Source organism: Enhydra lutris, unplaced genomic scaffold, assembly GCF_002288905.1.
Source record: "Enhydra lutris kenyoni isolate GAN:26980312 unplaced genomic scaffold, ASM228890v2 scaffoldscaffold94, whole genome shotgun sequence".
Taxonomy (NCBI): Eukaryota; Metazoa; Chordata; class Mammalia; order Carnivora; family Mustelidae; genus Enhydra; species Enhydra lutris.
The window spans coordinates 2,500,281-2,624,362 of record NW_019154178.1 but is presented as its reverse complement, the minus strand read 5'-3'; the positions used below and the strand labels follow the sequence as shown (position 1 = coordinate 2,624,362).

At 61.0% G+C, this 124,082-nt stretch overlaps 3 protein-coding genes across 8 annotated transcripts; 1 reads left to right on the top strand and 2 right to left on the bottom strand.

Annotated features, from left to right (window-relative positions):
- The first annotated feature begins 15,780 nt into the window (after window positions 1–15,780).
- On the top strand, window positions 15,781–94,179 carry LOC111139050 (Rho guanine nucleotide exchange factor 11). Of its 6 annotated transcripts, none has more exons than XM_022491168.1 (41): window positions 16,726–17,421; window positions 54,531–54,619; window positions 55,438–55,536; window positions 61,257–61,306; window positions 61,891–61,948; window positions 62,678–62,856; window positions 63,564–63,635; window positions 67,728–67,850; window positions 69,539–69,584; window positions 70,101–70,177; window positions 70,660–70,797; window positions 72,841–72,915; window positions 73,118–73,219; window positions 74,103–74,201; window positions 75,210–75,252; window positions 76,217–76,313; window positions 76,445–76,567; window positions 78,068–78,091; window positions 78,256–78,400; window positions 78,678–78,777; window positions 79,448–79,477; window positions 81,567–81,693; window positions 83,947–84,126; window positions 84,218–84,265; window positions 84,375–84,562; window positions 84,775–84,921; window positions 85,138–85,217; window positions 85,321–85,446; window positions 85,842–85,959; window positions 86,598–86,776; window positions 87,101–87,176; window positions 87,263–87,430; window positions 87,810–87,900; window positions 88,413–88,538; window positions 88,911–88,972; window positions 89,793–90,008; window positions 90,192–90,518; window positions 91,425–91,514; window positions 92,254–92,462; window positions 92,678–92,873; window positions 93,251–94,179. In XM_022491168.1, exons 1-41 carry the CDS (start codon window positions 17,390–17,392, stop codon window positions 93,307–93,309), a joined length of 4,614 nt encoding a protein of 1,537 aa, XP_022346876.1. In that variant the 5' UTR covers window positions 16,726–17,389; the 3' UTR covers window positions 93,310–94,179. The 6 variants fall into 6 exon arrangements, with proteins under 6 accessions (XP_022346872.1, XP_022346876.1, XP_022346875.1 ...); XM_022491167.1 differs by having other exon boundaries at window positions 89,790–90,008; window positions 91,404–91,514; window positions 92,678–92,864; XM_022491164.1 differs by lacking the exons at window positions 16,726–17,421; window positions 92,678–92,873; window positions 93,251–94,179 and adding an exon at window positions 15,781–15,811 and having other exon boundaries at window positions 89,790–90,008; window positions 91,404–92,319.
- Window positions 94,180–95,753: 1,574 nt separating this feature from the next.
- LOC111139047 (leucine rich repeat containing 71) lies at window positions 95,754–105,786 on the bottom strand. Its single transcript, XM_022491161.1, has 15 exons — window positions 105,627–105,786; window positions 102,331–102,480; window positions 101,884–102,009; window positions 101,719–101,794; window positions 101,462–101,539; window positions 99,752–99,820; window positions 99,403–99,562; window positions 99,205–99,288; window positions 99,033–99,122; window positions 98,416–98,559; window positions 98,196–98,286; window positions 97,758–97,846; window positions 96,360–96,543; window positions 95,984–96,105; window positions 95,754–95,873 (listed from the first exon to the last, which is right to left on the bottom strand). Exons 1-15 carry the CDS (start codon window positions 105,784–105,786, stop codon window positions 95,754–95,756), a joined length of 1,743 nt encoding a protein of 580 aa, XP_022346869.1.
- Window positions 105,787–106,668: 882 nt separating this feature from the next.
- Window positions 106,669–120,750, bottom strand: LOC111139053 (platelet endothelial aggregation receptor 1). The gene is made up of 23 exons (XM_022491171.1): window positions 120,675–120,750; window positions 118,508–118,613; window positions 116,968–117,111; window positions 116,198–116,302; window positions 115,759–115,859; window positions 115,003–115,095; window positions 114,519–114,762; window positions 113,642–113,759; window positions 113,346–113,482; window positions 113,062–113,274; window positions 112,638–112,812; window positions 112,435–112,555; window positions 111,595–111,758; window positions 111,403–111,505; window positions 111,122–111,268; window positions 110,813–110,938; window positions 109,890–110,018; window positions 109,663–109,791; window positions 109,308–109,520; window positions 109,000–109,088; window positions 108,779–108,887; window positions 108,250–108,498; window positions 106,669–107,852 (listed from the first exon to the last, which is right to left on the bottom strand). Exons 3-23 carry the CDS (start codon window positions 117,066–117,068, stop codon window positions 107,701–107,703), a joined length of 3,018 nt encoding a protein of 1,005 aa, XP_022346879.1. The 5' UTR covers window positions 117,069–117,111; window positions 118,508–118,613; window positions 120,675–120,750; the 3' UTR covers window positions 106,669–107,700.
- Window positions 120,751–124,082: the final 3,332 nt, after the last annotated feature.

Sequence of the window (124,082 nt, the reverse complement as noted above, 5' to 3'; positions counted from 1 at the left end):
TCTGGCTGCCTGAGGCCATCAACCCCCGCCCCTGGGGAGAGCACAGAGTGGACATTCAGCCTTCTTCCAGGAGCAGCGGGAACCAGGACCAGACGTGCAGTCAGCGCCCCAAACACCCCTGTTGTCACACCAAGCACAGGGACACTCGTGGGTTCAAGCAGCGTTTGAGGAAGTCGCCCACCCTGGCCTCATGAGCTCTAGACTGTTGGGAGCCAGAGGGCCCGTGGTGATCGTGGCCCGGAGCCGGGAAGAGGCTTGTCCGAGGTCACAGGTAAAACGGGAGCTTCCCCCACTCGCACCTCACCACAGTCACGAGCACTGGGGGCTTAAGAGGCCCTCAGACCCCTTAGAAGTACAAGCATATCACATATCGAGAGGGAGATTTTCCGCAATTCCTGTGTGATTTTCGCTGCAACCGCAGGAGCAAACATTTCGCTGTGTCTGTGCATTTGCACACGTGGTCACGTCGGCTCATGCTCACCGCGGCTGCGTGATGTGAATAACAGCGTGTCCCCCACGAAGCCGGGGTTCTCAGGGTGACACAGCACACGCTCCTTTCAGGCGAGGCGTCTGTCCCTAGAACCTTGACGTGCCTGGGCAAGAGGCCCAGGAATCTAAACCCAAAAGCAAGTCGTTTGCTGCCCCGAATTGCTGGTGGCAGCGAGGGTAATCCCTGCCCTCTCCCTCCTCGGTTCCCAAATGAGGACCCTGCCCAAGAGGGGAGAAGAAAATTCCAGTACACACACACACGTACACACACGTACACACATGCGCGCACATACACATATACACACGTACACACACGTATACATATACACACATACACGCGTATACACACATATGCGTGCACACACGCACACACACGTACACACGTACACACATGTATACATATACAAACATATACACATGTACACACGTATACACACATGTATGCACACGTATGTAATAACCCAGTGAGTGTTTCTTGAGAGCCTACTACGTGCTGAGAGGCGCTGAGGTACAAGTGACGGCCCTTCGGAAGCCTCTGGGAGGTGTCGGGGCTGTGGACGCCAGCGCCCGGCAGAGAAGCTGAGCACGGCCACAGGGCTCTGGGAAGGACGCGGGGCTCCGAACCCGTACACAGAGCTTGAGCGCATGCCCTCGCCATTACGTCCAACACCGAATTCAAAGACACAATGTGTTTAGTGACCAACCTACTTTAAAGTACCTAAAACTGAATCTTAAGGAGGCGTTTCTAACCCCAAACACAACAGCTGGGCCACACGTACCCAACACCATCCAAGTCATCAAAACTCACATGGGTCCGGGACCTCTTTTCTCCCCGAGAGCTACTTCGTGGGTGCTTCGCTGAGCACTGACAGTCCACGTCCGGCCGGGCCTCTCACCGCGCAGAACGTTCGGTCATGCCGATGGGGCGGGCACTCGGCCAGCGGCCTCTCGCTGGCCTTCTGTGTTGTTTCCCGTTATTCGCTGTGTAAATACGATGGTGTCGAAACCTTGGTCCAAAGTTATCATCTGTTTTTTTTTTTTTAAAGATTTTATTTATTTATTTGACAGAAGGAGATCACAAGTAAGCAGAGAGGCAGGCAGAGAGAGAGAGAAGAAGAAGAAGGCTCCCTGGGAGCAGAGAGCCCGATATGGGGCTCGATCCCAGGACCCTGGAATCATGACCTGAGCCGAAGGCAGAGGCTTTAACCCACTGAGCCACCCAGGCGCCCCTCATCTGTTTTTCTATCTTTTTTTTTTTTTTAAGATTTTATTTATTTATTTGACAGAGAGAGATCACAAGCAGGCAGAGAGGCAGGTAGAGAGAGAGAGAGGAGGAAGCAGGCTCCCCGCTGAGCAGAGAGCCTGATGCGGGGCTCGATCCCAGGACCCCGAGATCATGACCTGACCCGAAGGCAGCGGCTTAACCCACTGAGCCACCCAGGCGCCCCTGTTTTTCTTTTTTTAAATAATTCCTTGAGCTACATCCTCAAGAATAAAATAACTGGCTCAAAAATCACATTTTTAGTTATTTTTAAGATTTTTTATTTATTTGACAGAGCATACAAGCAGGGGGAGGGGCAGAGGGAGAAGCACAGCCCCTCCCCTCGCTGAGCAGGGAGCCCCATGCGGGACTTGATCCCAGGACCCTGGGATCACGACCTGGGCCAAAGGCAGAGGCTTTAACCCATTGAGCCCCCCAGAGGTCCCCAGAATCACAACACTTTAATGGCTTAGATACATACTGCCCCGCTGTCCTCAGAAAGGATCGTAATACCCTAAAAAGCCACATTCACGCAGCACCCCCCGTGAACCAGCCACGTCGTCAAGCGCTCATCCGACACCCACCAGAGAGGCAAACACCTGCTCAGGGCTAAGTCCCCAGCAGGTGGCCAAGCCGGGGCGCAGACGGCCAGCAGACTCCGAGGCCTGTGCTGACGGTGGCAGCTACGAGGGACCAGTTCTCCCCGAGCCCCGGCGGCCCAGCCCTGCCCCACCTGCCCCTGCTTCTCTTAATGAGGCAAAACTGCTCCATCCCTCCACTCTCTGTCCTCCGTGAACAGCGAGGGCCACGGAACACCCTGCGCTAGCTCGCTGGTTCTACTCCGCACTCTCCTGCCTTAACACCGGGAACTAGGACCACCTCCCTCCTTCAATATTTAAAAAATGCCTCGGGGCGTCCTGCGGGCTCCGTAGGTGGCATATGCGACTCCTGATCTTAGGACTTGAGTTTTAGCCCCATCCTGGGCATAGAGATCATTTAAATAAATCTTTTTTTTTTTTTTTAATCTTAAATAAAAAGAAATAAAAGATATTTTAAATTTCATATGTGGCCAGGTAAGGACAGAGAGAGGAAATAGAAACATGTAAAGGGAAAGCAGGGGCGCCTGGGGGGCTCAGTCGGTCGAGCGTCCCACTCCCGATCTCAGCTCGGGTCCTGATCTCATGGTCGTGAGTTCAAGCTGCGCACAGGGATCCACGCTGGGCGTGGAGCCTCCTGAGAAAAGAGAGAGAGGCAGAAAGCAAAACGGAGAGCTCTTCAGAAGGCCTGGAGGAAAAGGGGAACGAACGCTTTCCAGGCCATCACTTACCTCGTGTGCTGTTAGAAAGGTAAATAATTTCTATAAGCTACGCCCCCCACTTGAGCTGGGAGCTGGTATTTCCATTCAAAACATTGATCTAATTGATTCCCTGCTCTGACCTTTGGCTCTGGGTCAGACCAACCAGGCCGCCCCTGCCTGCTGGTCCCGGAGGGCTCAGCCCAGGAAGCTGCAGCTCCCGTCTCAGTGGCTGAGACCCGGCCTTGGGCTGGACGTTCTGCTCCAATGAACAGATGAGACCCAAGAGCATGGTCACCGCAGACCCCCAGCAGGCACTCAGAGATGAAGCCTGGGATGCCATCGGCTGGGCCCATGGGTTTCCTGTTGAGGTTTCCAGGTCCCCAGGCAGCCGGTGTCCTGAATCATGAGGAGCAGCGAAGTCCTGGGCCGTCATCCCGTCACAGTCATGTGTCCTGGTCACCAGCCCTGGGGCTGATGGAGACCCGGCCCTCCCACAGCACCGGCTCCCAGGCCTGCCAGTGGCTCCGCCTAAATCCTCCCTCTCACTCCCATCCCACCCCTTCCTCCTGGTGGTCTCCCCCACTCCCCAGCAAGGCTCCCCACCCCGCTAGGTCTCCCCTCCAGTCCTATGGGGGTGTCTCCCCAGCGACGCAGCCCTCCCTGCTCCCACCAGACGAGGAAGGTCAGGCAGGTGCCCCTCTCCTGCCCACTGCACCTAAGTGACGGCCCCCGCACCTGAGAGGCAGGTGGTTGAGGACGAGTCCAAGGCCGGTGTCGGGGGACTCAGAAAGGAACAGTGCCGAGTTTCTCCCTGACTTCCGTGTTATGCGACCCAGTGACCACACTCTGGTCCTTATCTCGTCCAGCCTCTCCCTGCAAGCACCATTGTCAACAACCTTTCTTCCGCCCCTCCAGGTCTCCATCCCTGAGATGTTCTGCCTCGAAGTCCGTTCCGGGGTCCCCTCTGCATCCCCACCCCCAGGGCTCTCCAGGGCACCGGCCACAGCTCTGCTCACCCTGCACCCCTTCCCCGGCCTCTGTTCTGTCCTCTCTCGTCACCCTGACCACCGACTACACGCCGACCCTGCCCACATCCACACAGCCGTCCGCCCAGTCCGCCCCGTCCGCCCCGAGCCCCGTCCGCCCCGAGCCCCAGGCTCCTCCATCCACCGCCTGCTGAGCATCTGCCCCGCGCCCCGTGCACTTGCACACCTCGCACGCGTCCTGCACCAGGGGGACTCGGGGTCTCCACGCCCTCCCCCCACCCCCCAGGTGCCCCTTGCTGCCCTTTCCTTTCTGTTTCTGGCTTTAGTTGACGCCACGAAATCCCCACTTCCACCCAAGGAGAAACTCGGGGGTCAGGCCCTCACCTCCTGCCCCTGATCAGCCACCAATTCTCCCAGTTTGACCTCCGAAGCGTTTCCCGAATCTGCCCTCTTCTGGAGAGCCCCACGCTGACCCTCACCAGCCCTCGCCAGCCTGCAGAGACCGCCCTTCACGTTCCATACGTTTCTGTCTAAAATGCTGATCTGCTCGTGTGATTTTAAATCCTGGGGCGGCTCCCCGAAAGGAAAAAAAGGTCTTCCATGCCCCCCACAATGTCATCATAATTTATTTGTACAATAGTGTCATTTAAAGACACAGAGACATAAAAGTAGGTATAAATATATACTTACGGCACATCAAACTAGAAAAGCAGCGGCATCTTACCAAATAGAAACTAAGTTACAAAGCCGACACATTTTGTAATAACCACACTGATTTACCGCAGTCCGAGGTATTTGCTGAAACCGATGGCTGCGAGAGGCGTCACCACACTGGGGGTCCCTCCAGGGCAGGGTCGCAGGGATTGGCAGGCGGGTGAGGGCTCCCTCCTCCCACCACGGCTCTCCTGCTGAAGGCCCGTGTACGCTTGCCAGGACCTGCGTCCTCTGTTCCCCACTGGGGACTGAGCCCTCCAGAGCAGCTTTCCTGGGGCCACTCGTCACACACAGAGGCAAATGCGGGCACGGAAATCTTGGGCAGCACAGAGGTTATACTCCCGTATAGTCCAAACCGTGATTAGTTGGTGAGTCTTCTCGTATCCTTTCCGCAGAAGACTCATGGACGTTAGGCTGAGACCCCCAGAACCAAGTCCATGTTCAGAAAACGTGGGAGCCAGGAGCTCCCCGCTGCACTCCACACAGATGCTCAGAGACACTGGGCAGAGGCGTCCCACTGCCCACTTGACATCCCAGTGGCGCTAAATTGTTTGTGTCCTCAGCAACCCTCAGGGAAAGGCCCTCTCTTGCCCCCTTCCTAAGTTAATTCCTTGTCATCCTCTGAAATTTCACTCGGAAGCTCATCCTGATCCCCGAGGCAGGGTCAGACAGGGTCTCTCCGCGCTTGCCCCATACCGGGCCTCGCCTCCGCAGCATGGACGAAACTTTAGGCTCCGTGCAGCCGGGGAGGGGAGCCCTCCCTATCGCTGAGCTGCCTGACGTGCTACAAGGATTGTGGTGACCTTAGACATGTCACTTCGTGACCTTGAGCCTCAGCTGCTCCATCTACGACACTAGAACCACACAGATAAACTGACACAGTTTCGGGGCACCTATGTGGCTGCTCCGTCGTCAAGCCTCTGCCTTTGGCTCAGGTCGTGATCCCCGGGTCCTGGGATGGAACCCCAGATCAGGCTCCTTGCTCAGCAGGGAGCCGGCTGCTCCCTCTCCCTCCTACCTGCCACTCTCCGGCTTCTGCTCTCTCTCTCTCAAATAAATAAACACAATCTTGAAAAAAAAAAAAAAAAAGTGGCCCCCAAGCAAAATTCAAGGTAACATGATACAGCACGGGTTCAAAGCAGAATATTACGGCGTATCTGGATGATGGACCACACAACAGACGGAAGGAGGAAGCTCGCTGGGTACCGACCAACGTGGAAATGCTCCTGAGATCTGTCCTGAGAGAAGGAAGCAGGGACATAGCGGTGTGTGTGAGATGGTGCCCTTTGTCTAGAAAAGGGGAATGCCTAGAAAGAGGGGAAAGAAAAGAGGGGAAAAAAGTAAACTCACGTTTACTTGCTTGCGCATGAAAATGTCTGGGAAGACACACAAGAACTGATCGCGGGTTACATTAGGGAAAAGGAACCGGGTGGACAGAGCACAGCTGTGAGAGGGGATTTTTCACAGCACAGATGTTGTATCCGTGATTTTAAACTACAAGATTGTACCACTTATGTAAAAAGTAAATGAATTTAAGAATAAATGATAATATTAAGGCCCTAAGTACACCCGTGGATCGGGCAGGAAAACCAAGTAAACACCATAAAACCACGGGCCATTGTGGTCAGGTTTCGAGCAACAACGGTGACTTTGTGGTGAGGCTGTCTCCTACAGAGCTGCTAACAGTGGAGAGGACAGATGTCCCACGTCTGCCCGGCCCCTCCCCGCACTGCCCCACCACGCGCGCCACGCTCGCCGCGCTCGCCGCGCTCATCACATTCGTCACACTCACAGGGGAGGACCAAGCCCACACCGGGCTCTCAGAAGGGGAGGCTGGAAGAAGGAGGCGGGTAGCTAGACCCCTGATCTCGACCCGCCCACCTAGGGACATGTTTGTTCCAGTCAACAAATATTTATCGAGTGTCTACTAAGTACCAGATAATGGGATGTTAGTAAACCAGCCCTCCAAAAACAAAAATTTAAAAACCCTGACTTTTTTTTAAGTAGGCTCCACACCCAATGTGGGGCTTGAACTCACAACCCTGAGATCAAGAGCTGCACCCTCCACCAACCGAGCCAGCCAGATGCCCCAGAAAGCCCTGACTTAGAGCCTGTGCCGATGACCGGGGCGTAAACCCTCGCGGCACAGTCCTATCAGCTACGTGACGTCACTGAACATGGAACTGGGAAGAGACAGGTACGACTAGTTCTCGCAAGCCAGACAAGCCCGTCCAGCACCAGCTGGCTCGGGGACACCATCAGACAGTGAGCAGAACACGCAGACTCCACGTTCGGGAGGACACAGTAGAATAATGAACATTGGCTGAGGGTTTACTATACGCCAGATCAAATTCTAACAACTCCACTATTATAAACCATTATCAGCAAAACCCCTAGAAGGTAAGTTTTGTCATAATATCACATCGTAAAGATGGCATAATCTCGCAGTGGGGCTAGAACAGTGAAGCCAACACACGTACTGTAATCAGTCATCGGCGGTGGGGCAGGTGCGGGTCTGCCGAGCTCAGCGGCGGCTCTGCCCGCCTGGACGAGGTAGTCAATAAACACGGAGGCTGCGTGCCCTCCGCTCACCCGGCCCGCAGGGGAAGCCCCTGGAATCTTGGGATTTCTGGTGAAAGCTACAACTACCCCAGTATAGGTGTTTTCGGTTGTTGGCAAGGGTTTATGAACCGGAGGCCATCGTTCCACCAGTCTCTGGCTTCCACGGTCGATACTGAGAAGTCAGCCATCAGTCTAAATGTTGCAACTTTTTTTTTTTTTTTAAGATTTTATTTCTTTATTTATTTTGACAGGGAGAACGCGCATGTGCCCTGGTGGGGAGGGACAGAGGAAGAGGGAGAGAGAGAATCTCAAGCAGACTCCTGCTGAGCGCTGAGCCCAACATCGGGCTCCATCTCATGACCCTGAGATCATGACCTGAGCCAAAACCAAGAGCTGGATGCTTAACCGACTGAGCCACCCAGGTGCCCCCAAATGTTGCCACTTTTAAAGACATCAGTTTTATTCTCTAACCCCTTAAAAACATCTTCCTCTGTAAATATCTCGATATGTATCTCTAAGGAATAACTATTTCTAACATAACCACAGTACTGATATCATAGCCATAGTATTAAGAGTGTATCACTCTTTTTTTTTTAAAAATATTTTATTTATTTATTTGACAGAGATCACAAGTAGGCAGAGAGGCAGGCGGTGAGGAGGAAGCAGGCTCCCTGCCGAGCAGAGCCCAATGCGGGGCTCAATCCCAGGACCCTGAGATCATGACCTGAGCCGAAGGCAGAGGCTTTAACCCACTGAGCCACCCAGAGGCCCCAACAGTGTATCACTCTTATCAACAATTCCCAATATCCAGAGTTCAAATTTCTAATTGACTCACAAATGCCATATGCTTTTTAAAGTTTTAGCAATTTGTTTGAATCAGTATCCACAAAGGCCACATATTATGATGGCATGATATGTTTTTTTTTTAATTTCTTAATCTGGGGGGCCTGGATGGCTCCGTCGGTTAAGCGTCCCACTCTTGGTTTCGGCTCAGGGCAGGATCTCAGAATCCCAGGAATCAAGCAGCACGGCAGGGTCCTCGCTCTCCTCAGAGTCTGCTTGGAATTCTCGCCCTCTGCCCCTCCCCCTGCTCATCGTCTTTCTCTCTCACTCTCTCAAATAAATAAATAAAAATCTTTTAAAAATAAAATCTCTTAATCTATAGGTTCCTGATACACACACGCACGCGCATATTCCTCAATAGCTTTCACCAGTTCTGTAGTTTTCCTCAAATAGATTTTGTGTACGTTTTGTAGATCGACACCTAAGATCGACACTTTGGAGAATGCTCATGTAAATGGTAATGTGTTTTCAATTTCAGATTTCACTCATTCATTGCCAGTCTATGGAAAAGCAGCAGCTTTTGTATATTAACCTCATATTCTGCAATTTTTCTATAATCCTGTTAGTCATAGAATTTTTTTTTTAAACTATCTCCATGCCCAGTAGGAAGCGCAAGCAGGACTCAACCTTGCGACCCTGAGATCATGATCTGAGCCAAAATCAAGAGTCAGATATGTAACCGGCTAAGCCCTCCAGGCATCCCCACGGGAACTGATTTTTAAATGTTGAGGCAAACTAACATACCTCATATAATTCCCACCTGGCTGTGGTGTATAGTTCTTTTTACACATTGTTGAATCCGATTTGCTAATATTTTGTTGAGGATGTTTGTAATTATGTTTACGGAAGACATCAGTCGGCAGTATTCTTCTCGTTAGTGTCTGTCTGACTGTGAGCGTCAGATTGGCCTCCCAGAATGACTTACAAAGTATTTCCTCTGCTTCTCCCTTCTGGAAGAGATTATTTTTTCATTTGGAATATTTTTTTTTCCATAAATGTGTGGTAGAATTCACCAGGGAACAAATCTGTGCATGTGCTTTCTGTTTTGAAGGGTTATTAATTATTAGTTCAATGAAAAAAAAAAAAAAGACATGGCCCTATTCAGATTGTGTATTTCTTCCTGCGTGAGTTTTGGTAGATTACACCTTTCAAGGAGTTTCTCCACTTGACTAGGTTATCAAATACATGGGCATAGAACTATTCATAATAGTCCCTTATTACCCTTTTTTTTAAAGATTTTTTTTAAGATTTTATTTATTTATTTGACAGAGAGAGATCACAAGTAGGCAGAGAGGCAGGCAGAGAGAGGAGGAAGCAGGCTCCCCGCTGAGCAGAGAGTCCAATGCGGGGCTCGATCCCAGGACCCTGAGATCATGACCTGAGCCAAAGCCAGAGTCTTAACTCACTGAGCCCCCCAGGCGCCCCTTTTAAAAGATTTTATTTATTTGAGAGAGAGAAGAGCACAAGCAGGTGGAGGGACAGAAAGAAAGAAGCCAGCAGACCCCCTGCTGAGCAGGGAGCCCCACGCATGATGCAAACGGGGCTGGATCCCAGGACCCTGAAATCGTGACTTGAGCTGAAACCAGAGCTTAACTGACTGAGCCACCCAGGTGCCCCTATTACCCTTTGAATGTCCACAAGCTCTGTAGTGATGACCCTCTTTCTTTCCCAGTATTAGTAACTTGTGTCATCTTGCTCTTTTTCTTAGCCTGGTTAAGGGCTTATCAATTTTATCAATCATTTCAAAGAACCAGACTTCGGGTTTATTTTCTCTATTGATTTATTTTCAACTTCATTATTCTGTTGTGATTTTTATTATTTCTTTTCTTTTGCTCTCTTTGGATTTAATTTGCTCGTCTTTTTCAGTTTTCCTAAGGTGGAAACTTCGATTATTGATTTTAGATCTTCTTTTCTTAAAAAATCTATTAAATGCTACAAATTTCTCTTGAAGCACTGTTTTTGCTGCATTCTGCAAATCTTGAGGAATTGTATTTTTATTTAATTCAGAATATTTTATTTTTTTTAATATTTTATTTATTTATTTGACAGACAGAGATCACAAGTAGGCCGAGAGGCAGGCAGAGAGAGAGGAAAGGAAGCAGGCTCCCTGCTGGGCAGAAAGTCTGATGTGGGGCTCAATCCCAGAACCCTGGGATCATGACCTGAGCCGAAGGCAGAGGCTTTAATCCACTGAGCCACCCAGGTGCCCCTAATTCAGAATATTTTAAAGTTTATCTTCAGATTTCTACTTCGATCTGTTACTTAGAAGCATAGTTAAATTTCCAAGTTTTGGGAGACTTTCTGGCTACCTTTCAATTATTTGTTTCTAATTTAATTTCACTGAGGTCTAAGAGCAAACATTGTATGATTTCTGCCCTTTAAAAACTTGTTGAGGGGAGCCTGGGTGGCTCAGTGGGTTAAGCCTCTGCCTTCAGCTCGGGTCATGATCCCAGGGTCCTGGGATCGAGCCCCGCATCAGGCTCTCTGCTCAGCGGGGAGCCTGCTTCCCCCTCTCTCTCTCTCTGCCTGCCTCTCTGCCTACTTGTGATCTCTCTTTCTGTATCAAATAAATAAAATCTTTAAAAAAAAAAAACTTGTTGAAGTGTGTCTCACGGCTGAGAACGTGGTCTACCTTGGTGAATGTCTCATGTGAGCTTGAGAAGAATGTGGAATGTGTTGTTCCTGGGTGAAGTAGTCTATGCACGTCCATTACACCCAGCGGGCTGGTGGTGTTCTTAAGTTCAACTCTGTCCTGACTGATTTTCTGCCGCTCGATCTGTCTACCTGTGACAAAGGAATGTAAAGTCTTCAACTATAATAGTGAATGAATTTTATTTCTCTTTGCGGTTCCATCAGCTTTTGCCTTATGTGTTTTGACACTATGTTGTTGGATGCATACATGTAAGGAATATTATGTCTTCGTGGAATACCAAGTCCTTTATCATTACGTAATACCCCTCTTGAGCTCCGATAACTTTCCTGGCTCTGACGTCTACTTTGTCTGAAATGAATACAGCTACTCCTTCTTTCTTTTGGTTAGGGTTAGCATGGCATATCTCTCCCCATCTTTTTTTTTAATAAAAAGATTGACCTTGTCGTTAAAAACTGTCCCACAGTGAAAATTCGAGGCCCAAATAACTTCACTGGGGTAGTGTATAAAACATTTAAAGAAGACGTAATGCCAATTTCACACAAAGTCTTTCAGAAAATTGAAGAGGAAGAAATTCTTCCCAACTCATTCTATGAAGCCAACAATACTCAAAACCAGATGGGATATTACAAGAAAGGAAAGCGATAGACTAATATCTTTTATGAACATAAGATATAACAGTTCTTAATAAAATTGTAGCCAACCAAACCAAGTGTAAATAAAGGGTTAACATCACAACCAGGTGGGGCTTATCCCAGAAATTCAAGGCTGGTTCAATATTGAAAATCCACAATATGAAGCAACTACAAAAGAAAAACCATAGGATCATCCTTATCAATCCAGAAAAAGAATTTGATAAGATGCAAACATCTACTCTTGATTTTAAAACTAAAAAACAAAACAACAACAAAACAAAACAACCATCAGCACACTAGGAGTAGACAGAGACTTCCGCAATCTGACAGAAGAGCACTTATGAAAAACCTACAAACACATTCATATTTAGCGGTATAAAAACAAACGCTTTCCTCCAAAGATCAGAAGCAAGACAGGGAGGTGCGCTCTTCCTAGTCCAATCAACACTGCACTGGAGGTTCTGGCTGTTGCAATTAGACAAGAAAAAAGAAATACGAGGAATGCGTACTGGAAAAGAGAGAGTGAAATCATCTTTATTCTCAGACTAGATGCTCATTGAGACAGGAAACCTGATGGAATCGACGAATACCTACTAGAGCCACTAGAGTGGTTTGGGGAAGATCGCAGGATGTAGGATCAATAGACCAAAAATGCTGTATTTCTATGTATTCGCAGGAAGCAAGGAGACACTGAAATTTCAGAGGCACCCAGCTGGCTCAGTCATGTGACTCTTGAGCTTGGGGTCAAGAGTTTGAGCCGCATGTCAGGTACGGAGATTACTTAAACAAATAAAACTTAGATTAAAAAAAAGAAATTGAAGGGCACCTGGGTGAGTCAGTGGGTTAAGCCTCTGCCTTCGGCTCAGGTCATGATCTCAGGGTCCTGGGATCGAGCCCCGAGTTGGGCTCTCTGCTCGGCGGGGAGCCTGCTTCCCCCTCTGCCCCTGCCTGCCTCTCTGCCTGCTTGTGATCTCTGTCAAATAAAGAAGTAAAATCTTTTTAAAAAAAAAGAAATTGAAATTTCAAAAATACGATTCAGCATTAAATTGATACAATCAACAACATAGATGAACCTAAAGATATGCTGAGTAAAAGAAGTCACACAGAAAAGAATACCTACTGTATGATTTCATTTATTTAAAATTCTAAAAAATGCAAAGGAAGCTACGAGAACAAAAAAGCAGATCTGTGATTGCCCAGGAGCTAGAAGGGGTAAGGGGGTCCAGTGGGAAGGAGTAGAAGGAAAGAACCAGAAATGAGCAAAAGGAAACTTCAAGGTCATAAATATATTCATTATCTTTATTGTGGTGATCGTTTCATGTGTCTGTAAGAGTCAAAACTTACCAAGTTGCACATTTTAAACAAGGAAAAAATTATTATATGTCAATAACTTTTTTTTTTAATTTAAGAACATAGTTCCGTTTTTAAAGCAAGCTTTGGGCAGTTTTTAAAAATTATCTTCCCCTTGGCATCTCACCTTTTTTGGAGCTCACTTTTGATCCTAGGAACTTTTTCTGATTCAGAGGGAAAAAAATAACACACATACACACCCAACTTCCCAAAATATTAACCTTCAATCTAAAACCGGTTTTCTTTCACACGTTTTCCTTTACAAGGTGTCTTGGCACCTTCCCTGTTATTTGGTTCGTCTCAGCTCCCAGGGGTGTCCGCGGGAGAGAGTTGGTTTCCAAGGTCACCAGAGACAGTGAGGCACCAAGCTTGGGAGGCTGGACCCCCGCAGGCAATGCTGACCTGCCTTCAGGGGGAAGGTAAGGTGAGAAGCCCCTTCTCCACCAAATGCCTCGAGAGCTCCACAAGCGATGAGGGAGCAAGCTTCTGGGCTCACGTCTCAAGGGCCTGAGAGCTGAGAGCACGCCGGTAAGATCTGTCGGTCTAGCCACCCCCCTGCACCACGGACTTCAGAGTGGAAGGGACAAAGAGATGCTTGGGTGTGCGCGAGGAAGGTGTTCAAGAACGCGTGCACGGTGCTATTTAACGAGAGCAAAAATAACCGTCTAAGCTTTACTAATAATACCCTCTTTGACATACGGGCCACCTAGCACCCCCTCTAGGAGTCCCTGCCTCAGAAGGCATCTGTCCCGGGCCATGAGGGAAATGTTTCCAAGAACCAGCCGTCATGCCACATGCGGTTCAGACATTCACTTTCTTTACAATGTGATGCCATCCGCCAGACAAAAACGAGCCTGTTAATTGCTACAAACTTAACAATTCTTAGTAAAGACAGAATGACCCTGAAAATCCTTGCTCTGCAGAGCGTCACTGCTTATCTCCAGGGAAAGGCCCAACAAGAGATATCAGACATAGAGGAGATACACACTCTTACTGTTCAAAGTCCTGTGCTGAGGATTAGCTGGGAAGAGGGTTCCGGCCCCTATTTTCAAAAACAACCACCACCCACTTAATCTGTTCCTTCCAAATGAACATGACAGTCTATTAATAAGTGAGAAAGCCAAGGCTTTTCTAAGGGAGTCATGCCCATGGAAAAAACATTTGAAAATGTATGACTACAGATGCTCCCAATATTGTGATTTTGAAAATGTATGTATCAAAAGCAATGCGTGTCACTTGTAAGACTTTTTAAAAAATTTTTATTGAGTAAACTCTATGCCCAGGGTGGGGCTCGAACTTACATCCCCAAGATCATGAGCCACCTGCTCTACCGAGAGAGGCTGGCAGGTGTCCCATCAGCTGTTAAAAGTTTTGTCTGCATGCTTGAGAAACTAAGAAACAGAATTTTAAAATCTGTTTTAAAAGCCTAAATAGAGGGGCGCCTGGGTGGCTCAGTGGGTTAAGCCTCTGCCCTTGGCTCAGGTCATGATCTTGGGGTCCTGGGATCGAGTCCCGCATCGGGCTCTCTGCTCAGCGGGGAGCCTGCTTCCCCCTCTCTCTCTGCCTGCCTCTCTGCCTACTTGTGATCTCTCTGTCAAATGAATAAAATACTTTTTAGAAAAATAAATAAATAACAACATTTTTTAAAAAACTAAATGGAATTTGAGCTCATCTGTTAAAATTATAAAATGTGGGGCACCTGGTTAAGGCAGTAGGTTAAGCGTCTGCTTTCAGCTCAGGTCATGATCCCAGAGCCCTGTGCTGTCTCTCTGTCAAATAAATAAAATCTTTTTAAAAAAATTATAAAATGCAATACCTTCCAACCATTCAAGGACTAATTGACTTAAAATGTTAATTTACTAGATGAATTTCAATTAAAACATTTGCATCGTGGTGAACGGATTGGAAAATGAATGTCGTGATTTAATAAAGGCCATCAAGGACACACTTCTTCCGTCTTTATCTGCCTTGGACAAGGATCTCTTGCACTTATGGCAGCCAGTAACATTCACTGAAGAGTAGGAATTTAAAAATGTACTTCATCTTTATCTTGATTTTTTTCCTGTTCCTATTTCTATTCCTATTCTAGGACAAGTTTTATAAAACATGTAATAAAACAGGTGTACGTAATTATTTTAAAATACTGCATCTCCTAAGAAAGCCGGGCATGTTTGGTGACCACAGGTTGGTCTATCCGGAGGGAGCGCCCACAACCGGGAGCACCCTGTTGGCAGGTGTGTGAGAAGGAACTAGACAATGGGACAGTAGCAATCCGGGCTGTGGTGCCTCGGACACGAGCAGACCCCGCGTCTTTGGAAGTTCTGACCTAGGAGGTGGTGGAGATGGGCGCAGGCAGTGGGTCTTTCCTTCATTTGCCAACTTGTAGCTGGTATAATTTAGGGAAGCTCCTGGATTATTCCAATGGTCAACCCATGTTTATTAGTTTTCTCCCCTCTTGCAATTTGCAAACCCGCCCCCCCAACATTGCTGGGGTCCCCGGCCCCCTCCACACCAGCTCCAGGATGTGTGCGGGTCTGGCCCCAGGCGACGGTGCCTGCATTTCCCCCAGAACAATCCAGCCGGAGAGGAGGGGGAGGACACCGCCAACGGCCCTGCCTGCGAGGGTTTTACAATAGCATTTACCTGGGCGAGAAGACCAAGTCCATTCCCCAGTCCTAATGAAAAACTTTCCTTTTCATCTTAATTATTTTTAACTACAACGCCAGGGACCTTCAGACGCGCGCGTTACCTGCAAACATTCGGGAACCGTGATTCTCTGAAACTAGAATCGGCCCTGAGAGGCTCTTCCCCCGGGTTCAAAAGCACCACGCCGGGGGCACCGCGGTGCCCGGGAGCGCAGCCGGCCGCGGCCACGGCCCTCCGCCCGCACGGCGGGTGCGCGGCGGGTGCGCGGCGGCCGCGCAGGGCCGCAGACGCCGGGGCCAGTTTCCGGAGCTCCCGGCACCCAGGAGGGAGGCCGCACGCACTTCTGGAGACGAAGATGAGGACAGAGGTGGCCAGCGGGTGAGCCGCGGCGGGGCGCGGGGGCGGGAGAGAGGCGCGCCCGCGGGGAGGGGGCCGGGCGGCGGGGGACCGGGGACCTGGGAAGGGGCACTGAGTGGGGAGGCGGCCCGGGGCCGAGGAAGGGGGAGCGGTGGGGGCGGCGCGGGCTGCCTCGGCGAGCCGGGGCCGGGGCCGGAGCCGGGGCGGCCGGCGGGCCGGGCCGGGCAAAGCCGGGGATCCCGCCGCAGCCGGGGCCGGCTAGGCCGCACCGAGGGAGGGCGCCGCGCGGGGGGCTGCGGGCCGCGGGAGGAGGGGGAGGGGCGCGGGGGGAGGCCGGAGGAGGGAAGGGGGAGGCCTGGGAGGGGGGAAGGGCCGGGGGAGGGCCCGGCGAGGGGGAGGGGCGTGTCGGGAGAGGGGGAGGGCCGGGAGGACAGGCGGAGGGGGGCGGGCCCGGCGGGGAGGGGAGGGGGAAGGGTAGCTGGAGGGGGAGGAGGGGGAGGATCCGAGGTGGGGGAGGGCCGGGCCCGGCCGGGGCGGGCCGGGGCGGGCCGGGGCGGGCCGGGGGAGGGGCCTGCGGGCCGCGCCGCCGGAGCGGGGCCGGGGGGGCGGCGCGGGCACGGGCGGCCGGCCGGGCCTGCGCCCCGAGGAGCGGCGCGCCGAGGGGGAAGGGCCCGGAAGGAGCCGCCGAGCCGCCTTCCGCGCGCGGGGCCGGAGCCGAGGCAGCGGCGGGCGAGCGGGCCGCGAGGGGCGGAGGGGAGCCGGGGCCGGGCCCCCGCGGGCCGGCGCAGAGGAGGCCGCGGGGCGGGCGGCGCGGGCACGCGAGCGGCGTCCGCGGGTTGATGGCGGCCGGGGCGGCGGGCGGCGGGCGCGGGGCGCGGGACGCGGAGAGGCCGGGGCCCCGGCGGGCGTGAGGCGGGGGGCGCCGCGCTCGTGCTCGGGGCCGCGGGCGCCGGGAAGGGTCCCCCGAGCCGTGGCGCAAAGGCTGTTTCTGTTGTTGTCTTGAAGGCGCTGCACCCGCGCGGCCGCGGGGCCGGCCCGGACCTGAGCGGTGTGGCCGCGGCGGCCCGGCGTCTGCGCTCGCTTCTCCGCCCGCCCGGCCCTCCGCCGCCCCTGCCCCGGCGCGGCCGTCGTGCTGAGCGCGGGGCGACCCCGCAGGCCCCCGGCGCCCGGCTGCGGCAGGACAGCGGCGGGAGCGGCGGCCCGAGCATGGGCTCCGCCTGGGTCTTGCAGCGAGGACGGCCGCTTTGAGGGCGGATTCTTCTGTGACCCGTGTTAGCCCCGGCGCCGGCCTTGAACAGATTTGTGGTTGGGTTTTTGGTTTCTGAGAAGGTCGCAGTTTTTCCTCTTTTTCTTTCGGTTTTTTTCTGCGACGGGGGAGGGGCGGGGGGCCGAGGACGGACACCATGCCGGCTGGTCCGACGAGAGGGGAGCCTCGGTTCCCGGGCTCCTAAGGGCCCGCGGAGCGCGTCCGAGCGTCCGACTGTCCGGCCGCGAGGTTGGGGGGCCCTCCCCGCGCCTCCCCTGGAAACTGCAGCGACTCAGCCGCGATCAGGACGTCAGAACTGCAGGATCCTGGCCGCGCGGAGACCCTGAGAAACCATGAGTGTGAGGCTGCCCCAGAGCATAGACAGGTAGGCGCGCTGGGAAGGGGCTTTTCCGCACTTTCTTAACCGGAGACTGGGGGAGAGGGTGTTGCATTGGGGAAAAGGTTGCGAAGGAGGGGTTGGGGTGGGAGCGCGGGTCTCTGGGGACAGTACGGCCATGTGTGTTTGTGTGTCCTCTCGGTGTGTCTGTGTCCCGATTCAGTGCATTTTAAAAACGAGCGATGAACAGTGAAGCCGGGAGAGGACACAGAGGGGAAGTGCTTCCCTCAGTCTCTGACTTTTGCCCTGCTACAGGCTGAATTTGAGCCCCTAACTTGCCTGTTTAGGGGGCGGGAGGCCGCCCGGGCCTGGTCACGTGAGTCCCCAGGGTGGATTGGGACTGGCTTTAGGTGTTGAGCTGCTGGGGGAAGGGCCCTGGCAGGGGCGTGGGCCTCCGCGGGCTGGTGGCTACGGAATGGTGGGGCTTGGGGGGCGGGGGTGATTCCATTTCCAGAGCCGGGGAGGATGTTCTAGGCCTGACTGATGGGACAGAAGCACCCTTTGCACCCATAGAGGTCTGGATTTTTGCCAGTGACTGATAATAATGGCCTCCAAATGCACAGGGCGCATTTGAATTTCTTCCTCTCCAAACTTAGGGTTTAACTTGAGACCTGCTGACCAGCAGATGCTCTAAGGTATAATCTTCCAGGCCGGACTTAATAAGCTTGACTCTGCAGGGTGGGCCTTCCCTCCGCCTAGAGCCGGAACGAGTTGTTTTGGATTCTGAGGCCTGATGGGCAGAGGTCCTTGGAGGTCCTTGGAGCCCGGGCCCAGGATCCAGCCCCCTACCAGCCTGGGCAGCGCCGGTAGCCCTGCTCTTTACAACTTTGCGAGGGTCTGTTTCCCCAGCCCCCTCCCAGCCCCTTTCTCCTTAAAAATCTTAGCTTCTGCACATAGCCTGACTGGGTGGGTGGAGGTTAGAGGACGGAGCAAGTAGATGGAAGCCCGGGCCTGGAGACCCTGTTGCTGGAGACGCAGGAACAGCGGGGAGCCGAGGTCTCTCCATGCCAGTTAACCTTCGATGATCCGTGCTAGTAGCAGTTTCTTTCTGGCTGTGGAATGGGCTATAAGCGTAATCCCTCCCGAACACTAGTATGTGGATCGCCTCCGAGTCCTGCTTCACCGGCTCCATACCCCCACCTGGGCCCTGCGTTGTCAGTGGGCTGTAGGCAGCCAGCCACAAAGGGCATAAAACGTGTGTCCCTTCCCCTTGTCATTGGCTTCCCTGTAGCTCGCGTCTTGTAAAGGGAGGCCCGAGGTGTGTCCGGGCAGGGACGTGACATGGTCACAGGGCTGCCTTCTCGTTTCAGGCATTAGTGCATCTGCCTTTTGTGAGATGTGGTTGGTGAGTGATTTCTCTGACATCAGGGATGTGAGCAGATGGAAATCCAGGTTTGAGGGTGCAGGAAGGAGGCCAGGAGGGTTCCTGGGCTGATGCGAGATGCTCCTAGGGGAGCTCGCATACCCTCACCATCTGGTGAGGTATGGTGTGGAACGTTTCTCCCCACATGCTTTCATGGAACGGTTCTAAAGGTGGACCGTGTTATTCCCGCTGTCCGGTGGGGGGGTCCTTGAGGCTCTAGGAGGACACCTGGCTTGCCCTGTGCCATCTTGCTGGACTAGGGGCAGAATCTGAGCCCAAATGCGGATCTCCTGACCCCTGTAGGCTCTTCTGCTTGCCCCCTGCTGCCTTAGTGGGTTTGTGTACTGGTCCTGCGGAATGTGCTTTCCACATCTCCTTTTGACGGTAGCGTATGACACTGTCCAGTGTTCCCTTTGCATTGGTCTTTTCAACAGTCTTGGGAACGGTGCCGTCATTTCTCTAGGAAAGCGCCCATTTCTCCTCTGAGGTACCATAGCTCTGCAGACAGAGCATTCATCACCTCTGCCTGGTCAGAGGCTTGGGTCACCATCTAGATATCTTATCCATGGTGTGCTGCGTAGAGTCTAGTGGAAGGTGCCCGACGGGTGTCACAATGGATGCACAGTCCCGTTGGGGAGCAAGGGAAGGATAGGGCTCCCAGTGAAGACCGAGGAACTGTTGACACTCAACAGTGAGCCCCAGAAAGGCGGCGACTGCATCCCCTTCACTCAGCAGTGGGCCTGCGGTGAGCATTCCATCCCTACGGGCCAGAATGCTGGGGTGAGCGAGCGTGTCAGCAAGTGTACATTCCTCCCCCTCAGAGTGTTCAGCACTCCTGGCTTGGTTGCCCACATAGAGCCAGGTCCGAGACGGCCCCCTCGCTGGTGTGTATTTCCTAGGGAGGAACCACGTGCCGGAAGACGTGTGGAGAAGATGTGTGGCCCAAAGAAACCTCTGGAATATTTCTTCAGAAGCATCTTTAACTCCCTATTGGGAGCTGACACCTGGAGCCAGAGGATGGAGAAGTGTCTCTGACGACTCTTGATCTTCCTGTACTGACACGCGGGCTCGTGCAGCTGCTCAGCCCCTGTCCTTCTGTCGGCAGACGGCTTGTTGCCTGTGGACGCATGTTCTCAGGATCTCTGAAAGCGTGTTTGATGCCGCAAGCAGAGGAGGACGCCGGGTTACTTCTGTGGGGTGACAGTGAGCTTTGCTGAGCCGTCTCTAGGCCTCATCTCCCATGGCAGGTGTTTCCCAGCTGGCGGGTTAGACATCTGCTTCTGTAAAACCGCTGTCCTCTGTGCCGAGTCCCATAGTCCTGTGGGCCAGCACAGACAGGGAAGCACTAGCGTCACACCAAGAGGGCCTGGTTTGAATCCTGGCGTTTCGCTCAACTCTGCGCACTTGGACACGCCACGTACCTCCCCTCATTTCCTCCTGGGCGTCGTGAGCGTTCACATGCATGAAAGGCCTTCCGGTTCACAAGCACTTTCACGCTGTGCATGGTTTGAGGATTATAACATTTACTGTGTCTCGTAGGACTGTTGGGAGGAGCAAAGCAAACACGATCATATATTTCGAATCGCTTTCTGAGCTGTAAAACTGTACATTTCAGGCCGTGGACTTCTGAGTTTGGTTTAACTTCACACACCACCTCCCAAATGAGCCCCAGACCGTTCGAGCAGCCGAGTGAGCGTCGTGTTGTTCTGAAGCACGTGGCCAGAGTGAGCAGGCTTGGTGTGTGGAGGTGCCTGGGACTGGAGGAGAGCTTTGGGTGATGGTCCTGGGTGCCTTCCCAAGAATTCTGCTGAATGGGAGAGGCTGCAGCTACCTTGGCTCCCTTCGACTGGAATAGAAAGGATGTGTTTAGCAGTCTCTGGCCATTCCCAGTTCAGAATGAATCCGACCCGGCAACCGTCCTTATCAGGGATCTGAGGTTGAAGGTACCTTTCCCCCTTCTAGGAGCAGCACAGTGTTCGGTGAGGTTGGAGGAGAGGCATAGGAGGGAGGCTGGTCGCAGGTGCTGGGAGAGGGCCTTGGGCTTCAGCGAAGGTCTTAGAGAGGAGATGCTGGTTGCCCAGACTGGGCTTATCTAGAAAGGAAAGGGGTGGCTCCCAGAACAAGGTGGCTTCCCACGTTGGCCTCAGGTTCTTATCAAGCCCTGGGCCTTAGAATCCACGTTCAGCGGAGTTGAGGCAGTTGGTGTCCCATTCAGAGCTGCAGATACGAAGCCCTGCAATGCCGAGTCTTCTCCAGAACCTACCCCCATGCCGTCTGGGGTGAGACGAGAGGTGGCCACGGATTTGCGTGGGTTTTGGTGGGTGATCACCGTGATGGGCAGGAGCAGGCTAAGCTTGACTTCACACACTCAGAAACACTTCTGAAAGAGCACCCTCTGATTAACAAATTTTTTAGCCTTTTTTTTTTTTTAAACTGTCAGATCATGGTCAGAGTCCCTGCCATCCGTTTGTGAGAGTATGTTAGAAAATAGGAAAAGTTACGTGACAGTATGATTACATCAAAAATAAAAAAGATTCCATGAAAGGTAATAGCCAGCTCCCAAGTTAGCATAAAGACAGGGGAGTCCTAGAAGCCCCTCACCTGCACGGGACGGTCTTTGGAAGCTTTGAGGGGTGCTCCGTGACCTGCTCTCTGAAGGTCTAGGATTCCGATGCAGGAAGGGCTTTGCTCGGTGTGCAGACCCGGAGGACGTGAGGGAGGAAGCGTCGTTTTCATCTGTGTTGGCCGAACCTGCTTCAAGTCTTCACAGTGGCACTTGCTGCCTTTAAGACTCCACTTTATTGGTTTGTTATTTTAACAGCTTGATTCCAGGGTTTATCTGTGGCCTGCCAGCCCCGTGCCCCAGGAACCACGCACACTTCCTTTTCACCAGGTCGTGTGCGGAAGGACCCACACCTCAATGGCTCTGGCCTCCCAGGTCCCTCCTGCGCCCTGTGGGGGGAGCAGCACTAAAGAAGGTGCGGGTTCTGTCTCGGAAGAAAAAAGGAATCGTTCCCCTATTCACAGTCATGCTGGATCCACCAGGAGAGGGGACCTTCCGAGCTCCAGGCGAGCGCGCTGGCCGCTTGAGAACGCCGGAGCTGGGGCCCTTCTCCAGGAATCTTGTCTGGCCTTCCTGGAATCGGTGAAAGTGAAAGCTTGGAGAGACCAGGGAGTCGCTGGGCGCCGACACGAGGGAGGAGCGTGGAAGGACCGTGAGGGAGGCAGGAAGGGCTGCAGACCCACGGCCCTCGTGGGACCCGGGGGGGCACTCTCCCACCTGGAGAAGCACCTGGAGGTGTGGCCCGAAAATCACATGCATCCCAAGTCAGAAGGGGTCACCTTGCCGCTTCCTCTTGGCTCCGAGAGGACTCCCTTGGAGCTAGTCGCAGCAGGTGGGGGTCTGTCCTGGGTCCCGTGTTCCATCGTGAGAGGAAGTACCACGCAGTACCTGCCTGAGCCTCCTTTACGGGCTCAGACTTGCCTCTGCTACAGCTTAAGCTCATTTCGTTGTCTTTTAATCCTGATTTCAGCCAGTCCCTAAAATCATAAGTGTTCCTCTGTCGTCTTTACTGACTTCTTCGGGATTTCCCTTCTTGTTCTAAAGAACAGTAAACCGAGACTCGCACGCACCAGGGAGGAGCTTTGAAAAGTCAGAGCAAGTGATTTCCGAGTTGTGATTTCCAGCACTTTCTCCGGCACTAAGTGCTGCTACTCTAAAGTGGTCTGATGGGGCCTCCAGTCACCAGTCGTGGCCTGGCTACGGTCAGGGGGACGCAATGGCTCCAACAACTACCCAGGGACGCAGCCCCGTGACCCGGCGCGACCTGCGGTCAGTTCGAGGCACCACAAGTATTTGTCCCAGAGTCGCGCCTCGCTGGGTTCCCGCTGTTGCGGCAGGTGACGCGCAAGCACGGGGAGCTCACGTTCCTGGTGCGAAAGGTTATCAGGGAAGCAGCCGGAAACAGCGAAGGCATCGTCCGTAACTGCCGGTCTCGTCGCGTACCGGGACGTACGGTTAGAGACGAGCAGGAGGTTGGTGCTGAGGAGAGCAGCTGGGACGGGTGGTTAGAGATTGGGAAGAGAAGAGCGGAGCCCGTCAGACAAGGGAGCAACCTGGGCAGCCGTCACAGGTGGGACCGAGCGAGGGGTGGGTTGGGACGGCGGGGTTGTTGGTCTTCGTGGAGCAGAGCGAGGGCAGGATGGGGGGATGAAGGCGTTGGGCGCCGGGGAGGGTCGTGTGTTACGAGGTCAGAAAAACTGTTCGCAGAGACAGTCCTGACTTTGAAACGGTCGCGGGAGAGGCCTGGGCCCAGGAGGGCCCCGGGGAAGTTTTGCAGCCGTCGTGGTGAGCGATAACGTTGAGCAAGGAGAGGGGCAGGATCTAAAAGACGTTTTGGAAAGAAAATCAGCAGGGCCTGTTAAGGCTGAATCAGATTTGATTCCTATGGTTTTGAGGCTGGTTGGCTGGAAGAAGGGTCCACTAGAGAGAAGACTGCGCAGAAGTCCTCCCGCCTCCCGTGGCCGCCCGGCAGTAGGCTGCCAAGGTACAGCTGGTGAGACGACCCCCTCCCCCGCCCCGCCGCCAGTGCCGCCCTCCGGTGGGGCCTCCCCCAGGCAGTCGTTCCCCAGGGAGCCCTCCTGAGGGGGAGCGGCGAGGGAAGCCGGGGCCAGACACGGCTTAGGAGACGTCCTGATCTGCGGAAGCGGGCAGGTGTCTGACGGAGCCCGTGAACTGATCGCACCCAGCCCCAGGGTCCTGGGACCAGCGTTCCAGAGTCCAGGACCTTGAGCGAGAGGGTCTCTGTGGGAACCCCCCACCCCCTGCCGGCCAATAACTAGCTGAGTGGTTTCTGTGGTGCATGCCAGGGTGGGCGTTGGGAAGGTGGTTGCTTGGGCAAGGACCCCCCCCCCCGGCCTGAGCTCTGCTCAGCTGCCACGGACTTCCTGGGGCGGGGGGCTCCGACCTGTGCTCGCCCTACACGAGGGACCCGCAGATGTGGCTCTGGGACCCTGCACGAACGCAGGGTGTGGGATCTCACCCTAACGGCATTCCTCGCTGGCCCCCGCGTGGCCTTTCCTTTCTGGCCCCGACTCCGCATCCCGGGATCGCGGGTCCTCCCTTCAGCTCAGCCCCCTCTGACTGCCGCAGGTCTTGTTCCTGGGCCCCCCACCGGCTTCCTGGGCCCACGCGCCTCCCCGCGCACCTGTCCACAGGCTTTGCCCCCCGCCCCCCGCTGCAGGGGACCTTGCAGGCTCACACGGCACACCGGGACGTTTCTGTCATTCCGTGTTCCTTCCGCACACGCAGAGCGCTTGGACTCTGGTGTGTCTTACTTGCGCGTGTGTAGAATAACGCACGGAGAGGTTCGCGCAGAATTCGCTGCCCGCGGTGCGCCGGCCGGCGATCTTTGGCTCTTTCCGTGTCCTGTGTTGGCGATCACGCCTTCTGCTGCTCGGGGTTGCAGTGTCTGCTGGTCCTTCTGGACGGCTTCCTGGTGCCCCGTCGGTTTGCGGAGCGCACGCCTGCCCGCTGTGAGCCGCCTGTGCCCGCCGCTGCTTCGGGACCTCCCGCGTCCCCCGCCTGCCGAGCCGGGGTTTTCAGGAAGGCAGCTCTGAGCACGGCTGCCGGGAACCGAGACCAAGAATTGCCCTTGTTCTTGGTGGTGCGAGGTCTGGGGCACTTGGTACTTCTTGTAGGGACAGAGCACCCTTGTTGGGGTTGCTGGCCTCGCGGAGCTTGGGGGATTTCCCCCTCGGCGGCCTGGTTTCCGGGCTGCCTTTCCCCACAGGGGTCTGACGGCACCGGGGCCCACCCTGCCATTGTCCCGCCTGCCCCGGGCTGGCCCCATTCGTTTCCCAGAGCAGCCTGCCCCGCAGAGAAAGGCCACTGTTGTTCTAGGGGAGGTGGTGGAGAGAGTGGAGTAGGTAGCTTTGTGAATGGGACCCTTTCTCCTCAGGCCCCAGCGTTGGGGACAGGAACCACTCGGCTTCCAGGGCGGGCAGCAGGCCGAGGTCTGGGAGTGTCCGCACCATCCCTCAGATGAGAACATCGGTCAGCTTCTCGGATCTTCAGGCCCTGGGGTTCAGCGTGAGTAAGCTGCGCGCTGTGCCGTCCAGGTGCCCGTGGCTGGGGGCCGGCAGACAGGACGCTGGGGGGTGCGTGACAGCACACTCTTCTGTGAGTCTGCCTGGAGCACATGGGAGGGACTCTGAGGAGGGTTTCCTGGAGGGAGGGACTTTAAATGGAGGCCTAAAACTGAGAGCCAGGCTCAAGAGGGCTTGAGAGGGCTCGAGGGTCCAGGCAGAGGGGCCACACATGCTGCAGTGGGCTGGAGGGTTGCCGAGCTCTGTCATGGAACTGCAGAATGACAGATCCGTGAACCTGGACAACGGGAAGGAGCTGGGTCTTGGGGACTGTGGAAGCCTGGGTTAGGGCATTTGGACTCTGTCCCGAGGGCCACAGAGCACTGTCGCCAGACTTACATGGGGAGCGACGTGGGCAGATGTGCTCTTGGGAAACCGCGTCCCTGCAGCTTCAGCGGAGAAGGGGCGATGGGGCAGGGAGCCGTCACCACAGGTGGGGAAGGACAGGTGGGAGACTGAGCAGGTGGCTGTGTGGGGGAGGACAGCGCACCTGTTCTTGACGTGGGCATGGGCTGGGAGTCCCCCTCGCACGGCAGAGTTCTGGAGGGAAGGAGCTGCAGGGTGAGCCACAGCCCTCGGGGACAGAACCAAGGGCAGCTGCTGAGTGCGAGCTGGCCCCTGGGCCTGGCAGGCCGGGGTGGAGAAGCACACGTGCGCTGCTCACGCGTGTGTGCTGCTCACGCATCCAGGTCAGGCGGACAGCGGGGTCCCACAGAAGAGGCTGGGGCGGGGAGCGGCAGAGAAACAGAAGGCCGGCAGTGTCTGATGCCCCCACCAGGGGAGGAGGGGGGCATAGAGAAGGGAGAGGGAACTGTCTGAATGTGGGGGTACTTCTGTGGCCTCTGGGTGTGGGGGGCAGGCAGGAGCCAGAGAAGAGGAGATGAAGAAACCGTGATAGAGATGTTAAGTGTCTGCCTTTGGCTCAGGTCATGATCTCAGGGTCCTGGGATCGAGCCCTGCATGGGGCTCTCTGCTCAGCGGGAAGCCTGCCTCCCCCTCTCCCAACCCCCCCTCCCCGCTTGTGTTCCCTCTCTCGCTGTGTCTATCTTTCAAATAAATAAGTAAAATCTTTTAAAAGAGAAAGAAATGGTGATAGGCTCATCCAGTCGTTTCTGAAGTTTGCTCAGGAGGAAGCGGAGGGAAGACATAGCCCCTGGTCCCTGTCGGTAGGACTTTGAGTTCACTTTTCCAAGGCAAGCCTGGCCGCCTGAGGCGCACTCACACCGGGAGGCACGCCGCAGTGTGGGCCAGAGACTCGTTCCCTTCCGCAGGGCAGGGCGCACCCTGCCGTTCTGACTCCGTGACTCTGAGTTGGGTTTGGGCCTGGGCGTTTGCGTCTTTGGTGGCCTCCTGGGTGACATCTGCGCAGGTGTCCGCGTGGCTCAGCGGGCCGCGGTTGGTGCACCATGAGGCCTGGTGGCCTCTGTGAGCTTCTTCACCCCGTTCCAGGCCTCTGGATCATCGTGGCAGAAACCCAGAGGAGATCCTGGTTCTCCGGCAGGATGTGGGCCGGGCCTGGTGGCTCTCCTGCTTCAGCTCTGGTCCCTCTCCAGCTCCGAACGCGGAGCCCGAGAGGGTGAGAAAGACGCCTGCACGGGGTATGGGGGCAGAGACCCCTCCCCTGTCAGATCCACCTGCACAGCCCTTGGTCTGGGATGCCGGGATTTTTTACGTATTCAACGCTTTCATCAGATGCGTGTGAACAGGAGGCCGTGTTCTCAGCGCTGGGGACGCACCGGGACTAGAGGCCGTTGGGGAAGACAGACAACAGGGAAGCTTGTTTATGATGCGGACTTAAGTGAATTTGGTAAAAGCTGGGTTCAGAACTGCGCAAAAGGGAAGATCAGAGTCGAGAAGGTGGTCAGCATTCCAAGCAGGGGAGGATGCGGGTGACAGAGAGAGGGATGGAAGGTTCAGGACCCAGGAGAAAGGCCCCGATGGCGCTCCTCTGGGTTTGGGCAGTGACGTATTGTTGGGGTGCGGTTTTGTCCCTTGTGTTACAGCAGCCGTCGGGCAGGGCTTGGTGCTCGTTCCAGACGGGGAGGCAAGCCCAGAGAGGCTCTGGCCACTCAGCAGTCTGGACACGGGGATCAGAGACCGGCGTGGCGTCCCTCACCCGGCAGGCCTCTTCCCAGCAGGTGTGCTGGGCCACTTGGGACTGTCCTGGAGGCAGAGGACTCCGCCCTCCTCCTGCCTCCTGCCTCCTACCTGGTCCGGAGTGGGGCGGGTTGGGTGACGGGAAGAGCGCGGAGCCGTCATAGGTCACCACGCGCACGACCACGCAGTGTGACACCTCCCAGCAGCTCCGGAGCTTCTCTGTGTCCGTGACGCCAGGGCCGTGTCGCGGGGGTCGCTTGTGAAGTTCTCGAGTGAACGGATGCAATTTTTTCTAAAGATTTTCCTTTTACGTTATCTCTGCACCCTGCGTGGGACTCGGACTGACATGCCCGAGCTCGACAGGCCCCACTGCAGCAGCGGGGCCAGGCGCCCCGACGGCGTCTTCGTTCGCGGCTTCATAGGGAGAAATCCTGCGCGTCGAATGGCCCACGTCAGAGTGTGCGGTGCGGCATCGCTCAGCAGTTCACTTGCTAATTGTGGAAAATTCTCATTAGCCCGAAGAGAACCCTGTGCCCAAAGCCGTCACTCCCACCGGCCCTCGCTCAGCCCCAGCAACCCATTAATCTACTTTGTGTCCGTGGGTTCGTTAATGGACTCTCCCTGTGAAGGGGTCCTGCAGCACGTGGCCCCTTGTGCCTGGCCTGATCTTCCCGGGGCTCATCCACGTCGTGGCGTGTGTCAGCCGTTGGTTCCGTTTGTGGCCAAAGGGTGCTCCGCCCCGTGCATCGTCCACCTATCCGTCCGTCCTCTGCTCGCAGGCACCTGGAGGCTCCCGCTTCCCGCTGGTGTGGGTGATGCCGTGGGGGACATTCGTGTGTGGGATTTTGTGGGGACGTGTGTCCTCAGCTCTCTCAGGTTCGTGCCCTGGGGGGGAGGGGTTGCCGGATCCCACGCAGCTCCGTGTTCTGCGCTTTAAGGAACTGCCGGACAGTTCCGCAGAAGTCCCGCGGGCACCCTGGGCCCGTCTCCGAGTGTTGGAGCCCCGCGTCCTCGCTGACACTCGCTGATGTGTCTCTGTTGGAGCCGCTCGCGGGCCTGAGGTGGGTTCTCCTTGTGACTTGCATCTGAGTCCCCTCGGGGACAGCTCACGTCGAGCATCATGTCGTGTGCTCGTTGGCTGTTTGTGGGTCTTCCTTAGAGAAACGTCTGTTCAAACCCCTGGCCCAGGTTTGTTTGGATTATTTCTCTCTGTATTGTTGAGGAACACGTACAGTTTTAAGCCAAATCGCTCAACCTCGCCAGGCCTTCATTTCACCATAAAGTGGAGGAGTGGGAGTTGATGTCTGTAATGCGTGTCACCATGTTGTCTGGAACCGTCATCATGCTGACCTGGGACTCTGAGCTTTGTTTTCGCCCCTGGGTCCTGCCGCTGCCCCTCCAGTTACCCCAGAGACTGACCTGCTTGGGAGCCCCCTGAGCTCAGTTACTTCAGAAAAGTGTGCTCCAGCACGAGATAGAGTGTGCGCTTGCGTGAGTGCGCGTGTGTGCACGTGTGCCTGTTCCGGAACGATCGGAGGAATGGTGGTTGACAGGGTGGGAAGCACCAAGGAGCGGGAGGGCGGGAAGGAGGCCGGAGGGTAGAGAAGAGGGAGGCGGTAATCGTGAAGTTCTTCCTTCAATGAGAAGAGTCCTGGCAGGTGCAGGACGGACAGTCTGTGTGCGTCCGACCCACCGGCGACCCGCGCAGCCTGCAGACCCGTGCTGGGTGGTCGGCCCTGCTGCATCGCGTTTCCTGCCTCGCTAGGCAAGCGAACAGACTGTCAGGTGCTGCGGCAGGAGCCGGCTTCAGGCAGAGACTGAGAACCCCCATAACGTGGCAACCCTCGGCTCCGAGCCCCAGTGCGTCGCTTCCCCTCGGCACAGCTGTCTGCACCTGTCCTGGAGTTTAACCCCACCGTGGGCTTGCGGAGAGCACGCGCGTGGAGCAGGAGGCTGACCTGGTTTCCCTTTCCTTCTCCCTCCTTGGGCCTGGTGGCCTCGGGGCACACTGCCTTGACAGCTCTTTTCCGTATTGGAATTGCCCCCCTTCTGATGCAGCACTGCTCCTCTCTCTTCCCGCGGATGGGGGACCGTCCCTCCCTGGGGGACCCGCTCGTCTGGCTGCCCCATCTGTCCCCGTCGTTGTGTGGAGAGCCTTTTCTACAAAAGCTATAGGATTGGAAAATCAATTGGCTAGGACGGAAAGATGGCTGGCTCCGGGGCCAGGGGCCCACGGTTTCAGGGAAGCGTGCGGGAGACGGGTGAGGGGGAAGGACGAGACAGCACCGGCAGCCCGGATGCCACAGGAATCCGAGGTTCTGTTCCCACCGCAGACTTCCAGCCCGTCTCACTTTGGCTGGCATCCCCTCCGTCAGCGTCCACTCCTAGCCTTTGCGTATCTTCCAGATGCCTTGGGGGGAGGCTCCCTGACCTTGCGTCTCTTTAATGACTGATGACATTGAGCAGCTTTTCGTGTGCCTGTTGCTCTTTTGCGTACCTTCTTGAGAGAAATGCCTGTGTTGAACCGACCTTGCATTCCTGGTACAGATCCCACCTGCTCATGACGCGTAGTCCTTTTCCCATGTTGGTGGATCGGATTCGCGCATACTCTGAAGAATTTTTGTGCGCGGAGTCTTGTTCAATGGTGACGTGAACCCTCTGAGGTCGGGGTCCTCGTGGAGAGGCCAACACGAGCTCGGCAGTGTGCCTGGGACCGCACCGCGGCAGTGCATATCGGGAATGCGGACTTCCGAACGCGCTTCGCTCTGGCCCTCTTCTTGGTGCAGACAACCAGCCGCTGATCTCCTTTACTGGGGTGCTGTCCTTGTCTGAAACTTCTCTGTTACTCCGTAGATTGAGCATTCCCAGGGGGTGTGGTCTCAGGAATGCTCTTGTCACGTGCCCCCCCCAACTGGTGCTCTGGTCATGTGCACCAGTTAGGACTCAACACTGGGGATGTTTTGGATGATAATGAAGTTTATATCCTTCAGGGTCATTGATTTGACTGTAAACGTGTCCTTGTCCCTTTGTGAAGTCAGGAGCATTATGGAACGAGGGCGTAGGTGTGGTGCTGCTTCCTTGAGTGCTCAGCGTTTCCCATGCCCTAAAAAATAACTTACGAAGCCTAAATAAAGGCTGTGGGAGAGGAGGGGTGCACGGAGCACCCTCCTGAAAGCTCCCCTGAGATGTCCCTAGCATCCCCAGCTGGTCGAGTTCTCGCCTGGCGGCGTCCTCTGCCTGGACCATGTGCCCTGTCGTACTTGTCTTCTTCCCGCAGAGCGACTGGTTCATCAGACTGTAATCACTGAGAATTTATGGACAGAATCTCAGCATTAAATCTTTGGCTTTTCTCTCTCTTCTGATGTGAGCATCAGCAGACGGAAATGCAGGCCACGTTGAGGTGCACACGCAGGGAGACCCAGAACGGCTGTGGGGCGCTCAGGCGGGTGAGCGGGCGGCGCGTGAACAGCCCCTGTAGGCGTGCGACACCGGCAGATGCGCACGGAGGCGTCTGCGCGCTCACTGTCGACGTGCAGCTCAGCAGCTTCCTACGTGCCGGCCGCCCTGCTCTGTGATCGCCTTAGCTCCCCCTCGCGTGAGATGGGAGGAGGGGTGACAGCTCGGGTTGGTGGTACTTGGGCCTGATGTCCCCAAGAACGTGTTTCCTGCAAAACCAGACTGTGTATTAAATTACAAAGGCAAATTTAATTGCTTTTTGGATTGTTTTCGCTGAGTATTTGTGCTGCCTGTCCGGTGGGGATGTTTGGGACCGGCCGGTGCGCTAACTGATGAAATAGAGTCATTTGTACGTACGAACAGATAGAACGCAAAGGAATGTGTATATGTGGCGATTTTCCCTGTTTTAAATACAAAGCCATTGCCTCATTTTATGATCTAGCAGCACTGCGACCTGGGTCGGGAACAGAATGTCTTGGGGCAGAGGCTTGAATTACCGGGAAGAAGCGTCTGCTTCCATCTCTACAACAGAGAAGGGCAGCGTTTCACTTCTGCTGTGGACCCGGAGGACCTGTTTCCCATAAAGCTGCTTTTTTGCCCTTTCTATAGCTTTATTGGGGTATATTTGATGTGCAGTCAAAATGCACACAGGGTACGTGCCCCAGCGCAGTTTGACAGATGTGTGCGTCTGATGCTGTCCCCCCGCCACGACCACAGGCGTTCTCGTCACCCCCAGATGCTCCTGTAGTCTCTCTCTCGTCCCCCACCCGGAACTTTCTGGCACAGATTGGCTTTCTTTCACGGTACATTGGCTCACGTTTTGTGTAATTCTGTGTCACACACGGTGACCCTTTCCCTGTCCACCCTCTTTCCCTCAGCACCATTTGAGGCCACCCCGTCTTGTACAGACAAGCGTGTGCGGGTTTCCCCGCACGGAGGTCCTTTGTTTCTCTCAGTGCTGTTTCGTGCTTTCTGATGTGCTGGTCTTGCTACATCTTTTGTCAGATTTGGCCCTATTTTATTTATTTGTTTATTGATTTTAGAGAGAAAGTGTGCGTGAGCAGGGGAGGGGCAGAGAGAGCGAGAACCCCAAGCACACCTCCCGCCACGTGTGGAGCCCAAGCGGGGGCTCAATCCCAGGGCCTGAGATGACCTGAGCAGAAACCAAGAGTCAGACACTTACCCGATGGCACCGCCCAGGCCTCCCGCCGCCGCCCCTCACTCCCATCCATGGTTCATATTTTAAAGGGTGGTTTTTACCAACCGCTTTTTAGTTATTTTAGTATGTGTAGACACAACTGATTGTTGTATGTTGACCTTGGATCTTGTAGCCTTGCGGGACTCACTTTTTAGGTCTTACACATTTTTTGTTAACTCCCCAGGATTTTAGAATCCATGTGTCTGGTTCTAAATCAGTTTACCTCATCGTTTCCAATCTGTGTATTTTTGAGTTTTGGAGAAAGTCGGAATTTTTCTACTTCCTGCTAGACCTGTGGAGTAGATGTTGGGTTCTCCCTCCCCAGGAAATCTTTAAAAACAAGGAAGCAAGAAGATCATTAAGTCCTTCTCTCCAGCAGGATCAGACGTGTGTGTGTCAGACTCCCTGATGACGGGGGAGGAGGCAGACATGGGAGCCGGTGAGCAGAGACTGAACCACCATGCTGGTGACCCGAGCGCGTCGGGCGCTTGGAGGCAGGACTGTTCAGAGCCGGGGACAGGGAGATGGTGTTGCAGACCTGCTGCCCCGGGTGGCTTGGTTGACACAGGATTAAACACTCACAGATGGTCGACAGGAAAATAGAGAACCCTCCCAGTCCGCACTGGTGGTTCAGTTCATTACCAAGATTCTGAAAAGAATTTACCTTTATCTGTAGTTCTTGTTCTTTGTCCTGTTTTCTTTCTCTTTTTAACAGTCTCGGTGGTGTGCTTCGGGCCCAAAACCCCCCTGACCCAAGGTCAAGGGCAACGTGAGCATCAGTCCTGGTCCCGAATAATGCCTCGTCCTCGGAGGACCCTGTGAGGTGGGTCCTGCTGCCCCACTTCTGCAAGGCTCTGTTTTGTTTAAACACACAGCAGCACGTGTCCTCGTAGCAATTCTTGAGATCTTTGGGGTTTTTTTAAGATTCATTTATTTATTTGAGAGAGAGCCCATGTGTGTGCACGTGCAGGGCAGAGGGAGAGGGAGAATCCCAAGCAGCCTCCCCACCGAGCACGGACCCTGACCTGGGCCGAGGGGGGCAGGTGACTGGGGCTGGATCCCAGGACCCTGATCTGGAGCTGAGCCAAAACCCAAGAGTCGGACGCATGACTGGCTGAGCCGCCTGGGCGCCTTACGGCGTCCCTGCGGGGCTCAGCCTACTTCTCGAACAAGCCCGAGGTTCCCCTGCCGTCCCAGAGTCAGCCACGCAGGCGGGTGCTGGGCTGTGCAGAGTTCGGGCCCAGTGCGGAGATCGCTGACCCAGCGGGAGCTGTTGGCTGCTGGTAACTCCCTCAGCCCGCCTGCCGATGGCCCTGTGAGTCAGGTGCCAGCAGCGTCCCTGCGTCACAGCCTCAGGGGAGTCGGGGTTGCACGGCTGGGAAGTAGGGGAGGAGGACCCAAGCCCAGGCAGTGAGGCTGGAGGTCTTCTCCACTGCCCTGTCTGCTGTGGGAGGAACAGACCTTAGTACGGAGTTGACAGCATCCATGGTTCACCTGGCCAGCGGGTAGAGAGAAGGACGAGCCCAGGCACCCCGGGAGTGTCTGCCCTGGGGGGAGAGGCTGCAGGAGGAGGCTGGAGGTCTCCAGGGCCTCGACTGAGTGTCTGCGGGGTGAGTGTCGCCCCTGAAAGTTACAGATGGGAGTCGGGAACCTGAGGGAGACTGGGGGCAAGCGGATGTGGGATCCTCCGTGTTCCAGAGCCGGCTGAAGGCGCCAGAGCAGGCAGCGTCCCTACGAAGGGGGCGAAGGGCAGGGCTAGTGGCCCACGCAGTCCGACGGAGAGGGGCCTGGTTAGATGTGCAGAAGGCCTGCGGCTGTGGGACACGCCAGGCTGGGGGTCAGTGATCTCACTGAGAATGGTCCGTTCTGGGGGCAGAGGCCAGACCACAGTGGGCTAAAGAGGCATAGGAGGGGAAGGACGAGCCAGCAGGACAGACGACCCTTCCCAGAAGCCCGGGTAGGCGAGGGGGCCGGGGTCAGCTGGTGGGACTGGAGGAGCTTCCTGCCTCCGGGAAGCCGTTCTCCACAGGCTGAGAGGGATTTGGGTCAGTTTGGTCTGGGGGGTCGAACTGTGGAACTGGAGGGACGGTGAGGGTTTAGGAGGGTTCCCGAAGAAGCAGAGGGGAGTGGGGCCAGGGCAGGGCCCGGATTGGGGAAGGGGTGAGGAGGCGACCGAGTGTGTTCTGAGAAGTACTCGGTGGGGAGCTGAAGAGGCTCTCGTTCCTCAGTGAGGCAGGAGGTGAGACCACCTCGGGCTGGAGGGTGACCGTGCACACATGCCCGGGGCAGTGGTTGGAGAGAAGTGAGCCGGCCGGCGAGGCCAGGGAAGTGGCAGGATTGCCACAGACGGGAGCCTGTGCGCCCCAGAATGGGGTGGGGGGTGGACTTCCTGCGCTCAGGCGCGGGTGACAGAGACGACGCCCGGGCCGGGGAGGGAGGGGCACACAGGGGGTCTGGCGGGTCACTGAGCCGAGCAGCCACAGCCCCACATGCCGCCTGGTGCTCAGAACCGGCCTGTGAAGTGGTGCTTTCTGGCTTCAGCAGAGGGGATTTGACCCAAACCCTGAACTAGCCCTGAGAGAAACTCCTTACTTGGGACGGATAGAGGGTTAGGTGTCCATCAGCGTCCTGGGGCCCTTCTCCTCCACTCGGTAAAACCAGAGAAGCCGTGTGTATTTTACAGCTTTATTGAGCTGTGGTCCCCAGAGCATAAAATTCACCCATGAGAGTGAACCGTTAGGCGGTCTGGGGACAGTCACAGAGTTGGGAGGCCATCACCCCTGTCTCATTTAGAATTTTCCAGTTTCCTGGGAAGCAGCCGTGTGCTCATTAGCAGTCATTGCCCTGTCCTGCCCCCCTCACCCCAGCCCCAGAGCGCCCCTGCTGCCCTTCCTGTGTCCAGGAACATGGTTCTTCTGAACACGGCACGTGTAACCAAACCCCCGTAAGGTGCGGTCCTTGTGCCCGGCTCCCCCGAGCCTCTCGTGTTCTCGGTGCTTCCTGCCCCGGGTGGGGCTGGGGGTGAGTCCGTCCCGCAGTCCGGACAGACCACTCTGGGCTGCTGCAGGTCGCGTGGCTTCCTCTCTGGGGCTACACTGTCACAAACGCTGTCGTGAACGTCTGCGGACAGGTGCGCGTCTGGCCGTGTTTCCAGTTCTCCGGGGTCAGACCCGGGAGTGGGGCTGACGGAGCGTCTCTGCGCGTCGCTGTGCTGACCGTTCTCGGGAGCCGCCGAACCGTGTCCGCGGCGGCCGTGTGACTCCGCGTCCTCCCTGGCAGCAAACAAGGTCCCCATTTCTCCATGTCGCCACACTCGCTGTTTCCCGTTATTTTGGCTTTAGCCATCCTGGTGGGGTGCGGTGGCGTCTCGTTGTGGTTTGATTCGCATTTCCTGGAGGACCGATGTTGCGCATTTGTTCATGTGCTTACGGCCATTTGTGTGTCTTCTTTAGAGAATGGTCTATTCAGATCTTTTTCCGTTTTTAAAAAACCTTTTTTATTGTTTTGTGAGAGTTTTGTATGTATTCTGGTTAACGTCCCTTCCCGGACACGCAGCGCGCACATCTGTCTTCCACTGTGCATGTAGCTGCTTCACCTGCTTGATGTCGTCCTTTAATTGGAGGATGAAAGTTTGATGCCGTGGGTTTTATTGGTTTTGGGGGAGGAGTGAGAGGAATCGGCGGGGTGCCCCAGGCAGCAAGGGTGCCTTGGGAGAAGCCAGGAGAGGTTCAGCGAGGGGATGCTGAGCCTGGCAGTGCGTGCGTGCTTTTATGGTGAACGACAACACGGCCTGGCGCAAACGTGACCGGTCCTGGGCCCCGTGTGTTTTCAGTCTCGCGGTCAGGCAGCCTGATGGCATCTCGGTGGAATCGTCCACCGGCTTCGACCAGCGGATGAATCCGCGCTGAGGAGTCTTCCAGCGTTTGGGTCGGTTCGTGGTTCAGACGGGGTGAGAAGCTCAGCAGATCAGACGAAGCATCTGACGCTCTCTGCCCCTTTAAGAGCTCAGCGCAGTCCCTGCCCCCAGCATCGCCAGAGAGCCCTGGTTTCTGCTCCCAGCACTGTGACTCGGTGCTGTCCGTAAATGGCTGGCTGTGGATTCACGCTCAGCTCTCGCACTTGTACCTTGCACACTGTGCCCCTGACGCCTCAAGCTGGCGAGTTTCCCAAGGACAAGAATCCTGTGCACGCCGCTGTGTGCCTGGGCCTCCTACTCACCTCCGTGGACCGAGGAGTGGTCCTTCGTGATTGATGAGCACCGTGATGGTAAACGCACCGTTGTCTGAGTCACTGGGGAAGCACATTAAGTATAAATCCATTTGTCCTCGGTCAGCAGACTTTTGGCAGAGAAGGAGGAGTTTACCTGAAAGTCCGGGTTTTTAAGTTTCGTACAGTCTTGGGTTTTACAGACGTGCGGGGTGTTACTCTAAACTGCCTCTAGAGTTTAAGTTCAGGCCGTTCGACGTCTCACTTCGGTGGACTTGATCTGCACCAAGTGCCACATGTTGTGCAGCCTCGTGACCCAGCGGGGGGTGGGGGGGCACGAAAGCAGAGCCAGGGCTGGCCCTCGTCCTCTCCACACCTTGTGAAGGAGTCCCCTGCGGGCCTCCCAGAGCTGAGGCCATGGGCTCGGGGCCCAGAGCAGGAAGCTCTGCAGGGTTGGACAGAGGAAGAGACGCTGAGCCCATCTTTGCGGCTTCTCCGAAGGTGGTTATTTCCAGAGCGGCCAGCACACTGACGCCGGTGTGCACGCACACCCTGGGCCTGAGCCCGGAGCCCTGGGTTCCGGTTCTGACACCAGGGACCCCAGAAATGTCACGCGAAGACTGCCTTGCTGTGCTCAGGCTGACGTAATAAATACCACACACCGGGTGGTGATTTTCTCCTAGTGCTGGGGCTGGAAGTCCGAGGGCAGGCGTGTGTCTGGGTCCTGGAGAGCCACGTTGTGGCTTGCAGACCGCCACACGCTACTCGTGCACACCCCCGCCTGTCCTTGGCGTGTACACGCTGGGGATCCCGCTGTCCTGTGTCAGGAGGGCCCTCCGTGACCTCATCCCACACTCCTCTCCCAGAGGCCCGGGTCCCACTCACTGGCGGTCAGGGCCGCAGCCCAGTGCTGTGTAGGGACACAGGTGCGGCCCGCAACAGAGGCTCTCATGATCCTCCGTCTCCTCGTCTGCGACAGGAGATTGGGGGTGTCGAGATGCTCCCTCCCTCCTACGGATGGCGGTGCAGGCCATGTGCAGGCGCAGAACAGAACCGCCTGCTGTCACGGGAGCTGGATGCGTTCCTTCGTTCCCCGGGGGTTTCTGAGCATCTGGTGCTGAGCGTGGAACAGAGCATGGAACAGAGCAGAACTCTTTGCCTTCCTGGAGCTCCCATTTGAGGCGAATTACATAAAAAATAAAATTGGGGCACCTGGGTGGCTCAGGTTGCTAAGCGTCCAACTCTTGATCTCCACTCAGGTCATGATCTCAGGGTGGTGAGTTCGAGCCCCACTTTGGGCTCTGCGCTCAGCGGGAGCTGCCTCTCCTCTTGCCCCTCCCCCCTGCTGTCTTTCTCTAATAAATAAAGTCTGTGTAAAAAATGAGAAATTAAAGTATAGTGCCCTAGGTAACTGTGCTTAAGGAGACAATGTCAGGAATGTGGGGTTGGCATTTTCGGGAAGGTGCTGTTTGAGTCGAGGGGTGGGAGCCTGTGTCTAATTCTGTGCGGCCAGGTGGGAAGCTGAGAGCCCACGGAGGCCAGTGCCTTCGCTCAGCACCCCGCAGCGTGCCTGCTGCCTGCTCGCGGACTGCCCTCGTCTCCTCCCGTAGCCCTGCTCCCCATCCCCCATCACCCACTTCTGTGCCAGACGCTCTGCGCTAACTAATGATTTCACAGCCTTTTTTAAAAAATCTCCACCCAAAGCCGGTAATGAGGAGTTCCACCTCGCCCCAGCCGCCAGTTGGGGGAGGCTATAGACCAGCTCCTGAGGTCGTCAGGTGTGTGGAAGTGCCCCTAAGCCCCTCCTCCCTGGCCACCTGCCCTCTGTGGCCCTGGCTCACCCCTTTCTCCACATCCTGGGAAGCCCTCTGTCCCAGATCTTTTTATTTAGGCATTCCCTTTCTTTTCTCTCGGGCCTTCTCTTTCTTCGTGTTCACTGCCCCCCCCTTTCCTTGTGGGATTGGGGCTCTCCGGTTCCCCACACCGGGTCACACCCCGCTGCGTGCACTGACCCCAGTTTAGGACCTGAACGGCTGCTGCTCTGGGCCCTCTGGCCCGGCAGGAGCCCTGTCCTCACTGGCCTTGCTGTGGGACTCAGACTACAGACCTGGGGCTGCCTCGTTGGGTCCTTCGTCCTCTGGCTCAGGCCCCTGGCACTTTTACAGCCCGTGATTATGGGGATGGTGTCCCCTGTCAGTCAAATCATTGAAGGTTCAGCCTGCTCCGGCGAAGGATCCAGCTGTTGGCAGAAACCTTCATTGGTCATCCCCGTCTCCGACCTGAGGCCTGCGCGAGGGCCCAGGAGGGCAGGCCACCTGACCGCCTGGTGTCACCAAGAACCAGAGCCTCGAGGACCGTTCCCCACCAGCTGTCTGCACCCGGGGGCAAACAGGATCCCAGAGGACTCCTTTTCTTCTTCCTTTTTTTTTTTTTTTAAGATTTTTTTCGTTTATTTACTGACAGAGAAAACAAGAGAGAGCACAGGCAGGGGAAGGAGTGGAGGGGGAGGGAGGAGCAGGCTCCCCGCTGAGCAGAGAGCCCGATGTGGGGCTCGATCCCAGGACCCTGAGATCATGACCTGAGCCGAAGGCAGAGGCTTAACCCCTGGAGCCACCCAGGCACCCCAGGAGTCCTCTAAGAACTGGAAAGAGTCCCAGAGAAACTAGATTCTGCCACTTGCGTCCGAGGATTCCAGCGCCTTTGATGGGATGTGTCCTTGCTCCCGGCACCCTGCCTCAGTCTCCCCTCTGTCTGCCGATCGGGAACAGCCTTGGGACCGCATGGAATCCGGCCGTGATTCTCAGCCAGCGTGGCCGTGGCTCCATCTTCAGTGGCTTGTTTCTCTTTGGCTTCTGGTCCCTTGGACGTGTGCCAGTGGCTGCATATCAACTGGTCTGCCTAAGAGGTGGATGGAGCAGTGCTCTGTGCACAGAGTCCCGAAGCTTGTAGTGGGTGCTGTGTGTGCGTGTGTGTGTGCACGTGCCTTTCCGTGGGTGCTGTGTGTGTGTGTGTGTGCTTGTGTGTGCACCTGTCCATGGGTGCTGTGTGTGTGTGTGTGTGCGCGTGCACCTGTCCATGGGTGCTGTGTGTGTGTGTGTGTGCGCATGCGCATGTCCATGGGTGGTGTGCGTGCATATGCGTGTGTGCATGCGTCTGTGGGTGCCGTATGTGTGTGTGTGCATGCACCTGTCCGTGGGTATGCATGCGTGCGCGTGTGTGTACCTGTCCATGGGTGCTGTGCATGTGTGGGTACGTGTGCGTGCACCTGTCCGTGGGTGCTGTGGGTGTGTGTACACGTCCATGCCTGTGCCGGGACACCCAGGTTGTCCAGCTGGCCTGTGGGGAGGAGATGCAGAGACGCCCCAGCAGTGTGAGACATGCACCTTCCTTTCAAGCTGGGGCGCTAGAGACATAGAAGCCGATTAAGAGTGGTAACACAGGTGTCATTTAATCCACAAATCAGGTCTTTGGAGAGAGATTTGGGGATGTATTCACCTTTCCTGTCACGCCAGGGTGGCAGGTGCAGCTCGGGATACGTGGGTGAAGTGCTTGTTTGTTCTCGCTGCGTTTGCTGCGTGGAGCCAGGGACACGGGTGAGTTTGTGCGGGCAGGGGTGCTGCACACCTGGGTCCAGGGGAGATTGGCCAGGAGAGACCACATCAAGCAAAGCTTCTAGGGACTTTACTGTCTGAAGCCGGATTCCGTGGGTGGACTTGCCTGTGCCAGTCTGCTCTGTCAGCCACGATTCTGGGGCCTCTGGGCTGGCCTCGTGTCACCATAACTGCTTCAGGGTCCTTTAGGATTTTGGGGTCCTTTAGGACACCCCAAATAGGGATGTCCCTGTCCCTGTCCTCTGCACTGTCCAGCACCCACTGCACCCTGTGGATGAGCCCAGGCTCTTAGCCCCACCGAAAGCCACAACATAAAGAGGGTGGGAGTGGGGACAGCAGAGACAGTATTTTGTTATTAATGGTGTGTCTGGAGCCGTCCTTGGAGCGACACGGGGCAAGCCTGTCAGACCTCCCTGCCCACCAGGATTAGGAAGGGCCCTGGGGTGGGTATTTACTCAGGACCCCATCCCTCCAGGATACTGGAGTAAGAGTTAGTGGCCCGGATTCCTCTTGCCCCCCGACGCCGTGCTCCTTCATCCTGTCTGCGGCCTGCGGTGCTCCCTGTCTGAGGACACTGACGGGACACTGTGTTCCTGTTCCCCAGCATCCCTTTCGTTGTCACATTGGGGGTCTCACGCAGGGAACTCCTTCGCAGTGTCATCTTTGTGGAAAGCGGCGGAGTGAGGGAGGGCCCTCGAGAAAGCTTGCTTCTGCGGAAGTTGCTTTCAGCTTCTGCTGCCGCCGTTCCGCTTAAGTTACACCCGTGAGGCGGCTTCTTTTCCTCCCTCACCCACCCTGCCTCAGTTTCTTGGAAGAGAGAAGGAGTGGACATCCCCCAACATGTCGGCCCACCGCACAGTGGCTGCCGTGGGCTTGGCCGAGGGGGTGGGAGAGGCCGAGACTGCTGAGCCCACAGTATGGGCCTAATTACTCCTCGGCCCCGAGCTTGCCTGTAATTGTGGTTTCTGGGAGCCGGCGCATGCTGGAAAACTGCTGGAGCAGCAGAGACTTGGGGTTTCCGCCTGTGATGGGCTTGGATTTTCCACTTGGAACAGTGTGCCCAGCCCCCATTTTCAGCTGGGGGGCAGGGTGAGCCCGTGAAGCTCTGACGGGGCAGTTAGGAGAGGCGTAGGGCAGCAAGGCCTTCCTCTGGGTGCGAGACTGTGTACTCTGAAACCCCGGACGGTTCGGAAGAGCTCAGGGAGGCAGCAGGGCCTGGGAGAGCAGGTCGGCCCTGCCCTCAGGGGAAGACCCCGTCTCTGTGCCTTGGTTTCCCCTGTCCTTGACTTGGGCATCCGTCGTCATGGGTCGGGAAGTGCTAACCTCAGACGGGGCAGCAGCTCCACTGCCTTCCCCGCGGCGGTAGTAAGAGCAGAAGCTGCTCTGAGTGCTTGTCGGATGCCTAGCGCGGAAGGAACGGCACCATTAAATCTCGAGACGGTCTCGTGAAGCAGCCGTGGCCTCTGCAACAGGTGAGGGTGCCTGAGGCCCCGGGGCCCGCGTCGGCAGCAGCAGGATGTCCCACCCGGGGACCGCGAAGCCAGAGCATTTGGCCTGCAGACGCGTAGACAGCAGTCCACGTGGTGTGTGTGCGGGGCCAGGGAACGCCCAGAGCCAGCCCGGCTTCGTGGGGCTGCTGTCAAGCTTGGGGCTCGGGGCTCTAAGTTCCAGCCCTGGTACAGACCACCACCAACCCCGGGACCTTGGGGAGGCCTATGTCGTCTCCGACTGCGGTTTCTCGTCTGTGAAGTGGATGTGTGCGGAGCTGTCCTGAGGGCCTGACGAGGCGCTCCCAGCTCTGCCCCTGCCACCCAGCAGGTGCTCGGCACACGCCAGTGGAAGGGGAGATGAGCGGCCGGTTCTGCCCTCTGGGCCTCGGGATGGAGGTGGAAGAGAGAACGGGTCTGAGCAGGGGGCACGGTGGTGAGGCCGCTCTTGGGCCGCAGGGGCCGGAGGGGCTCCTGGACCTGTGCTACCTCGCCCACCGCGTGCGGGAAGTTCAGCCTGGCGGCCGGCGTTTCCGCAGCCCGGCGTTCTCTGCTATGAAGTCGTGACACCAAGATCTCTGCTCTCCTAGGGGCGTCGTGAAGAGTGAGTCCCATAAACGAGGGCTTGGAGTTCTGAGTTCTGACTGTGCGTGCCCCAGCCCGAGCCTCGTCCTGTCTCGTGTTCAGACAGTCCGGTCCTCGGAGCAGCCCAGGAGGGGGCAAGCGGGCGGGACGGGGAGCGCTCAGGGGCCGTAGGCCCGGCCCTCTCCTCCGGGGAGCCCCGGGGCCCACACCACTCACCAGCCGCGTGTTGTCGCAAGAGGTGCTCGAGACGTGCGTGTCGCAACCTGGCTGGAGCCCGTCTGCGCACTGGCCACAAGCACGTCCGGGCAGTGTGTGCCCAGTGCTGGCTCGGGGGGTGCGATGTTGCCTGTGGAGGGAGACGTGATGGACCCGGGAGAGGTGACTCAGAGCAGGGAGGCACCAAGACACGCTGGCACCAGGCACAGCGGCTGGGAGCCACGCAACCACAGGTCCCCGGACCAGCTGACCAGGGAGGCCGGGGAGGACGTGAGCTCCGCCGTCAGAGACGGGGCGAGAGGCACAGGGCTGCTGTTTGCGCACGGGGTTTGGGAGGAGTTGGAATGTCAAGGTTGGTCTTCCATCATTCAGCACATTTTCACGGAGATGCGTGCATGTCTGGCCTGACGGGGAGAATCTGCGTAGCATCCCAGGTGCCGGGGACCCTCTCCCGGTCCGTCCGGGTTTGTTCCTTCAAGATGTTATCCCGCAGATGGGCAGGTTCCGACTTGAAATACCGTTCTCACCCTGCTGGGGGTAGGGGTCCCTCGTTGTGATGTGGTTTGTGCCTGGGGGAGTGAGTGTGTGTGTCTAGGTCCTGGAAAGGAGCTGCGGGACCCTCTGGCTCGCGCGGCCCCCTCACCGCCCCGCGCAGGTGTGCGCACGTGCCGCACTCGGCTGTGAAGAAGCCAAGACCCGCCGCTGAGGTTCTGACCCGAGCTGCAGATTGTCAGGAGACCGCGCTGAGACCACACGCACGGCCCGATGGTGACCTTTGAGGCGCACAGAGGGCCCTGAAATGTAGCCGCACAGAACAGATGCTTCCATCTGTTTCCCAACATGGGGCAGCCGTGTCCCGTCTCCTGCCTCTCAGCTCCGGTGACTCCATCTTCCTGACGCGCCTCCACTCGGAAGATGGGATTAGTAGGAAAGAGCACGAGGCCACCCTTGCTGGAAGTGGTGGGAGCCCTGCTTGTCTTCCCACAACACGGCCTCGGAGTATGTCAGACTTGGGGAGAGCCCACGGCCAGGGCCAGTCCCACTACACCCTCTGTCCCGTCCCGCAGGCCCCGTCCCACCAGCACCGGGGTCCCCTGGGGGTGCACAGCTCAGAGCAGTCCCAGCATTCTGGCTGGCCTTCCGTCGGCGTCCTAACCAGCTGTGTCGCGAAGCGTCCTGTGTGGAGCTCGGGCTCTTGGCTGGGGGCCCTGGTCAGGGGAGCCGAAGGAACACAAAATAGAGGACAGAAGTCCCACCTTCCAGGCAGGTGTTTTATTACTGGTTCCCTTCTAAAGTAACCTGGGGGCGAGGATGCGTCCTTACAGCACAAGTCAGAAGCCCAACAGCTGGGCGGTGCAGACAACAGGAGTGGCCATCACTAGGAGTCAGCTGAAGGAAGCTTCCGGAAGGCGGGGAGTTTCCAGGCAGTCTTGAGAAGGGTGAAAGGAGGAACTCAGAGGGCCCTCTCCCCCCCGCCCACCTTTGTTCCTCTGCTGACTTGGGGGCTCCCCAGTACCTCTGGAGGCTTCTGTGTTGTGACCCCATTTCTGCAGGTGCCTCAGCTGTCATTCTGTGGCTTAAGTTCATCTGTTTTAAAATCAGGGGCTAACTGTCCCCTCCCACCAGTATTTCCCCTCAATTTTGATACGAACTTGGAACGAAAACAAATCTTTTTTAAAGATTTTTTAATTTGCCAGAGAGAGAGAAAGAGAGAAGGCCACAAGCAGGGGGAGCGGCAGGCAGAGGGAGAGGGAGAAGCAGGCTCCCCACCGAGCAGGGAGCCCGACGCGGGACTCGGTCCCAGGACTCTGGGATCACGACCTGAGCCAAAGGCAGACGCTCAACAGACTGAACTGCCCGGCCGTATCCACCCGAACAAAGTAAGTTAGGAAAGTGGATTTTGAGCCAGATGACGGACTGTTTAGAGGGGGTGGAGGTTTCTTGATCGGCTGTTATTCAGGACTGTTTTACGGTTCGTCCTCTGTTTGTGGGGTCGAGAGAGCACAGCTCTGTGGACACAAGTCCCCAACGAGCCGCGCCTCACGTCCCATCCCCGCTTCCAGAGGATTTGCTTAGAAGGTGTAGTCAGCGCTTCAGGAAAGCCCCAGGAGAGACAGCGTGCTCCTGCAGACGGATGCGGCGTTTCCGAATAAGCACCATTGCAGGGCCCCATGCGAGGGGCAAGACTCCGTCTTCCCACGGTGCTGCCACGGAAGCTGGGACCTGGAGGCGCTTGGTGGCTCGTCCCCTGTCACGCCACAGGCACTGCACAGGCGAGGACACGTCAGGCCCCAGACCTAGGACCTCCACCCTCAGGCCCTGGGACACAGGCTCGGCCTGTGTCTTGTGGGTTCTGAGCTCTGCTCTTCCTTGGCCCTTGTGAAAACCGGGAAACGGAGTAAAACTCTTCCTGGCCACCTTGCCGATGTCCCCAGCACAGACACTGACGTGCTTCTGGGTCACTGCTGAGGACGGCGTCTGGCGGTTTCCTGTCCATTGAATAATTGCACTTCTCCGTGGGTTCCCCGGGGTGTGCAGACCGGTGTGCCCGGGACACCCCGGGACAGGCGGAGGGAGGGGCGCGATGAGAACGAGCGGGGGGTGGGGGGTCCTGGCCCAGCCCTGCAGCGTCAGGGTGAAGCCACGGCGCCAGGAGGAGAAGCGTGGCTCCCGCGTCCAGCTGCACCGCTCAGTAGCTTGTGTCCTCGGAGCAGCGTCCGGGCTCCTCGGACTCGGGTTTTCCTCACCCGTTAAGGGAAATAACAGCGTCTGCCTCGTCAGGTTGGCGTGAGGATCAGATGAAGGCCTGTGTCCCGCCACGTGCTTATTCCTTGTAATTTTCTTCTGCTTTTCCAAGGGCGTATGATGAGACGGGGGCAGAGTTGGTCTAGAACCACATGTCTAGACGGGCTGGGCCACCCCCTCCCTGCGGCCGTGGCGGCCTCCGTGGCTTGTGTCACGTGTGCCGTCCGCCCCGCCTCCGACCCGCACGCCCAGCCGCGTCTGGGGAAACACCACGACCCGCACTCCCACCGTGGGGGGTGGCTTCGGCCCCGACATCCGCAGACGCAGAGCCGGGAACGCAGGGGTGGGCCCCGGGGAGAAGAACCCGCAGTGGGGTGTCTGCCCCCGCAGAGGCCTAGGCACAGTCACACGGACCCACGAGCACCCCACGGTCGTCTCTCCTGTGCTCGGGCCGCTCGCTCCCACTGCGGGACCGAGGGCCTCGGGGCAGGAACGGCGACCGTTTTTTGAGCTCAGCCACGTGCCAGACGCTACACCAGAGACTTACCCCAGCTCAGCACGTACCGTGGGCCGGGTGGCTAGTGTTCCCGTTGTGGGAATGAGGACACCGAGGGTCATGGCCAGGGAGTTATTTTCCCTAAGCCCCACAGGTGGTCAGAGCCATGATGCCCATGAACCCTGTCCAGCTCCACACCTGCCCACCCTTCTCCTCAATACCCCCTTGACTCCCTGGGGGTGGCCCAGGCCCGGGGCTGCTTCTGAGGACCGGGTGACCAGCTCGGTGAGTCAGACGTGAGTCTGTGCCCGTGCTGGTGAGCGAGGAGGCGGCGGGTACTGGTCCTGCGTGGAAGGTCCCGTGCCTGCCAGCATCCCGTTCTGTGCCAAGCGCTGGAGTGGGCCAACCCTCAGAGCCCCTCCCTCGTTCCTCCCTGGGGCTGCCGAGAGGAGCCCTTCCAGAACTCAAGGCCAGCGGACAAGAGCAGGGGAGAGAGGTCAGCGCCATGTGCCCGGTGGGGCACAACGCAAGCCACATGTGGCGTTGGGAACGTTCTAGTAGCCACATTAAAGTAGTAAGGAGGGGGCGCCCGGCTGGCTCAGTCAGGGGAGGTGCATCTCCCTCTCGGGGCTGTGATTCGAGGCCCCCATGTTGGGTGTGGAGATTACTTAATAAAAATCGGAACCGTAGGGAGGGGAAGGAGAAATGAACTTCAGCATCACGTTTCATCCGTCTGCTCAAGGGTTGCCGTCTTGATGGGCAGAGTCGCAAGTGCTGATCCTGTCCGTTTCTCCACGGTTTGTACTAAGTCTCTGCAACCTCGGGGGTGCTGACATGGAGTCTTTCTCACTTCCAGTCAGCACGTTGGCGGTGCCCTGCAGCGGCCCCCGTGGCTCCTGAACCCCCCGTGGACAGCGAGGGGGCAGTCGTGCCGCCCGCCCCCCGGGTCTCTCTCCCACCGGCCCCTCCCGGGTTTCCCCACAGCAGTGCTCGTGCTCAGGTGCACGCCGGCTCTGTCCCGCAGGCTCTCTGGGCCTCCGGCCTCCGGCCTCCGGCCTCCGCCATCAGACCTGCACTTCTCAATGCTGGCTCGGATCCCGTGAGCCCCAGGAAGCCTCCAGCAGCTCCCTGGCCCCAGCCTCCCCTCGGTCGTTGCCCTGTGCCTCAGCGTTTCCCAAGCCTCCCGACTTCCCCTCGTGTAATTCCCACGGCCGCTCCTGGGACAGGTGGAGCAGGCAGGTGGGCTGTCCAGGGTGCAGGCGTGATGGTCCGATTCTGTCTCTAACCTCCCGTTTGTTGGCCGTCCGCGGCGCGCCACGTCCTGGAGCCGAGTGCTCTAGAGCGGGAGACAGCGAAGCCGGTCGGCAAACCGGGAAAGAAGATCTGAACCAACCCCAGAAAGCACCAAGTGACCGGTCAGCTCTGAGTGGGCGCTGCGGGGGAGACTTCAGGGGAGAAGCGTGGCGGGGGTTGCGGTGCAGGGAGGAAGGGCGTGGGTTGCCTGCTGGGGGACCTATAGACTGCGCTGGCATTTAGATGGTGGGAAAGCCCTCCTGGGTGACATTTTGGTTTATCTTTTTACAAGCTCATGGATCGTAGACAATGGGTGGATTCTGGGGAGGGGACACTGCACAGCCGGGAGGGGTGGGAGGGGCAGAGGCAGGTTGTCCAGACCTAGAGGAGGGAACTAGCCATAGGACTTGGAGGTGACTCGGTTTGCAGGGCTGTCAGAGATGACTGTCGGGCCCCAGCGTTCACCTTGGGAGGACACATTTGCTCAGGAGCTGGGCTGGGCTCGGGCTGGGCTGGGAGCTGGGTTTCCGTTCACACAGGTTGGCTCCGAGGTCTCGCTGCCCGTGCTTCTGTGCTCCCGGTTGCCCTTGGAGGAAAGTCGTATTTTCCACATTTGTCATTGAGAAGCTGGGGCTTCTCGGTGGGGTGACAGCCAGGAGAAGGCTGGGCTTGAGCCCGTATTTCATTGCGCCCGCAAGTGTGCTTTCCGAACGGTCCCGCGGGGGCCACGTGTAAAACACTGGTGTGGAAGCTCAGCCTCCCTGCACACGTGGCTGTGAGCCAGGGAGACAAGGCCCTCCGAGAGCTGCGTGGGAGCAGGGGGGACTGGGCACGCCGGGCTCATCCTCACGGCTCTGTCCCTCGTCCACTCACCAGTCTGTGGCCCTCGCCGCTAGCACGCTGTCGGCCATCCGGTGTGGACCTCAAGAGCATTTACGCCGTCAGGGAAGCTGACGGACAAGGCCCCTGTGACCCTCACACCGGCTCCCCAAGGAGGGGCATGCAAGGCCCTTCAGCGCACGTGCGGCATGGGCACCCTGTGTGACCTTGACCTAGAGGGCCACCCAGACACGGTATCCTGGGGCCGTGAGGGCCCTGAGAGGCTGCTTCGAGCTCCTCCACCCTAGAAGATAAGGAAAACCAGTCCAGTAAGACCAGGGCAGGGTTCAGCGAGTGTGGACTTATCTGGGACGAAGGTCCTGGTCAGGTAGCTCTTTCCTGGTTTACGGCTGCTCATGGCTTCGGGGAGGGGCCTGGGAATGTGACTTCCCCAGACGCGGGAGACCTCGGTCAGCTCACGTATGGTGTGCGATTTCTTCTCTGTATTTATCGTGTTACCTTTCCAGACACATAGGACGTGTGTGTGCTACGTCTGCATCCCGTGAGCTGGTGTGTGTGTATGTCCTGTGTGTATCACGTGTGAGGTGTGTGTTCCGTGTGCGTGTGTTCTGTGCCCACGTATGCATGTGTGTGGAAAAGAAGAGGAGGAAAGGTCCCGTAAACACAGTTAGATCTTCCTAGGGCCACAGGTCAGATAACTCTTGCTTTAGGGGCCCAGACCTCGAAGTCAGGTGTGTCCTAACTCCCCTTCACCCCTGTGTTCACTGCGTGTCAGCCCTTGCCTGGAAGGTGGGAAGCACCTAGTAACCAGCCACGGAACAGGGACCTGCTGGGCTGTTCGTCTGGCCCACGTGGCCGGTGGGGTGGAGTGAGGATGGGGAGGACAGCTGACAGTGGCTGAGCGAGACCAGGGCACAGTGGTGTCGGAACTCCCCCCATTTCCCAGACACCAGACACCTGTGTCTTGTGAATGTGAAATTGCCCAATCTTCAATTTTTAACTAATTTTTAAAAATACACACACACCCACCACCCATAGGCCAACAGAAGGGACCTGTGGGCAGTTTCGACTTTGCTCTCTGGAAGGTCGCCAGACGTCTCCGCACTTTCTCACGTGTCTTACAGGCTCCCACGAGGGGGGGAGGAGGGGCTTTTGGGTGTGTATTTGTGGCGTGGCTCTCCCCCGTGCCTGGTGCTGCTGGAGGGCTCCCGGAAAGTACACGCTGCGACCTTTGCCCTCTCGCAGGTGCCAGGGAGCAGGGGGGCGGTGGGGGTGGGGAATGCCAGCGTAGGTGTGGGCCCAGCCGAAGGACAAGGAAATGGCAGATTTCTGCGGACTTACACGGAGTCACTTCGAGGATCAGTTAAATGGGAAAGACGAAGTGTGAGCCTGTGAGGTACTGCTGGTTGTGTAAGCAGAGGGGGAGAACGAGAACATTCCTGCGTGTTTGCTTAGCTTCCCAGGAGCAAGCCCAGATGGGAAGCCGAAGACAAATGAAAACGTATCTTTAGGGGCACCTGGGTGGCTCAGTGGGTTAAACCTTTGCATTCGGCTCAGGTCACGGCCTCAGGGTCCTGGGATCAAACCCTGCATCAGGCTCTCTACTCGGGGGAGCCTGCTTCTCTCTCTCTCTGCCTGCCTCACTGCCTACTTGTGATCTCTGTCAAATAACAAAAATCTTAAAAAAAAAGTGTCTTTGGAGGAGGGGGAGGAACAGAGTAGGGACAGTTCTGAATGTACTTTATTTTTTTAAGATTTTATTTATTTATTTGACAGAGATCACAAGTAGACAGAGAGGCAGGCAGGGGATGGGGGGAGCAGGCTCCCCGCTGAGCAGAGAGCCCGATGCGGGGCTCGATCCCAGAACTCCAGGATCATGACCTGGGCCAAAGGCAGAGGCTCAACCTACTGAGCCACCCAGGTGCCCCCTGAATGTACTTTTTTTTTTTAAGTTTTGTTTTAAGTTTTCAACTGCATTTACACATTTACGCTTAGCAAGTTCAAAAAGTGAAATTAGATGAAACAGAAAAGCAGACCGCAAACTAAGCGCAAGTCTGAAAGGAAGCATGCCCGCATTGTGGGTGGATGGCACGAGGTCGGCAGGACGCTGTCTGAGGACAGACGGAACCACAGGGAGACTCCCACTCCATCTGGGAGTGTGGGCGGCGCTGCCCCCGCAGCGGGGGAACCAGTAAGCACGATGCTTCTGTGTGGGAACCGGGTTCTCACTGTGGGAACTAGTCCACACTGGGCTTGGGGAAGACGAGGGAGGACCCTGTCGTGCTGCAGTCACATCTGGGATTTCTGTGTGAACGCACCCATTCTGTACAAATATCTTGCCCCCCAAAGGGGAGCGACAGCCAGAGCTACCCCCAGCCATGTTCGACTGCAGGTCCGGCTCAGGGAAGGTACCAGGTGAGCCGGGAGCATCCGTGCAGCCTGCAGGGTGTGCTCGACACAGCTCGGGACACTGGAGCAAGAGCTCCGCCAGCCAAATGCGGCACTTCCGACAGTTTTTTTAAAAAGTGGTGAGGTGGGGTGCCCGGGTGGCTCCGTCAGTGGACTGTCTACCTTCGGCTCAGGTCGTGATCCCAGAGTCGTGGGATCAAGTCCCACGTTGGGCTCCCTGCTCAGCGGGGAGTCTGCTTCTCCCTCTGCTCAGTGTCTCTCTCTCTCTCTCTCTTGCGTGCGCGTGCGGTCTCTCTAATAAATAAAATCCTTTTTTAAACCAAGTGATGACGACACGCGCCTGGCCTCAGTCAGTGGAGTGAGCCGCTCATCTCGCAGTCCTGAGTTCCAGCCCCATATTGGTTGTAGAGTTTTTTTTTTTTTTTAATGAAAAAAACAAACACATTAAAAAGGAAAAGTCATGATGATAATGGACTATAACGCATCGCATCGGAGAAAAAATTCACGCGTTCACAGCACCATTCCAGGGGAGGGTGAAGACGGTGTTCTCTACACGGCACTGCAAGCCGGTCAACATGGGAGGAAAGACCGAGCCGGCAGACGGCCTGTCCGCAGCCCTCAGTGCATCGAGCGGGTCAGGCACAGACGTCCGTGGACGGGGCAGCAGCTGGGCGTGGGGCCCCCGGAGAACGGTGCGCCTCCGGCTCAAACATCAGCCCAGGTGGGCTGCTCACTCGGACGGGAGATCTGCTTGTACCGCTGCCGCCTCCCAGGAGTGACGGAGCCGAGAGGAACCAGAGACGAGCATCGCTTACGTGATGCTCTTTTAGAAGGCTTGATGTGAATCCATGGTCTGGAGACAAGTCCTTTGCTGGCTGTGCACGAGGACAACCAGCGTGGGCAGGGTTCTGGATCAAACGACCACCACGGAGAACGAGTAAACGCGATCCACGCTCCACGCCGGGGCTGTGGCCGAGGCCGTTGGAGCCCAGCGACATAGAGGAGCGATGGATGGTGGGGGTGGAGTGGGGACACGTCTGAGGTCACCTTACTGGGTCAGAGGTGAACTCCTGGCTGTCCTGACATCACTGTGGTTGTGTAGAAGCCCGGAGGGCCTGGGGCATCGATGCCGATGTACTTAGGGATGAAGTACCGTGCGGTCTTCTGGCTTTGAAAGGGAAAAAATAATAACCACAGAAAAACAAAGCAAGTGTGAAACGTTAACGGGTGAATCTAGCGTCAGGCTCTGTGTGCGTTCACCGTGCTACTCCCGCAGCATTAACGTGGGTTTGAAATTTCTCAGCATAAAATCTTGGGGTAGAGGAAGTGCAGGCTGCCGCGGCCCGGGGAGCATGGTGGGGCCGTCACCCGCAGCCGCAGAGTGAGCACGGGGTCCCGTGGTGGCAGGGACCATGGAGCCAGCACGGTGTTGGAGCCGCCTGGAGAGAGGCCTTGGCACTCGGTGCTGGGGGGACGGCGTGCACACCAGGGCACTGGGGAGTGACGCGGCAATGACCAGCTAGTCCCGATGAGGGACCCAGAGAAGGCCATGCTGGGAGGGCCGGTCCGCGGCAGGGGAGCCGACACGGGGCTTCTGCGGGCGTCCAGGCGAGCGGCTGGAAGCCACGGTCAGCCATGGTGGCACGAGGCAGGGGGCTTGGCCGCATCTGTCGGGGGCTCCAGGGCGCGGGGCTCACTGAGCAGCCAGGCCGGCCAGCAGCTGTCTTGCAGCGGCCGTTCAGCAAGCCCCAGATTCGTGGGGAGAGTCTGCACTCTCCCGGGCCTTCCCCACACCCGTCGGGTGTCAGTCCTTTGGAATCCCGTCTCTGCTGCCACATTTCCGCGGGCGTGTCAGGAAGGGGGGGCCCCGCGTGGAAGTCCTCTTCTTCTCTGATGGCCTCTTTCATGCCAAACTGCCCTCCTGCCTCTGCTGCGTCCTCCCTTGCCTCAGCCTTTAATCTCCCGCAGTTGGCCTCAGAGCCTCTGCTTAGGCTCCGCGCCCAGGGACCCAGCAGCCCAAGGGTCCTTTGCATCCAGCCGTGCTTGCTGCTGCTGGAGAGTCTCCCTCCTCTGGTTTTGGGGTGGGTTTTCCTCCGTGAAGCTCTCAAGGACAAAAAAACGTCCACCTCTGCTGCAGGAAGGATTCTCGATGCTCCAGACTCCCTCCACAGCCTGGGGGGCCTTCAATCATGCGCCACAGCGCTCGGCCCAGGTCAGGGGCAGAGCAACGCAGGCTGAGAGTCCCCGTCTCTTCCGGGCTTTGGGACAGGTGTGTTCCCAGGGCCGCAGAGTCCATCAGAGGCCACGAGGGGGCCTGACCTGCCCCAGGACGAAACGGGCCTTCTCCTGAGCTGGCAAGGAGGGGTTCACACCTGTGTGGGGTCACCCAGTGGTGGGGGGCATGGATCCAACCCAAGACAGCACAGGAGCGGCTGGGGTAAGAGACTTTCCACCGAGATCCGTTCTGAGAACCCTCTTGGCGGGGCCGGGACAGAGCGCTTACCCTGTGTCTGCGGAAGCTCTGCGGTGCCCTCCACTCGCCGCGGTGACCACATCCCAGGTTTGCGCCCCTGTGCCTCACACCGTGTCTGGAGCGGCGCCGTCTGGTAGAACATTCTGTGGTGCCGTGTGTGGTCCTGGAGTGTGGTCGCCACGAGCCACACGTAGCTGTGGCGACCTTGAAATATGGCTCGTGCAGCTTTGAAACTGAGTCTTAAATTTTATTTCAAGTGTAAATCTGCGTAGCTCCTTGTGGCTGGTGGCTGTTAGACAGCACGGGTCTGGGTGCTGGGATGCTGTTCACTTTCACGGTGCCGTGAGTGACACGTGGGCTGCAGTGCAATGACGGCAGGACGCATGTCACACAGAACGGTCACGGGGGTGAGTGCCGCTCCCTCCCGCACCTTCTAGAACACGGGATGCTGAACTCAGCGGAGGGCGCGCCGTGGGTGGAGGGGTCAGGTGGGCAGGGACCCATGGAGTCAGGTCCTTGGAACATAGCTGGAGTTGGAGCTGTCGGCCGTGCACCCTCGTGCCTGGCGTCCGGATGCCGTACCAGGCTGTGGAGCGGGAAGGACATTGGGGAGCAGGCCCAGCACGGGCAGAGGCAGGAGCCAGAAACCAGAGCAGGTGACCGGACCGTAGCCAACAGTGAGAAGGAGTGTCGCCCTGGGCCCGCAACTGCCCCAGGCCACCAGGCAGCCGAGGGAGGGGGCAGCCCCACTGTGCACCTGCTGGTGTGGCGCGGGCGTCCAGGGCCGTGTGGGGGCCGGCAGGACTCCCTGCTCCACGCCGCGGCCCAGCTTTCCTGTGGACCCTAGGAAGCTCTGCGAGGTCCTGAGCAGCGAGAGGACACAGGCGGGTTTGCATTTCTGCAAGGTGACTCTGCCGCTCTGTGGCCGGTTTCCATTCCCAGGCCCTTCTGGGCTCACTTGCGGCTTTTTCTGAACGAGCCGCTCCAGTGTCTGGTCTGGTTCTTTGTTTCTCTTCCTCCTTTCCTGCGTCGCTCTCTCCTGAGCCCTGCGCTCTCCTCTTCCCTGGTGTCCTTCTCTCTCTGATCCAAAGACCAGCCAGTAGAAAACATCTCACTTGTCCGGGTAAGAGGGGCACCAGAGTGAGGGGAACTTCTCTTTGAAGCGTCAGAGGGATCTTCACGCTGGGTTGTGTGTATTACCAGAGGCGACCTTCAGGGGACTGATTGTGGCGGGTGCATTCAAGCTCGCGGCTCCCGCCCTGTGCCCCGGACACGGAGCCTCCGGCCTCGGGCGGCCTGGGTGGGGGTTTCTCTCAGGTCCTCCCAGAGGTGCTTCCGACATTCTGTACACATGCGAACGAGTCTGTAAACACAGAAGCACATGGTTCCCTTCCCCGCTCCCTTCACCCCACCAGACATCCCGGAGGCCACTGGGTTCGCTTGGTCGCCCCCCACACACGGCTGAGCGACCCCCCAGTCACACCGCGGTGTTCTGGCCCGGCCACCTGCAGAAGCCATCCCACGAGTCCGTGCTTTGCCTCTGCCCATGGTGCCTGCCTGGTCACTTGCTGGGGATGCACCTGAGGATCCCCGTCGGAGGGGCGGCAGGTGCACTCTTCCAGGAGGGAGAGGCATGGCATTGACGGAGTTCACCGCACCGCACAGGGGACCTGTTCAACACAAGCTCGGGGGTAAATCTGGTTCGGTAACCTTGAGGTTTTAGGGTCTTAACAGTTGCTGAGCGAGGTACCCCAGGCTGGCTGCCGGCGGGGTGTGTGTGGGTTGGAATATGGCCACCGGACAGGCCAGGCTCCTGTAGCCCACAGGATAGGTGTGTGTTCAGAGGCTCGGGCCATCACTGGGCCCCTCCTTTCTAGAGAGGCGTGTGCTGGTTCCCCAACAGCTTCGTATCAGATTCCCAGTGAGCCTCCTGGAGGTGCCGGTTTGGGGGGGTGCAAGATGAAACGCGAGTCGGGGAGGCCGTCCGCCGTACCCACCGCCATCCTCTGCTGGGTGCACGTGGGTCTCCATGTGGCTCTGACCTCCACGGTCTCGCCCTCCAGTCTCCCTTTCCTTTGCAAATCGCCGCCTAAAACTAACGAGCGCTTGTCTTTTTCTTGCATCCGTTTCCGCGCTGCTTCCTTCTGTCCCGCCAGCCCCACTGCAGCCTGGTAAGACCCAACGAGCGCGCGTCTGCGCACATCCCGTCCTCGCGCGGCTCCGTCTCCCGACCCCGGGCAGGGCTCTCGCCCTTCACGCCTCGCTGGGTGTCAGACCGTGCCTGCCCTGCCGGCCCAGGCTTCCAAATAGGTGGTGTTGCCAGTGGCGTAGACCTGGTTCATCTCCCACCAGGTTTAGCGGGTTCTGGGGTGAGAGGGTTGGCCTCTCTTTACCCAAGACTCGGGGCCCCTTTTACCAGAACCGAACGCTGGTCCCTCCCGCGCAGCTCACCAGTGTGCTTTCCTTACCCGCCAGGTTAAGCAGCCTGTCTCTGGGAGACCCGGCCCCCGAACGCAGGTCCCCTTCCCACCTCCGCCAGCCGTCGGACGCCTCTGAGACAGCAGGTGAGCTCGGGCGCTAACACCGACACCGACAAGAGCGCCGCCACCAGCAGATCTGGGCTCACAACGTGTATGAGCTGTGACGTTACACGTTTTACATATAAACTGCCTCAGTCGTTGTCCTGTCGACTATGGAAAGTAGATGTTACCGTGCTTTACAGCTGAGGAAGCGGAGGCACAGAGGGCTCAGAAACTGGCCCCGCGCACGAGCTCAGAGGGGACGGAGGCAGGTATGAAGCCCGTTGGGTTTGCACTCTAGAGCTCACGCTCCGTCCATCACAGGAGATGGTCGCACATCGGCAGGCGTGTGTGAGTCCATTCACACCCACAGGGACGTGGCCGGCCGGCGGTTCCAGCTTCTTGTCCTGCACGTGCTGTGCACGGACATACATGTGAAAAGAAGGGGTTTTCCCTTTCCACGCACCCGTCCCTGGATTTGGCAGGGTCCCTCCCGGGTCACCCCCGTCAGCGAGCTGGTGTAGCACGCCGCGCCCATGGGGCTTCATTTGATGGAAAACCCCAGCCTCCCTTGGGCCTGTCACAGGGCGGCTTTTCTGTCGTGCCCGTCCTCAGGCAGACCCAGAGAGTCAGCCAGTGCGCAGAGGAGGGTCGCTCCTCGGGGTAACGTGGAGTCGGGGACAGGGTGCTGTCACTCACCAAGTGTAGTGTTTGCACAGGAGGAGTCTGGGGAGTCCGTTAGTCTGGGAAGGCTTTCTGGAGGAGGCAGCACTGCGGTCTTCCTGGGCTTGTCTTGATTGTGCGCACCAGCCTTCCAGCGGCTGTGCTTCCCTAACCCCTTGTCCTCTGTCATCTCTTGTCAGGTCTTGTCCAGCGCTGCGTCATCATCCAGAAGGACCAGCATGGCTTCGGCTTCACAGTCAGCGGAGACCGTATCGTCCTGGTGCAGTCCGTGCGGCCTGGTGAGTGCTGCCTCCCCGGCCTGCCTGCGTGCGACAGCGCGTGTGCCACAGCCACTGGAGCCAGGCAGCACGTGCTTTCTGCACGGCGTGGCGAGTTCTGGGCGTGAATGCCTGCCTCCAGACCTGGTCCCCAGGGGCGCCTGGGGGCGTCATCAGAGCCCCGCGCACCTGCACGGGATTTCTGGGGTCGCACTGCATGCTCGCGTCGTGCTCGAAGGGTGGGAACAGCCGGCGACCCTCGGGATGGCAGGGCCCGCACTGGGTCAGGGGATGCTGCAGCACCTCACAGTGCAGGATGGGATGTGCCGGTCCCTGTGGTCACCTGCGTTGGCAGGTGTAGCGACCTTAAACGTGACTGCAGGAGGAATGACGAGTGTGGGACAGCAGGGAAGGGCGGTGTTGGGAGATCTGTGTGCGGGCCGTTCATGCCTGAAACCTTCCTGGAAGAGGGGGTTTGGGGACTCGTCTGGAAGGCAGGAATGAGAGCTTGCTGCTGGGATAGGGATCGGGTGGGAAGGGAGCGGAGTGGGACGGCCCGCACACAGTTCAGTCCGGCCACCGCGCACCTGGGGAAGAGCCACCAGCGGCAGGACCGAGCTGGCCGGTGACCGCGGCTGACACCGACCCGCAGGAAGGAGCACGGAAGCCTGTGAGGCCCGTGTCCCGGACGGAGTGACCAGCACTGCGGCAGACGGGCCGGGCCGCTGATGTGGAGAGCGTATGGGCTCCAGAATATAGCCCCCGGCAGAGGCGAGGTGGGCTCGGTCCCCGTCGGACGGCCGCAGTGGAGCAGATGGCGCCGTCAAGCGTGTCACGCGTGACTCGGGTTCCCAGCAGGTGAAGCACGTGTACGCTACACTATGCTCTGCCGTGAGCGGTCGCGCTAGGTGTAGAAGCACGGTGTTCACGTCTTCACGAAAGCACCTTCTCGCTCGTCTGCCAGTCATAAGCTCCATGCTGGCGGCCGCTGAAGGCCGCGGGGCCGTGGCCGTTTCCTAGAGTCACACAGTGAAGTTTGCGGCTTCAGCAGACGCCCCCCCGCTTCCGTGAGCAGTGTCCCTGCAGCACAGTCCCCTGTGTGTGCAGCTCAATAGCACCGCAGACCCGGGAGTGCTTCCCTGAACTGGGGACGGTCCTGTCCCGCCCGCCGCAGCGCGTTCCACTGGGTTAACCGAGACCCTCAGTGGTCGCGGCGGCCTGCACAGCACCCCTCTGGGAGGAGCTTCCCTGGGGGAGAGCTCGTGCTCGGAGCCTCTGTGGGGAGAGCTCCTCACACGTTCCGATCTCACAGGGAGACCACAGCCCTTCCAGCTTCACACCCCTCCCCCGGGTCCAGTTCTGGTTCTGCTGCTGTTGCACATCTGCGGACACTTCTCCAGCAGAGTTCGGAGTCCCTCACGGCCCTCCATGAGGACTGTGATCGGTCCCCAAACCCCGCAGAACGTTGGTATTGGACGTCTTCCCACGAACCATTGTTGTTCTCAGTGACATCAAGAATGACGAATCCTTTCCACGAGGTTTCCTGGTGACTTTGTCCAGATCCTTCAGCAGAATCATCTGTGGCAGCCACAGCCTCACAAAACGTATTTGTCAAATAATAAGACTTGAAAGTCGAGGCGCCTGGGGGACTCAGTCAGTGAAGCGTCTGCCTTCAGCTCAAGGCGTGAGCCCAGAGTCCTGGGATCGAGTCCCACATCGGGCTCCCTGCTCATCGGCAAGTCTGCTGGTCCCTCTGCCTGCTGGTCCCCCTGCTCGTGCTCTCTCTCTGACAAAAAAAATAAAGTCTTTAAAAAAACAAAAAAAAAGACTTGAAAGGCGAAACCACTTATTGATCCCATGAGCTGCAGAGCAGGTGTCGTGTCGGCGGGCACGAAGGCAACACCCCTACCTCGTCCATCTCCGTCAGAGCTCAGGGGTGGCCATGTGCCCAGCGTGAGGCTGGAACTCCCGACCCTGAGATCAGGAGTCGCGTGCTGTACCAGCCGCGCACCCAGGACCCTCTGTCGGGCGTTTTGAAAGGGGTCTGTGTTCCCGGCAGGTCTCGGGGTGGAGCTCAGACATTCCGTCAGCCCTGCCGGGGACAGGCGTGTGGCCCTCCGGGCTCTGCCGGGCCGTTTCTTGAGCCCCTATGGCGTGGAGTCCACGTCATCCCACAGGGCCCTGGGATTCCGGGAGCGGCCCCCGAGCGCCGGCTTCCGCTCACCGCCCCTAACGACACAGGCACCCTGTCCCCTGGAGCCCGCAGCCAGGCCCTGCCCTCTCCTCTCCAGCTGCGGGAGTCCTGGCTGTGTCCCCACAGAAAACCAGTTGGTCAGTGTGGCACCTTCAGGGACTCTCTGAGCTGCGCCTTCCGGAGCACCTGCTGCTTCACCGGCCACTTCTGGGTCACGGACACGTCTTTTTTCCCGACACCCCCCTGAACCCACCCCTGCCTGCTCCCGACCAGACTTTGTCCGAAGGGGACACGGTGGCCACCAGGACGCTCGGCCCGGGCCCCTCCGACTCAGGACTGGACTTCTACCAAATGGGACGCGGTGACCACTGGGACGTTCGGCCTGGACCGCTCGGACCCTGGACTGGACTTTGGCCGAAGGGGACACGGTGGCCTTGGGGACACTTAGCCCAGACCCTTCCAACCCTAGACTGGACTTCGGCCAAAGGGTTTGCAATGACCACTGGGATGCTCGGCCCAGACCGCTCTGACCCCAGACCACACTGTAACCAAAGAGGACACGGTGGCCGCCAGGACGCTTGGCCTGGATCCCTCCAACTCAGGACTGGACTTTGACCAAAGGAGACGCGGTGGCCACTGGGACGCACGGTCCAGACCGCTCTGATCCACACCAGACTTCAGCTGAAGGAGATGCAGTGACTACTGGAATGCTCGGCCCGGACTCCTCTGACCCTGGACTGGACTCCAGCTGAATGGGACGTGGTGACTGCTGGGATGCCCAGCCCGGACTCCTCTGACCCTGGACTGGACTCCAGCTAAAAGGGACGCAATGACCGGCAGGACGCTCGGCCCAGACTGCTCCGACCCCAGACCACACTTGAACTAAAGGGGACTCAGTGGCTGCTGGGATGCTTGGCCCAGATCCCTCCGATCCTGACCTGGACTTCGGCCGATGGGGACGTGGTGGCCACAGGGACGCTCAGCCCAGACCGCTCCGACATTCCCCGCACCAGCGACGTCCAGCCCGCCTTCTCCTCGCCCCGTGTGCTCACTGGAACCACACGTTCCGTTTCCTCCAACGGCTTCTCCTTCGCGTTCACAGCTCAGCTGACCGCTGGCATCCGAGGCCCAGGCTCCCAGGCTGTCGGGTCCGGACACGCCTGCCTCGCCGAGCTTCACCCCTGCTCGCTTCACCCCTGCTCACTCCAGACTTCCAGCTTCGGACGAGCGACTCTTCCTTTCGCACGAGCACGTCGAGGCCGTCCTCAGGTTATGAACTGGCCTCGTGTCCACACTGTGGCATCTCTGGGACGAGGGAGGCCCGCAGGGAGGGAGAAGGAGGAACAGCTGTCGGCGGAGCCATCGTCACACGCGTGTCCGTTAGGTCTGCCATCTCGTGGGGGCAGCCTGCGGGGTCCCCAGGGACGCCGGTGCCATCCACGACCGCTCAGCACAGATCCCCGCGAAAATCGAACAATGAATGATTTTAGATCTTTTGAGAGTCACCAGAGTGTGACAGAGACAGGAAGAGAGCAGCTGCTGTCGGAACACGGGCGCTGACACGGTGGCCCCAAACCTTCCATTTGTAAAAACCCAACAGCGGCCGCGCGCCCCATGGCCCAGCACCGCGAGACGAGGCCTGCGTGAGGAAGGCCGGGAGCGGGCTGCATTTTACACTCAGTGTGTGGCAAAATGGGGGGAAAAGTGTGCTTTACGTAGTACCGGAGAAATATCTGGGACTCGTTTATGGGGAAGGCCAAAGGAGAATCTCGAACTTAGGACCAGAACAGGGTGTGAGGGTCGCACAGGACGTAACTGGCCGCGCTTGTCTGCGGGTTCCCGTGGGGGCACGGCCTGCTCGGCTTCCTGCCGGAGGCGGAGCCGCGAGGAGACAGGTCTGTTCCCCGCTTCCCTCGTTCTCCTGGTCCGGACGGGGACGGCGCTGCTGGGAGGACCGCCACGTGTCTTCGCCTCTGCGGCCGCCTCGGAGCAGCTTGCGTGGCCCAGAGGCCTGGGTACAGTCAGACCCAGAGACGGGACGGCGGACAGGGGCTGCTGGTGCAACCTGAGTTCTGGAAAAAGCGCGTGTGCGTGTGTGCGTGTGTGTGTGTACATGCACGCACACATGCGTGTGTGTGTTGGGGCAGGAGACACAAAGAGACACGTGTGTCAGCGCGGACGTTGCAGGAGCGGTTGGTACCGTCTTTCTGCAGCACGAGGCTTCTCCAGCTCACTGTTTCTCAGAGTGTGGTCCGTGCTGCCTCGAGAGCCTGCCCGACCCCCGGTGGCTGCCGTCCTCGTCCCGAGCCCACGTCCGGAAGGACTGAACCACTCTCTGGCAAGGGGGCCAGCGGATGAGCCTTTGAACAAAACCCCCAGCGATCGTCGCGCTCGCCGACTTTGGAGAACTTCTCCGGTTCCGTTCCTCCGGAGACTTTGCTTTTTTCTTAGAGATCTCGCCACGTGTGTCTCAGACTTGCAGGCGAGGCAGCTCATTTCCAGCTTTGGTTTCCAGACACGGCCTGGAGCGTTGCGAGCTCCTCCGTGACTAGCGGGTTGCCAACGAGGGTGCGATCCTGAGTCGCGACGGAAACCCGACTTGGAACACAGCTCCGCCCTAGAAGCTCCTTTTAGACCAGAAGCATGTGCTTCGTGGGAGTTCTGTTTTGATCTGATGAACGCAGCTGACAGATTCAGAGATCGTCTGGGGCAGATCCGCAGAAACACAGCCTGTGGGCCGCTCGTTAGCCTGCCTTGGCTCCCGTGCGTCTTGCTTCCTGGATGACTGAGTCGTTAGAAACTGCACAGCAGCGGCCACTGCTGCAGCCTCCAGCCGAGGGACAGCCACCAGCCACAGCAGGGGTTCTGGGTCCAGCCCCTTTTAAAGGGAGAAACTGGGCTGCCTGGGGGGGCTCAGGGAAGAGTCTGCCTTCAGCTCCAGTCATGATCCCAGGGTCCTGAGACCAAGCCCTGTGTCGGGCTCCCTGCTCAGTGGGGCGTCTGCTGCTCCCCCAGCATGTGCTGTCCCTCTCTTTCTCCCAAATAAGTGAGATCTTTCAGTAGGTGGAGAGATCGCAATGCTCTAAAGCAGATTTTAACGCTAAAGCAGTGACCTCATCTTCGGCGGCGTGAACTCCAGAAGGGGCCTGTCCTGGCTCAGGAAGTACAGTTTGAAAACTCTTGTTTTCACCCATTGTTCCCTACTCCTCTTAATAGTTACTGTTAGGTCAGCGGTTACGTTTCGTGCAGTAAACTCACTCGTCCCGCTGGATCGTGGGAACCACGGAGACGTGTTCCAAGAAAGTACAGGTCTGGGCCCGGAGCTAGGCCTGTCCCTCTGGCCCCATGGCCTGGCTCCCAGCAGCCTGGCCTCCGAGCCACCCAGTGAGAACGCCCACGGCAGCACATGGGCCACCATCCCCACGGCAGGACGGGAGGCTGCCCAGCTTCTGAGGTCCTGGCACAGAGGGCTGAGGGACTACAGGGCAGGGTCACTGACCGCAGGAGCGAGGGGCTGGGCTCTCCTGACCAAATCTTCTCCCTACAGGAGGAGCAGCCATGAGAGCTGGTGTCAAAGAGGGCGACCGGATCATCAAAGTGAGTGCCCCCCGTCTTCTGGCCGGCTCCCTGCACCCTCCTGCCCTGCCCCCAGGGTGGTTGGCCACTGGGTTGGGGGCAGGGCCACAAGAGGGTGTGGGGGAATGTGGGGACCTGCCCCCAGGAGCCCCCTCCTCAGGCTTTCTGGACTCTAAGTAACCAAGCTTCGGGAGTAGGTTTTATTTTCCCATTTAACACACAATCAAAATATACTTAAGATGGGGGGAGGGGCTGAGACCAGCCAGGGGCCCAGGGCCTTCAGACTCTGTCGCCACACGGTGCTGACCTGAGGGCCTTGCCAGCTGCCACCTGCTGGGACCTGCCCGGCCTCTGGGTCACACAGTCCTGGAGGCACTAAGGGAATCCTAGGCGAGGCAACGCCTTAGCCCTCCAGTGGGGAGGAGGCCCGCTGGGCAGGGGCGTGGGCCAGCCGGGAAGACAGAACGCACAGCGATGTGAACGGGAGCAGATTCACAACGACCGGCGGGGTCTGGGGGCACCGGAAAGTGGCTTTGTGAAGGCATCTGAGCCTCGGAAGGACCCCCGCGTCCATCCTGGTCACTCCAGCGTTTGTCCTGCCACAGGTGAACGGCACCATGGTGACCAACAGCTCACACTTGGAGGTGGTGAAGCTTATCAAATGTGAGTTGGAAACTGGGGTGCACGAAAGTGGGGGACAGGTGGGCTGGGCACAGCAGGCCCTTTGACCCGGGGCCGCCTTTGTGGTGAGACGCGCAGCCAGGGCCATGTGTCTCATCTTCATCCACTGGGCCTGCCCCGTCCCCTACGGTCACGGCCCGTGGAGACCATATCCTGCTGCCCCAGCTCCCTCCAGGCCATTCACGCCTCTCTCCCCTCCACAGACAGCCTTCCTCAGTCGTGGCCTATCTGGGGGCGGGGGGTGGGTGGCACAAACATTCTGTCCGCAGCTGGGAAGACCCAGCCCTCGGAGCTGCCCGGGTGAGCCGACGGAAGCAGGAGACGCTGAGGAAGGCACTCACGGGCGGGTGGTCCCAGGAGCGCGGGAGGCCAGCGCCTGAGCGCCTTCCGCCTTCCATGCGCCGGGGGCTTGACACACCTGAGCACGGTGACGGACACGAGGGCCAGGCATCCACACGCGTGGGGGGGATTTGGAGCATCCTGCGTAAAGAAGAGGGAGGAAGGGGCACCGGCATGGACGCAGGGCCGGTGGCTGGAGCTAGGAGACGGCCAGGCACTCAAGTGCAGTTTTATCCGCAGAATTTTAAGCTTCATGAAAGGAGGAGGGAGAAGACTCTCTCCCCCCTCACCATCACCCAGTTTGTAGCCTGAGTGTCCGCCCTCCAGGACGACACTCCCTGAACGAGCCGGTCCTTTTCTGTCTGCCTCCAGCTGGCGCCTATGTTGCCCTGACGCTCCTGGGCTCCTCCCCCTCACCCCTCGGTGTCTCTGGGCTGCAACAGGACCCCGCCCCCGCCGGAACGCCCCGAGCCACTCCTGTGGTCCCACCACCACCTCCTCCGCCGCCTCTGCCGCCCCCGCAGCGCATCACAGGGCCCAAACCGCTGCAGGTGATGGTCCCCACTTGTCACCAAGGGGGGAAGCAGGTATAGCGAGGTGTGCTGGTGAGCAGAGGCGAGTCGGAGACGCGTGAAGAGCGTCGGCAGGACAAGGGGAGGGCTAGTCGCGTGGAAGGGGCCACTCTGCCCTTCGTGTCCACCTTCCACGTGAATGCACCCCGTCTCCCCAGACAGCGGAGGGCAACGTGCTTCCTAAACAGAGGGGACCCTAAGGAGGCCTTTGGGGGTGCTGCCCACCAGCAGGGAGAGTGCACCCCTCCAGGCACGGAAAGAGGTGGCCATTAAAGATACGGCCAGCCCCTGTCACAGAGTGTGGGAAACATGGAGCCGTAGGGGAAAGGATGCTTGAGGGAGGAAAGGAAGAGAAGGGGAACGGATCGGGAATGTTCAGGCAACCCAGGACAGGGCAGCGGAGGGACGAGGTGCGGTGAGGAACAGGGCCGGGGTCTGTGGTTGGACAGAAGACCAAGCGAGCAGGGGCAGGGAGCCTTGGAGCGGTTCGTTACCAGGGGTGGTTGCCCCCAAGGCCTCTGGGAATTCGGGAGGTGCCTGAAGTCGGGTGAGTGGCTGAGGGTCACTCAGACGTACAGGCGACCCCAACAGCCTTACTGGGTTTTCCAGCCTGAGAACCGGCAGGTGGGAGAACAGCCGCGAGGCTGTCCCCTCTGTCACCACTCACTGGTCTCTTTGGTTTCCAGGATCCCGAATTCCAAAAACACGCCACCCAGATCCTTCTCAATATGCTGAGGCAGGAGGAGAAAGAATTACAGGTGAGGTCCTGCTGAGGGCAGCTGGCCATGGCCTTGCTTTCCGGACCCCTGTCACCGCCAAACCCCAGCACCCAAAACCTGAGGCCCGCTGACCAGTTGTGACCGTGGGACGCGTTAAAGCAGAACTGGGATGAGACAGTAAATAGGGACCGGAGGTCCTGGGTAACAGGTCGAAATGGTGGACACGCAGCCCCGGGCCAACAGGAGACAGTGGGGAGAAGACAGGGAGGGAGCACCAGAGCCAAGGGGGGTCTCAGGGTCCCCGGGAAGGGGGCGGGGTGGGCAGGCTGCTGGCAGCGGGACCCCGTTGGTGGGGGTGGGGTGCAGTGGCCCCTCATTTCCATTCATCGCTTTTATGGAAGCTGCATACAAAGCATTGTTTTAGGTCGGGTAGTACACAGACGTGGAGAGATGAGACCGTCCTTGCCCTCAGCACAGCTCTGACGGGGCAGAGAAAACTCCCAGCGTAGTAAGAGTCAGGGAGGGGACGAAGAAGGCAGCAGTCCCTGAACCACAGGGACGTAGGAGGACTTCAGGGGAGAGCAGTCTCTCAAGGGGGCCTTGGGTGGGCCTTCTGCAGGCAGACGGATGGGGAGGGTCCACCGGTGAGTGCATAGCACAGGCCACGGGCACGGACGTGTGGAACCACGCTCCCGTGCTTGGCAGGACTGAGCTGCTGCTAGTGTGGGGGGAGGAGGGCAGGGTGGGCGATGCTGGGGCAGAAGCCAGAGGGTTACCCGGGAAGGTGGGGGGGGTGCTTTTCTTCTGGGGTTTGTGAACCGGTGGGGAATCTGTGGGTGGATGGAAATGCAGGCAAACTGCATCATAGTAAGTGTCTTAGTGAGCAGTGTGGGACAATCGGGGCAGACCTGTCGGTCCGTGGGACAGAGCTCAGAGTCCAGAAGTTAAAGCACACGTAGAGGGTCGGTTGGGTTTTAACAAAGGCGTCCAGACCATTTGGTGGAGAAAACCATCTTCCAGCAGTGATGCTGGGGCAGCCAGCTATCCACGTGCCGAGGACAAACGTGGGTCCGTACTTCACGGTGTGAGCTGAATCTTATCCCAGATCTCTCAAAGACAGATGTAAGGACTGAAACTGTTCTCGAAAACCGCAGAACGTTCAGAAGAAAACACAGGTGGAAATCTTCACGAGCTTGGGTCAGGCCACGTTTGCCTACACGTGACACCAAAAGTAGAATCGAAAAATGAACAAATTATACCTCATCCAAATTAAAAGTCTTTGTGCATCAAAGGACACAATCAAGTGAAAAGGCCGCCCCCAGGATGGGAGGAAATACTTGGAACAACTCATCTGTCCGATCCGGGTCTGGCGCCAGATACGTTAGGGACTCCGTAAACCTAAGAAGACGACACGTGAGCCAGTGGGACGGACAGCAGAGACGTGCACGGACGCCTGGTGAGCTCGCGGCGACTGGTCGTCAGGCCCGTGCTGGTCACAGCCGCACTGCACACCCGCCAGGATGGCCGGAGCCAAGGCAGCGCCGGTGTGGGGGGAGGGGAGAAGTTGGGGAAATGCTGTGTACGCGCCCTCCGTGTGTCCATTATCCTGATGGATCCCCACCATTGCCGGGGAGGACGCGGACTCACACGGCCACCGCGGACACGGTTCGGTGGCTCCCGAGAACGGTCAGCACAGCGACACGCAGAGATGCTCCGTCAGCCCCACTCCCGGGTCTGACCCCGGAGAACTGGAAACACGGCCAGATGCGCACCTGTCCGCGGACGTTCACGACAGTGTTCGTGACAGTGTAGCCCCAGAGAGGAAGCCACGCGACCTGCAGCAGCCCAGGGTGGTCTGTCCGGACTGCGGGACGGACTCACCCCCAGCCCCACCCCGGGCAGGAAGCACCGAGAACGCGTGAGGCCCTGGGGGAGCCGGGCACAAAATTCAACGGGTCCTGTGAGCCCTTTAAGGAGAAATCCAGAACACGTACGTCCACGAGGATGCCAAGTAGATCAGTGGTTGCGGGGGTGGCGGGCGAGGAGGTGGCCAGGACGCTACCCTGCCGTGTTCCGGAGCTGCGCCGTGGGGCTGTCGTCGTGAGCCCTGCAGGTGTGCGCAGGCCCTCAGCTGTACGCTCACACGTGCCGAGGTTTATCTTACGTGAATTCCGCGGTGCTGGTGCACGGAAGCCCGAGAGGACGAATCCACAGCCATCGCGGACGACTTCCCAAGGTGGCGCTTGAGTTTGGGTTCGGCCCATTCCGCTCTGGAAGGTGTGTTGGGCCTTGAACCCCTCCTGAGCTTGGAGTTTATTCTGAAGACCATGGGCCGGTCGGAGGACTTTGAGCAGGGACTGGTCCCATCCCCCAGCCAGTGTTCCCCAGAGACGTCCCGCGGCTGCTACAGGAGACCGAGCCAGAGGGGTAGGAGTCAGCACGGGAGACGCGGGGCCGTGGGGGACATTTTGAGGTCACATGCGTGAACACGGCCTGCGGGGGGGGGGCAGGTAGGGCAGAGAAAGCCGGAGAACCGAGTTTGGGCGCCAGGACGGCAGCGATGCTGGTGGTGAAGGGAGGCAGAGCAGGGTTTGGAGGGAGACAGGAAGGTCAGCTCTGCGTGCTCAGGGGACGTTGAGAAAATGACCGTCCACCTGCCACGTGGAGGTGAGAGGGCTGAGCCTCAAAGGAAAGGGCAGGGTTGAGACAGGTTCGGGTGTCCTCGGCGTGAAGGTGGTCGTCAGAACTGGGGACTAAGTGGGGTCCCCCGGGGCCCGTGCAGGGAGGAGGAGAGCGTGTGCCGTGGGATCTCGGAAGTGGGCTTCTGCGGCACACCACACCTACCCGTCGCATCCCTGTTATATTGGCTGTTACGTTGTTTGTCCTTCTGTCTGTGGGACTAAGTAGCATCCAGGCTGGGACCACGTCTCTGCGTGTGTTTCCTGTCAGCAGCACAGGCCCACGCAAATTTCGGGGCATAGGGACCCACCAAAGCTGTGGACAGGCTGTGAGGGAGGGTAGGGGGCACCGGGAAGGCTTCCAAGGAGGGAGACCGTGCACAGGCCTCAGACCTTGGGCCCCGAGGGTCGAGCCCTGTCTGGGGACGTGTCCGTGGAAGGAGGGAGAAAGGGCCAAGGCAGCGGCTTGAAAGATAATCAGAATCGATGGAAGGGCCTCGTGGTGGCCGCTGGTTTTCGTTTTAAGAACAGAAAGGAGCATTCCCGCAGGGTGAGGGAAGGAACCATGGGATGGGGAGACTGAGGGCGCAAATAGGGTCCCTGGAGAGCCCCCACGGCTGGAGGCAGAACTGCTGTGTGGGGCCGGAGAGGCCGCGTATGTCGGCAGTGCAGCCGGGAAGCCCACTGGGGGACGGCGCCTAGTGGGGCTGGGGGCCTCGGGCCTGGAGAGCCGTGGGGCAGCAGGGGGCCCGGCTGAGCTCACAGCTTTATGCACTTGGGTGAGGGGCCGGCTTGCGAGCGCTTCCTTCTGCAGTGCCACAGCACCTGCGCTCGGGGAAGGCGTCACAGGCCAGGGCTCACCCGGGCCTCACTGCCGTCTGGCGGGCAAGGACCGTCATCCCTGTGTTACCCGGGAGGACGCGGCAAAGCTTTGCAGGTTGACACAGCTAGTGAGCACGGGGGACAGGATTCAGAGGGAGGCCTCCCCGACGTCAAGGCCCGGGCTCCGTGCTCTCCACGCGCGCCAGGTACGCACCGGTGAGCGTCCGAGCAGCTCCCAGCTGCACCTGCGGCCAGACGGGGCACCTGGGACTCGGCCGCGCGGGAGCTCCGTGCGGACTGTTGCGTACGGACGCTGAGCATCCGACGCCCGAGCCGGAGCCGAGGCAGACCTTGTTAGCGTGAGGCGTGCGCCTGGCCTCGAGCGGTGGGTCAGAGGGGACGGTCCTTGTGTGCTGTTGTCTCACTCTGGTCGGCCTCCCGTGGCGTTTCCCGCCACCTCTGCTTCTTTCTCTGCTCCCGAGCGACTGCGAGCTCACACGCACCTCTGCAGGCAGAGCGCGCCGTGTCCTCTCTCGGTTCGGGGGTCACGGCCTGCTGTCCCCCCCGCGGAGTCGTGCTCCCCACTAACCACCTCGTGCCTTCCCCTGCCTGTCGTCCTCACCGTCCCCAGCGCATCTGTGAGGTGTACAGCCGGAACCCCGCCAGCCCACTGGAAGAGCAGATCGAAGGGGCCCGGAGGCGCGTCACGCAGTTGCAGCTGAAGATCCAGCAGGAGACCGGCACCGGCGGCGTGGTGAGTGCCGTGGCCAGGCGCCAGGGAGGGGCACCGCGCGGGGGGGCCACCGCGCGGGGGGGCCACGGGCAGAACTGGGAGGTCAGCCTGGGCAGAGGCCTCCTGAGTCGTGCCGGAGCCTGGACTGACCAGTGGGCAGTTAGTGTCTCACAGAGACGAGGGGCAGCGATCTTGCTTTGGGGGCACAGGGTGGGGTGCCACGCCGGCGGGCAGGGGACCGCTTGTCACCCTCCGGGAGCCTGCCGTCGCGGTGCAAAGAAGTACCCGTGAGCTCAGCCAGACCACTGACTTGAGTCTCCTCCTTGTCCACTCCCTCCCGGGAGTGTGGCTGTTCCCACACTGGTTTTCTTTTTTTTTTTTAAGATTTTATCTATTTATTTGACAGACAGAGATCACAGTAGGCAGAGAGAGAGGAGGAAGCAGGCTCCCCACTGAGCAGAGAGCCTGATGTGGGGCTCAATCCCAGCACCCTGAGATCACGACCCGAGCCGAAGGCTGAGCCACCCAGGCACCCCTCCCACACTGGTTTTACCCAGCACACCCATGGCGGCCTCTCAGGCCATGTGCACCACAGACGGTGGGTCTCCTCCCAGACCGCAGGGCTCCCCATGTCAGCCACGCCACGCAGCCACGTCTGTAGGGAAGCCCCAGGGAGGAGATGCTCTGACCCACGCCAATCAGGGAATCCATGCCTCCCGTCCCGCACCGTCTCCGTCAGGCCGGAGTCCTGCGGGCAGGTAAGAAGGAAGTCTCCGGAAACGAAGGTCTCCAAGAGCAGTATTTGCAAAGCCAGTGAAGGATTTGAGGGTCACCTCCTTTGTTTGCTAGAACACCCAGATCAGACTGTCTGGGAGCCACAGGCTGATCAAACGAGCTGCTCTGTTTCCTGAAGGGCACGTCCGTGTCACGTGGCCGATAGGCGCTCAGGTTCTGAGCTCACCAGCTCTCGGCCTCTCGGGCCGGCTGCTTGACCCCGGGAGCCCCGGTATCCTCGTCTGTGAGCTAGAGAGCCCAGCAGGGCCTGCGGGGGCGCTGATGGTCGGAGTCGAAGCGAGCCCCCGTCGCAGGCCGTGTGCGTCTGCCCTGCAGCTGTGCTCGCGGGCTCCCCGGGCTGGAGCGGCCAACACACCCGGCCAAGGGCTTCGGGGCTGAGCTCCAACCCCAGTGTCGGTCCTTCTGCTGCGCGCCTTGGGCGGGCAAGTCACGCATAGTCTGGGCTCCCATTTGCTCCCTGGTCACACGCGCCGCAGCATTGCCAGCAGCCTAAGTGAGGCCCAGAGAAGCGTGCTTCGCGCGCGTGGTGCACGGTCACCGCGGTTCAGTCCTTCAGGGCTGACCCTCCTCTACGCAGCCCTGCACTGGAGCTCCTTGGGTCCTTGCTGGGATGCTCCCCCCAGGTCCCGCTGACCAAGGCAGTGGGTGCTGAGGGGTCGGGGCGGTACGTCCGTGAACCTGGAGGCTTCCTGTGAGGGCAAAGCTCCGTCTGCACGTTAGGGTTCGCGCCCTCCTCACACTCTGCCAGGGACACAGCAGCTCCCGGCCCAGCTGTTGCTGCGGCAACAGAGCAGGAAGGGCTGCGGCTTGCCTCGGATGCTGAGACCGAGGGGGGGGGGCGGGAGACCCACAGGAAGGCCCAAGTCCGGGAAAGGCTCACAAATCGTGCCCACTCTCTGACCTTTCTTTTTCAGGACGTGCCCCTCCAATATGGTGACGCCAGCCAGAGAGCATCAGAAGGTGAGGTCCTCACCCCAGCTCTCTGGCCCAGGTCTCCTCCCTGCTCCCCGCTCCAGCAGGCCTATCCAGGAGGACGGGCTGTGGTCCTGGCTCTCCGGGCAGGAGGATAGGGAGAGAAGGGGGCGTTCGCGCACAGAGACGGGGGCCGCAGGGGCGGGAGCTTCCCACTGAGGGCGAATGCCAGGGTGCTCCTGGGCTGATGGGGGTCTAGACCCCAGCTTGCCCACTGGACCCTGGTGCTCAGGAGCCCGGGAGCCGCTCTCGTGATAGGAAGCGAGTCGAGCCAGAGAGGGATACGGTGGGTTGAGGGCAAGTCTCGCGGTGACAGAGCCGTGGACTCTCGCTCCGGGAGGTGATAGGATCAGGCACTGGCCCACAGGGAGCTGGAAGCTGGGTGTGGAGCGTCTGACCTGAGGGAAACCAGGAAAGGAGGGAAGGTGTCAGCTTCGCCTTTCTGAGCCCACGCAGGCCCCCAGGCCATGGCACCACCTCCCATGTACATTCTTTCCTCCCCAGGGCAACTCTCCCTGGATTCCCAGGAGGGGGACAGCGGCCTGGACTCGGGGACAGAACGCTTCCCGTCCCTCAATGAGGTGAGTGCCTGCAGGGGCCAGCCCTTTCTCAAACTGTGGCCGGTTGTGCCGTGGCTTCCAACCTACCACGTCTGTGCCTCAGCCACGCTCCCAGCTCCTGGACTTCTAGCCGCTCTGCTCTGCGTGCAGAAGGGGTTTCACACGCGCCCTGCGTGCAGGATCGTCAGACTCAGCGTCTGTTCTGTAAGGAGTCGGGCAGGGAGAGGCGCACGTACAGTGGCAAGCCTCTGTGAGGAAGCAGCCGCAGCCACGGCCGCGCACATGGGTCCTTCCCGGCTGTGGCCACGCCATCTCGGACGCGTGCCCGGAGCCGGCCCAGTGGGAGGAGCAGCGGGGTCTGCCGCAGAGCACTGTCGTGCATGCCGAGCAGGGCACCCTGTAACCGAAGGCTCCGTGTGCCGCTGGGCGTGTGTGCACCCCGGGCATGGGCATCACCAGACCAGCCAAGGGGGACCTTCTGGAAGGGCTTTCTGTTCCTCCAGGCACTATTGAGTTGGAACTCAGCACTGTCGGACCCTGGGCTGGACAGTCCCCGCACCTCACCTGTGGTCATGGCCCGGCTGGCCCAGCACCACCGGCGGCAGGCCTCGGACACGCCAGTGCCCGGCGCCGGCGACCAGGTGAGGGGTCCAGAGCCCCTTGTGGTTCTCCCTCCCGCCTCCAGAACCAGCGTACCCGGGGTCTAGCCAGGAATACTCCAGCTAAACCCCCTGGAAGGGAAACTTTGCCTAGAGAATGAGAATGAGGGAGGAACGTGGTGTGAGCGGCTGCTTGTGAGGACGCGTGGACATGTCCGCGGGGAAGGGACAGGATGGGGAAGAGCAGGTGACATTTGTATGAAGTGCACAGAGCTTTGTTGGGTATCTCCAGGACACTCCCGTGCACGTCCGTCTTTAGGGAAACACTCCGTCTTACACCGGATCTTGCTGTTCGGTACACTAACGTAGGAGCCAAACAGACGTCAGCTACCTGGGGACCTGCCCCAGGCGCGTCCACCGCCGGGGGTGCTTCCCTGTGCCCCCATGAAAACCCACACCTGAAAACCTGGTGTGGCCGCCACTGCCTGCAGGGGTAGACTGGGTGCAGAGGGGCAGCGGGAGGAGCGTCGTGGGCTCAGTGCAGGGACTCTGAGCTGTTGTAGGGCTTCTCTGACGTTTTGGAGGCAGAAGCTGGGTCCCGGCATGGGAGCAGCATGGCAAGAGCTCCTGGTGTTGTGCAACAGCGTTTCCCAGCGTCCACCCACCCCCTGCCCTCCCCGGGGCACTGTGGGGTCATGCCCTGGGCTCATGCTTCTCTGGAGCGGGGGCTCCCTCGGGCGGCTGACAGGAGCCGGTGTGGAGGCCCTGGCCACGGAGTCCTTTCTCCCTTCCCGGAAAACCGTGGGAGTTGTTATCTTTGAATGACAGGAGCGGCTACAGAACGGCCCCCGTTTCTGAATCGTACTCTGCGGTTGAGGGCGGGGCTGGGGGGGACCATCGCGCGGAGCAGCAGCAGATGGAACCATCGGGAACTCCTGTGTTCTCTCGTGTAACTGGATAACGTCTGATTTTTTTTTAATAATGAGCATCTTCTGCCTTCTTAATCAGAAAAACTGCGTATTTGTTAAGACTTATAAAATAACCTCCCCTCTTTCCACAACAAGCCAAAACCTGGTGTTTTCACGCGTCACCCGAGAGCCAGGTAGAGCCACAGGTGGCTATCCAGCGTCCCGGACACCGGATCCGTCCCGGATCCCGGACCCCACACCCCACGGTGCCGCGGACGCAGGCTGCCTCTGCATTCAGTGTCTCTGGCCTCGCTCTTCCCGTGTCAGCAGGTGCTGGGCTCTGGTCACTGACCTACCTTCTGGGCCTCGGGTTCTCTGACTCCCGTGCTGAGCGTCAGGTCCACAAACGTCCAGGGGAACAGGATGAGCGAGGGGCACCCGGGAGGCGCCATCAGGGGAGGCCGCTGGAGTGAAGGGGCGGGAGGCGTCTGACGTCAGGGAGAGGGCGGGTTTGAGTGACCTGGGGAGCCCGTGGAAATGAGGCAGGTTGCATTGAGTGGAGAACACAGCTGGGAGGGACCTCTGCGAGGCCAAGGAACCGTCTGGGGAAGCGTCCGGAAGGCCTGTGCAGGATGAACTCTCTCGTCATTCCTAACGTCGACTCACCAGTTAGGGCTCAGTTTTAGTAAAATTGGTGCAGAGAAGCAAGTCACACTGAGAAACCTGGATTTGAGACCCGTCGTAGCCTCGGGCAGGCCGCAGGGGCCAGAGGTCAGCTCTGTGCCCTCTGCTCCAGGAGGCGGGGGTGGGGAGCTGTTGTGGGACAAGCGGCCGGTGGCTGCAGGCGCTGGTGTGGGCTGTGGTGGCGCAGGTGTGGCTGCTGAGGGGACAACGGAGCCTTAGCCCACCATCGCCAGAGGTGGCACTGCCCCCCGGGGCTTTCGCAAACAGGAAGAGCACCCCCGCTCTCACTTCCCATGCTCACGCACATGTGCCCTGGCAGCCCCGCCTGGAAGCTCTTGACTTCTGCAAGTGGAAATTGTCGTCCTGTCCTCTGAGACTTTGGGGAGGTGGGGAGACGCCACGTTTGCCTGACCGTGCGGCATTCCTTGCCGGTGCTGCACTGTTGACTCCCGTCCCCTAACCTCTGCTCCCTGCCACTGGCTTCTCTCCCCAGGGCACAGACCAGAGCCCGAAGCCTTTAATTATTGGCCCAGAGGAAGATTATGACCCGGGTTATTTCAACAACGAGGTAACGGTTTCCTGGTCTCCTTTCGTCATGGTCCCGTCAGCTGCCGTTGCTGGAGGCAGGGAGGGCCGCCGCGGCTGTGAGGGTGTGCAGGGCGGGCCCCGCCACTTGTCGGCTGGGGGTGGCAGGGGCCATGGGGGCCCAGCTGCAGGAGGCCGAGCTGCTGTGCCCCAAGTCCAGCCGCCCCTGTGCTCCTGCATTGCAGAGCGACAGCGTCTTCCAGGACCTGGAGAAGCTGAAGGCTCGGCCCGCTCATCTGGCCGTTTTCCTGCGCTACATCTTCTCTCAGGCTGACCCCAGTCCGCTGGTGAGTCAGGAGCGGCGTCCTGACCGGGGCCTGCGGGTGCCCTCCCTTCTGCGTCCGCCCTCGAGAGGGGTCGGATCCGCGGGCTGCGACAGGTTGCTCAGGGACAGACACTGGGCTGAGAAGGTGCAGGTCCGGAGGGCTTCCTGTAGGCTGGGTCGGTGCCGGGGGAGCGAGGTGGGACCCCTGCCCCTGTTCTCAGTCTGGTCGGAGGACACGGTCTCTCCCGGGCAACACCGGGGATGGCAGATCCGCAGCGTTCCCATGGGCGAGGGGACAAAGGTGACGTTGGCACGCGTGGGGACAGGATGCCCGGAGCCAGGGCTTAGGGCCGGCAGCCTCAGCAGGTTTTCTCACGCTGCTCCATGCTTGGAGAAGGACGGACGAGAGAGGAGGACCTTGTGTCCTTCACAAGACCCAGACCTCTGATTTCCTGCGGTTGAGCCTGGGTCAACGTCACGCGCCCCACAGGTGTGCCCTGAGCACCTGACACCGGCCTCGAGACAGAAGCAAAACACGGACCCTCAGGAGACGGGGGGAGACAGACGAGGACGAGGCCAAACCTCAGGGGCAGGGGCGCGCAGAGTCCTCTGCTGGAGGCTGTGGGCTGAGGCTGGCGTGGATTTGCCGGAGGCTTTGAACACGAAGCCAGGGCTTCTCAGCCTGCGTGTGGCCACGTTGAGCTGTAGGTTGCTCATTGGGCCTGTCTGATGCGTCTCTCCTTCTCAGCCGTGTCACGAGGCTGCGCCCGCCAGGCATCCCAGCACCTCTCCCGGGAAGGGTCACAGAGGTCTCCAGACCCTGCCCGTCTTCCCCTGGGACTGGAATCCCGCTCCAGAGTTGGGGCGTGGGGAACTGCTGCTCCAACCCATTTTCTCTCTCCTAGCTTTTTTACCTGTGCACAGAAGTTTATCAGCAGACAAACCCCAAGGATTCTCGAACCTTAGGAAAAGACATCTGGAACATTTTTCTAGAGAAAAATGCGGTAAGGCAGTCACAGACTCAGTTAATTTTACTGGATCCTTGGGGCCACTCAGGAGCAGAGGGAAAATGAAGCCACACTTTTAGGCTGGATGGAGACAGGTTCTTGAGGAGAAGTCGGGTCTGAGGGCTCCTGGGTCGTGTTCACGCCCTGCCTCAACCCTGAGCTCCTGTCCTGGCCCCTTCATTCCCTGTGTGCACGGTAGAAGTCATATTGCCTGTCCCCTGGGCCACAGCTGCTTCCCCCCCAACCCTCCCTGCCTGCCCATCAGGGGACAGAGCAGCAAAGACACAGAGACACACATTCCCCCCCCTGCCCCCACGATGGCAGTCGAGATCAGTGAGCCATGACAAGGAGCCAGGGTTCGGACAGTCAGAGCCCTTGGGGATACCGCTCAAAGCGGGGTTTGCAAGGAAGAAGCCCAGGGTGTGGGCAGAGGAGCACCATGTGAGGGGACAGGGCCACGACAGTGCCCCCTCCTCCCTGCCCCCACACAGGGCACTGTGGACCTAGTCTGACCAGTGACTTTAGTCTTCCAGTTCCACAGTGTGAGCTCAGCGGGATTAATGAGATTGGGGAGTGAGCTGTGTTCCTCAGGACTTGCGTGTCCATCCCCTTGTGTGGGTCTGGAGAAGGGTGGCGGCTGCCAGCCTGTCCCCGTGGCCAGGTGCCTGTGCTCCATGCTCCATGGGACGCTCGGCCATAGGAGGGAGCAGACGAGAGGGCCCAGCGAAGTTTCCCTGTTGCTGCTCAGTTGGCAACAGTAGGGAACTGGCAGACCCATGGGGCCGGCCCAGAAGGTGGCCAGCTGGCCCTGTGGCTTCAGGTTCCATTTCTCAAACGCCCTAGCCTCGCGTGCAGGCTCACAGAGGAGTAAGTGGGGGGGACAAGTGGCAGGTGTCAGGGAAGGAGACGAGGAGGATTGGGAGGCCCTCCTTGCCTCAGGGTGACGTCTCCCACATGCCCTGGGCTGGGGGTCTCACCACTCACTCCTACTATCCCCTCTTGTAGCCGCTGAGAGTAAAAGTCCCAGAGGTGTTGCAGGCTGAAATTGGTAAGTCAGCTCATGGGCCACTTAGTGTCGTCCTGGGTCCTGGGGGGCTCCAGAGCACAGAGGGCGTGTAGCCCATCCTTGGGCACCCCTCCTCTAGGAAGGGGAGGTGGGGGCCATTCCTCCAGAGTGCCTCACGGTAGCTGGAGGACAAGCACCAGGGGACAGGCCCTGCCTGGGGAGCTCATCCCAGGGAGGGAAGACGTGACCCCCTCAAACATGTGCTCAGTTCTGCCCTCCATCCGCCTGGACGCAGCAGGGTCGTCTGTACCAAGGGGAGGAGGGACTTGAGGGGTTCCTAAGCCTGGTTGAGCATCAGAATCCCTTGGGGAGTTCTACAAAGTCCAGAAACCAGGGCTTCCTCCATCCCACGTCAGGGTCGGCGTTTTTGGTTCTGTAAGTTCCTCACTGATGCTGGGAGCAGCGGCCCAGAGAGGACCTGGCCGGCTAGGTGGTCGCTCCATTCCCTTCTCAAGCTCTGCTCATGAGTAGAAGAGCTAAGGGAAGGTGGCCTAGAGGGCAGCAGCCCAAGGAGGGGTCCCAGGCAGCTTTCTGGATGATAGGTTTCCCACGGTCGAGGGTGAACGGAGCTGGGCAGGGACTGGCCCTTGCCCCTGTGATGCTGCCACAGGGACAGGACAGACTTGGCCCAGGTCCCATGAGGGCCTTGCCTCCTCAGGCTCGTGCACTGGCCGGGCAGCCCCTGGGGCACGTCTGACGGCAGGCAGGGCTCTAAGGTCCTTCCACGTCATGTGGTTTGGAACACCCAGGGGTCGTGTCCTCCCTTTGGGACCCGGACGTCAGGGCTCCGGTCCTAGATTCAGGAGTGACCGGCTGGATCCAGGCCTCCGCCTCCCTTGGCTCACAGGAGGGCGGAAAGCTGGCCTCCCTCTGGGCTACTGGGGGTTCCCCAGGTGCGGGCCCCTCCTCTGACGCCCCATTTCTGTCCTCCCTGGGTTCCCACCAGACCTGCGTCTGCGCGCCAGTGAGGACGTCCGCATCGCGCTCCGTGAGGCTCAGGAGGCGGCCATGCCCGAGATCCAGGAGCAGATGCAGGATTACAGGTGCCGACCCTGCTGCTCCCTCTGCCTCAGCACCCACTGTCCCCGCGCCGAGTGCGTTCCGTGTGTGCACGCGCACTCGCCCCTGCTGGGTCTCTGTCAGGCATCTGTGTACGTGTCTCTCTCTGACTCAGGGCAAAGCGCACCCTGGGGCTAGGCAGTCTGTACGGGGAGAACGACCTGCTGGGCCTGGACGGGGACCCTGTCCGAGAACGCCAAGTGGCTGAGAAGCAGCTGGCCGCCCTGGCGGACATTCTGTGAGTGTGCTCTCCATACCCACCCCTGCACGAACACACGCGAGCATTTGTGGGTCTGCGCCCTAGCGTCTCCCCTCCACATCCACCCCACGCTTCTTCCCCACTGGCTCTCCCGCTGCCTTTCTCAGGCGAGGGTGGTGGCACTCCGTGGCAGTGCGGGGCCTGGGGCTGCCCACGGGAGCCGCCTCCTGCCTGCATGTTCCGTGGACGCCGGCGGGAGGCCCACGCCACGTCTGCAGGGGGGCTGCCTTCCGGAGGCAGATGAGCTGGAGGACGGGCGAGGGGCTGTACTTAACGAACGGCTCGGAAGACCAGCGTAGCACGAGGAAGGAGCTCGCAGCACAGCGGCGTGCCTGTCCGGCCCATCTCGACAGCGTCCCCCACGTGACTTTGTGGCACATGTCAGGCTTCGGGCCTGTGTGACCTCAGTCTCAGCTACACACTGACAAAAGGGGGACAAGACGGTCTCCATAGTCTGTTCACGTGGCCGTTCTGAGCAGTGAGATTTATTGGGTCTCTTCTGGGCTCCGGAATGTGTTCATGAGCAAAAGAGCAGTTCCCGTGATGCTGAGGTGGTAGCGGGAGGAGAAGGCCACGTTGGACGCGCACATTCTGTAGCACGTTTGGAATGCAGAGGGGGAGGCAGCAGCTCTGAGGAAGGGGTCCGGAGCCAGCGCGAGGCCGTTTCAAACAGCAGGGTCAGGGCAAGCCACGCCCGGAGAGCAACACTGGGGCACCTGCGGGACGTGGGCCGTTCTTCCTCGCGGCACCTGGGAGAAGAGCATCCCAGGCAGAGGGAGGCGGGGCAGGTGGGCGCACTTGGCGTCTGGGGGCTGCGGAGAGCCGCGTGGCTGGGGCTCGTGGAGAAGGTCTGGGCTGACGTCCGAGGCCGGAAGGGGCAGCCGCTGAGCCTTCAGCCACGCCTCGGACCTCCCGGATCCACTGCCCTAGCGGTCTGACGGCAGGAGTCCGCCCGACCGCTCCAGGGGTGAGCGCGGCACCAGCCTGTATGGCGATCAGTGTCTCCGACACGTGAGCACCCCGCTTGGGGCCGAGCAGGGAAGCCTCGGTCTCGATCACGGAGACCTGCTGCTGGCTCACGTGCCGTTCCGAGAATCCTGTGCGTTAACGTGTTCGAGTTCATGCGTGTCAGGCAGCACCTGGCCCCAAGCAGACCCTCCAGCATTTGTTGCCAGTGCCATTTGCCTGGTAAACCAGTTCTCTTAGATCCGGTCTCAGGGTACCACCTTCTGTCCTTGCTCAGTGGGCGCGGCAGAGCCCCTTTCTCCAGAATACTTGCTGGGGCTGTGCGGAGGCCCCCAGGGGAGGGAGAACTGTCCCTGCCTGGGACCCACGCCAGCTCCGAGCGGAAACCAAGAGTCGAGGCCCAGCCTCCGTCCCCCACGGCCCCCATCTTCCACATCTGCGCGGTGGACACGGCTGCAAATGGACACAGCTGTGCCCCGTGGTGCGAGTCACCTGTCCTTTCTTTTATTCCAGGTCCAAGTACGAGGAGGACAGGAGGTAAGTGTGATCTTATGGGGGCCCCTGGCCTCGGGGGTCACAGTCTGCATGTCCCCCCAGTCACAGCGGGGTGTGGGGTCCAGGCCACTGCTGTTCCGGGACCACCACCTGGGTGGCAGGGACACAAGCACTCTGCCCGCGCCCCCTCCCCCCCACTGTCGCAGCGCCCCCATGGACTTCGCCCTCAATGCCTACATGAGCCATGCCGGGCTCCGTCTCCGAGAGGCACGGCCTTCCAGTGCAGCTGAAAAGGCCCAGGCAGCTCCCGACAGGGACAAGTGGCTGCCCTTCTTCCCAAAGACCAAGAAGGTGACAGAGCTATCTAGAAAGTATCTTCTGCTGTGGTACTCTCCGGGAGGGGGGGGACATGCTGGGAAAGTCCCCCCACCCCATCCTTGCCCTTGACCCCCACTGCCCTCACGTGAGTGTCCTTGAGGACCCACAGATAGCTCAGACCCAGGCCGGTAGCACCCAGGCCGGTGCAGGAACATGTGGGAGTCTGCTTCCCAGTTTGGGGCACGCCTTCGGGCCAGTGGCCACGTCTGGGGACCGGGACCTTCTCCAAACCCGGTGTCTCTTGTCTCAGCAGAGCAGCAATTCCAAAAAAGACAAGGATGCCTTGGAGGACAAGAGGCGAAACCCTATCCTCAAGTACATCGGGAAGCCTAAAAGCTCTTCGCAGAGCAGTGAGTCTAGGGGGTCGGTGGCCTGGGCAGGGAGCAGCCCCGGGCCCACACGCCACTTCCTGTCCCTGCTGCTCAGTCTCCCCTTGCCGGTGCGTGAGGGCTTTTCCAGGGACAGGGGCCAAAAGGCCATGCTGGTCCCTGGGCCTGAGTCTAGAAACTCAGAGCCCGTGTGGCCGTGGAGGACCACCCCGCCCTTGCCAGTGGCAGTAACTGCCCCATCCACCTTCTCCAGTGGGCTTTGTCCAGGCCCCAGAGGTGTGCGGGGGCACATGGGGGCCCTCGAGGGGACGTCCGGGTGACCATGCAACAGAGCTAGGCAGATGGGGGCAGGTTTGGGGCCCAGAGGCCCCCCGATGGCTGCTGCATACCCGGAATCCGGATGGGCCACTCACGGTCTCCCGGCTCCGTCATTGCTCCGGAACTTGCCGCCGGCCCCCAGGCAGCATCTTCAGCCACCAGCGTTGGTCTCAGGAGTCTGGGAAGGGCCCCGGGGTGGGCCGGCAGCCTTTTCGGCAGTTGCTCTGGGGTTGGGGTGGGGGTCTCTTCCCGATAAGACCAGAGGTTTGCCACCACCTTTTCACTTTCCAGCTCGATTAAGTTTTGTTTTGAGTCTTGAAGCATTGGTTTGACTTTTCATGGTTTACTTTTGTTTCTGTTTTTTTTTTTTTAGCATTTCATATTCCCTTGTCCCCTGTGGAAGGTAAAAGGACCATTTTCTGTGGGTTTTTCTTTGCTTTAGCTTTGAGTTTCCATCTCTCAAGTCTGTGTCTCCTCTCCCTGTTGGCGCCTCCTCCGTCCGTCCGTCCCTTTCCTCTGTTTGTCCGTCCCTGCTGCCCCAGCAGCCCTGTGACACAGCCCTCTCCGGGCGCTGCTCTCCACCTCCCTCCCGTCTCGGGGAACGGGCTGCAGAAGTGCCGGGGCTCTGTGTGCACACGGGAGGCCACGTCCCACACGGTCTCCTCTGATTTTTTTCCCCTTGAAATGACAAAACTCCTCATTCTCGAGGGTTGTGCGAGTAGACAGCAGGTCTCTCATGGAGCTCTGGGGCTTTTACTCTCTGTCCACGCCTCTGCTTCAACCCTCCGGCTTGGCCCCTCCCTGACCCTGACTCTGAATGTGGACGGCGCCGCCTAAGTGTGGTGGTTAGAGGGAGTGTCCCGCCGTGCACGGTAGCCTTGGGTGGCTTAGGCTCCACGCACGGAAAAATCACGTCCTCACATCAACCCCGAGAGGCTGAGCGCCTCCAGCGGGGGGAGCCCAGGTGCCGTGGATGCCCCCCCACCCCCACCCCCCACACAAGCACCGTCACATGACAGGGACCCTCTGGCAGTGCAGTGGGTCTCTATGGAGAGAGCTGTGGGACGCAGTCAGGAAATCATCTGGGCCCTAGAAATCATTTTCTGTAAAATGACAGTTAAAAATAGTGATATTCGAAATTATTTCAAGGTTTTAAATTCCTAGATCCTTTATGCTACTTTAAAGAAAAAAAGTTTAAAATTCTGACAAGAGGTCTATAAAAACGGTAGAAAAATAAAAGAATGGCCTTATGTCCCAGGCCCTTTGTTCTTCACACACCCCGTCACGTCCGTCCTGCCTGAGAGAGAGCAGCCCCACCGATCTGCCGCCCGGGGCCCCGGGAGGGTGAGGGGCCTGGCGGTCCCAGGAGTTTAACGATTGGGTTTGGTGTTCTCGAGTTCCCGGGACATCAGGAAAGTCTGGATCCACATCTGAGGACCAGCCCACCCTCCCCGAGGCAGACACCCCACCACTGAGCATTGGACCGCTTGGGGTCACCCCTGATTAGCAGGGAGTCTGTCTGGTTGTTAGTAACGTGGACTCGATTTCTGTCTCGTTTCAGTGTCATCCAGAGGATGGATGAGGGAGAACGGGGGACACCAGTGAAAAATGGGCTCGTTTTAACAAACAATGTTCCTTTCTGCCTGTTTTTCACCATTACCCTGACTTACTCGGTCATGCCGGCTCCCAGACCACGCGGTCCCTCGTCATGGCGTGTGGCTACTTGCCGAGGACGCAAGGCCCGCACGAGGGGAGCAGGGGCTCCGCCGGTGGCTGCATGTCCCAGGGCATTCCCGGGCCCCACGCCATCTCCCCGGGCCGCTGCTCAGGGTGTGAGCTGCATAGCCAAGCCCGGGACAGGTGGAGGTGGCCGCGGTCCCCAGAGTGAGGGTGACATAGCAGACCCTCGTCCAAACACATCCTCACAGCCCCCTCGTAGCGGGTCTGGGAAACTGTTCCCCCAGCTGCTGCCCAAAGGGTACTGAGTTCTGCTTCCTCTGGCCCGGACGCGTTCTTGCAAAACCCAACATCAGCTCTTCAGGGAGATTTGTGCGTTTCCATAGGCGGGACTCCAGTTAGTGTCGGTAGGATCAGGGCTTCCCCAGCTCCTGTTCTGAGGTCCCTGGAGCTGAACTCACTGTCTTTGAGGAGGAGAGCCCCTCTTGGGCATCACACAAGCCTTTTGAGTTTCTTACCTGCCCTGTTTCTTTGAATAAGAAACGTGAGAGAGAGACCACCCGTGCTGCTCTGCAGATTAGTGGGAGAGGACCTGGAGCTAGACCAGGGGTCTGGTCCCAGGGACGGGTCTGGTCCAGGGGTCTGGTCCCAGGGACGAATCCAGAGGAAGAGCTGTGTCTCCCAGCTCTAAACCCAGTGCTGCTGTCATCCTGCTTGCTCATAGCTCTGTCTTCGGGGCCAGGCGGGAGCGAGGGTTTTGGGACGCCATACCCGGACAGAAAACCGAGTGCCCTCCCTTGTCTCTCTGCTTCCAGTCAAGCCAGGCAACGTGAGGAACATCATTCAGCACTTCGAGAACAACCAGCCGTATGAGGCCCCGGAGCCCGGGACGCAGCGGCTGTCCACTGGCAGCTTCCCCGAGGACCTGCTGGAGAGTGACAGGTGAGGGGGGCCACATGGTGCTGGCCACCTCCCCAAGGAGGGGAGCCCGGGCAGGGACTGCAGCCAGCATCAACCCCGCTGCCTCGCCCCCTCCCTTAGCCCGTAAGGCACCCGCTGCAGGGCTCGCAAGCGCTCCCTCAGCCTCCCCGCCTGGGGACCGTTGGGGAAGGACGCGCTCCGTGCTGGCAGTGAGGCCCGCGGAGGACGGAGCCGGGCCCCTGACCGCCCAGCCTGGGGCTGCTCACCCTCAGTGTCTGCTCTGGGTTCACCCGGGGCTTCTGAGCAGCGTCCGTCCCGGGAATGAGCTAGAGGCTGAGATAGAGCTGCTGATCGGGTTGCCACGGGTGTCAAGGCGAGAGAAGACCGTGGGGCAGGGCGGTAGGAGACGGTCTTGGGAAATAGTGAGGTCCCACGGGGATGGTTGTGGGCGCCCGTGAGGAAGAGCTCTGGAGATGGGGCTCCCCCGCCTCCGAGCACAGCGCTCTTCCTTCTCAAGAAACGCAGGGTCTGCAGCGTGCTCTCTGGGTTCTCATGAGAGCCCTTCTCTGGCTTGGGCTTGCCCTGGACTGTGGTGTGACAGTAGCCACGTCCTGTCTCGGACTCTCCGGCCAGCACTTCAGTGAAAAACCTCTGGTCGGAAAGCTCCGAGCACGTTCCCTCAGTCACTCTCGAGCTGTAATCCCCGTGGTCCTGCGTGTGCGCTCGAGCCTGAGCCCCTGAGCGGGCGGGCACGCAGTCCCCAGGGAGCGGCCCGGGGGGCCAGTCTGTTCCCACTCACACCCGAGGCTGCTCGTTTGCGGGCCGCGTCTGTGAGCCTCGTGCACTGGGACGACTCTGCCGTAGTGAGGCCGTTGGAGAGTCAGGGAAGAGGGAGGTGATGCTTGTCCCGAACTGAGAGATTGAGTGCTGGTACCAGCAAGCGCGTCAGATGAACGGTTCTGTAGACGTAATAACGTTATGGGAATAAGGCGAGGCCTTCTGCAAACTTGTGTTCTTGAGGCTGTCAGGGAACGAACTGTGCCCTGAGGCCCTCACTAGGCTTCTGAGTCCACGGTTGGCAGAGCCCTCGGCCTGGCCGATGGTAAGCCCGCCCGGCCCTCTCCGCGGCACAGGGGGGCCAGGCTCGGCAGGTGAGAGGAGTCCCAGTTCCAGAAGGTAGCCTTCCTTCTAGGGACGGGGCTAGAGGTGGCTGTGCGCCCTGCTCCTGGGGAGGAGTGTCACTCACCCGTGGGGCCTGGGAGGAGGCCGTGAGGCACTCACCGGGCTCAGGCGGCCACTGTGGGGTGCTGGCGAGAGTGCTGGTGGCAGGCTTGGTCGGAGCAGCTCTCGCTGACCCCAGGGGGTGTTCAGAGGCGATCGGCTGGCGGCGGCTCCTAACCCTCAGGACCCCAGGGGCAGCTCCGTTTGGGTCCTTGGCGGTCCGGAGGGACGTGATAAACGGGGACCGAGCTACTTGGTTCTTTCTCTGCAGTAGCCTGCTGCGACTAAGAGCTCCCCGCGCTCTGCAGGTGGGTGGAGATGAGTGACAATGGCAGCAGGGCCGGGCAGGGAGACCCCACCCCGGGGCAGTCAGGGGTCCAAGGTGCCAGTTGCCACCATGGTCCGGCACTGCAGGACGCAGAGGAGAGCAGCACCGGCCGTTGCCCTCTCACGTCCCAGAGACACTCGGTGGCCAAACGTGGCTGCCAGGGCACAGCTTCCTCCTGTCAGAAGCCAGCGCCCCGCCCCCGAGCCGGCCAGCCGCCAGGAGGGGAAGCAGAAGCCGGGAAGCGTGCACAAGACGGGAACGGGAGACCCTGCGCCACGGCTGGGGCAAGAGGCCAGCAGCCAGTAGACCTTGTGCCAGGCCTGCCAGTGAGGAGGCTGGCATGCGTGCGAGAGGGTAGCATCTGTCCCCCATGGTAGGAAGTCCCAGAAAAGGAGAGCTCTGCCTCCAGCAGAGTCCGCGGTAGGGGCTGACCTGCTCCAGAGCCGAGGGCAAGGGGCATTGGCCACCACACGGCCCAGGATCCAGGCCTCCAGTGCCCACAGCTGTCCTGGCGGCTCCGGTCTTCGGCAGGTGTACACAGCTCAAGTCTGGTCTGTTGGTCCCAGATGTCCCTTGTCCTCTGGACAGAGACTGTAGGGCAGCAGCAGGAGTTGTCACTGGGAAGTTAAGGCCCCATGGGTTGGGGGTAGAGGACCCCTGAGTCAGGGTCACAGGTAGAAGCCGTCCAGGCTGTCGGACCCTGGGTCTCTTGCCCTGCTCCCCAGCTCCCGCTCAGAGATCCGCCTGGGCCGCTCTGAGAGCCTGAAGGGCCGGGAAGAGATGAAGCGGTCACGGAAGGCGGAGAACGTGCCGCGCTCTCGCAGCGATGTGGACATGGACGCGGCCGCAGAAGCTGCCCGCCTCCACCAGTCAGCCTCCTCCTCTGCCTCCAGCCTCTCCACCAGGTGGGCAGGGTTTGGGCAGCCGGGCGGGGGGGTGGGAGGGTAGGGGTGCTCTCTCGGGGCAGCGGGTGCTGAGGGCTGACTTCCTCCACAGGTCTCTGGAGAACCCGACCCCTCCCTTCACCCCCAAAATGGGCCGCAGGTGAGTGAGGCGCCCAGCCCCGAGCGGCTGGTCAGGTGTACACACCCGTCTGCACGGACCGGCCGTTGTGTGCACCCTTCGTCCTCACGGAGCTGGCCCTCTCCCCCAGGAGCATTGAGTCCCCCAGCCTGGGGTTCTGCACAGACTCCCTCCTCCCGCACCTGCTAGAGGATGATCTGGGCCAGCTGTCAGACCTGGAGCCGGAGCCAGACGCTCAGAACTGGCAGCACACGGTGGGCAAGGACGTGGTGGCCGGGCTAAGCCAGAGGGAGATTGACCGGCAGGAGGTCATCAACGGTGAGGGTGTGCGCCCGACACTTGGGCGGCGCCCCGGGGATGGGACCGGCTCCGCGTCGCCGTGCCTTCCCCGGGGGTGGCGGAAGTAGCCACTGGGACGCCAGCGCCCGAATGCCTCAGCAGTGAGGTGGTTGGGGGTGACAGCCGTCCCTTCGGATGCTTGCTGACGTCTCCCGCTCTGTCTTCCTCCCGTCCCGCGACACCCCGCTCAGAGCTGTTTGTGACGGAAGCGTCCCACCTGCGCACGCTCCGGGTCCTCGACCTGATCTTCTACCAGCGGATGAAGAAGGAGAACCTGATGCCCCGAGAGGAGCTGGCCCGGCTCTTCCCCAACCTGCCCGAGCTCATCGAGATCCACAGTGAGGGGCCATCCTCCCCACCTGCTGCCCCCCACACACACACACACATGCCTGCTCCAGCTGGCCTCCAAGTCTCTCTGTCCTTTGTCCACCCACACGCCAGGGCCCCCTTGAGCAGACGCCTGTCGCCAGTGCTCCCTGGCCTGGAAAGCAACATTCCCCTTTCCCTGGACCCTTCCCTGCCCCAGGCCCCCATGTCCCTTCTGTCCGTCCCAGATTCCTGGTGCGAGGCCATGAGGAAGCTCCGGGAGGAGGGCCCCATTGTCAAGGACATCGGTGATCTCATGCTGGCTCGGGTACGCCTGGAGGAGGCGGGTCCCCTTTCCTACGGCTGCACAAGTGGCGGAGGAGGGTATGGGGCCGGCATGTGATGCCCAGACGGTGTCCCTCGTGCCGCAGTTCGATGGCCCTGCCCGGGAGGAGCTCCAGCAGGTGGCTGCCCAGTTCTGCTCCTGCCAGTCTGCCGCCCTGGGGCTCATCAAGGCCAAGCAGCGCAAGGAGAGCCGTTTCCAGCTGTTCATGCAGGTGCGCCCACGGCCAGCAAGGGGAGCCCCGGGCCTCCCCCTGCCCATCCACGCTCAGAAACGTGGCCCCGTTCCTGCTCTCAGGACAGACCGCTGCTCCCCAAAAGGGACCCGATCCGTGGTCAGGAGGCCCCGTTCACTCCCAGGGCCCGTGGGCACGGAGGCGATGTCCACTTCCTCGTCCATAAAGTGGGCGTGGCAGTTGCACAGGGGCGCCTGTGGGCCACCCCCTTCCCTGGGTTCCCTCCCTGCCCCCACCCACCTTCCCCTAAATATTTAAGGAGTTGCTCTCCAGGATCAGGACCCACTTGGAACTTTCACACCCATCTGGGTCCTGAGCCCATTGGCCGGCTCCTGACTGGGCTGGCCTCTCCATCCGCACCCCCATCCTTCCAGGAGGCTGAGAGCCACCCCCAGTGCCGGCGCCTGCAGCTCAGGGACCTCATCATCTCGGAGATGCAGCGGCTTACCAAGTACCCCCTGCTGCTGGAGAGCGTCCTCAAGCACACGGAGGGTAGGACGCCGGGCACGTGGGCCCACGCAGACCTTCTCCAAGCGCAGCCCTGCTTTGTGACCTTTCGAGAGACCTTCCTGGTCTTCAGGGTCTGGTTCCTGGCCTCATTAGGGTCTGTCCAAGGGAGTGATCACAGCTGTGCCCTGGGGAAGATAAGGTGTTCAGAGGCGAGAGGAGGGAAGGGGGGGCCTCCGGCTTGCGTGGGGTCTGAGGAAGCATCTGGATGCACGCAGGGCTGGCACATGGACTCTGCCATGAGTCCCACCCCAGGGCCAAGGCGCAGTGGGCGCCCACCCTGCCCATCCCCCTGCTGGATGCCTCCAGGCCCTTGGACTTGGGGTGTTGGAGTCCGGGTATGGAGTGGCCCCCGGAGGCTGTCCCTGCCCCCAGCCGGTCCCTGGCCCTGCCCCACATCCCCAGAGCTGGTTGCAGGCCATATGGCAATTCCCAAGAGCTGTTGGTATGTTCAGAGAGGGGCGGTCTGAAGCCGAGGCCCCTCCGTGGCAGAGACCCTTAGTTTGAGGGCCTCAGGCAAAGGCAGCGCCCCGTGCCCATGCCTGCCGGCTCGCCAGGTACATCAGGCTCCAACCGGCTTCCCAGGCAGGAGCCCCTGACCGCCACCTCCGCCCTGTCGGCAGGTGGCACCCCTGAGCACGAGAAGCTCTGCCGGGCGCGGGACCAGTGCCGGGAGATCCTCAAGTACGTGAACGAGGCAGTGAAGCAGACAGAGAACCGGCTCCGGCTGGAGGGCTACCAGAAGCGGCTGGACACCACGTCCCTGGAGAGGGCCAGCAACCCGCTGGCGGCAGAGTTCAAGGTGGGAGCAGAGCCGGGGCCTGGAGGGACTCAGGGCGGGTGGCATGGCTAGTCTGGGATGGCGTGCCCCGGCGGGACCCCACGCACACCCAGGCAGACAGCCCCAGTGGCGGGACCGGACGCTGGAACCTGGGGCACTAGGGAGGGAATGAGACAGGGTCGGGGCGGGGAGAGGCCTTGGTCCTACCCGTGCCCCACAGGGGCTTCCGAGCAGAGAGGGCCTCCTTTCCGCCACTGGCCCCCAGCTCCTCCACGGGGCGTCTGGCGCCTGGGCGTTTCTTGCATGTGCTCGACAAGCCAGCGAGTGAGTGGCTTCTCCCTCCAGAGCCTGGACCTCACAGCCAGAAGGATGGTCCACGAGGGGCCCCTGAGCTGGAGGATCAGCAAGGACAAGACCTTGGGTAGGTGTCTGGGCACAGAGGCCGCGGTGCTCCCCCGGGGCGGGGATGGAGCAGCCAGCCCCTGACGGCAGCCCTCCCCACCGCAGACCTGCACGCGCTGCTGCTGGAGGACCTCCTGGTGCTGCCGCAGAGGCAGGACGAGAAGCTGCTGCTCAAGTGCCACAGCAAGACGGCAGCGGGCTCGTCGGACAGCAAGCAGACCTTCAGCCCCGTGCTCAAGCTCAACGCCGTGCTCGTCCGCTCCGTGGCCACCGGTACCCACAGGGGTGGGGGCAGCCCAGGTCAAGCTCCCTGCCTCCCCCACGGACCCCCTGAGCCAGAGGATGGGGCCGGAGGGCGCGGGGGACAGGGGGTGTCTCATGTCAGCCAGACAGGCAGGAAAGGGTCCTGGAACAACACCTGCCGTGCCTCCGGGACTCACAGGCAGGAACAGGGATGAAGGCCCTGGTGCTCCCACCCTGTTAGGAGTAGAGGGTGGGGGATGGCTGTGAAAGGGACCTGTGAGTGCCTGTCCCAGCGTGGGCCCTACGGGGTGCACTGACCCAGTGCGTGTCGTGCCGTGGTCGAGGGTCCGGGCTCCAGGGCTGCTGTCACCTCCGTTGCCCGCCGCCGACCCTCCCCTCCCCCACACAGACAAGCGGGCCTTCTTCGTCATCTGCACCTCGGAGCTGGGCCCCCCCCAGATCTACGAGCTGGTGGCACTGACGTCGTCAGACAAGAACACGTGAGAATTGAGGGGGCCACGCGTAGTTGCCTTCCCTTGGCCAGCGGGGTACGGGCCAGCGGGGACACCGCAGGTGCAGGGGGCCCCAGGGCCACTGTCCTTGCCCAAGTCCAATGTCACCAGCGCCCCTTGCTCTTCTCGCTTCTGCTTGCTTCCTGCCCTTGGGGTCTGGCTGCCCCTCTAAGCTCCCTTCATCCACACGCCCTTGGCGGACGCCTGCCTCCCGGGCCGTCACCCACCCACCCCATATCGCCTCTCAGCGCCTGACGAGGTGGCATGACTCAAAGCACAGACTAGTAGAGTCACACAGCGTCTCGGTGTCAGGGCCGTGCTCTGGAGCGTGGGTCTGGCCTCTCGGGGGTCGTGTGGAGGGAGCGAGCAGCTGGACAGCGCTGAGCCCAGAGCCCAGCAGAGGCTCCCTGTTCGCGGCTCGTGCTGCCACCGGGTGGTGGGGGGGATGCGCCCCGGCCTCGTTCTCACCACCAGTCCTCTCTGCTCCTGCCGAGCCACAGATGGATGGAGCTTTTGGAGGAGGCTGTGCGGAATGCCACCCGGCGCCCGGGAGGTGCCCCCACGCTCGCCCATCCCCCGGCCCCGGGCCCCCAGGAGCCGGCGCACCAGAGCCCCACACCCAGCAGGTGCTGGCCTGCAGGCCCCACGCGCCCTCGCTGCAGGCCCCACGCGTCCTCGCTGCAGGCCGTCTGCTGCTTCCGAGCCCTTCCCACCTCGGCCGCCTGCCCCGTCTACTCTCCCCCTACCTGGCTGTCCCGGAGACCACACCGGAGGGGGGTGCGGGGTATACGGTCAGGACTGGCAGAAGCCAGCAGCATCCATCCTCCCCGCAAGGTTGCCGGCCAAGGGCAGGTGCCGAAGCCTTACACCCCTGTTCAGGACCCCCCCTCGCTGCCTGTTCTGATGCAGGAGGCCAGGGGGCATCTGAGACCTCACCCCTTCCGGCTGGCGGAGAGTCAGAACCCCAGCGGGTGACCACTGGTGCCTTCTTCCCTCAGGGTCCAGCTCGATGGCTCAGAAGTGTTCCACAGTGAACCAGAGCCCGGGGAGCTGCCCGGAGGTATGTGCCCTGAGCCGTCTCTGCAGGACCCTCCCCCGCTCCCGCCGTCCAGTGTTAGAAGGGCAGGTCAGGAGGTGACGGGAGAGGCCCTTGGGGCCTGAAGTGTGAGGTTGGGATAGAACAGAGAAGAGAGTGAGCAGGGCGTCCAACAGACCTGAGCGAGTATAGACAAGCTCGCACGGACTGAGGTTCTGATCGTGGCTCTCTGCGGACAGGTGTTTGGCCATTGGGTGGAGTCCAGGGGCCCCTGCTTCCTGCTGCTGGACATTTCTGTGGAGAATGATGTGCTGGGGGACAGCGTTCCCGGGCTGGGGCTGGGGAGGAAGGGTACGGGGGTCCCATTGAGCGATTCTCTGGGGAAGGATGTAGGATGCTGGGTTTAGAGAGAGACCTCCAGGCAGGCTTCTGCTCCAGGTCCCTTCCTGCCTCCTGCGGGTCTGTGGCCACGGGCCTTCTCCGGCTCTCGGTCTGCAGTGTAAGCGGTGCCCCTGCCCGCCCCTGCCGCAGCCTACGCTCTGCTGTCCCCGCGCCCACAGCGCTGCCTGCCGTGTTTCTCACAGAGGTCCCTGAGTGCTGTTGTTCGTGGGTGTCTCCCACTAGAACTTGAGGTCCCCATGGGCGGGGACCCTTGTTTTATCGCTGCTGTGGGCCCAGAGCCTGGGCCAGTGTCTGGCCGTACTTGGTACTCAGTAAACATCAGTAAACGTCCCCAGAATGAATCAGCCAGGGTTCTGGTTCCCGTTGATCCAGAGCTGGGCATGGGGTCAGCCCCCATGGACCTTCCCTCCCCTGCCTCACGCCACCCTCCCACCCGCAGCAGGCCCTGGGCCCCAGCAGAGGGCGAAGGGGACGCACCTGGTCCTGCCGGAGGATCCCGAGCAGGAGGGCAGCCTGGAGGAGGAGCTGGGTGCCCTGCCTCACCCCTCCACGTCTGCGGATGGAGAGCACAGGGGCGGCCGGACGAGAGACCCCATCCTCCTGCCCCTCCCAGGCCCTCTGTTCATGGAAGGGCTGGCCGACTCAGCCCTGGAAGATGGTGAGTGCCTGGTGGACCCCCGTTCCCCCCACCAGCCGGAGGGCTCTCCCTGCGTGTGCTTGAGGAGAGAAGGGGCCCAGACGGTTGGGACCCCATGTCCCCACGCCCAGCTCCGGCCCGTGGGGAGTCGGGGGGAAGGACACGTCCCGTTCTGGGGACGCCACTGCGCTCTTTCTCCTCCAGTGGAAAGCCTGAGACGCCTCATCCTGGGGAGCCTACTGCAGGGTCGGCGCCCTGAGGCACAGCCTGCTGGGGAGCCTGAGGACGACCTCACCCCTACACCGTCCCTCGGGAGCAGCACCTGTCACCCCGCGGACCCTGGCTCCCTGGGGCACGGCCTCCTGCGGGGGGAGGAGCCAGAGCTGGGGGACGCGGCTCTCCGCTCCCTGGAGCAGCTGCCCCCGCGGGCCCGGAATTCCGGGATCTGGGAGTCTCCCGAGCTGGACAGGAACCCCGAGGAGGAGGCTTTGAGCGCTGAGGCAGCAGGAAGTTACAAGGTGGTGAGAAAAGGTAAAGTGAAGGGGACGCCCCCCATGGAGACAGACCCCCAGCTCCCCAGGGCCAGGGCGAGTCTGCCAGGTGGCGTTGTAGCCCGGAGCCGAGCGTGCGGAGGCTGGTGCGGGGTCCTGGGGATGACGCTGCCGCGCAGAAGCTTTGGGGTCGGAGGGCTTCAGAGCCTGTCCCCTAACATCTGTGGGACCCGAGACAAAGGCCGAGCCCCCGAACCTGACGGTAGCCTGAGGACGGCTGCACGAGCCAGCTGTCCCAGAAAGCGACTGCTGGGGTTCTAAGGAAGTCCCGTGGCTCCCCTGGGGGGGCTGCACCCCCAGCACTGGGCAGACACTGGGCAGATGCTCGCGGCCGCACTGAGGGCCCCACGGCAGGGGAGGGTGCGCGGCGAGTCGATGTGGAGGACGGAGGCTGTGGGCAACGGCAGCCGGAAGAGCCAGGAGCAGCTGGGATGGGGGCTCGGGTGGGCTCTGGGCAGAGCAGGGACCCGGAGGGAGGGGAGGTCCCTGCAGCGGTGGGAGGGGGAGGAGGCCCACAGCAAGGATGGAGTGAAGCCTGAAGAAGGTACTGGGGGCGGGGGCCAGGGAGGGGTCCCGGCCTCCGCTGCATTTCTGGCCCTGTCTGCCCAGGGCCCGCCCCGTTCTGGTTTCTGGAAACTGACCTTCCTTCTCTGCCCTTCGGTGAGCTGGTGGACGGCTTCTCGGCTGCCCTCTGGGCACTTGCACATGCGACCTGTGTTCACTTTATTGTCCCTCCTTTTTCTCCTCTGCTGCCTTCTCCCACTTTTCTGCTCCCCCCTCTCCTCCCCTGCTCCTCCTCCCCTCCCCTCCTCCCTCTCCCCTCCCCTGCTCTCCTGGTCTCTGCTCTCCCTGGTGGTGGTGGCAGCTGGTGGCGGCACAGATGCAGCGGAGGTGGCAGGCAGCAAGGCCAGGCTCCCCGAGAGCGGCCGGTCAGGGCCTGAGCCACCCGACGTGGAAGGCGGAGCAGAGGCTGCGGGTAACGAGCTTCCCCTTGGAACCAGAGCCAGACCAGGATTAGAGTGTGGGGCCTGCAGGAAGGGGGACGGGGGTGGGCAGAGAGCCAGGCTTCGGGGGTTGACCCCTGCCTGCATTCACAGGGTGTTCCCTGAGAGCATCCACGGGGGAGGAATAGCACCCAGGGACAGGGGGAGCCCAGGCCCTAGTCGGGAGACTGGTTGGAGCGGAGTCAAGACGGTGGGGAGACCTAGAGAGCCAGGAGCCCCGAGTCTTTGGCGTCTCCCCTTCTCTCCTCAGCCCCGTGTGGGCCAAGGGGTCTGTGGGATCCCGTGGGATCCTCTGTGGCCCCGTGTGAGCCAAGGGGTCTGCAGGATCCCACGGAAGAGGGTGGTGGGGGCAGGGGCTGCGCGGACGTTCATCAGCAGAGCTTGCAATGGGGCAGGCATGAAGGAGCCTCCCTGCGCTCCTGTCCCTGACCAGTCCCCCTCTCTCCCACTCCTCCAAGGACAGGGGGGCACTCCCGATTCCCCAGCGGCCACCACTGAGCATCCTCCCTCCGCATGGGCCATCGGGAAGGCTCTCTGGAGGAGGAAGGCCTTTAGGGGTGACAGGTGGGCGTGGTGAGGCTGGTGTGCGCTGAGCTGAATCACAGGGCACCATCCCCGGCCCTGGGTCCGTGTGGGGTGCACTGGGGGCACAGGAGGTGGCTCCCACCTCCTCCGTATCCCCCTCATCTCCTCCTCTCGCCACGGGGACAGGGAACTGCTTCTATGTCAGCATGCCGGCGGGACCCCCGGACTCCAGCACTGAGCCCTCGCAGCCCGACAGCCTCCCTGCCTGGCAGCCTTGGGGAAGCAGTGGAGGTCGCCGGCGCCCTAGCCACTCTGCGCCCAGCCTGGCCCTCAGGGACGTGGGCAGCATCTTCCACACCATCGAGCAGCTCACCGTCAAGCTCAGCAGGCTCAAGGTGGGCCCAGCATGGCAGGGGCGTGGTGGGGTGCTCAGTCCCCGTCCCAAGACCCATCGCCTTGAGGGAGGGGTGTCCTCTGGCCTGGGTCCTCCCCACAGCCGCCCAGGAGCACAGAGCCACCCAGGGGCATGGTGAGGGAAAGGCGGCCGGGCCCCTTCCCCAGGGCCCTACCTCCCAGGACTAAGGTCAGACATCCCCTGCTACCCTCCCAGGACATGGAGCTGGCCCACCGAGAGCTGCTCAGGTCCCTCGCGGGAGAGTCCAGCGGCACCACGCCCGTGGGCAGTTTCCACACAGAGGCGGCCAGATGGACAGACAGCTCCCTGTCACCTCCAGCCAGGGAAACCCTGGCCTCCGACTCCAGGGACAGCCACCAGCCAGGGCCGTGCTCGGAGGATGGTGAGCAAGGCCATGTCCTCTGGGTACCTGTGGGGGATGGACGGGGGTCCTCCTCCTCCCTGAGTACAGTGAATTCATCCCCTCAGCTTCAGAAAGGGATCTGCAGGGAACCCCCACAGTAGCTCGCCTAAAAATTGGAAACCCTCTTTGGATTAGAGAGAGAAGGGACCAGGGAGCAGGTCTCCCCACTGAAACCTCTTACAGGGCGGGCCGGGACACCGCTGCCCACGGGCTCAGGGTGGACAGGAGTGCGGTGCTGCAGATAGCCCTTTCCAGGCCGCAGGAGAAACCCTGTGCCTTGTTCCAGATGGACGCACTGGGCGGGTGGGGGTTGTCCCCACACCACCAGGCCAGCTCCTCAGCTGTCCTCCCCACCTCCTCCACAGGCTCCGACACCCCCCTGGAAGACGGTACAGCACTCACAGCCTCGTCCCCAGGACTGTAACTGTCCCCACTCCTCTGGGGCTGGCCCGAAAGGGGCACAGGGCAATGGGAGCCCAGAGCTCCTTGTGGGCCCACGGAAGATGGGTCCAGCCGAGACCCCGGGGGCGCCCTGCACGTCACTTGGTCTGCTCAGGTCCCGGTCCAGTTTCAGCGTCTCCCCTGCCCTCCAGCTCCTCCGAAGGCCTCTCTTGAGAATGCTGAGTGCATCTGAAAGGCCCCCCAGACACACAGGTGAAAGGAGGGGTCTCTGTGTGAATGCACTTTCTTCCTCCCTCCCTCTCCCCGCAGGACCCCAGGGCTGACGCGGGCTCCCTCTGCCTCTCCCCTCTTCGTCACTTTGGTTTTCTATAAATATGTACGTACTGTATGTGCATCTCGCTCTGTAAATGACTTTGACCCATTTTACTTGTGTTCCTGGGGGCCCAGAGGCAGGCCCAGAGGGCACAGCTCACATCTCCTAGTTAACAGGCCTGCTCCAGGGTGAGGGTGCAAAGGGGGAGCCAGACCTGAGCACCAGGTCCTCCGTGGGCAGGAAGGTGTCCCAGCCCACCAGGCTTGAGAGCCCAGTCCCTATGGCCTGAGCCGAGAGCTTCTCTCCCCTCCCAGGACAGTCCTCTTCGGGGGAGTTCCTGACCCCACCTATGTCCACCATTTGCCACGCTCTCCCTAGGGAAAACCAGTGTATCAGGTGCGGCCCCGAAAACCGGGCCCAGGAGGTGGGGCAGGGGGTTCGAATGCTGGAGTCCCCGCATTAACCCGGGCCCATCCCCGGGGCCATGGCGGCATCGGCCCCTGTCCCCATGCTAGCCCCCTCCTCACGGCCTGGTAGGATATACACACTGTGCTAGGTGTATATATACGTATATATATAAATATATATATATATATAATATATAAAATATAGAGATGGAAATGACTGTTTTCCTGTTAAAATAATGTATACTCTTTTATTTTCTTTCTCTCATGGTTAAGTTTTGTTTTTTTTTTTTTTTTTTTTAAGAAAAGTTAAATATTCTTCAATCGTGGTGGTGTGTGTGTGATTTCTGGAACTGCTCGGATAAAAGATACTGTGGTTCTTAGGATTGGGGGGAAGACACAGGAGGCAGCCCCCACGCCTGGCTTCAAGCCCCCAGGCCCCACTGTGGCCGGAGACTCCAGGCCCAGAGCTTCCGACATGCGCTCACCGAGCCACCATCGGGCAGACCACATTCCACAGCCCCACGGCCCAAGCAGGGAGAGGCAGAGCCCACGCCATCGAAACACAGGCAATGGGTGCAGAGTCGGGAGACCCCGGCAGCCGCCCTCCACGAGCCCCAGGACTTTAAGGCAAAATGCGGGGCAGGGGGAGGCCATGTCCGAGGCCTGGCCAGTCCTCGCTGGCCTCAGCCTCTGCTCTGTCCCCCCCCCCCCCCGCTCTGACGGGACCCAGAAGCCATGTTTTTCCCCACACCTCCGGCCCTTCTGCCTTCACTGAGAGACCGAGGGCCAGATTCCCTTCCAGCTCTGCCTCGCGCTCCCTCCCAGACCTAGCACAAGCCACCTGCCGACCCCACGGGCTTCGGATCCAGGGGGACATCCGGCACTCCCTGGAGGAGCCCTGCTGTGTGCTCGGGAAGGGGGGGGACACTCAAGCTGGAGCTCAGCGGCCGGGTACTCAGACGTGCAGAGAGGCCCGTGAGAGCTGCAGAGCCTCACCAGCCTTGCAGAGCAGGCGTGGGGGCAGGGCGAGCGCGTCTCTATCTGCCAGGCTCCCTGGGCCTCATCCACAGGTGATCTCGGGGGGCCCCAGCTCTCCACGCTCCTCTAGCCCGCCCACTGGGGCGTCCCTGGCTCCGGGCGGCCATCACCTGCAGCCAATGCGCCGGGCTTTGTGGGCTTCGAGGTGCTTGGCCTTTGCCACGTCGATGCACAGACTTAACACCCTCTCCAGAGTAGCCTTCCGGTTCTTCGTGTCCCTAGCTGAGTCCTTGTCTCCAAAGTGCCTGGGCACCTGAGCCGACGGGGAAACGCAGAAGAGGAGGGGCCTATGGTGGCGGAGCCCGAGCCCTCCCCGTGCCCCTTCACCGGGCCTGTGCCAGCGGTGACAGTCCCAGGTCATCCCACCGCGTCCTCTGAGACCAGAGGCTGAATGCGGGCCCTGGCGCGTCCCGTGTCCTACAGGGAACAGGCAAAGAGCAAGCAAGAAGCACGCCCGAGGAGACAGGAGAGTGGCCCTGGCCGCCCGAGCCTAAGGGCCCGATCTCATCCTGGGAGAGCTGCAAAGCCCTTTGGCCCTTTCAGACTCAGAGTCCAAACCTTCCGTGTAGTTCTGGAACAAAGTTTTCAGACAACAGCAGTGGGGAAAGGACAGCAGTCACGGTTTGTTAATGACTGAAGATCTCCCCCAGGGAAGCCAGGCCACCAGCACTGGGCAGCCCCGCGTGTCAGAGGGAGATGGGGGAGGGGCTAGGTGGAGGACGCCAAGGGCTCCTCCTCTCTGGGCTTGGCCTTGCTGATGGGGTCCCTGGGCAGCATCAGCTCCTGGATCATGGTGTACGTTGGACATTGTGGGGAGAAGTAATTTTTCTGAAGGAGGGAAAGGAAGGTGACAGATGACAAAGGGATAATATCACTTCTCTGGGAGGAGACAGTTTCCCAGGTCGGGGCAGGGGGATGGGCAGGAACGGGGGACTCACCGCCAGCGACAAGCACAGCAGCCCCACGGGGCCCTTGGCCGCGCTCTTGGACTTGGAGAACTGGGCCTGGTGCTGCACGGTGGCCAAGAAGCCCTCCAGCCCCACCTCGGTGATGCGGTTTCCTGGTGGGGGGAGCGGCCCAGGTGGCCCCCCGGCCCCTGCCCCTCACCCCTCTGATGCCCCTCTGGCCTTCCTGCCTTGACCTCCCACCCACGTCTCTCTCCCGACACTAACTGCCAGAAGCAGGGCCTGTCCTGCTCTCACCCCGAGCCCTGTGTGGGGTGGCTCTGCTCCACCGAGTCGGGGCTGCCCCCCCCAACCTGCTGCATGGGGCCCAGGTGGCCGCAGGGGGAGGACGGCAGGGGCGCTCACGCACGGGTGAGGTTGAGGTGCAGAAGGACCTTGTTCCCAGGCATGAACACTTTCCCCTCTCGGTGCTCCACGGGCTCCAGGAGAGGGTTAACCACCTCTGAAGGCTCCGAGACCAGCTGCTGAAGCAGGAGGACCCCTGCAGCTGACCCGAGGGGCTCAGCCCACGGCCGCGCTCTCTGTCCTCCGTGCTGGGGGTACAGAGATAAGCCTGCACCCCCAGAAGCAACCCTGGAACGTGAGCCGGGAGCCAGGGCGGCCCCATCCCCCCCCCCCCCACACACACACACACAAGCCAGAATCTGTGGGGCCCAGAGGAGTCCCGCAGCCCAGAGCAGCGCCCGGGGCAGGTCCCCGGGACCACAGCGGAGGAGGTGGAGGACAAAGGCTGTTCAGGCAGAGGAACTGGCCAGAGCAAGAGCCGAAGCGTCGTGTGGCACTGCGGTTTCCCTGCGCACCCGCGGCAGCGATGAAGGCCGCGCCCGGGAGAGAGGGGGCGCCCCCAAGAGCGGCGGGCGGCGGCGGCCGGGTCAGGATGGGCGGGGCAAGGTTCCGGAGGGCGGGGCAGGGGCGGGGCCTGGCTGGCTCGCGCGCAGGAGCGGAGCCGCCGCTTCTGATGTCCAAACCCCACGTTGGGCATAGAAATTAATTACAAAAAAAATTTGTAACGCAGCACCAGCCCCTCTCCACCTGACCTTCCTCTCTGGTAGGATCCTGTCTTGATGGCAGACAAGACTCCCAAGAGAGGCCCTTCCCTGCCTATGCGGGAGACAGAAGGGGAGGACACAGACCCTAGGGCAGCTGAGGGCGGGGGCGGGGGCGGCAGTCGGGAAGGCTCCAGAGTGAGGTGTCAGACCTGTCCGAGGTGAAAGGGGGAAAGAAGGCTCCAGTAGCAGAAGAGAGGGTCTCCAGGAGCCGTGCACGGGTGGGGCCGCAGGGGGACGTAAGACGCCTTCCTGGGGAGCTGCGACGAGGCGAGGAGGACCGGGGAGGGGGAACCCAGCCGAGGAGAGCTGGGAGTGGCTGGCCGCGCCAGGGCCAGGGAGAGTTGACATAACAGGGAAAGGTTGAAGGGAAAGGAGAGCCCTGAGCTCCTGCCCGCCCCCCAGGCAGCCTGGCGGGGACGGGGGGGGGGGGGGCACGCGAGGACGGTAGGACATGAGTGGTAGCCGGAGAGACCCTCCAGGAGGAGCTGGCGACACGCACTTGAGGGAGGTCACTGCTGCCCACCATGGCCCCCCTCCCCGCGCCCACCCTCCTCCCTGCCTCCCCGCACCCACCCAGTTCCCCCCACCCCACGCCCAGCCCCTGGCGCCCACCCAGCTCCCTGAGCTCACCCCGCCCCCCACCCCCCCCCCCCCCCCCCCCCGCGCTCACGCGCGCCCACCCCCACCCCGCAGCCTACCTCGGACTCCAGCAGGAAGCTGCGCTTCTCCTTGTTTCCGATCTTGGGCCCCTTCCCCTTGCTGGGCTTCTGCTCCGGGATGGTGACCTCTGGAGTGGGGAGAGGGGCCAGAATGCACCGCGTAGATGGTGCCATACTGCCCGGGGGCCCCAGAGGGCACGGGCTGGACCAGGAGATTCGCTCCTCAAACCTTGGGACGGGGTGCAAGGGGAACAGAACCCAGGGGGCGGGTCCCTTTCCTCAGGCCAGTGCCACGGGGGTCCAGGCAGAGGACATGGAGTGCGCAGTGTCCGGGGCAGAATGGGGGGCTCGCCCACAGGAGGAAACCCAGAGACCGTGGGCCCCAGGAGGACCAGCGGGCACTCAGGAGCCCGCGCTCTCCCCCCCCCAGCTAGGAGGGGCCGCTGATGGGCAGCCCCACTTACTCCCCTTACTTACTCCCCTTGGAGGCCTTGGTGTCTTCTTTCTTGAGGGTCCCCTGTGTGGGTGACTGCCCTGACCCCGGCTTCTCCTCTCTCTTCGCCCCGTCCTGTGCAGCGCAAGGAGAGAGCTGAAAGCCCGGCTTGCTGGGGTTGTCCCCAGGCCCTCCTCCCTGCAACCGGGGTGCGCTGCGTGGCCGCTTCCTCCACCGCTCGGCGGTGGCTCGCGGCACACCCACCCCTGACTTATCCTTTTTCTTTCCCAGGCCTTTCAGGGTCTTCGTGGCAGGCGTCTTGTCTGGCTTCTCTGACAGGGCAACATTGCTGACGCCCGTGAAGGGGTTCTTCTCGCCTTTGGAGTCCCCATGTCGGGAGGAGGAAGGCTGTGCTCACAGAAGGGAGGGATGAGCCGGCACCCCTCCTCAGGGAGAGGTGAGGGGATCCCCAAGCCGGACTGACAGCACCCCCACCCCCATCTCCCTGCCTAAACGCTGACATTGCTGCTGGGGACGCTGGGCTGGGGGCCCAGACTCGCTCGCTGGGAGCGAAACCCCGGGCACTTCCCCTGCTCCTTCTCCGCGTCAGTCCTCTCCACCGCCCAGGAAGCAGCCATTCCACTGGTGGGCAAACAGCTCGAGCTCCGGGGCTGGGACCAGGGCTGGGACCAGGCTGCTCCGGGGCTGGGACCGGGCTGCTCCGGGCTCTAACTCTAGCCACCCCCTTGGCCCACACGCTGCTGGCCGCGGCTTGGTGGGAGACAGAGTGCAGACGCCCACTAGGCCTGCGCCAAGGGGCGACAACGGGCCAGGCCCAGGAGAGGCCGGCTTAGGACGGGCCAGGGGGCCGCAGGGCTCACCGATCTCGAGCGCTCCTGAGACCCCTTTTCCAGCAGGAGGCGGCGGCGCTCCACCACCTCCGTGTGTGTCAGCTCGAAGGGGCGCAGGACCTGAGGCAAGTGGCCACTCAGACGCCAGCCACCAGCCGGGGACACCCCCCACAACTCCTCAGCCCCCCCCCACCGCACCCACCTCGGCCAGCTTCAAGGCGCCCTGGTCCTGGATACGGTTGTGTGCCAGGGACAGCCAGAGCAGGGCGCGATTCAACCTGAGGCCCTGGGGCGCGGGGGTGGGGAGAAGCACATGTGAACCCGCTGCCCGCTGCCCCACTCCTGGTCCCCGGATCCCAGCTCCCCAGATCCCAGCTCCCAGGTCCCGCCAGACACACACATCGGCGATGTAGCCAGCGCCTGCATCCCCGATGTGGTTGAAGCCCAGGTTGAGCGAGACCAGGGAGCGGTTGCAGCTGTGCAGTGTGGACAGAGCCTGGCCCAGCAGCTGTGCCCCATGGTCGTCGATGTCGTTGTTCCGCAGGGACAAGTGGGAGATGCTGCCCATGGGGTGGGGAGGGGGATTCGCTAGGAACATGGGGTCGGGGCTCGCCTCTCCGGGGGATCTGACCTCTGAGGGTGAAGGGGCAGGAATGGCGGGCAGGTGGGGGAGGGCAGGGAAGGGGAGACTAGGACTACCTGGCTTGGGGAACAGGCCCAGAGACGGGGGCGAGAAAAAACAGTCTCACGTGCTGTCCAGCGCCATGAGCTTGTGATAGGACTGCTCGGGCAGCGGGTTGCCCTCCAGAGACACCTTCCTGAGGACAGGGAAGGTCTGAGAACCAGGAGGCACCCCTGAGGCCCGGGAGGGATGGGGTCAGAGAGGAAGTGTGGGTCTCCAGGACGCAGCTGGGAAACAGACTCAAAGGATGGCCTTCCAACAGAGAAAATTATACAGGACAGAAGGGTGGCCGTGCCAGGGGGGTCACTCCCCAGCGATAGTGGCCCATGGTGACCTGGCCTCTGGGAGGATTCCTGTGACCACCACGTGTGCCCCACCAGAGGGTGGCTGGACCTGGTGACTCACTTCTGATCAAATGGGATATGACAAAAGTGGTGAGATGTCACTTCTAAGTTCAAGTTCCAAAAAGACTGTGGCCTCCACGTTAGGGGCTCCGTGGCCGGCGCGGGGCTGTCCCTGCAGGGAGGCCTCGTGCTTCGTGCACCGGCCACGCGTGGAGCTCGGAAGCCAGGGGACAGCAGCTCCTGCCCACACTCCAGCGACAGCTCCACCCACCCCCACCCACCTACCCGCCCCACCCCCCACGGACAGATTTGTGAGCCAGGAATAGGGAACCACCGGACCACCACCAGCCCAGGGATGGGAGGGGGACAGAGGACCTTTCCCAAGTCACAACAAAAGTTGAACTAATGGCACGAAATTTCTCTACTTAAATATATTCTCCCATGGGGCGCCTGGGTGGTTCAGTGGGTTAAAGCCTCTGCCTTCGGCCTAAGTCATGATCTCAGGGTCCTGGGATTGAGCCCTGCATTGGGCTCTCTGCTCGGCGGGGAGCCTGCTTCCCCAACTCTCTGCCTGCCTCTCTGCCTACTTGTGATCTCTGTCTGTCAAATAAATAAATTAATTAATTAAATAAAATAAATTCTCCCACAATTTAGTATCACTTTCAGCCTTTGGGGCTGGCTCATCTTTCACCTAAGCCTCATTACACTCATTTTAAGTGATTTGATTATGTTCATCTTATTTTTGTATCTTACAACGAATGCTACTGTTCTGTTTCTGCTGGCCGATTTGTTTCTAATTGCCACAACGGACACAAGTCATGTTCCATGGTGTTCTCTGTGAAAAGTGTTGAGGACCTCCAGCTGCAGAGGACGCTGTCCCTGCCCTGCAGACAGCCCATCCCACGGGCGCGGCAGGGGGCGCGGTGGGTGAGGCCCCGGGGTTTGTTCCGCGAAGCAGAGTAAGTCCTGGCTGCTGGGGGAGGCTCGGGAAAGGGCGCCCAAACCAGCTTTGCCAAGGGCACCTGTAACTACACCCCCTTAACACCTCACACCGGCTCCTCTTCCTCTTCACAGCGTTGCTCAGCACCGCCTCCTCCAGGCAGACTTCCTGTCTCCCCGTCCTACACCCGTGCAATGGGGTGACTGCGCCTTATCTGCCCCCACTGCAGTGGTAGGCCCCAGGCCCCAGGCAGGAGGGAAAAGCTCCAGGAAGAGAGCGGATGGTGGTGGGAGGTGGGGGGGAGAGGGAGGGAGGCGAGGAGGGACGGGGCCCAGAGGCCAGCCTCTCCACGCCCTGGTGCCGCGGAAAGGGGACCCGCTTCCTCTAGTCAGACTGGAGCTTCAAAAATCAACACAGCCCTGGGCAGGGATGCGGCTCTCCTCCCCAAACTGCCCACCCTGCCGGGGCCCTCCCACCCCCTCTCCTCTCAGACCTGAGCGTGGATGCGCAGAGAGGCAGGAGAGCGATGAAGGTGCTCAGGGTCTTATCGGTCAGCCCCACCTTCCACAAGCTGGATTGGGGGGGGGTACAGAAACCCAGCTGGAGCCTCGCCTCCTCCTCCCCAGGCCCCTCCGGCCACACCCTCCCTTGCGCCCCTCCTCCCACAGCCCCCGGGGTTCTTTCTCCCATGCCACGGAGGCAGCGGCCCCACACTGGCCTCCTGCCCTCCCCAGCCCCGCGTCCCCTCACTGGATGGCCTGCAGCTGGCTGAGCGGAGGCAGACATGTAGAGAAGATTCCCAAGATCCGCTCCTCGACCTTCCAGCCTGCGGGCGGAGCGGGGGGAAGGCGCCTCAGCCCGGGGCCGGGGGCCGGGCCCGCGGCGGGGGCGGGGGTGCGGGGGCGCGGGGCTCACCGCGGATGAAGACCTCCTTCACCGACTTGTCCTCGGGCTCCAGCTCCACCTGCACCGTGGGCCGGAAGAACACGTACTTGCTCTCCAGACTGTTGAGGCTGCAAGACCCCGACAGGCGCTGATCGTCTGCAAGGCCGGGTGCGAGGGGCCCGGGTGAGGAGGGAGGAAGCAGAGCGGCGGGCCTGGGGCGGCCGCACGGACGTACCGCTCAAGTGGGGTGGGGGGGTCCGGCGTGGGGCGCAGCGTCTTGGGCCCGCAAGCGGCGTGGGCCGGGGTTGGGGAAGGAAGCCGGGAGACTCGCCCACCTGCACCCCCGCCGCGTCGGACCCTCCCCGCACGGCCGCACTCACTGCCTTGCACCCCCGCCGTTCGGCCCGCCCGGCGGTGCGAGGCTGGCTTGCACCGGGCGACTCCGGCAGACACCCCCGGGGCTCCCCGGGCACTCACCTAAGGCGGGCTTTTCCGACATCGAGGCAGAGGGGACGAAGGCCGGGTGCGGGCGAGGCCGGGGAACAACTTTGGGGAAGTCGGTGTAGCCCGAGCGCGTGCAGAGCTCCGCGAAATCCGTCTCGAGGACCCCGGTGCACTGGTACTCCTCTGGGGGCGGCGGGGGGACGGCGGCTGTGGCCCGGGGTCGCCACCGGGGGGCAGCAGAGAGCAGCGGGGTCCTGGGGGTCCCCGGCCCGCCGGGGGTGGGGGAGTAGGGGGTCGGGGAGCGCGGAACAGCTGGGGCCCCTCCTCAGGAGAACGTCTTCACAACCATTTTCTAAACGTAAGATGCGTTGTAGAAACCCGCAGAGCAAACAGCGCGGAATCCAGACGCCGGAGAAGGGGCCAGAAGGGCGCGGGCCACACACAACCCGGGGCGCCCAGCCTCCGTGCGGCACCTCCAGCCAGCCGCCGGTCAAGGTCGCTTCCCCTCCGCGGCCCGCCAGCCAGGGGGGCCTCCACCTCCCACGGGGTATCCCGCGCAGCCTCCTCCTCCGTTCCCTGGGGACGGCCCAGGACCACGCGGGGAAAGAAGCCCAGGCCCGCTGCGAGCAAAGGCAGGAGCCCAGGAGCCCCTCTGCAGACCCAGCCCGCCCGCCCCGCACCGACGTGGAGCGCCCGCAGAGCCTCCGGCGCGAGCTTGTCCCACAGAGGCGTACAGGGCGCTACACCCGCCCGCACTCTTCTAGATGCGCTGGGAACGTCGGTTCACTCCAGAGCTCCATCAGCGCGGACAGGTGCCCAGCGCATCCCCTCCGGAGGGCGGTGCCGACCCCAGGCAGTCCCCAGAGGCCCCTGCTCTTTCCTGCCTCCCCATGGGCATCCCAGGAAGAAGTGATTCCCGGAGCAGGGAAGGGGTGTCCCTGGCACGTGGGAGAACCGGGAGGCAGAAGGGTTGGCCCAGCGCCAGCCTGCTCTCCCAAGGGCCCGGCAGCCTGGAGCCCCCACGCACCATCACTCCCACCTGGCGGCCTGCGGGGGTTGCAAGCCCAGCGGGTGGACAAGGACCGCTAACAGCAGGAAACCTGCCCGCTGGCAGGAGATGGCTTGGGAGCACAGGGGCTCCGCGTTCATGGGGACAAGAGAGGGTGGACGGTTCTTGTGGCAAAGGAGCGCGAAGCACAGGCACGTTCCTCCCGCGCCCAGCCATCGGGAGAGCACGATACACAAGACACGGGAGCTCCCTGGCCAGGGCCACTGAGAGGAGGCTCAGGGTCCCCGGGGTAACCCCCTTGCACGGCGGTCGCCCGCACACCACCTGCCTGCAGGAGTTGCTCCCCTACCGGGGGAGCCCCTCGACCCTTCCTGCTTCACCCACACCAGCTTTCTCTACAACAGACCTTCTCGAACTCGAACAGCAGTTTTGACTGGAGAACCAGTCAAAGAGTTTTCTGCCCCGCCCTCGCCCGGCAGGGCCCGTGACTCCGCTGGCCCAGGGGAGTCCAGGAAAGTGCATTTCTAACAACTTCGTGGCTGGTGCCAAAGCTACTGGTCCCAGGACAGCGCCCTGAGAGCCGCCGCCGCTGCCCTAGGAGCCCGCTGCCGCTGGGACGTCGCGGGGCAGTGCTCGCTTCCGCAGCAAATGTGCTGAACTTGGCGGGACACGGAGATGCTCTGTGTCTGCCTGGAGCCCGCCGCGGTTACCTGGGGGACAGTGCCGCTCCGACAGGGCCTTGCTCTTGCTCCCTCTCTCGCACACTCCCACCTGGGTCTCACTACAGACCTCGCCTTTGCACTTGGAGAAGCAGAAGCCAGCAGACAGCGTTTCCTCTAACCCTTCCTACCGCTGCCATCACCCTAGCTGAGGCGCCAGCCCAGAGCCCTGCTTCTGCCCTGTGCTGCACACAGGACCCTGTGGCCGCCATGTGTTCCTGCCCAGCATCCCTGGGCAGTAGCCACCTGCATTCTCTCCCTGCCTTTGGCTGGGCCAGTCAGACTTCCCTGCCAGCTGCACTCCCCTAACAGCTCTGGGCTGGGTCCTGCGTGCTCTGTTCTTCCCTCCTGCCCACGGGAATCTCTTTCCTTCCCAGGCTGACCGGGACCTAAGCAGCTCCCAAAGTCACACCTCCAGCCCTGCGCTCTCTTGAGTGCTCCAGATGTGTCCAGCTGACAGCCCCGCCGAGGCCTTCTCTCACATGCCTTCCCTCCAAGCTTTCCTGGCTGCGTGAATGGCCCCTCAGCCCACCTACTGGCACCTGGGAGTCCTTCTCTTCGCACCCCAGCCAAGACCAGGAAGCCTAACCCGTTCTCCCTCACTGCTCTAGTCCGGCTACCACTGTGCCCCAGCCCGACTGTTGAAACACCTCATTCTCCGCCTCCCTGCCTCATTCTCTACCCCCTCCATGCCGTTGTCCATACAGAGTGGTGTGGGGGGGACTGGCCCCTGACCAAGTTCTGACGATCACAGCCTCTTCCCGTGTCGGTTTCCCATGAGTCCAGGGACACCAAGCCCCTGTCCCCTTTCAAAGTGGTTGGATCTGAAGCCAGAGGCCTTCCAAGAGGGGCTCCTGGCTGGCTCAGTTGACAGAGCATGTCTCTTGATCTCAGGGTCATGAGTTCAAGTACCATGTTGGGTGTGGAGCTTACTTTAAAAAAAAAATTCCCATAAATTCCCCTTCATGTATCATTGGTTTGGGTTGGGGTTCCAAGGGACAGAAGCATATGCTTACTTGTACGCGGCCTGTGGTTTTCTTTTCCCAGAAAATGTAAATGGACTATGTGTGTATTGTTCTCTCCCTACCCAAAAAGTGATTGTTGAATGAGTGCGTGAACAAAACTCCAAGTCCCCTCCTGGTGGGTTCCCCGGCCTCCCTGCCCTCCTTCCACCCCCTGCCCTGGGGACCTCCTGTCCTTCCCTGGGCCCTCTTCGCTCGTGCATCTTGGCACATCTTATCACATTTGTCAGTCCCAAACCACAGTGTGGGTTTTCTAGGATCGAGTTCAAGTCAAACATTGGCCAAGCTGAGTTCCAGGAGCGGGGCTGGAAGTGCTGTGATTTCTAAGGAGAGAGCCCAAGGCCACGCTGCCAATAGCCATTAGCACGCAGAGCGCCCCGCTGTGTGCGCGGAGGGGGTAGTGCACCTGCTGAGCACAGAGCTGCTTAGCATCAGAGACGCCACGATTGTCCCCCCGCTCGACTGTCGCGCGCACCAGGGCGTCGGTCCGCACGACCCCGTGCAGCGCGCCCGGCACGACGACGGCGCCCACCCGCCCTGGCAAAGCCGAGCGCGCGAGGAGCCCGGCCGCCCGCCTACCAGGGTTCTTGGGCTCCTCCTCGCCCACCGGCTGCAGGACGGTGACCGGCTTCTCCTTGGCCGCGCGATCCCCCTTCTTGGTCACCGCGCCGGACGACTTCTGTGTCCCGGGACGTGGGGCCCGAGGGGAGACCCCGGGCGCACTCGCCTCCCCCGACATGCCGGCTCGGTCCGCAGCGACTCTGGAACGGCCCGGCGGGCGAGGAGGCCAGACGGGACTCGGTGGGGCTGGCCCAGGGGACGGTCGAACCGGGGGTCTCTACTCCGCGGCCAGCGCCCTCCCCGCCCGCTGCGGCGCCGCCTCCGCGTCCCTCTCCACGACAACCGTGCGCCGCGGGCGGGCTGGCGGGAGCAACCGCAGAGCGCGCGGGGCCACCCGGGGGCGTCGCAGAGCCGCGGCCGGGGGCGGAGTCACAGGTGGGGCGGGGTCACGGCCGGGGGCGGAGCCACAGCCCGGGGCGGGTGCTAGGGGTGGAGCCACGGCCGGGGCGGAGCAACCGGGGGCGGGGCCCCGGAGCGAGCGCGAGGGAGGACCGGGGTCGGGAGCGCTCCGAGTCCACGCGGCCCGCTGCGCCCTGGAAGGCGGCGACCATGTGAGGGACGCGGCAGTCGGAGGGAACTGGGCAGAAGAGTCGGTGGGGACAGATCCACTTCCGGGGCGCGGTCAGGACAGGGTCCTCGTGGGAAAGGCGCGGCGCTGGGTTTCCATCCTCGACCCGTCTAGTTAGCCTCTGGGAAGCGTGGGCAGTTAGTAGATCCGGATTCGGTGTCCGCGGGTAGTGTAGACCCTGTTCCACAGCGGCGGGCCCCCATTTGAGCGGCCCCTCTCCCGCCTGCCTTCCCCCTCCAGCCTCCGCAGGGCTGTGCGCCCCAGGGTCACTCCCAGCGCCGGCTGCCTTCGCGCCGTCGTGCCGCTGCCCTGCGGACAGGCCGCTCCTCGGAAGCCGGGCCTCCCGCGGCCTGTGAGCTCCCAGCCCGCTGCTGGCCCGCACCTGGGGACCTACGAGCCCTTATCCCTGGTACTTTCCGCTCACTCAGCCTCTCCGCCTTTGGGGGAACATTTATTGATTATCTACTGTGTGCCAAGGGGAACCAATGTTGGGCACAATACATGATTCCTGCCTTCAAGGAACCCACCGCTTGGTGGGGGAGGCAGAGATGAATCAAACGATCCCATAAAGAAACCACACATCCCAGAGAAAGCTGGTACTGAAGGCCTTTTCCAGGCGCCGGGGAAGGCGCACAGCTGTAGTCCGTGCAGTGCGAGAGAGGCGCTTCCGTAGGACAGTATGTGAAGGAGCAGCAGTGAACAGGTGAGAGTGGAAGAGAAGAGGACGGATGTGCAAAGCCCCTGTGGTAGGAAGAAGTATGGCTCGTAGGACCTGGGGCCCAGGGTGACGGGAACAGAGTGACTGTGAACACAGTTCCAGGTGAGGCTGAAGAGACCTCCAGGCCAGCAAAGCCCTAAGGCCTTGGACAGTTCTGACTCGTCTGAGAGCCATGGGGCACCCATGAAGATATTCCGACAGAGGTCACCTCACTGCCCGGTGTTTTGAGCAGTTGCTTGGAGCAGGTACCCAGCGCACGCAGGCAGGACGGTCGGGCTGCTGCTAGAGTTGACTGGTTCGGGCTGCCTCTCGACTAAACAGGACAGGCTGTGTGCCTAGAACCCTCTGAAGCCACACACACACACACACACACACACACACACACACAGCCCAGCCTGGGAGTGCACAGGAAAGGAACCCCATATACATTTTCAACATTAATCTGAAATCGAACTTCTAGCAACATTGATCCCACCTGTTTACGCACAAGAGCCCCAGGGCCTTGGGGAGCCACAGGTTGGAGCACGGACGACAGGGAATGTGGGCTTTCTGCTGACCAGGGTCCCCCAGGCTGGAAGCTGGGAGCCAGGCCCTGTCCCCTCCACGTTCACTTCCTCTAGCAAACGTCAAGTTCCCGGTCTGTCAGTCCTCTCCCTGCTCCTGGCAGGTTACATACAGCAGGCTCTGTCCCCAGCCTCAGGCAGCAAAGAGCAGGTGTGTGGGTCCCTGCATACCACGGTGACTCCTCAGCGGTCCTGGCGCCGGAGCGGGGGTGATGGGGGCTGCCGAACTGGAGGCAAGTCATAATGCCCGGGGATGTGACTGTTCTTCGGTGAGTCGTAGTGGCCAGGGGGCAGGCCCGGAGGCAGTGGGGGCTGGGAGCCCACAGAGTCTCGGTCTGGGGACAGAGAGGGGACAGGATGGGAGATGGCTTCTCCCTCCTCACCCCTCTCCTCCCACTGCCAGCCAGGGATGCCACCCTGACCTCACAGGGTGAGGACCCTTTGTCACCAACCTCATTCCCCTCTTTCCTGGGTACCAACTGCTCAAGTCAGGTGCTGTTGGACCATTTCAAACCCTCAGCCCTGTGTAGCAGGGACACCGCTCACGGGCTCTGAGAGGCCAGCTGATGTCCTAAACCTCATGCCTGGTGCGAGCCCAGGTCGGAGCCCAGAGCCCAAGCTCTTGCTGCCACACTGTGTTGCTGCTGCTCTCTCTCCCTCTAACTCTTCCCTCCCCCTTCCTGTCCTGGCCACCACCAGCCCCCCTGCCCCAACGGAGAAAGGGGGGCTCACCACAGGTCAGAGGGCTGGGCTCTTCGTAGGTGCCACTATCTCTCTGTGGCTGGGGGTGTCGCCGGCCCTGGCTGTCCCAGACCTGAGCTGGCTGCCTGGGGGGGGACCCTGTGGGAGGGCCTTTCATCTCCACATAGCTGCTCTCCCGGGGGCTCCCTAAGAGGCTGGGCAGGTCCCGGATGGTGGCATAGGGGTTCTCGCTACTCAGGGAAGCCACGCTGGCCCCCAGCCCCTCTTCAGAGATGGGCCCTAAGGGGAGAAGAAGGAAGTCAGGCTCCGTGGGGGCCCGGGCTCCTAGCCCCCAGCTCAGCCTGCCCCCTCGCCCCTGCGCCCACGCCTTTGCCAGAGAACAGGCCTGGGCCACCACGGCTGCTGGAGCTGGGGCTAGAGCTTCAGTGCAGGCAGCCGCTACCGGAGAGGCAGGAAGAGGAGGGGACTGTGAGCGCGCAGGCACCCCCCTCCTCTGGAACTGCTCCCACAAGCCCCGGCTCTGACTCGCCCACCCCCGCTTCGGCCTCCAGGCTCCTACCCCGCTCCAGAGGCCCCGGTGGGGGCTCGCGGCGGTGCTTCCAGTCCGCGGGTAGGGTGCTGTGGTTATCCAGCCCCTGGAAGCCGGCGAACTGCTGACTGCCCGGAACCTAAGGCGGGGAGGGGTGTGGAGTAGGGAGCCGAGCAGGCCAGGATGGAGCTTTCCAGAGACCCGGGTCTGGGCCCACCCCTCAGCAGCGCCCCCGCCCCCCCAGCACTGACCTTGTTGGGGGGCGGGGTGTTCGGGGAGCACTGTGACAGGGTGTGGTAGCTGGGGTTGGAGTAGTAGTGGCTGTAGCTCGGCGGGACATCTGCACAGATAGACGTAGGCGTGTGGTGACCCGGCTGGTCCAAGAGAGGTCCCAGGCCGGGAGAGCGGCTCGGTCAGCAGCAGGTCAGCAGCCGGCCTCTCTGAGCCCTCCTTTCCCCTCTGACGCAGATGGCGCACTCCCCATCTTCCGGTCCGGGAAGTGGGGAGGGACATGGGAGCCCTGCCCCCCCACCCCACCCGGGCCCCCAGGCCAGCTCACCTGGCATGACGTACTCGGAGCTGTCCAGGTGCCCGCCGCTGTAGGCCACCACCAGGTGCCGGTGCTCCTTGCCCTTCTGCCAGTGGCGGTAGCCGACGAAGAGCGCCAGCAGGGCCACCACCAGGGAGCCCAGCACTGCGATGCCGATGACCGCCCCCAGCGAGTTGTAGGCCACGGGAGAGGTAGGCATCATGGTGAAGGGCTCCTGGTTTCCTAGGGGCATGGGGTGGCCACTCAGCCTGGTGTCTCGGGTCTACTGCGGTGCGCAGGGCATGTGCACAGGAGAGGCCCCAGTAGGGAGGCCGGGAGCACCAGGGGTGCCCTGGGGACAAGGGGGGCCTGGAGAAGAACTCACCAATCCTGCAGGGGGCACCGCTGTCCTCTGGGGGACACACACAGGCCCCTGTGACTGGGTGGCACCTCTCTCCAGGAGCGCACTGGCATGGCTGGGAGCAGTTCGGTCCGAACGTCCCGGGAGAGCAGCCTGGTAGGGAGGCAGGGAGGCAGGTGTGGTGAGGGGCCAAAGCGGCAGTCTCCTCGCTGGGCTGGGGGGCAGGGCACGAGTTCCCCTTCCATGGGTACCTTCCAAGCAGAGGCGTCCCGTCCAGCCTGGGGGGCAGAAACAGCTCCCATCCTGGGGGTGGCAGGTGCCCCCGTGGCCACACTGGCAGGGCTGGGCACAGTCAGCTCCCCAGTGTCCTAGAGGGCATGCTGCAGGGGACAAGTGGCTGTCTGCGAGGGCAGGGCCAGCCCCCCCCCGGACGGACGCTCAGCCCCCAGGCTCACTGAATCTGCTCGGCCTTGGTCTCCCAGGGACACCAAGGTTTCGAACCACAGCTGCCACGGGTGACCCGCGGATGCTTATCACGTGCCCACCTGCCCACTCGAACCTGCGTTTGGTTGTCTAACAGCCATTTCAAAATGGGGTGCCCAGGGCCGGACAAGCGACGGGCCTGTTACTCCCCCGCGCTTAGCTCTGATTCTTTTTTCTCTTTAACCTAAGCTGGAAGTGAGTGTCCGTACTGTTTAAGGCACGGTTTCTGTGCCCCTGACACCAGGGAACAACGTAACGGCAGCCCACCCGGAACTCTACGCCCCCGAGCCCGCACCCAGCCTCTCTGGTCACCGCTTCTCACTTCCTTCTAACACCTGCAGTACTTGGGGCTCTGGGCTCATCTGCTCCATAATGTTATTTATGCATTTTTGTGGGGAAGAAGCCACTTATAAATAAATATAAACTGAAAAACGCAGAAGCAAAAAGAAAAACATGTGAAACCAAGCTCAGGGCTCCCTCACCCGCCGCCGGCCCCCGGGCCCAGACCAACAGCGCCTTTCCCAGGCCACCCTGCAGAGGGAAATCCCAAGCTGCACCCCGGGGCACCTGGGTCATAATAGTGTCCGTACGTTTTATATAAACCACGGACCCCAAGTGGGCCTGGAAGCCTCCGGTCCTCAGCCCAGTGCTCAGCACGCACACGCGCTCTCACACACAAGCCGCCACCTACGTTGGGAGCAATCGGAGCCTGTCCAGCCGGCCAGGCAGAAGCAGGTCCCATCCGAGGGGTGGCAGGAGGAGTGGTTGGCACACTTGCAGGGCGCACAGCGTTTGCCATAGCGGCCAGGCTGGCAGGCTGGGGGGAAAGGGCCGGTGATGACTCGGGGCAGGGACCACCCCTGGGTCAGCCCTGGACCCCACCAGCTCCCTCCCTTCTCTGCATTGTGGAAGACTCCGAGAGGGCAATGGGGGGCTTCCGGCATCTGACATTGCCCTGCGCCCTCCTGCTGGTGAGGGAGGGAAGGAGAAGGAGCCTCACATTTCTGGCAGGAGGGCCCTCGGAATCCGGGGGCGCACACGCAATTGCCGTTCTCCGGGACGCAGGTGCCCCCGTTCTTGCAGGCACAGCTCTTACTGCAGTTGGCTCCCCAGAGGCCGTCGGGGCAGGGCAGGTGGCAGCGGGCCCCTGTGGGAGAGAAAGGTATGGAGAGCCTGGCCGGCCCCTCCACTCACGTCCACAGGGGCTCTGATGGACATACTCCCTGTGGGATCCATCCCCCAGCTCTGGGGGGCTTGGGGCCAGGACACCTCAATGCTCACCCGTCCAGCCGGCCTGGCACCGGCAGTGTCCATGAACAGGGTCGCAGCCATCAGAGTGGTCACAGTCACAGCGGCTGGCACAGCCTTCGCCAAACTGCCCCTTCTTGGAGAGGGAGTGGAGGGCGGGGCAGGTCAGTCAGGAGTTTGCTGTGACCTGCCCTCCCGCGGGCAGACGGGCTGTTGAGCACTTACGGGGCAGGGGAGCTGGCAGTGCGCTCCGTGCCACCCAGGGGTGCAGGTGCAGGCTCCAGTTTGGGGGCTGCAAGCCGCCTCGTGGGCACACTGACAGCTGGCGTTGCAACCGAAGCCCCAGGTTCCAGGCGAGCAGGGCACGGAGCAGTTACCACGCTGCCAACCTGGAAGAGGGGCCCCACAGAGAGGCATGGGGATCCAGCCCCACCCCCCCACCAAGCACGAAGGCATGAGCTGTGCCCGGCTCTGGGCTGGGAGCTGAGAGTGGGCGTGGGGGTGCTTGAGGCCCAGGCGGGAGGCAAGCGTGCGCACCGGTAACACGCTGGGTGGCTGCTGGTGGTCCACCACTCCCTTCTGGGGCCTGCAGAATGGGGGGCAGGGGGGCTTGGCAGCGAACCCCAAACCAGGTACCTAAATGAGTAATGCAGATCAGGTGTAAGACTACAGGGAGGAGTGGGGACTGGAGACCGGAGGGGGGTTGCACATCACCGAGAGCCAGCCAAACACAACTCAAGCCGTGTCAGAACGCAGCCTAAAGGTTGCCAACCGGCCACCCGTGTGGATCTCAGAAGCCCTTCCGGGCCCTGCCAACTTGTGGCTCTTGATGACTGAGGGCGAGAGATGCTCGCCCGAGAGGTGCCTTCTGGCCTGGACCTTTAAGCGCAAGTAGGATTTTTGTGGTTGAAAAAAAGCAAAGTGGATTTTCCAGGAAGGAAGCGGCCTGGCGACTTTCCCACTGTCCAGCTGCGGCCCGGGGGCCCCGCCCCTGCGCTCGGACCCGCCTTCTTGCCCGTGGCCCCGCCCCCAACCCGCCCCTCCCCGGAGACCCTGCCCCCTTACCCTCCTTGCACACGCAGGCGCCGTCGACCGGCGAGCAGGCGATGGCGTTGTCGCAGGAGCAACGCGCGCTGCAGTCGACTCCATAGGTGTCGGGGGGGCAGAGGCTGGCGCAGTGCGGGCCCTGAAAGCGGCGGGGCCGGTGAGCGGGCGGCCCGGCCCCTCCGCTCCCCCCTCCTCCGGGTCCTCCCCGCGCCGCGCCTCACCGTGTAGCCGGGCGCACAGCGGCACTGGCCGCTGTCGGGCTGGCACACGCCGCCGTGGAGGCAGAGGCAGTGCTCCTGGCAGCCGGGCCCGTGCGTGTCCTGCGGGCAGCTCTCGTTGCAGTGCAGGCCGGCCCAGCCCGGCAGGCACGAGCACTCCCCGCTCATCGGGTGGCAGCTGCGGCGGGAGCGAGCGGCGCTGTCTGACGGGGTCCGCGCGCGCCTCCCGCGCCTCCCCGGGCTCCTCGGCGCGGCGAGCGCCGGGCCTCGCCGAACCGGGGGGCCATTCCGAGCGCGCCCCCACTCCCGAGGCCCCTCCCTCTCCCTTCTGTGACATCTGTCCCGCCCTCGGGTCGGGCTCCCGGCCTTCAGCGCCCAGGGCCTCTCCCATGGGCGTCCGGCCCCTGAGCGCGCTCCCGCGCCACACCTGAGGCTGTGCTCCGGGTCGCAGGTGCAGGGCTCCTGGCAGCTGAGGCCATAGAGGCCGTCGGGGCAGAGGCGCTCGGTGCAGCGGTCCCCGGTGAAGCCGTGTTCGCACAGACACGCGCCGTTGGCCGGGAAGCAGCGCGCGCCCTGGGCGCAGTCGCACGTCTCTGCACAGTCCTGGCCGAAGCGGCCCACGGGGCACTCCTCACGGCACCTGGGGGCCTGCCGAGTGAGTCTGACAGCGCGCACCCTCCCGCCGCTCCCGCCTCCGCCAAAGCCACTCACCGATCCCCCGTGTAGCCCGGGGCGCAGAGACACTGGCCAGTGAATCGGTCACAGAGGCCACCATTGTGACAGTGGCACTCTTGGGAGCAGTTGGGTCCATGGAAGCCCTCTGGGCAGGGCAGGGAGCAGATGGTGCCCTGGAGAGGTGGAACATGGATAGCTCCTCCCCATGGGCATAGGACCCCTTGATACCGCCACCCCTCAAAACCCTGCAGGGTCACAGAGCCCACCCCCTTCACACACACCCTCCTCCAGCGGGGCGAAGAAGCTCCCCGTGCAGGCTGCCCCCTTCCTACCATCCAACCAGGTGGGCAGCTGCAGGAGCCCTGGGAGGCCTGGTAGACACCCCCGTTGTGGCAAGGTTGGGTTCTGGGGCAGAAGCCAGCGGGGCCCGGGAGACAGGACACCTCACAGCTGCTGGGCAAAGCAGTGAGGTCAGGGCGGGCACCAGCAGCATCGGCCTCCCCTTTGTCCCCAAGGGCTGCTCCCCCATCCCTGCCCCGTGCTTCCCGGAGGAGCAAATCCTGACCTCAGAGCTGTGTGGCAGCCAGCCTGCGGGTGCCGTGCCCCCCCCCGCCCCCCCACTTCCCCACCCCCCACCCCCACCCTGGGACAGGAGGAGTCAAAAAGCAAAGGTTTCCAGGACCAGCAATGGCAGGGACAGCCGGCACCACCAGAAGGGGTAGGGTAAACAGCCCGCACTGCCGGTCCCCTCCCCCCACCTCTGCTCCTGCTGTTGCAGGGGGTGGGTGGCAGGGGCAGGGGTGGGGAGGGGAGACAGACACATCAGCCTGCCCTAGCTTCTCTGCCCCAGAGGGCTCCGCGTTGGAGCTGCTCCATAAGGCCCAATGCATCCCCCCACCCCGGCCTGCACCTCCTTGCGACAGGCTTCTCTGGGACCGTGTCAGCCCCACTTTGGGACACCCGCTCACACGTGCAGGCTCTGTCATCTGCACAGAGAGCCTCCCAGCTGGAGGACCCTGCTGTCGCCTTACAAAGAGGGAACAGCTCACAGAGACTCAATGAGGGGCTCAAGGTTGCTCAACTGGTCAGTGGCAGAGCTGGGACGAGGACCTTGGCCTCTCCATTCTGTCCCACTGGGGGCCCAGCCAGAGTCTCCTCATATCTGCACGTGTGCCCAGGTGGCCCTGTGCCCACGACCCTGTTGTGCACCTGGGCCCCTTCCTCTCCGGGGGGCAGAAGCAGGCTCCGGTCCGGGGGTCACAGGGCGCTCCGTGGCACCTGCAGCGCAACCCGCAGGCGAGGCCGTACTGGCCGGGGGGGCAGGGCTGGAGGCAACGTGGGGGCTGCAGGCCCAAGGGGCAGAAGCAGGCCCCGCTCTTGGGGTCGCAGGAGCTGCCGTTCCCGCAGTGGCAGGGCTCGTCACACTGAGGCCCCCACACGCCTGGGGCACAGGCTGCGGGGTGAGGAGGGCAGAAGGGGGTCACCAGGGGTCTCCCCTTCCCTAGCCTCCATGAGTCCAAGCCCACTCCCCAAACCCGTGCCCTGTGCCCCACTTCGGAAAAGGCAGCTGGCTGCTCTGGGGCTCTTGGAGTGTTGGGGTGCCTGCCCCGGGGGGCTAAACCCCTGTGAGCGGTAGGGAGGGTGCGGCCCGGCCCTCCCCCACAGCCCCCCCCGCAGCCCCCCCCGCACTCACCACTGGAGCAGTCCTCGCCCCGCCAGCCCTGCTCACACTGGCACCGACTGGGAGCCACACAGCGGCCGTGGACGCACTCCTGGGCACAGAGCGCTGGGGCAGAGACTGAAGGAGTGAGAACCACTTCCTCTGCCCCCACAAGCCTTTCCCCCTCGGAAGCCCGACCCCGGGGGGCCTGACCCTCCCAGAGCAGCACCTCGGCCTGGAAGAAGTGGCCACAGAAGACAGGGCCAGCAAGTTAGGCCAGAACTTGACAGAAGCTCAGAGTCCAGGCTCCCCAGCCCCTTTCGGTGACATTGTCCAAGCACCGTGGTTGGGAAAGAGAGGGGACCCTCAGGAGGGAACCAGACTTGGCTGCTATGTGGACATGGGTGGGTGGGGGTGGGACAGGCTGGGCAGGAGTCTATGGTGACGGTGGCGGTGACGGACTGACGGTGTGGGAGAGAGGCAGAGCAGGCTCCGGCTGGGAGCCTGTGGGGTGTGGCGCCCCCTCCGGGATGTGTGGTGGCACCAGGCAGGTGAACCTGGGCAGCGACTAGTGGAAGACACAGAGCAACAGAGCAGGGATGGGAAGAGACAAAGACTCGTAGTGACAGAGGGACACAGGCCGCCCTGAGACAGACAGACAGAGACAGAGATGCTCCAACACATGGAGAGGAGGGGAGGGAGAAACATGGGGGCAGCTAGGACAGAGGTGGCTAGTGGCTGCTGCTGGGGGTGGGGGGGACAAGCCCGGAGGCAGCAAGGAAGACTCACGGACACAGGTGTCCCCGCTCTCATAGAAGCCATGGCAACAGCGCAGGCGTTTCCGGTGCTCCGTCCTCACCACCTGGCGGTACACCGGTCTGTAGACGACCCTAGGGGACCCCGGAAGGTGGCCCTCAGTGCCCCCCGCTGACACCAGGCCAGCCACACCCAGCGCTGTGCGACCCTGGGAGGCCCCTGCTCCCGTACAGCAGGAGCATTCCCTCACTGCCCCCCACCACACACACTTGCACACACGTGCACAGGTGCACACACACCCACACGAGCCCCCCCCAAACCTCCCTTTCAGGGCTGTGAGGCCAGACGCTTCCTCGGCTCTCCCAAGTTTCCAAGAAGAGAAGGAGGGTATGGAGAGCCGGGGCCGCTGAGCCAGCGCTGAGCCAGCGCTGAGCCCACGGCGGGTGGGGGGCAGGGAACCCCGGGCACTCACGTGGGCTGGGGGCAGGCGTGGGGGCTCTCCCAGGGCCGGTCACAGGGCTCTGAGGGGAGCAGGCTGAAGGGGCGGGAGTGGGACTCCTTGGTGACGGTGGTGAAGCTGCAGGACAGGGGTGGGGTCAGGGGTCAGGGCTGGGGAGGCCTCGCTGCCGCAGGGCCCTCAGGAAGCAGGGCTGTGAGGGCTTGGCCATGCTGGGGAAGGTGAGTTTGCTCCCCCAAGCCTAGGAAGAACCCCTATCCTGGCCCCCTCCCTCTGAAGGGGTCTTCCCGGAATTGGAATATTTCTGGGACCCCCTCATCACTGCCCCCTCCTCAGCCTATAGAACCAGAGCGTTCCATTTCCCCCTCTGCCTCCTCCCTACATGGCAAGAGCTGGAATTGATTCCTGGGACAGAGACGTGCTGAAACACTTCTGGCCAAACCCTGACCTGGGCCTTGCTCCCCAACCCCGTGCCTTTTGCTCCCCCTGAACCAGCGTCCCTATTTGCTCCACAGTGAATGGCTCCCATCCTGCATTCTGCCCTGCAGCCAGCTTCCCACGGGGACCAGGGGGTGGGGACACGAAAGGACAGGGTCAGAAGTAGCCCCTGCAGGGGAGCAGAAAGAGAGCAGGGACAGAACCAGGAGGGATGGGAGGGAGGACTAGGGAGAGGCAGGGAGGCCGGGGGGGTGGGAGCTGGGGAGAGGCAGGGAGGCAGGGAAGGAGAGGGAGAGGAGACCCCGAAGGCAGTAGGGGGAGCTGGGGAAGCCACAAGGGACCCTCACCTTTCCCAGAAGCTGCAGGTGTTGGGGTCACTGGGGCTGAGGGCTCCAGCCAGCCCCAGGCCCAGGGCCAGGAGTTGCAGGGGGCACAGAGGTGGTAACATTGCCAAGGCCGGGCTCTGGGGCAGGCGATGGACAACTGAGAATCTGCAGGGACCAAAAGGTGGGAGAAGACACGAGGCTCTCGCCTCTTGTCCCCTAGCCCCCTGCCCATAGTGGGCTCTGCTCCCCAAGGTCACATCCCTGACCAGGTGGATGTTACCTCTGCCTGGCCGTCCTCCCTCCGTTCTTTGCCTGAGTCCTCACATCTTCCAGTCTCCCCCAAGTGACACCTGTCCTCCCCTGCCGACCGCCCCCACCCCTCCCAGCACCATTCACTGAGCCCCGGCCCAGGGCCCCCAGAGGCAGGGCTCCTGCCCAGATCCCAGAGCCCCTCCAGGCCCTGCTCAGGGCACCCAGACACTGGTACAGAGTGGGAAGCTGGAGCCAATGGGAAGTCGTGCGGGAAGCCCACAGGGGCTGGGGGCCTGGCTGGAGAAATAATTCCCAGTCCCTGCAGCCCATCGTGGAATCGGCCACCAGAGGGGACCTTCCTGTCACTGCATGCCAGCAGGTGGGGCCAAATCCCTCTGATGCAGCTGGGGGCCTGCGGCTGCGACGGATGGGAGTAGGGCCTGTCTGGATGACCTCGAAGGAGGCCACTCCGATCCACGGTGTCGGGCCCAGTTCCATGGGCTCCCGGGAGCCCACGGTGCCCGGTCACAGAGGACACATTAGGAGCCTGAAATCCAGCTTGCTCCGGGGGATTACTGACCCCAGGGATGCCACCGAACACCACAAGCCAGGGAGAACCCCATCCCCACCCCGCCAGAGGCCCCATATGCCCCCAGGTCCCACTGCTCTGGCCCCCAAGCTGGCCTCAGATGGAAGCAGCCCCCAGCTCTCTCTGGCCTCCCCCTCAGCCATCTGGAAGCGGCTCCTCTCTTCTCCTCCTCCCTGGCCTCGCCCGGTGGGTGGGGAGCAGGTCGGGACCTCAGCTGGGTCCACTCGGCTCCAGCGCTCAGGAGGGGCTGCGCTCCTGCCTGCCCACCCTCGAAGCCAGAGTCAGATTGTGTTCCATGTTCCTAAAACTCGTCCTGGCTCCCTGCTCCCTGCCTCCCCGAGGCACCCACATCTGCTTACAATTTTCCCGGGAAGGTCGCGGTTGCTGGCCCCTTCCCCACCCCCACCCCCGGAGTATCTCTGGAATTCTGGAATGCCTGCTCCCTGGCCCTGCCCGCGCCCCCCCACCCACACACTCCCAGGGTCCCCGCAGCCCAGAGACGCACCAGACTTCACCCCACATCCCCCTGTGCTGCGGCCCCAGAGATGCCTCCCCCTGTCTCCCACCACCTCCCAGCTGCTGGCCCAGGGGCTGTCCCCACTGAGGATGAGGGGTGTCCCTGTCACAGCCCCCCGGGCCTGTGCCCCCCCCCCCCCCCCCGCCACTCCCGCTGGCCTTCCTGGTGCTTCTCCACCCACCCTTAGGCCTCAGGGCACTCACCAGCTCTCTAGGGCATCCTGCGGCCTGAGAGGCTCAGAGGAGCAGGGGCACTGGCCTGGGGGACCTGGCAGTGTCCTGGGGGATCCCAGCGCTCAGGATACGGAGCCTGAAAACAGGAAACAGAGGCTGGTTCCAGCAGGGAGCGGGTCACAGGCTCCCTCCTCCCCACACCCTGAACTCAGAGGGTGGGATGCAGGGGGCTGGGCTAGTGGCTGGTCTCCCGGGCTGGGCACCCAGGCCACTCTGAAGGGGTGAGGGGGAGACTCAGCCTGTCCTCAGAGAGCCAGGCCACACGAGGGTCTGTCCCAGGGCACCCCCTACTCCCCTCCCGAACAGACCTGGCTTCTGCCCGCGTCCCCAGCTAGACCCTCCACCCCTGCCCTGCGAGGGCTGCCTTCCCAGGTCCAGGGCCCACCTCCAGGATCCATGGTGCCCGCTTTCAGGTGACCTGTCCCCATGGGGCCTCCCGTGGCTGAGCCCCTGCAGGATCCTGAGCCTCCACATCCCTCCCACCCCCACCCTGTTGCCACACCGCCCTCCGTCTGGGCCCTGAGCTGTCCTCAGACTGGGGCTCGGTCTGAAGGGATCCAGATTTCCCACCACCCAGCACCCCCCTCTCCTGGACCCCTGTCCCCGGAGTGCGAGGCTGGGGGGGCACACGCCCCACAACAGGAAGGACCTGAGGCAGGGCAAGGGGCCCTCACATTAGCCCCTCCTGCCAGTCACCACCTCGAAAACCAAGGTCTAGAGGAAATGGTTCACCTGGGGGCTTTAGGAGGTGGGCAGGGGACAATAGGAGGGCTCGACCCCCCCATCCCCCGCCCATCCAGGGTTCACCTTGAAAATGGCTGATCAGGGGCTGGAGGGCTGGGAAGATTCTGTTTTCCCAAAGGGCCTCGGGCTCCCGGAAGGCACCGGGGTCGCAGTGGGTCAGGAGCAGGCCTGACAGTGGGGTTGGCACAGCCAGTGGGTGGTCCACAGGGAGGGGTGAGGTGGGGGGGGGGTCCCAGCAGGAAGGGGCGGTGTTTGGCCTGACCAACCTCAGCCCCTCAGCTCCTGATCCCAGGCCAGATCAGGAGCCCAGAGCCCCAGCCTGGCCCCTTGCCTTGTCTCTGGGACTTTGCCTGGGCCCATCCCAACACCCCTAGACCCACAAGTGCCCGGGCCACCTCTCCAGGGTGTTAAATCAGACAGTGCTGGCTCCCGTCCTGCACTCACGGAGGGCGCCCCAGTCCCCCTCACTGTGGGCTCCTGGAGGCCCAGGCCTCGTGTACTGTGTGGAGAAAGGTAGGGAGCCGCCCCCGGGTCTTAGGTGCGGTGGGCCTCAGTCCCCTATGGGAGGCAGCGCGGTTCACAGGTGAGGGCATGGGCAGGAGTAAGCGCTCGCCCAGGCCACACAGCGGGTGGGATCCAAACCCAGACCGCTGGCAGGCGCTCCCAGTGGTTCCCACCAATCCAGCCCAGAAGGGGAATCCCAGGGGCTTTGCATCTCTTTGTAAAAGTCTCAGTTATGCAGAGGGAGAGATGCCGAGGGGGCGGGGGCGGACAGGAGGAGGGGGCCTGCCGGGGAACACACCAGAGTCGTGGGAATGGGATGCGCTCGCAGTCCGGGACCAGCGGAGCTTTTCTCCTCCACCTCCAGACAAGAAGCAGCTGCCCCGCCGCCAGGCCCCGAGCCCCCCCAGGCCCGAGCGTGGCCTCCCCCCAGCCATGCCCCAGGGGGCCTCCAGGCCCACACGCAGCCCAGCCCCAGCCCTCCTTTTGCTCAGGCGGATTCCTTCCGGTGGGGAGCCCCTGTCCTCCAGCTGCCCCAGCCCCCTTGGGAGGAGGGAAAGGAGTCTGGGTCTTCAGGGTGGGGCAGAGCTCCTGGTGGACAGGAAAGTGACCATTTCTATAGGAGGCAGAGAACGGGAGGACCTCCCCCTGCCCAGCTCCCCTCCCCAACTTTTCTCCAGGAGGGGGGTCAACAGAGGACAGCCTCTGAGCTGGGCCGTGACTCACAGCTCTCAGCTCCCCCACAAGCGGGTTGAAAGCAGCAGAGCTGTCCCTCAGATCAATATGGAAATTGACAGATGAAGGGCTTTGAGACCCCCCCCACGTGCTGGGTTCACACTCACCGCCCCCCCCATACCCCATCCCCATCCCCCTGCCCTTGGCACTGTCATACCATTTGGGTATCAATTCCAAGAAAAGCTGTTTCTTGTTTTTTTCTGAAGAACCTCCAGGATGATCCCGGAATGGGGCCTTAGCTGCTGACACAGAGAAGGGAAGTGGGGGTGGGAGGGGGCCAAGCCCCCCACAAAACTTGATCCCTCAGAAGAATGATGGGCTGCCCGCCAGGTACGCCTTCGAGCCAAAGGCAGTGGCTAAGGCAGGAGGCTTGGCTACTACGGACCCAGCTCCCAGCCTGACCCCCACCCATGGTGCCCCAGCCCCTCCTCCCATCTCTGTCTCTCTGCCCCCTCCTGTCATGTCACGGAGTCCAGAGATCAAAGTACTTACAGCCTGGCACTTACAAGCTGTGTGACCTCAGGCGTATCACTGGAGCCCCACGTGCCTCCATTTCCTCATCTGTGAAATGGGACAGTGGCCCCCACACCTTGCGGGGTACGGTGGGGGTAGGAACCGTTAGTGCCGGTAAGCCCCCTGGAGCAGAGCCTCAGCCCAGAAGCCGCTCTGAGGACATGTGCAGGCACAGGGACAGAACCCTCCCACCAGGTTCTAGGCTCTCAGCCTCTTCTTTCTGTTTTTGTTTTGTTTCTCATCAAAGTCTCCCTGCTGGGGCACCTGGGTGGCTCAGTGGGTTAAATCCTCTGTCTTCAGCCCAGGTCATGATCTCAGGGTCCTGGGACAGAGCCCCCACATCGGGCTCTCTGCTCAGCGGGGGGCCTGCTTTCTCCTCTCTCTCTGCCTGCCTCTCTGCCTACTTGTGATCTCTGTCTCTCAAATAAATAAAATATTAAAAAAAAAAAAAAGTCTCCCTGCTTTGGGGCAACTGGGAGGCTCAGTCAGGGAGCACCCGACTGGGCTCAGGTCATGATCTTGGGGTCCTGAGATGGACCCCCACGTCAGGTTCACGCTCAGTGCAGAGTCGGCCTTGGACTCCTCTCTCTTCCTCCGCCCCGCTTCTCTCTCAAATAAACAACAATAAATAGTCTTTAAAAAAAACAAAAACAAACCTCTCTGCTTTCTGCCTTTTTCATCTTCCTCCATCAGTTTCTTAGTCTGTGTCTTTCTGCCTCTCTCCTTCCTTTCCGACTGAGCCCCCCAGGGGCCCCTCTCCTTCCTTTCCTCCAGGTTGCCAGGCACAGCACAGTTGTGCAGTGTGTTCACTGCACAAGGGAAGCCACCCTCAGGCGTGCTGCAGAAGTTCACCAAGCCATATGTCTTAGCCTAGCCACAGGGGCCTGGCCCCAGATCGACCTGCCTTGTCTGTCTGTTTCTCTGTGCTCTTTCCAAGCCTGTCTTGGCTATGGAGACAGGATCACCTAGTCCTCCTCACCCAGCAGTGAGACCCCAGTCTGCCCCCTCAGGGCTCAGCATCCACGTGTGCCTGCACACGCAAGCGCAGAACCCCGCCTACGCCCAGCCAGGCCACGGGCCTGCAGCACTCCAGGCCTGTCTGCCGGATGGAGGGGCAGGAAGCCTGTGCGCTCCCAGAGGCTGGCCGGGAAGGGGGCAGGGGTGAGGGGCCGGCCTTGTGTTCTCTGTGGCTCAGGAAACAGAAGCTAGAGGGTCCTCAGCCGGACCTGTTTACTCATCAGGAAACAGGGAAACCTGGGATTCTGATTCACCAAACGTCTATCGCGTGCCTCCCGGAGGCCGGCGCCAACGCCAGGCCCGGCCCTGCCATGGCCACGGCCTACAGGGGCCCTCTGACCGCCCTCCTCAGTCACGGGGAGGCCTCGGGAAAGTGACTTGCCGGGGGCCACCTGGGGGGCCAGCAGCAACGCCAGGATTAGAATCCGCCTCAAAGAACAAAGCACTGGGTGGAGGGGAACCCCAGACGACATAGGCCGGGGGGCAACTCCCCTTCCAGACCCTCCCGTCCCACTCCCTGGCACCCCCAGATACCCTCAGAAAGCATCACTCCTCTCTGGCCACCGCTCCTGTCTGACGCCCTCTGCGGCTCCCCACACCACCACCCCCGGAAAGGGTACCCGGGAGCCAGGCTGGCTGCTGGCCATCCCCCTGGGGGTGCAAATACTTGCTCCTCCGGCCTGAGCACCGGCCTGCAGGCCCCCTCGGCCCAGACGAGCCCCCCCATCCACCCACCCAGGGCCGGCTCCAAACCAGACGGGACCAACACTTCCTCAGACTCCAGCCAAAGGCTGAGCACCCGTGTCAGTCCTCTGCGGGCACGTGGGGCAGACCCAGCCCAAGCCATGAGTCCATAGGCCCCCAGAGGAGGGACCCTGGTGTCCTGTCCGGTCTGAGGCCGGCACTGGGACTGCAGGTTCATGCTCTGCCTCCCCCCACAGGCTGGGGTGCCCTCCGTCCGTGCCGCTCGGAGGCTGTGAGTGGGCTGGGGACTCCCACCGACCACCATGGCTATGACACTTTTATTAAGCTTGGCCTTCCCCGTGGGAATGGGGCTCTGTGGAGCCAGGGCGCTTTTCCACCTTCCTCGCCCCTGGCCCTGGCCCTGGCCAGCAGGGCCCGCAGGGATGCCTGGCCCCCAGGACGTGCCTTCCCCCCCGACGGGGCAGTGGCACTGGGCCCTCAAAACCGGAAACGAGTTCATAAGGAGCCTCCACCCTTAGGCAGGGAAAGGCGGCTCCAGACCTGCCCTCCTGACCTCAGGCAGGCGTCTTCGGCGGGCCCCCAAGTTCCTAAGTGATGAGAGCACAGTCCAGCAGGGCCCTGAGTCACCTGGGGAGGAGGGGCTGGGCCCACCGGCCGGAGCCCTGTCCTGTGCCACGGGCCTTGGGACTGGGACCCACCCCCAGCCATCCACACACTCCCATCCAGTCAGAGGGACTGGGCCCCTGAGGCCCTATGCGGGGCAGGGGAGGCCCCATGTCCCAGAGCCTCGCACGCACCGGTCCCCTCTGGAGACCTCTGTCTGGGCACCCATGGGAGAGCTGTCCCCAGCCCCTGTGAACGTGTGCTGCGGCTGGTTTCTGCCCACTCCCCCAGCGCTCTGGAGAGCGCGCTGTCACGCTTCAGAAAGACCCCAGAGAAGGGAAGTCACGGGCCCCAGGTCACACAGCCAGGCAAGGGCAAAGCGGGGATGGGGACTGGGATGGGGACCGGGTCTACCAAACCCCAAAGCCTGTGCTCACCCTTCCCATCTCCTCCCGCGGCCTTCCTTCTGCTCTTCCCACCCCCCTCGCCTCTGTCTCCAGCCCTTCTGTTCTTTCTCTCTGTCTCTGCTGTTTGCCTAAGTCCGCCCTTTCTTGCCTCTGGCTCTCCTTTGCAATGTCACTGTCCCTTCTCGTGTTTCCGTCTCTTTACATCCCCATCTTTGTCTTTCTCTCTCCTTCTTGGTCTCCCCTTCCTTCTGCTGGCATCTCTAGGCCCGATTACATGCCAGGCCCAGGCATGGTGCCGTTACTCCCCCCTGCCGAGCTAG

Coding starts and splice junctions, on each gene's coding strand:
- LOC111139050 (XM_022491162.1), top strand. CDS start 17,390: ATGAGTGTGAGGCTGCCCCAGAGCATAGACAG. Junction 84,127..84,217: donor GCCTCCAGCCTCTCCACCAG/GTGGGCAGGGTT, acceptor CTTCCTCCACAG/GTCTCTGGAGAACCCGACCC. Junction 84,266..84,374: donor ACCCCCAAAATGGGCCGCAG/GTGAGTGAGGCG, acceptor CCTCTCCCCCAG/GAGCATTGAGTCCCCCAGCC.
- LOC111139047 (XM_022491161.1), bottom strand. CDS start 105,786: ATGTCGGGGGAGGCGAGTGCGCCCGGGGTCTCCCCTCGGGCCCCACGT. Junction 102,481..105,626: donor GGAGGAGCCCAAGAACCCTG/GTAGGCGGGCGG, acceptor CGCCGCCCCCAG/AGGAGTACCAGTGCACCGGG. Junction 99,563..99,751: donor CTCATGGCGCTGGACAGCAC/GTGAGACTGTTT, acceptor CCCCATGGGCAG/CATCTCCCACTTGTCCCTGC.
- LOC111139053 (XM_022491171.1), bottom strand. CDS start 117,068: ATGTTACCACCTCTGTGCCCCCTGCAACTCCTGGCCCTGGGCCTGGGG. Junction 116,303..116,967: donor ACCTGCAGCTTCTGGGAAAG/GTGAGGGTCCCT, acceptor CCTGTCCTGCAG/CTTCACCACCGTCACCAAGG. Junction 113,483..113,641: donor GCTGCCCACCTGGTTGGATG/GTAGGAAGGGGG, acceptor CCACCTCTCCAG/GGCACCATCTGCTCCCTGCC.